Source organism: Apus apus, chromosome 4, assembly GCF_020740795.1.
Source record: "Apus apus isolate bApuApu2 chromosome 4, bApuApu2.pri.cur, whole genome shotgun sequence".
Classification (NCBI taxonomy): domain Eukaryota; kingdom Metazoa; phylum Chordata; class Aves; order Apodiformes; family Apodidae; genus Apus; species Apus apus.
The window spans coordinates 84,854,686-84,998,864 of record NC_067285.1 but is presented as its reverse complement, the minus strand read 5'-3'; positions in this window follow the sequence as shown (position 1 = coordinate 84,998,864).

Sequence of the window (144,179 nt, the reverse complement as noted above, 5' to 3'; positions counted from 1 at the left end):
AAAATCAAGCATCTTTAGTTTTTTGGCTCATGAAAACAATATTATCAATATGATGCAGGAAAATATTTTTGTGGAGATTACACTTAGAATTAAATGGTACACTACAAATCCTTGCTTTTCCACAGGATAAAAATTTATCATTTTCAAGAAAGTAGTTTAAGGAAATTTTCATGTCAACATTCCACTCCCCCACACACTGCATTTCTAAAACATTGTTATTAAGATGTTGTGGCTGGTAACATTTTCAAAGCCAAAACCAAAATTTTGAAAAGCCCTTCAAGTTATCTAGAATAGATCAAGTGCAATTCCAGTATCATGTTTGAAAACTGTTTTAATTTTTGTTCTAGAAAATAGGAATGTCAACAAAATTGGAAGGCTGATGTGGTTGGTGTACACATGAAATACGTCTGTGATAACTTCATGCAGACTGATCCTCAGATGTTACAGGAATGTAAAAAAAAATTAATTATGTACTATAAGAAGGTGACTTTCCCCCCCAGCCCCCCCTTCTTTTATGATTTGTTTCTCCCTGTTATATTTTCTTTTAAGAAACAGAGCTTACCCATAGAAAAATTTATCCTTTAGGTCCAATTTGGTATTTACTGAAGCCATTTGAAGACTGTCATTAACTTCCAGGGCATTTAGACTAACTTATTCATTTCTTTACAAATAATTGCATACTCATGTTTACAAAATCATTTTCTTAAAAGTTCTAAAATTTAACAACAAGCAACTTGCTTTCAAAATGTATTTAATCCTTTGCAGAAACTAGTTCAAACATTGGCTTATGTAGCAGTTGTAATTTCAGATAAGTCATGTGTCAGAAGGTGGGCTAGGAAGAAAAAGCAAAAGAAGATCAAAGGATCTGTGACTTCCTACTACACACTTTTATTCACAGTATAGATACCACAAGTACCATGTGGCACCCTGAAGGTAAAGCCCCCAGTCTACTGCTTGTAAGATATGGGTACACAAAACTAAAGGTTGCATCTTCTAAGATTTTGTCTCAGATGTTTCTTAAACACTGTTACACACAGAGCCCAATAGGACAATAAGACTGGATGCCCTCTATAGTTCACAGAGAATATCTTTTGTTTTCCACCACTCGCTATACTGTTCATCTCCACATATAATCCAAAATTGGCCACTTCCTTGGTTTTCACATTTCTGTAAATACACTTAATCTGTAATATTTTCTTCCTACTCTAGCCCTAATTTTCTTCTTTCCATCCTCATTCCAGGCAAATATCTGTAGCTTGCTGTGTTTCCTCACTGAAGTAAAACATTCCTTCCTTCTTCCCAATAAATATGGATGTCTTTGTGTTTCTAAATAAAACATTAGAAATTCTTCTTGTCTCTCTTTATTTCTAATCTCCTTTTACACAGTTGTGCTGCCCTTACCAAAGCTCCAGTTTACAACAAGAAACTATATTGTAATAGCATTGCATGATTTTGGAAGATGATAATTAACCATGGGATTCCACTTTTGAGATCTCAGAATTTTTACATAAAATAAAAGCATCTGAAAATCTGAAAATTCAGTAGAGTAGTCTATCTTCAGCACAAAGAATATCATTCTTTCAGAAATGATTTCTAGTAATAAATGAAAATATGAGGATTTTTTAAAGATTTAAATATTTGTGCTTTTTTATATTGTTTGCTTGAAAAGAATGTAAGGGGTTCTGACTTATTTAATATAAACAGGTATGTAGTATGTTTTCTTTAACTATTTAACAGTAATATAAATATAAAAAACTGTCCATATTCTAGTTCTTGAGAAAGCAGGTACTGATCAGTATGAACCAGAGGATATTGGCAGATGCAAAAAAGGTGTTTTATATGAGTTCATTGAATACATGTAAAAATACAGTGTAGCTTTTTACTAGCTTTTTGTTTCATATATCAAATAGTTCATATGTCATTCCTAAAAGGATATTTTCAGATACATTGTACCATATTGCAAAGACAGTAAGGAGCTACTGGGTATTGTTCTTGGAACTCATAGAGAAATATCTGCCTGAATCCCCAGCTTGTTTTTCATCAATCAGATAAAGCACAACAGAAAGGCAAAATTTGTCCCATTCACCAACATAAAGTTATGTCAGGGATGAACTGGGCCCACTGTACCTGCAGTGTGGTAGATCAGCTATGGGCCCTGGGCGGCCTTGATCTCGATAAACTACAGCTGTGCCTTTGACAGTTAGAGATAAGTTTGAGGAAAAGAAGGTATGTGAGATACAAATGTGTGTTGACATTCTTGTAAGAAAATTTAAGAAGCCTGTAGCCTATCATAGAATAAGACAGAACATGTGAACAGAAGCTGTTAACCAATAGGAAGGAAGCGTAAGGCGCGTGGATAGGAGAGCAAAGTATAAAAATGCAGTGCAACCCCTAATAAACCGCTGCTGCTTGTCACCATCATGGTGCGTCAGCCGTGTGTCTGCCGCACTGCAACACAGATTTGTTGGTCATGTTGGGATGGTTTTTGATAAGGTTTTCCCACAGTATCAGCCAGCAAGCTGTCCGGTACAGCCACTGTGCTCTTACCAAAAAGGCTGATTTGGACACCCAGTTCCCAAACTGAAGTAGACAAATAAATTATCCTTTGTTTGATGATATGTGAATGTCTTTCTTTAGTCTTTTAACTAATAATTTAGCCTAAAATAATTTGATATTTCTACATTAAATGCAGCCAGTGTTTCTTTGATACAAGCTGTAATACAATATAACTCTGATAAATGAATTTTCATAATACATATAGAGAGGAAATTGTATTAAAAATTTAAGATAATGGTATGAGCAGATAACAGGCAATGGACTGAAACGAAAACAAATAAGAAAGGCAGCTTACCCTCTTACCAACCCAACAGCCTCTCCTAGATTTCTCCTGGGGGTTTTGTTGTTGTTCTTCTTAATGAGATTCTTTCTATGGTGTATTCTTGATTAAATTATACGTATTGCACTTGAATGCAAATAAGAAATCATAGCCAACCAAATACAAACAACAAAACAAAGTCACAATCTGTATCAGAAATTAATTTTTCAGTTGCTCCACTTGAATGTGTGTCTTACAATTATCCCAGTTTCCCAACTTCCTACATTTATAAAAGATCTGCCTTAAATGTAATGTTTTCTTGGTCAAATCATCAAAGGATACTAAATATCAACTTACCTCCACCTAAAAGCTTTCTGGTGTTGGGTATTAACATTCTATGATTAATTAAAAATCACATTGCTAGAACCAGTGTGAGGGATAATGCTGGAATGGTATTTTCAGGTTTGCACTAAAAGAACTCTAAGAAAACTCTCCTCTTTACCATAAAGACCTATATAATAACTTCTTTGTTTTTTAGAGAGTTCTGAAAAAGAAAAACTTGAAAAGGCACATGTGACTTTTAGTGAGGAAGAGAATGGCAAGAGAGAATGTTTCATTTCTGTGCTATTACAGAATGTATCTTGGCCAAGTGCTGTCCCAAAGATCTTGTAGAAGTGGCAAGAGAGATCAAGTAAAAAGTTATTGTGCTTCAGAGTCTTTTTAAATTTTCTGAATTGAGATAGTTTTTTGAGGGTTAAATTTAAAGGGCTTTTTGCACTTAAATGGGGACACTGAAATGCATGAAGCATGTATGCAAGTTCATTAGTGACTTTCCTTTAGTAACAGGAATTACGAAATTTGCGTATCTTATATGTTTAAGGGTAGAAGCATCATTGCTCAAAGACAAAATTACATTGGAGCTTAAGATACGCCAATGTTACACCATGAATAATATGAAACAGGAATAGTAAGAAGAATTTTGAATACAATGGCTTTTGCATTTCCTGTCCTCAGCAAAATAAAAAATATTAGTATTCAGAAAGGATTGCCAAAGATCAAAGAGGATCAGAGAGGAAAATCAATGTTTATTATTTTAGCCTTTCAGACTTTCTTTCTGCCTTCTGTCTCCTGCTTTTCAAATTTTATGTTGTATAAATTATTGATGTATGTGTCTTTATTTTTTTTTAATTTCAGTTACCCAAAGGATTGAATGGAACAGTTAGAACTGAAATAAAAAACTGATGTAACCTGAAAATTAGCAACAGGAGTACACATACATGTATAATCAAACACAGCTTTTGTACTGCATCATAATAACACTGTGTTCTTTCACTTCATTACCTAGAACCAGCAACAGCAGCTCCATGCCAGTGATACGGCTGGCTGCTTGATCTGGAGTAAGAGTCAATTTTTTCCATATCTAGTTAGAGTATTTTTCATGTCTCCATTTCACAGTATATTCTGCAAGCTTTGTAACAGGAGTTACAGAAACCAATATTTTGCATCCAATTTGTGCAGCTGCTGCTAAAATAAAATGAGAGGTGTTTTAATTTATGTAATTACAAACTATGCAGACACCAAAGCCTCAGCTGCAGAAATCAGTTCTGTGTATTTTAGGAAAGGGAATGAAAAACTAGTTTTAATCTAATTTTGCGGATTTCTAATGTTTGCTATGACAGAAGCCATTATGTGCCAAAACAGAATTCAAAATTGCCTAGAACGTACTTTAAAATTAAACTAGTTTCAGAAATCTCTCACACCTGTGCATCTGAGATTGGGAAGGACATGATATCCAAACATGTAGCTGTTGGGAACATGATTCCTAGAGAATCGTGCTGTTACAAAAAGCTATTTATGAAGGGCCTAAAACTGCACAGCAAGCTCAACAAAACACAGCCTGCCAGCTGTCAGTCTGCTATTCAGCTATCAAGCATTTATTTGGAGACTAGGATAGTTAACGGAGCACATGAAAGCTCTCCTAGCAGGAACAGCCATAACAGAGACCATGGTTAGCACAGGTCTTTGCCACAGGATCCTAACATTTCAATCCCTAAGGTTCATTAGTACAAACGTAGCTCTGGACACTTTACCACAGCCAGAAGTTGTGGAATGTGGACAGGAAAAGGATTCAAGTACAGCTTAGCCCTCTTCCTGGCACCTAAGGCACTAGGATACAGACATAAAGGGGAGAAAATAAGAAGTAGCTTTATTTTGGTTATATTGCAATGCTGTTGCTGCGCATATTTTAATAATATACTTACTATAATGACCCCCTAGCCTGTTTTTAGCAGTCTATCTACAACAGAGAATGAATAACACGATTAGAAACATCTTTATTACTATTTTATTCCCTCTCTATGCCATTTTTTCTCAGCACTTTACTGCTTTTCCACTTCTGTGCAGGATAATAAAAGAATGGGATACCTCTCCCCTTATCCAGCCATTCAGCTGATACTAAGCGGATAATAAAAGAATAATTCAATGTTTGTTTGGAAAATCAGTCTAAGTGGTTTTTTATCTATTCTCAAAGGCCTACACATCAGCTGAAAAAAGTCATTACATAAATCCAGATTCACAGTCCCTTTCAGTCATATGCATAGGGGTAAGTATACATGACTAGATTTTTAAGGGAACTTGCAGCTCTTAACAACAGCCAAAAATGAGATTTCCAAAGGTACCTAAGTATCTAATTCTCATTGGTGCTTATCTGCATCTTCATAAGCCTAAGTACTGTAAAAAATCCATCCTTTGATCATCATCAAGAGCATAAGGAAACTCTCAAAAGCATGCAAATAGCTGACAGATATTCATTCAGAAGAAAGAGGGAGGGAGCAGATAGAACAGAATAGGTAATTCCAAAGAAGAGGTAGTTTTGTAAACAATTTGCATTCTTGTCATGTCAGGAACAAATGGCTCAAGTAAGAAGAAGTTATATAATTTTAATTCCCAAAAAAAGTCTTTAGTCGTCATCTGATTTAGGCATAGTCCCCAAAACATGATGTACTGTAGTTTATATTTTCCAGTCTCACTTCTGGTAAAGAAGAAAGAAACAGAAAAAAAAGTGTTTTCTAGTTCCATTCAGTCTCTTACAGTAAATTTAGGCTACCACAGTTTAGGATGTAAGCATGTGTCCAATCCTTTAAGAGAGGCAATGATTTCTTTTAAATGTCCTGCTTCTTTATGTTATGTTTTTGAGAACAATTTTAATTCGTTCTGCTTTTCCACGGCAGAAATGTTATTTCTTGTCATCAAAGAATAAATTGTTCTGCCAAAAATTCAAATAACTTACTTTCTGCCAAGAATTCAGCTAACTTTGTTTAAACTCCATTTCTTCTGGAAGATGGAGTTGTACCCATCTTCCATTTACCATTTGAAAATGTCATGCAAGCTCCTGCTCATTCTTTAAATTTGTAGAAACAAAATTGTGTTTGCCACTTAAAGAATTCAAAAGAAAAAGGGAAAGCAGATTGCTTTTAGGTTAAAAAAAGTTTCAGTTTTCTCAAACTTGTGTTGTGTTAAAACACTTCTTCCTCGGGACTCAACATGTCAACTGTGTCTGTTTTATTGCCACAGTCTCTAAGAACTCTCCTGAGGTTTTCAGTCATACTGAGTACAAACTACCTCTAAAGGTTTATCTATATTGCTTATTTAGAATAACTTACTCATAACTGATCAATACCCCCAGCTTCCTCAGTAGTGAAGACAAATTCAAGAATATTTGTATTTACTCAAAAATTCAACATAAATAACTGATTCAAATGAGCATGTGTTTTCCCAATTCGGTTGGTGATAAACTGTAAGGAAAAATGCCATCTTTACCAACATTCAGTACCATTTAAAGCAAAACAAAATTAAATTCATGGCACTGTGTTAGAAAGAGGAAAAAAAAATAAGTACAGTTGATAACTTGCATCAACAAAGTTCCTATTTAATTTGTATTCTTATAATGTAATTTTAATGCTCTGTCTTATGACAAATGGATGCTGATTTCGCTTAGCTAACAAATTTTCTGGCTTTGTATGTAAAAGAAATGAATTTTGACAGTTAGCTTGCAGAAATTATGGTTATGATGGCAGACAACAGAATATAGAGGAAATATCTAAAGTCATCACTAAGGAAATATAGCAGCCTTTTAATTACTCAAATTAAGAATATAGGTATAATGAATTCCAGACCTCAGCTTCTTGAAACCCAATTAATAAAACCAGATCTGGATTCAGCTGTTCACCTGTAAGCATCTAGTGCTATGCTGAAGCATTAGCATCAGGTCAGCAGATACAGTGCAGGAACAGTGGGAAACTCAGCCCACCCTGAAGGAGTACCTGGAGACCCAGCAGCAAACCTCAGAGCACATCAGAGGGCACGAGGCAGCTATGCTTGGGCGACTGAACAGTCTCAGCAGTCATCAGTGCTGGCAAATGCCACAGGCTTTTATTTCTGATAGGAAACTACGGTAATTAATTCAATTTGGGATAAAATCTGAAAGTGATGCCAAAGCTTTAATGATGTCAGAGGACACAGAAGAAACTTATAGATGGATAGTACTTTTCTGAAATTAAATTAAAGCTTCTAAAATCTGGACCAAAAGAAAGAATTTTAACAAAAGTGAAATGTTTCTGATACTATCTATAGGAAATTATAAAATCAGTTTGGGTTTTTAAAAAAGTCAGGAAACAGAAAAGAAGATTGAAAATAATATACTATCCATAGAGAATAACATAACCTGCAGATAAATAAGATTAGCCTTAAAGAATGAATAAAGCGCTTTTCTTGGGCAGACAGAATAGAAATTCTACTTTTCCTATATTTAATTCTATTATGTGAAATACAACATTTTACATAAAAAGAAAATAAATATTGAAATAGAAAATATTCAGATACATCTATAAACTTTCTCTTTTTTTAAGTCTTTTTAAATGAAATAATTCAGGCCCAGTCCAAAGGCCTGAGCTTAGCCATTGATGGCAAACACACTAAACAGTTTGGTCTTTGCACTTATAATGGGATGATACATTCCATTGTTATAGGATTAGTAGAATTAATATTGGATTAGTAGGAGTAGAATTAGCAATGGGTCTGTAAATAAAGAATGTTTTTAAAGCATTTGTTGACATATTTAAATAACTGGTTCTCTGAAGGTGCTGTCTCTGACATCAACTATGCAAAGCTTAGTCTTAGGCTACAAGAGACAAGTAGAGAGCCATGATTTCATATCATTGTACCTAAAGCCTATCCAGTAGCTACTTTACTTTGCATGGTTTATGATCCAAATTTATCAATTCCTCCCATCTTCTAGTACAAAATACATTGAAAATATTATTTTCCCCTTTTTTTTTTTTTAACCAAATACATTACTTAATATTACTATTATTGTCTGAAGTACTACTCCAAGCACCAGTGAAAACAAATTAAACCTAACTTTCTATCTAAGTCATCATCATTATGGACTTAGTTTTAAGAGTGTAAAATGGTGTCCCTATTAAACTGTCAAAACTTTGAACTGAAACTTGCTACAAACTGATAAAAACTCAGGGGATGAAAAAAATACCTAGATTTGAACTGCCACCAGAGGATAAACAACTGAAACTCTATATATTTTATAAACAGCAGTGGAAAAAAAAAAAAATCTCCATAACACATTGTACTTAATTAATTTGAAAGATAAGTTTTATTATCGCTACTACAAGTGATCCGAGACTATATTTATTTATTTTCTTACAAATTAAACATAAAAGATGCTAACAAGCTGAAATAGCTCAGCTAAAGTGACATTCTGGGGCAAATTAATTCACGAGGCATCTTCAAGTGCAAGAGATACTGATTTAAGCGACTGAAAAGCTTCATTTTGAGTGCTCATGTTATCGAGTCAACCTCTTCTGCTTAAACTGCTTTTAATGTTTGATTAATTGATAGTCAGGGGCAAAATTAGAGTCTCACACTCTGTCTTGCCAATTCAAAGCATACATAATGTTGATTCTAGCAGAATAAACCACCACATTTATATTAGAAAGATGTCACAGTCCTAGGACATTTCTGATAAATAACGCCGGCATTTACAATGAAAAGGGAACAACGGCGCAAAACCAATTTGTCTGGCACCAGTCTCTTCAAAATGCCTTTGAAGGCACATTGAGAGGGAAGTCTGCAGCTCAGTCCCCCAGGAGGCATTGGCATGTTTCATTATGACAGTCCTTGGCAGCTCATCAGTTCTACTCAAGAAGTGATCGGCCCCTTCCAGCAACCAAACTAATTTGTTTCCTATTCCAGCTTTTAGGTTCTCCACCCTCTGGCCTTTATCTTTCTCTCCAAAACAACCAAGGCAAACAATCCCATTCCGACTAGACTCTGGGATATCCTAACCAATCCAAAGAAAATAGTAGAGGTGTGCCATACCCAGCACCACCTACTATGCTACCACCTGCCCAAGAACATGAAGGAAAGAAGGATGGCAACCACTTTTCCTTGATGATTAAAGATTTTTCACTAAACTGCATAAACATCTGTCAAATGGCTTTAGAGGAAAACAGGCTTGACAGATCTTTATTAAGGTTGTTCTCTTTTAATGAAATCTGTCTCTCATTAAATTCATTCAGATCACTTTCCAGCCTTTCAGTGCAACAAGCTTTGAGCTGCCTTCAGAGCAGTTCTTCATGACCAGAGAGCCTTGATATCTGTCTTCATTTAAATTATGAATAAAATTTCTGTGACATTTCCTTAGCTGCTGTTCTGAATTAAATTACATTGATTTGTTTCTACTTGGTATTATGCATGCAGGTGCAATTAAACCAAGACACTCTTAGGTTACTGAAACATGAAATTTTGCAGAAGTAATCCTTCACTGGCCTTGCCACAATGGTAACTGCCTGGTTCTAGCTGAACAAAAATCCTCAGAATGCCCCTTGAAAACTGTTTGAAAGTCAAAACACTCCTTTCAAAAAATACAGGAATTCTGTTGGATCCTGTTTTCCTTAGCAGAACACAGGAGCTTAGTACCTGGGATAACCATGTCATGGCAAAATCCCTGTTCCAGAAAAATCAGTAGCAAATGCTTGTCCCCAGAACTGGAATTTTATTCAAGCTATTTGTATGTTGTCTTTTTCTTTTGATTAATTTTCACATATTATTTTTAAAACAGCTACTTACACTCAAATATCATAGATATAACCATGAGAAATACTACAGTTATAATGCATGCAACAATACTGGTCACTATTACTAATTGTTGTTGAAAATAGCTAATTGTCTCAATGAAGGTGGTGGAGATCACAACTCATTTCTGTTATCTGGGAATGAGAGCTTTTGTGCCACTAGTGAACCCTTCCATTTTTTTAACACATAGGGATTTATACGTTTTTTGACAGCCTCCTTTATACCTGTATTAAATATGCTCACTGATAAGTGTCTGGACTGTGTCAAGAAGAGAATTGGACAAATATACCACTAAAATTCACAGTCATGTGAAGAGTAGCCAGCAGGTCAAAGGAGGTGATTATCCTCCTCTACTCTGCTCTTGTGAGACCCTACCTGGAATACTGTACTGTGTCCAGCTCTGGAGCCCCCAACACAAGAAGGAAATGAAACTCCTGGAGGAGGGCACAGGAGGGCCACAAAAATGATCTAAAGGCTGGAGCATCTCTCCTATGGACATAGGCTGAGAGAGCTGGGGTTGTTCAGCCTGTAGAAGAGAAGGCTCTAGGGGGAACCTCATAGCAGCCTTCCAGTACATGAAGGGGCTTACAGGAAAGCTGGGAAGGGACTTTGTACAAGGACATGTAGTGAGAAGACAAGGGAGAATGGTTCCAAGCTGAAAAAAGGTTGATTCAGGTTAGACATTAGGAAGAAATTCTTTAGTGTGAGGGTGGTGCAACACTGCAACAGGTTGCTCAGGGAAGTTGTGGATACCCCTGTGTCCTGGTTTGAGCCAGGATAAAGCCAGTCTTTCTTTTGCTGATTCCTTTTTTTTCCTTTTCAGTGAGCTTTCTTCAACTAGCAACTGCGTGTTCTGCTAGGTTGATAAGACACTGGAATGTTTTTATAATTGCTGGGCCCTCAAGGTCGTGCCTTTGCTCTGCCAGCTCAGACACTACAGGGGGATCTGTGGCCCCCCTGTGGGAGGCTGGGTTAGACGAACAGCAAAACTGGCCAGAGATATTCCATCCCATATATCTACGTAGGCTCGGGGGAAGGTCAGAGATGACAGAAGAAAACTTCCTTCCCTCCTGCTTCGCTCTCTCGCTGCTTTGCTTCACCTCTCTGTCTGCCTTCCTTCTTCTCTCTCTTTCTCTTTCTTTTGTTCGTGGCCGGCGTCTGGGAAAACACCATCTGCCCATCGTCGTCGACCCATCGACCTCAAGCCCTTCTGACCCTCGTAACTCTCTGCCTTTTTCCAGGAGCAGCTTTGGGATTCCTCAGAATTGTCTGTCTGAGGGAAGTGCTGTGAGAGTTGCTGGGGGTGGGAGGAGACGAGAGGCTTCTACCCACACCTTTGTATAATCACATATATATATATATACTCTCATATCACATATTAGTATTCTAATTAAAGCTGCACGGTTCAGTTTTCAATCTAGCCAAGTCTCTCTCTTTTTTTTCTCTCTCTCCTTCCCTACCTGGGTGGGAGGGGGAGGGGATTGAGAGCATTGTTGTCAAACTGAGTCAAACGGTGACACCCTGGAGTGAGAGGTGTCCCTGCCAACGCAGGGAGGTTGGAACTAGATTATAATTAAGGTCCCTTCTAACCCAAACCATTCTATGATTCTATGTTTAATTTTAATCTATCAGTCCAGTCACTGCACAATTAACTTGTCTGATCAAAGAAACGACAAGGAGGCTTAGCTTGAATCCATGCTTGAGAAAGGAATGTGATTCTGCACAAGGTCGAAGGATTTTCTGCCAAAATAAGACCACTAAAATGGCATTCCCAGTACCGCCTTTCCTTTGGCATCCCAGTGATGAAGGCAGCAGACACAACTGGTAGAAAGCGGCTGTAACGGCCAAAAAATTAAACAGAAGCATGGGATCTCCCATGTATGGTCATGAATTCAGCAGCACCCAATCCCAAAATGTCTCCTCCTAAAAATTAGTCTGGATAACATGGATTATAAAAACCTTAGCTAAACCTCAGAACCTAGCAAGTCTTATTGTCAATTCTTTTACTTTTCTTTTTTCCCCTGAAGTATGAGGCTTACTGATACAGCTTTCTGAAACTGAGATGCCCATGTCCACACAAATGCCACAGTCGTTAATCAAGAACATGACAGCAAAACTCCTTGGAGCATGGGTTGTACCTTCCTGTGTACACAATGTAGACATTCAATAAATAATAGACAGTATCACCAGTCCTCAGTATTTTAACTTCAATATATAATCACCAATCAGGGTATAAATGTTGTCTAATAATCACCAAAACATCACTTAATTTTACTTTTTAAATTTGTGCAGATGTACTTTTGCCTTCTCTTATAGTGTCTTTCTGGTGGGAGTTTTTAAGGAATTTAGATACTTAGCTCTCTGAACTTTGAAATCTCAGTTGAATAAAATTATAATAATTTACAGAAAATATTTTTCACCAGAAGTTAATTTCTTTCTGCACCAGCACCCTGCTACTCTGCTCTCCACGCAGCAACAGCTTGCCCTAATAGAGGAAACACTCAAAAGGAGAGTATATGTCAGAAACAGAAGCAACAGCAGTTGCTTAGCTCACACAAAGCTACATGCTTTGGGATACAAGCTTTTATTTCCCATAGGCAGGTGTTATGAATTGTACACCACCCATCACCCCCAATATGGCAGTGCCATCCCTAACTACTCAAAACTCACCGTCATCAGGGAGAGTCTTTGCATTTTCTCCTAAAGACCTTATATTTTTTTAAATAGTTGCTAATTTAACCAGCATTTATAATTTTTGATGCTTCATTTTAAATTCAAATAATGTATAGAGATGGCTAAATAAACGCATCAGGATTCAAAATACTAACCTATGTTTATAAACATTACAACTGTCTCCAGTTCATCTTTTTTGATTAACGCGACAAACTTTCACATGATGAGAAGGAGTGAGACAGAATGAAATAACATGATCGAAGCAGTGATGGGAAAGTAATAGTGTTGTGTAGTTACTATCAGTGACCTGATTACAAGGCAAAGGTCTCATTAAATGTATGCATCTGGTTAGATCAAATCTGTAGAAAGTTGAGATTCCACAGAAAAGAAAATTGCAGAGAATTGTGATTACAGACAGTGCATCGAAAAACAAAAGTGAAATAATAACTCTTACTTATTCACAGGTATGTAGAATCTCTGTATGCAGACAGTTGACAAGACAGGATTTACATAGAGGATTATATCACATTCTTTCAGATCTTAGTTCTTCAGAAAAAAAGTCTCTAGCTGTCCTTATGACTCATGTAGATTTGGTTACATAAACTCGTCTCTGGTCTTCTGTTTTCTATAGTGAGTTTCTGCATCATAGTAAGTAAAATAAATGTAATTCTTGAAAAAAAAAAAAAAAGCTATAAAATATGCAGTAATCTCTTTGTAGTTTGCTCAAATCTTGATCAAAACAAGCTATGTACCATATCAAAAATCTCATAAAATATCCATCCTTGTTAAACCTAAAACCAGAAAGACAGAAACAGCAGCACTCCCAGATATCTGAGTTTTCTCACAGGGTGTTCTGGCAGCTCAGCTGAGGGGACAATGAGCCCTGGAATCAAAAGCAGCTAAACAAAATTTCACTCTGCATGAGCACTTTCTTAGTTTACTGCCAGGAGGACTGAAAGCAATTCAGAAAGTTTCAAATTTTATTTAGAGTGGTCTCAATCTATCCTTTCTTTCGAACTAATAGTTCCTTTATTTCTGTGTTGAAAACAAATTCTGCATGAAAATAACAATCATTGAACATCTTGTTAAACATTTAGGATTCTAGGGTGAGGAAAAGGTATATAGGTCTCAGATTCTGGGATCATTTTCCATCTCTTTCACAGACTTCCCCATGGAAGCTTTGACTAGTCATTTTGGTCTCTGTTCATTGCATTCTTTTTTTTTTAATCAGGGCCATTACCTCTACTTGTCCTCACTTAACTTAAAGTGTAATTTAAAAAATATCCTTTCTACCTCAGATGCATTTTCTGACTGTATGAAACGTTATCAGGGAAAGCATCTTCTCTGATGATGCATTATTACAGTGCCCAATAATCATCCAAAAAGTCAACAAAGATTCACCTATGTGTTAGCAGTCTCCAGGTGTGACATTCCAAACTTCTGTGACTACTCTGCAAAGCACTGGATCATATGAAATCTTAGTGGATCCCTAATGAAATGCTATAATAGAGCATTTGAAAATGCTTCAATTAGGGAATTTGTATTAAAGGAGGCTTACATGTATTGTCAACAATTTTGCATCATCATGAAAAATAAACTGCTGTCTCAATCTAAATAGAGTGCCATCACTTAAAACTTTCCCAGTTTTCAACATAACTCATTCATCAACTTAGCTCTATCCAGTCATCACTTCTCATGACCTCCCAGTACTGCAGCCATGAGTTATAAAATGCTCCAACAAACAATCTGTAACAACCATCTGATTTTTGCCTTTCCATTGCTTCTTTCTCAGATTACAATGCAGTAAATGCCCAAACATTGACAAATATTTCCCCACCATATTAATACTTCATTTCAGCAACACATATCTTGTTCTCAGTGAGGTCACACAAAACACTGTTTTTAATCTTCCTAGTTTTGTCAAATGATCCCCTGTTGTAATACTCTCACTGATAACAGCCTACAGTTGCCTCATTTTTAGGATCTTGAATATTTCAAGACTTGCCTGCTTTTCCACCCTTGTCTCTTCACCTATCGTAGCTTACTATCTAGAATATCCCAGTATCCAGTTGAGTATGCCACCACTCTCGCTTTCTGAAAAAAATTCTGCAGTACTAACTGCAGAAAATCTTAAAAAGGAAAGCAGTAATAACATTATACATATAGGCACAATTTTTTGATCTGCACAAATGTACACCAAAATAAATCCAGTGACCATATAATCTTACTCACTTCCTTTCCATGTATTAAATACCCATTTTAATTCATTTTCTTGTACCAAATCTAAATTTGGTTTGGCAGTTCTTTCGAAGAAACAATCACATCTAAAATTCTGCTTTGTGGACTTACTTGAAAAGAGAAAGCTGTTTGCAAAATACAGCTAATCATATTCAGATTGAAATAATGCACAAAATTAAAGTGATTAGTATATGGAACAGGTATCTAGGGGAATAACACTTTCCACACAATCTCTATGTCTATAAATATTTGCACCAGTTTTGGTACTCTTCTAGAAGCAAACATTTCAACCTGCAGTTCACATGTTACAGGTTAGACCAGGAATTAAACTACCTAAGAACTGATAGTCTTTTATTTTAAAGCCTTGTAGTACTATGTTTCTTCTCAAAATGTTAACAGTATGCCAGGTCACATATAGCAGCTACAATCATTAACATTTCAAGGAAACAATGAACTAGCATTGATGGAAAGTAATAGATAGATTTTAATGCAGCTCACCATGCATAAGAACTTCTTGGAACTTGATAAAAAGACTAACTTATTTCTATCTGGATAAGAACATCAAATGCCTGTTAATACCATAGCTATATCAAATACATTAATTCGATGGGGTTTTTGTTATAAACAGTTCTTGCAGGATAAAGTCTTCAACTGCTGCTGGCAGTGGAATATTCACAGAACTTTCAGCAACAAAATCAGCTGGCCATATCTAAGGGAGAGTTTTCAGATTAGCTGGCTTCAGGACTAACTCACACTTAATTCTGCAAATTTTATTCTATTTGAAGCTTGAGTCTCTCTTTTCCATTGGCAAAATAGACGGAAACATAAACGTGAACTAAATATCTCTCTCATTATCCTAGAATCTAATATCTAGAAAAAAGGCAAACTAGATTTCTGAAGGTTATTCAAAACTTGTTTCTGAGCTGGTTGTTTTTTATAGTTTTCAAGGTAAGTTCTATTGTGCAGGTGCAATATGGACAATACAGATAAATGCTTCTTCTTCTGATACAAAAATAGCCTTTCCCTCCCTCTTGTGTGATATTTCCAATCTATTGAAACAAATAACAGACTTCTATAAAATTTATTTTACAGCATGTTTTTCCAGTGCCATAAACTACCAAATGAGAGAAAACATAAATGTTGAACACAACATTTAATGTCTTTCAAGAACAACAATTGTGTTTTGTGTCAGCCTTGCAAGGTGGCTTTCACCAGGCCCGAGGTTCCAGCATGTGATTATGTCTTTCAGTTTTCAGTTTTGTTTTCTTATTCTTTAATGCATTTGCAAAAGCAACATCTAGGGAATTTCACAGCTGATGAAATCTTGGTCCTAAGAGGATGAATCACAGAACTCCCACTGATTTCAGCAGGGTCCAGAATCTCATTAATGCCTTTCAAAATCTACTATCCTATTAAATGAAATATAAAAAGTTACATTAAATTAATTATGCCTTTCCTAAATCTTTAAAGTAGCACAGTTGCTCGCTTTCATTTCTCAAAGGTTCAGAAGATAGGTCCTTGAACTACTCAGGTCAATGATAGAATCCACAATAACTCGCTCTCCTTTGGGGAAAAACGGCAATATTTAGTGTAATAATAGGCCTAACTGTTATTTCATCCACGATTGTCCAAATAGTTCATTTTAAAATAAAAGAAAATATTCAAGAAGCTATCTAATAATATGTCTTTCTTTTTTAGTTCTGTAGATAATGAACTTGATGGTACAAACAGCTTGCCCTCTGAAAAGTCAAAACAGTTCTTGGCAAAATGTAGTGAGTATATTAAGCTAAACTTTCTTATCTGAAAATCAGAATATATGTATTCTCCCCCAGATTCATACCTTAAACACATGAGACCTCAGCTTTTGAAATTCAGACTCCTTCCTCACAGATACAATCCCAGAGAAGCAGCCACTTATTTTCAATTGTGTTTATCACAGACAGACTGTCCATGCAAGACATCTTCTTTCATGTTATTTCTTTTCAAAAATCAAGGACAGTCTAAGTACTACATGGAGACATTTATGAGTGTATAATCAGTAAAACACAGTGCAATGAGCACCATAATTAAAAATAAAATAAAATAAAATAAAATAATAAAAAAATAAACCTAAAAAAATAGTTTGATGCCTAAAATAAGCTCATGTGGCTAATTCCCACCCTGAGCATAGGAGCACTGGGGAATGGTGACCTTATGCAGAGGCTTTCCCCTCTAGTGCATGCATATAAAGCAGCAGCAAGGCAAATTTCCTATCTGTCCCAAAGCACACAAGCACATGAGGAAAGCTTAGCTTCTTGTGTCTTTAAAGGAAATGAACTTGCTACTGCCCAGGAAATTTAACTATCCCTCTCCTAGCACGTTCCCTACAAAACAAATATTCAGTCCTTTTTTGATAAAGAAATTATGTTGGCCTTATACTCATTTGCACCTTCTTTACATGTATTTTCTTAGTGTGAGCCCTTCTGCCCATAAAGAAAAGGAAGACTCCTGGTCACAGTGTCAGCAGCCACTCTTCACTGCCACTCTCAGCTTTTCAGCACTCTACATGCAAAGCATACCTCACATATGAAGGCTGGATTTCCTCTCCATCGTGCTCAGGTTCCTGCTAAAATCTTCCACTGTGTAGGTGACCCTCAACACTGACAAACGGAGGAAGATTCCTTTTCTGTTGCCCAGGCACCCTTCTGACCTGTGGCACTGCTCCTTTCTTCAAAGTGCAGTAACCATAAAGCACAACTAATTGTTCCTGACTGTAAATTTGGGGTGCCATGTTCATCCAGCTCTTTTGGTCGTTTGTAGAGGCACTTATTAAAACTTACCACTAAAATAATAGAAATAAATTGCATTAAAGAAGACAATTATAGTAAAAGCAATACATTAAGCCTTGCATTTATCTCAGGCTTTTTGCTGATGGATACCAAAACATGTTCAAATATACTTTTTAATTAAATATTGTTAACCTATGTGTAGCTCTTACTAGTTAATATCTTCAGGTACTGATAAGACACAAGACCATTCCATTCTTGCTCTAATGGCAAAACAAGTGAATTGTTTAGACAGAGATAAAACCCAGGCATTCAAGAGTATCAGGCTTTGCCTAACTATTGCTCAAATGCATTCTCAATGAGGTAGAAGAGTACTTTGGAGAAACAGAGTAAATAATTTGTGGTGCCAAAGCAAACCCCTCTGCTCTTTCCTAATGAACTCTGCTTTTAGTTGGGGAGAAGAAAACAAGAAACTTGGTTTTTTTCTGTGCTAAAAAGAAACTTCGCATTACCTGCTTTTCAGGTCATGAACTTTTTACCTGATGTGTTGCTGTTGCCATTGATTCATTGGTTTTATGGAGCTGCATGCTATTTTGCATTCATTATTTTACTTGTCTGAACTAGAATGGGTTACAAGGGTCATAAGTCCTTTTTTTTAAAAAAAAAAATAAATAAAAGTATCCTAAAAACAAACAGCCTATGACATAAGGCTGTACACAACAGCATGTGATGTGTTACATATCACTGGGATCTGACAGCCCTTATTCCCTCGTGATGCAGTTCTTTTCTAATATTTAAGTCTCTGTCTATTAAAAGACAATTACAGATAATGCAGCCAGGCAAGCGGCAAAGGATGTCCAGAGCAGTACTTGTATAAAGGTTATCAAAACACAATTCTCAAAAACGAAGTGTGCTATTGATTTTTTAATCATTTTAGACAGAGACTGCTATATAGATTTCTAAAAGATTGAACATAACTGGAAGAAGCTCCAAATGGATATTCCTTTTGCTACTTCATATGTCATAATAATAGATGGCAAACTCCCCTAATGGCCAGGCATGTCTCAGGAAGAGAGAAGTCCATAAGCACTTGCCTGTTGTCTATCTAGTACCTACCAGGCAAAGCAATTATTTTAAATCAGTGGATTGTAATCTTTGAAATACATTGAAAAACTATTAAAACAGCACTGTCCAGCTAGATGCAGATGTAAATCTAAACACAAGTGTACCACTGAGCAGGACTTGTTTGGGGTCCTATCTAACTACACATATAATAATATATAAAGGGCTTCACAGACTTTTACTTTTCTATACATATATCAGACTCTCACCAGGGCAATGGCAATGTGTCTTATAAAAAACCTTTAGTTTCAGGGACTCTGCCTGCATGTTGGCATTCCTTCAAGTGGGCAGAGGAAAGTAGACCAGGACTATGTGTCTATGAAGAGTGACAGCATCTCTACCATGGTCTTCAGAAATAGCTAAAGACTGTTTTCACTGGACTCCAGGTTTCTGCATTTGAAGAGGGTTAAACAGGAAGTTCCTGCATGGTGCTCAGCCTCTCTGCTGAGCCCCAGATATTACCCTTTCTTTCCTCTGAACTTGACCACACTAATAAATAGTGAAGCGAATTCAGCATTGGAGGTATGTAAATGGTATCAAATGTAGTACATATACATGCTAAATTCATTACTGTAACAGTGCATGATCTCTAGGAATGCCATGGACATCATGTATTAACTGTCCTGACAAGGTGGGTTGAATACACTCTCACTGCTTCCTGCTAGATTACCATATGTTGGCCATAGGTGACCTAGCAACCACTAGTTTGGAGAAGAACTGCATGATAAATCCCACATAAACATTAAGTTTATTGTTAATTACTATGATTTTGCAGTGTACAGTTGAAGTGTGTATGCCCATGGCTCCCTCTTCTGGATAATCCATACAGAAAATAAGAACTACGCACTTAGAAGTGAAGAAAAGAACAATAATTTTTTTAAAGAGCATAGAGAAAAGTGGGAAAAGTGGTAAAATAAATTTTAAAATAATGTATTTATCAGAACAGATTTTAAATATTTTTCCATTAAAAAAAAAAATCATTACTATTTTACCTTGAAAGCATGATTTCAGCCAAAAAACACTGTGAACCAAGACATCATATACATTGGTGTCAGAAATATACAGTATTTTCTTTTGAATTGTTCTTTATTTCTTATTACAATGCATAGCAGTGATGTCAAAGAATCTGTAAGAAACTTGACAAAAAAAAGAGGGCAGAACAGATTTGAGCTACAATAGAAAACATATGAGTTGATTACAGAAACCCAACAGTGGCATAAAGTATCTCAGACGAGGAAAGAGGTGCTTGCTATTGTGAATGAGAGGAATGTGGCCCATAACCACAGGACCTGGGCAATTAAGCCATGTTTAAGTCCACAAGAGTAGGTTAAAGGCATTAATTTAAACCAAAAATAGATTTAGAATAATTGCTTCTGAATGCAATGCCATATTTTTGGCATTTTAATAAAAATTGAATGAAAAGCTCATACAAGGATTTAAAAAAAAAGTGTTAAAGAAAAAGTTTTAATTTACAAAGTTTCTTCTAGACTGAGGTTTTTTAGTTTAAAGATTAAACACTTTGATCAATATATTACAAAAGACATTTCTATTGAAAAATTGAAGCAGAAAATCAACTATTTGTATTCAGTGTATCTGAGGACAGATACAATCAAAAGAAGGCTTAGAACAATCTCATTTAAAAGCAACACCTTCACCTTCTCAACTTTGAATATGAGAAGCTGAAACAGTAAGTAGAATTTTAAAACCCAAACTACCCCATTTAAATGGTTTAAATGAAAAGAGATATGAAATAGATTTTCCATAACAGATAAATAATAATAATTTCTAGTAGAATAAGAACAAAGGGATTAAAATCCTTCTCCTGAAACCAGCTTAGGAAGATAAATTATTAATATAAATTAGCTTCAACTATAATGCTTCTCTCCCATTAGGATAATAATTTCTTAAGAGTAATATGTGAAGGATTCAAGCAGATGGACCAGAATTTCCAGCTCATGTTAGCACTGAGAAATAGGATATTTTTTTTTTTGTGCTTTGGATTGGCTAAGCCAATGCTATTTATCAGGCAAGGAAACCCTGCTCATCAGTACTGTATACACATAGTTTTCACAGAAGAAAAGAAAGAGCTTTGAGCACAGATTTAAAGGCCTATCTTGAGAGGCTCAGGTTTCTTTTTAATTTAGATCTTTGGATTTTCAGATTTCCCTAAGTTACTTTATTTTTCTTTCATAGGTCTAAGTTCTTATTAGAATGTCATGCTACATATTATGTTAAGGACAGAAAAGCGGCTAGTTAGAAAGAAGATTGAATGTTAGATTAAGTCTCTGAATTTCCTTATTTCATTCCTTACTTTAATTACAAAAATAATATAGACATCCCTTTTTCCTTCACAGAAAATATGAAGACAAGAAAAAAGTAATCCAGTCTTTCTCAAAGAGAAGTGCTGTCAAGTAATTTACTGTGAAACTAAGCCACATTCATTAACTTTTTAAGGGCTGCTGTACAGACTTACACAAAACCTAATAAAAATACAGAACTTAAAAAGCATAATGTAACAGTGAAATAGAACTCCTTAGAAAAGCTGAAAATTAAATGAGAACTGCTCCATAAGCAACATCAAAATATTGCATGATGATGGATAAAGATGACATTTACAAGGCTTGGGAATGCAAAATGGTGAAGTTTACAGGAAATTTATCTAATATGGTAGACATATAATTTCTCACAGAGACTGGATCATTATTCAACTCTCTTCTCCTGACAAGGTCAAAATTTACCACAGTGTACACTAGAGAACTGTAAGTTGAAGAGGCTTCATCACATCTTAAATCAGTTTCTGCACAATTTCAGACATAAAAAACTGATTCTGTGGCAGAGGACGCATCCCTGATATATTAAAAGGAAACTCTCCAAACTTTTTGTTAAAATATAATAAAGAGAAAAAAAACAACAACTATCTACTTTAAAAACATGTTCATAATTAATTTGAGTTATCAGCAACCAAGCAAATATACAGTTTCCTAGGAAAGATAATAGATAAACCAAAACCGTCCATTTCTTTCAGCATATCAGTTTTGTTGCACACTTAAGTTTCATTCTGATTAAGATGAAAACAATATGATCAGTTTAAGAAATGGAGAGATGCTCTTTCGGGTATGGAAATACATATACATATATATACATATGTATACATAAATACATATACATATATACATATATACATATATGCTGCATATATTAGATCATAAATGAAAATTCAGTTCCCATCTGTTCCTGAGGATTATTCTGAAAGCACAATGCAAAAAAAAAAAAAAAAAAAAAAAAAAAAAAAAAAAAAAAAAGAGAATAATTTTGTATTGTATTAAAGTAGAAAACATCATTATTCTTGGTAAGGGTTCAATCATAAGGCCACTGAAGAGGCTTTTCCGATCAACATTAAAAACTTCCGAAGTCCAAAAATATAGCTGTAATTTTTTGCATTAACCTAGTCAGTAAACTACTCACACATATTTAATCAGACCAAGTATTGAAAGACTGAATAATTGTAGAAGATAGTATTTTTATTATGTATTACTCAGGTCATTTAACTATGATTGCACAGGAAATTACCGCACTCCAGAAACTAGACCAACTGCTTTCAGTTTTAGGGAGATCTCTATGTTTTTATTGACACATTGACACAACTGACTACTTCAAAGTCTGCTTCTCCCACCAGGATGGGCCCAGGTTCACACAATTAACCATGGAGTGGATTCAGGACCTGATGTAGCAGTCAGGTTTTTGGTTATTCAGGCAGTATGGCAGGGAGCTCGTGAACACTGTGTAGTGGTGATCAGGGTATAACTAGACAGTCCAATTGTTCCAAAGAATAATAAAATTCCAAATCTCATGCCCAACTCCTAAGAAACCAAAGCACAGCTGCCTCCTGTGCACTTTTAGTTAGTTGTTTGGACATTGCTTTATGCATTTTTACCCATTACCGGTTTTCAGTTGTGTATCTATTGAGCCCTTTAATCAGCAGACATACCTTTTGTAGGTACAACACACCTACAAGTACTGAACTTCATAATCACATAGCATAGCCTATGTGTGATATATTAGGGAAAATCAGAGTCTACACAGGTTTCCAAACTGATTCATGCAAATTGTCATTAGTCTTTTTGTGGACTACTCACACGTTTTGTTTTTTTCTTCTGTCTTGTATCTAGCTAAGACTGCTTTCAAACCTATTTCTTAAGTACCACAGCTGTAAATAGAATTCAAGCCTGCATACCATTGCCCTAACACACATAACACATACACCATATATTAAAATTACATCTCCATACAGAGTACATAGTACCAGTTTCAGAAAAAAATTAAATACTTCCTTTACTGAAGCAAACATCATGCAACACCAAACCTGTGGCATTTTTAAGAAAATTGTAGTAATCCAGTAAAACTGGCAATGAATTCAGAATTAATAATGTGATTTTCCATTACCTGAGGTTCTTGGTAATTATTAAACATGTATAATAATATTAAATATGCATAACACTGCACAGGTTCTCTTCATTAAGAAAGCAGTAAGTCGACTTCTTACAAATCTGGATAGATACCCCTAACTAATTTAAATTGAATCAATTCTGAATTGCAGCATAAAAAAATGTTACTTAATAAAGTAATTCCTGCATCAAGCTCATTACTTCTGAACTAGTTTGGACCCTCTACCCTCTAGTTTTGCACTCTATAACTGCCTTAAGAAAAGATCTAAAGAGGAGGGGATCGGTCTGTTCAATGAAGTTACAAATGATAGGACAAGAGGTAATGGCCTCAAGTTGCACCAGGAGAGGTTTAGATTGGACATTAAGAAGAATTTATTTACTGAAAGGGTCATCAGGCATTGTAACAGGCTGCCTAGGGCAGTGGTGGAGTCACCATCCCTGAACATATTTAAAAGTCATAAAGATGTAGTACTTAGGAACATGGCTTAGTTAATGACTTGTCAGTGTTAGGTTGACGGTTGGACATGGTAATGTTTAAGGTCTTTTCCAGCAAAGGTAATTCTGTGATTTTGTGACCCCAACTTGACAGCTGCCTGTGTTGCCTCATCCGTAATGCATTTTGCTCTGCCATTTTGTCATAAGAAACATGGAGACTGAAAAGAATGGCAAAGTTTCTCTATCTCTTTTAAGAAAAAAGACCCACAACTTATTTCAGCTCTGGAGCTTCAGCAAAGCCTTCATGCTGCCATGGAGCAGTGCCAATTAGAAAAACAAGGTGAAGTAAATGCTGCAGACGCTCCATGAAAATCAGAAAATCCAAAGCAGGATGAAATATCCCATCAGGGCTTGTGATGACAAGCATGTTCCTGGTCATACCAGTGCAGTGGCTTATTTACTGATTTCTGAATTCAGAGACACGCTGCTGGAGTCCTGTGCCAGGTTTACCTAAATTTATAGAGTATAAGCGTTAAAAGAAGGAAATGTTTTATACTGGAACACTGATTTTCATGCTCTACAATTACAATCATACTCTAGAAGTCTTCAGGGCTGAAAACCTGAATTACCTAATGGGCTAGAAGTTTGGTGTGTAAGCATATCTAGCCTCAGAAAGTTATTATGCTAGGTAATATACAGCAAAACATAGAAGCATCAAGCTAATCAAAGTGTAGCATGTAACAGATGTGTACACACCTGTACTCTAATCCTATCAGCTTCTCTTCTGGGAACATAAACAAAGAGGTATTAATTTATAGCTCTGCAAGGAGTAACAAATCAGTAAACGCTCTTCTTAAGGAGAGGATGAACCATGAACCCATCAAGGTAAAACTGGAACAGGCCTTCAAAAAACGCAATACAGGCTTAAAAGGGAGTTGACTTTTAAAAGTTAATTTTCTCTTTCTTGATGTTATGACAGAATACTTCAACATATATTTTTATCTGTAAATAAATGTTCCAAAATAAGTCCAGGTTTTCATTTTTTTAATATTCCAAGATAAACTCAGCCTGCTTTATATATTGAAATAATCTATCACAGACTACTGTCTCTCTGTGTAACAGAGGATGACCTTGTTATATTGCCATTGCACAGCATATTAGATACAATTATTTTTACTACAAGAACAACCTTCATTTCCTCAAATATGTGTGGCTACCATAGTATCAACAGCAATTTTTACTACCTTACTGAATTCATTTTAGTTTTCCTAATACTCCATGAACATGGCAAACATATTCCTTGCAGAGCCTGCAAGGAAAAAGTAAACCTTGGCTAAAGCCACTCTTTGGACTACTTTTCAGAGTGGTCCTTAGCAGAGCAGGTTAGGTTCATTCACTGTCATTTTAGCTTTTGAATCTCAAGACTGAAGCATGACAATGAATTTCAAGGAGGGGATATGCTGCCTGGATGTTGAGAGATGGTGCCTTCAGCTACCCCAGAAGCATGACTGTAGTCTGAGTACATGCCTTTTCTTGCCTTAATGATGTTCCCAAATTGATTTATATTGTCATAAAGTGGACTTTAAAAGATATTTTATTAAATAATTAAGTCACTGATTTATGTCACTCTATTATGCTTCAAAAGCAGTTCATAAACTCCTGCTCTTTTAAAGACAATTTGAGTAGATTTGCTACAAAACTGTATGACATCACAAAGTATCATCAATCTTGACGTTTTGTTTCTATTTATTTATTTTGAGGGGGTAGTGTAGAGGTTAGGAGCAGAGAACTTGCAAGCAAAGGTGTAATTTTTCCTGCTTTTGATATTCCTTATCAATTACAAGCTCTACTGTACTTGGAGTGGTCACCACACAGTTTTTTATTTAGTTCATTTGAATCATGCTGCTTGATCATCAGTACCTTAAAATTTCTTTAGGTTAAATGTTTTTCAAATGCAAAAATTTACTTTTATTAAATTTTCCACATGGAGCTGAATAGCAGACAAAACGCAAAGCATTTCCAAGTACAATCAGTTAAAAAAACCCAAAACCAATAAACAAACAAACAAAACCCCAAACATACAAACAAACTTACTTTGTTATGTTTTCAAGAACATGCTTCAATACCAAAGGTAAAGTAATACAGCTAGGAAAAAGAATACTGGATTTGAGAATCTAAACTAGAAAGGGTGCTCCTGCATTCTGAACTCTGTTCCGAGGACCGTTTCTGTAGTTCATTCATTATAATTTAAATGTATATATCACTAAACCAACAATAAATTTAAAAATTCAATGCAAGAACCACAACTCAGAATTATAATCACTGCAATTATTTTTAACAACTCATTTGGTATTATATGTCCAATATTCAAAGATACCCAGAAGCAGATGATCAGATTACTGATTTAATAGCAGTGGCCCTTCAGTACTTTCTTTCATTTTTGAAAAATTTTTGCACTTCTTGTCTATCCTAACATTCAGTTGTAACCATCACCTGTGAGTAAATAAGCAGTGGATATGTAAAATTACTTTAAAATGCACAGTTAGCACTTTTCAAATTTTCTCTAGAGACAAATACTTGGTAAAGAGAAATACTGTTTTCTTTGCTTTTTGCTTGTAGTACATGTAATTGTAGTTAGTTTTTTTGTGTAATTCATCAACAAGTTACAGGTTTATTCAACTTTACAGTACTATGCTGTGTAGCTGCATAAATCCACAGCTGGAATAAATTACTTGAACATAACAGTTTGAAAGAATCAGAAAATTCAGAGAACAGAAGCAGTGAAGTAGTTTGTTTGTAGTATTAAAATATAGCTTTATAATTACTTTAAATAAAATTCACGCAGAAGCTGAAACTTGGCACAAGTTCTCTATTAAGAACCAATTTTGTTCCTTCATTTAAAGGTCACTGTGCAAAGGTCTGTGTTGAAGCTTTGTGCACAGGTGTACTTCGCTAAGAGCACTGACCAAGAGCAAGTGACCTCAACTGCTGCTTCAAAGGAGTCTAGCCAATCTGCACAATTAAAACATCCATTTTCAGTAGTGAAGTTGCTATGGACAATAGCAATTTGATTCTGATGTGTTTCTCGCAACTATTATAGTTGTCGTCTATTGATTCTGTGAGTTGTATTTTAATATTACTCTGTGCTAATATTTACTGCCACATTCATAGCACAGAAAAATGGAACCGAGATGTTGCAAAGAAATTTTTGAAGGCTGATGTTTCTTAAATAAATCCCAATTTCTCATCTGTCTGCTGAAAAAAATTATCTTAAACTCTTTCTGAAAGTCTGTCTGGCATTTGATTGGTGCAAATTGGAATCCCATTGCAGAAAATGAATGGGTTTAGTCAAAATTATATGGCAGCTAGCTTTCATATATTATAAATATGGCAAAACTACTACATATATACTAATTGTATTTATGTAAAGCCTGTCACCACTTCACTTGGGAAAGTGAAACATTAAGGAAAGAGATTAAGATCCATCATGCAGTCAGTATTTCACTAAAAATATTCTCAGAGGTTGTCTCTCATAAGAAAGGCTCACTAGTGTAGCACGCTCTCTATTACCTATTCTGTAAATAAAGTCAGCCTGTAATGTGGCTCTACAGAAGTCCCTGTCAGGGCTGGCAACACTTGTGAGACTGGGTGAGCCTGATGCTACTTACACAATCAGCTCAAATGGTAAATTTTTCCATGGCTCAGGAGGCAGACTTCCCAGAGCAGTCATTGTAGAATCTGCCTGTTAAAGAAGTAATAAAAGATATTGGAGCTGTCATGGATGCACAGGTACATCATGGTTGTTCCTTTTGCCCTCTGTTCACCCTACTGGAAAACATATACAACAGTGTAATTGATTTTGAAGCTAGAAAGTACCATTAAATCACATAACATGACCTCTTCTAGCAATGCAGACCAAGATGTACAGCCATCCGTACTGAAGTCAACAACTTGGATGTAGCTAAAAGGTAATCTCCAGTTCTTATTCAGTACAGATATAAAATTAATTGTTTCTCTTGATAGTTTGTTAAAATACTTTATCACCTTTCCCATGAAATATTTGTGTCTGTTTCTATTGGCTGGAATTGGCTGAAAGTTCCAGCCAATGCTCTTTTACGTCTTTCTTTGCCGAATTGTTTTTAAATCTTATTTTTCAGCAGCCTAAAAAGTTTAAAAAAGCAAATCTGTGCTCTTATTTGATAAATTTTCCAAGTCACTTTACTTTTTTGGCATGTTTCAGTTGAGGTTGTAGCCAGTGAAGAAGTCTGTTCCCCTATTTTCCATTACAAGACTATCTTTGTTTGGTCTCTGGTCAGCCTGTTCCGTGCAAAATATATCAGCCAAGGAATTTAAGTAATTTAGAAATAGACATCATGGATTTTAAAATTAGTCCATAATTTAAGAGAAAAAATATTTATAGTTAATACCTCTTCTATTTCAGCATACATCTAAGAGTTGGCCCTGATAAAAAAGCCAAGCAGATGAAGGGAAGGCTCTCAGGGTTCTTCTTAGTGGCAGGTCTGTTCCCCAGAAAAATTTCAGAACTAGAGTAACACAAACAAGTAATTGGTTTATGGATTAGTAATGCAGCAACTCCACTGGGCTACTACCACCTTGCCTCAGTCTCTAAAAGCCTGTGTTCCACTGCCATGCTCTACTGTAGGATGTATACTCTTTGGTGAGAGAACAGATTTTTCCAGATGCAGTCAACAATTCAAGGACAGTGAAATCATAGTCATTACTTTTACTCAAGATATGACCCTCATACCCATGGGTAAATTATAAGACCATTTTCTCCTTGCAGAGTATCTATTTACTACTTGACATGAGCAAATACTGCAAGGCTATGCTTGCATGCATTCATTTGAATAAAAACTATTAAATCAGCTTTACAATTTTAAGAACTTTTTGCATTTTAAAAAATATCTAAATAGGTTCTTCTATTTCTCTTGTCGGAAAAAAAAAAAAATAGCCTCTCAATTGCTGTATGTCTAGTTTACAGTTCTTGGTGTGGCTAGCTGGAAATCTCATTTAACCTGATATGAACAAAGGGGAAAGCAATAATAATGCAGTAGCATTCACTGCAGTTGTGCCACAAAGACACAGGACTTCACAATAAAATCCAAACAAATAGTTCATGAATAACACATAGCTTGGTATGTTTGTATATAAGTGTTCAGTGAATGAGTTCCAAACCAAACATATTTATACAATTAGAATATTTTTGGTGAATAATGTATGAAGAGAGACATGGTAGAGCTTGCAAACATTATGCACCACAAATAGCCTATATTCCACATAGAACAAGAAATAGAACAAGGTAGGGTAAGACAGGAGATATGAAATTATGATCAGCTGCCAACCAGTAAAAGGCAACTGATCATGGTAATCTCTCACTTCAAAATTAGTAAGCACAGGAAAGCACTGGGAAGATTCCCTCAGGAGGTGTTAGGTTAAATGTGATGCACTCTCACCCAGGAAACCATCTAGAAAAAAATCTCTGGGGAGAAGAAATTAAGATGCCTATAGCAGCTGCAGAGGCTGCTCATAATTGAGTGAAAATGTCATCAGTTTGACTGTCTTTTTTCTTTCAACCATTGCTGGGAAGTGTACTTTCATTATGCCTCATAACTTTTTAGGTCTTTTCACTTCAGCTCCACACTCTCCTTTGTATTAGTTCTTTTACCTCTTTACTTTTCTCCCTCTAATTCCTCTCCTCTCCTTCTCTTCTATGTACTCTCTCTTCACTATTTAATAGATGTGCTCTTCATAAATTCTTACCAAAGTAAAAACAAAACAAAACAAAAACAATTAACAAAACCCCTAATAACATTACTATGATCTTTCTGTCTTTTGTAATATTTATTACATGCTATATGCAACATCGTTTTATATATCCACCTTTTGCATATTGTGCTACGTAAAAAGATCTTCAGATCTTAAGCCTATTCTAGGCATTATTATTCTAGGTGTTTACCTAGTGTTTAGAAAGAAAGAGCTAATCTCATTTGGTATGTAAATATTATAATAAATAAAAGGAGTATACTCATCAATAAATCTAATTTCTAACTAAATCTTTTACTATATTGAACTTGTGTTGCATTTCATGTAATGTATTCTGTTCAAGAGAGACATTTAAAAGACAGGACTCTTTCTAAAAATGCCAAAATGTGGTGTTCTTTGAAAACCTTCAGGGCATATTCTGATTGATCTTGCTCATCTCCTTTGGCTTCCAGACCCTTTGGTTTCCACAGTACCAAGCAACTTCATACCAACCCAGCTTTATACAAAAATTCAAATCATAATTCCAATGTATGAGTAACTTCTAAAATCAAATAAGTATTAATGGATTATAAAGTTTTGTTCCATCATCTTGTCATGCACTGCAGTAATAACTTTCTAGAAGTCAGGGATTCCCAGTTCTCTAGATGATAAAGCACTCACTCCCAGTCCTCTGGCCATGTATTTATCTCAGTTTAAAGAATTTAACTTTGGAATCTGTGTTCAGCTCTTGGCACATATCATCAGTGGTACAACATAAACTAGCAACACAAACATAATTGTGTATATACACAGCTGTCTAAGAAACCTGATCTTACCACTTCCCTTTATTGTGTAAAACATAATCTCTGTCCTTTGAAGAACTGAGACCAAAAAAAGGGAAAAATCAGAGACATTATAATTTCTTCTATTTATGGATTCTTTCTAATATGCTTTTGCACAATTACGGATCTTGGAATGAAATCAAACATTGGCGGAGTGATATTTTATGAAATGTTTTAATTTGGAGCTATGCACAATTTTGAAGATTGACAGTGGTTAAGTTTCTAAGCAATAATTCAAAAAATTAGCTAGGTAGCTAGTTAAGATGGTAACTTTTCAATTTTTGGTTCTGAAGGATGTTGCACAAATACTAGGATAATTATGGTTCAATTGCTAATGCAATTACAGTTTGGTCAATTACATTTATAAATAATATTATTGATTATATACTGAAGAACAGTGAAATAGAAAGAACCCCACAGAATATTAAGATCTACAGGAAGCTTGTTTCTTTTTAAAACAAAAACAAAAACAAACAAAAAAACCCAAACAAAAATAAAAAAATAAAATAAAATTTAAAAAAAGAAAAGAAAAAGTAACTTTCCTTATACATGATACATTTCAACCCCGTGGAAAACATTTTATTCTTTGTGTGCCTCAGTTACTTAGTAAGCTAGCATTTACCTCCATGAATAAGATCTAGTATTTTAAGCTTTTTGGGGAATAAATTCTATCTAAATTGAAACATGGCAAGAATATTGTCAAGGAAATCACCCCATTTAAGAAGAATTGTTCAACTTACAATAAATTCAGTGCAATGATATTTTAAGCATATACAATACCTTCTCAGAAAAACCTGAAATGTGGCTGTAGGGTTTTCCAATAAAACAGCAGATTACACTCTAACTATTAATGAGAAATTAATAGACCAGTCTTCACAGATGTCACAGCATATCACAATCCTTCACAAAGAAGAGACAGCTTGTCTGACACTGTCTGTGCTGTTCATTGTTGAAGTTCAGCTGTCCTCCTGCACCGCGAAGGAGGAGAAACTGGGGGTGAAGCCAAGGGAAGAGGTGAGGGGTGTGGGGAAGGGGTTTTAAGATTTGTTTTATTTCGCATTATCCTTCTTTGATTTGATTGACAATAAATTAATTTCAAGAGCTGAGTCTGTTTGTCTATGACAAATAGTGCCAAGTGCTCTCCTTGTCATCATGTCAATGCACCAGGCTTTAGTCATAATTTTCTCCTCCTGTCCAGCTGAGGTGGGGGAGTGATAGAGCAGCTTGGTGGATGCCTGACATCCTACCAAGGTCAACCCACTATACCTTGGTTTTACTGTATTTCATTTTAGGAGTTTCACAATCAATTATAATTGCGTTGAGCTGTGTTCTGCAAAGCACATGACTTGCACATACTGCTACAGCAGTATCATAGTAACCAGGCTCATAAAAAAGAGCTAGCTGTTGTTTTTCAGATCTTGCATAATTGTCAGTCATGTTTCCTCCTAAAATGTTTGCAGTCTTACTGGCACAAGTAGGCTGTTTGGTCAGCAAGAGAACACCAATGGGATGTCAATTAAATAGGTTACTTTAAAGATCCTTTCTCCTGCTTTCACAGGTGACTCAGGAGGAACTGCAAGGAACCAGCAATTAGAATAATTTAAAATTACATGTTTGCACTCAAAATATATGTGATTTAGAGGAAGAAATTGTCTCCTGCAAGGATTATAGTAGAGAGTAGAAAATTATGTTAGACATAGAAAACTATCTAAACATGGGTGATAAACATATTTGGGCTTGCTGTCAAAGCTTTTCTTCTTATTCAACATTTTTTTAACATCAGAAAATACAGCTGAGTATCGCATTGTAGCTGGTACTGTTAGTTGATCTGAGGAGCTGCAGACAAACCTTATGCAATACCAAGGATTTTTAGCACATTAAAGGCCATTTTGTTTCAGTTCCAAAGAAAGGAAAGGAAATACACTTATGGCAAATGACTTGTCCAAGGTCAGCAGCTCAGATGGACCACACAGATCAGGTTTCCTGATGTCTAGTTTGACACGTAGCCTCTGTAAACAGCCCAAGTTCATACTGCTATTCTGTCTGCTGTTCAACACTGCAAACTCATCACATTCGTTTCCTGGTAGCACTGCCAGTTTTCCATCATCTTTTTTTTTTTCGTCGTTCTTTTGAATACATATTTCCACAGGCACACCATCTTGCCATGTCATTTTTTCCCCTCCCAAAAGTGAATCTGATTCTGATATTCTCTAACAATTTCCTTAGAGTAGCAAGGAGCCTGAAGCAAACCTCTGAAGCTTGCACACTTTGGAAGGCTGTAGCCCAAAGTACTTAATTTGTAACTCAGGCCTAATCCTTTGTGGAGTGAAGAAAGGATCACAACTTGCTCATCGTGACTGGTTAGGGGCTGCATTACTCTCTAGGGAGCCTGTTCTTCAGTTAACACATCAGTCCTCAAAACTTCATGACTGTCACAGAAGCAGTGCACACAAAAATATATTTGACTAGACATGAGAGTCTGAATGCACACTGAATCTTTAATATTTAAATCTTGTGTTTAACAATAGATCCAGAATTTTGAAAATGCTTATTTTTTTTCGCTCAAACTATACAGCTGTTTAAACACTTCATAGTAAGTGACCAAGACATTTCCTAAGATTTGACAATTCAGATATTCAAACACTTTTTAAAATATCAGTGCTCCATTTCTACAGTTTTAGTCTGCCTAAGAATGAAGAATTTTGTCACTCCTTTTATACTGTTTTAGTCTTTAACTGCATTTGATTAGGTAATTGTTTTTCACTGCATTTGTTTCATTTATTCCAATTTATTCCAATAATTTATTCCAGTGTTATTTTAGAGAAATGAAGGAATCCACTGGGATGAAAGATCGTTATTAGGTGTCCTTGCACTTTTCTACAATGTATGTATTTGCATTTGAATTTGCACAGGGCCTAAATAATTGTCTCAAAATACTCTTTAAAGTTTCTATTTTCAAATGAGGGCAAGTTGATGTAAATTTTATTTACTCTTTTTTCTTTTGTCAGTATTAATATTCCTGGCACCTTGGCTTTTTGTACAATGCCTTTCCTAAGTGATAATCAAGTAATCCAAGTCATCATTTTATGAAGACACAAAGATTCATCATCTTATTGCCATATTTACTGTAAGATCACAGTGTGAGGCACAGACATTTAAAAGACATCCGCATAAAATGATTAAATGCTTAAAGGGTTAGATTTACTACAGAAGCACTTTCACGGAGGAAAAACACTTTTCAGAAATGCATATCAGGAAACTTATTGTTCACCAATGTTTATGAGTCTAGCATCTGTTCTTCATTGTTTAAGTGACCCAAAGTACTTTCCCAGTATCTCAGTAGCAAGAGATGACATGCTATAAGTAAAAGAGGTTTCACATATGACTGATAACACTCAGCTTAGATTTCACTGGTAAACAGTCATAAATTTTGTATTCTGAATTGCAGCCCTAACAGCTGTAGAAATTTCCATAAAACCTCACAAAGTGATTGTACCTTCTATCCACCACATGTACATTTTTGTGGTCAGATTACAATAATATTTAGATGGCCACTTAGTTTTTTTCATCAAAATTCTGCTGTACCTGACTCCACCTTGAGGATCCAGAAACAACTGCACAATTTAAATTCTGCTAAACAGTTACAATGTGGTCATTTATTAAGAAATATTGTTTATGTACAAATGGTACATAAATGGTACATCAAAACTCAGGGAAACTTTCCAGTTTTATCACCAGTTAATATTTTTAAATGGTCCCTTATCTACAGATGAAGACTTATACAATGTGAATGAATGTTCTGTGAAGGGTAATAAAGAACAATAAGGAAAATAAGATGTGACATATCTTAAAAAATTATTTGCAGGTGTCAGATGGTTGAAATGAGGTAGAAGGCAGAAAAGAATATGAGAACCAACTCAGTTACGATTTTCTACCACAAAGCAGACCATATGTAATGTCAAAGAGATTTTTCCTTCAAGTTTCCTCACAAATCAATGGCCTATATGCATTTGTCTCACATATGCTGAGGTTTAACAAGGCTGTTTTCTCTGAGAACCTCTTTCGTCTCATCAGACTACTTGTGCATTTTAAACCTAGGAAATTAATGCAAATATTGATTGCTGAAACTGCCAAGTAGTCTGCAATGTTGCTAATGTTTAAGCCTGTTTGGTATACTAAGTTGTTCACATTTGTCTGTATTTAAAAGATAAAAAGATTATTTCTAATTTGACATGAGGTCATAAATGAACATATTTCTTAGATTCCTTAATCTATAAGGTATAAGGGTTTTGCCCTTTGATGATTATATTTCATCCCACCTAATAGGGCTAACAAAATATATTTTCACCTTATTTTCAAAAACAAGCAGCTTAATGTCCAAAGGGAGGTGTGGTGTCCCTCACGGGTAAGTACTGGGACCAGTGCTGTTTAACATCTTTGTTGGAGACACAGACAATAGGATTGAGTGTACCCTCAGCAAGTTTGCTGACAATACCAAGCTGTGTAGTGTGGTTGATACCCTAGAGGGAAGGGAGGCCATCCAGAGAGACCCTGACAGGCTGGAGAGATGGGCCAGGGCCAACCTCATGAAGTTCAACAAGGCCAAGTGCAAGGTCCTGCACCTGGGTCGGCACAACCCCAGGCATAAATACAGGCTGGGGGGAGAATGGCTAGAGAGCACTCCTGTGGAAAAGTACTTGGGAGTGGTAGTAGATGAGAAGCTCAACATGAGCCACCAGTGTGTGCTGGAGCCCAGAGAGCCAACTGTGTCCTGGGCTGCATCAAAAGAAGTGTGGCCAGTAGGGCGAGGGAGGTGATTCTGCCCTCTGCCCTGGTGAGGCCACACCTGGAATACTGCATACAGTTCTGGTGCCCTGTTGGAAAGTGTCCAGAGAAGGGCAACCAAGATGATCAAAGGCCTGGAGCACCTCTGCTGTGAAAACAGGTTAAGAAAATTGGGGCTGTTCAACCTGGAGAAGAGAAGGCTCTGGGGAGACCTTATAGCAGCCTTCCAGTACTTGAAAGGGGCCTACAGGAAAGCTGGGGAGGGGCTTTTCATCAGAGAAGATAGTGATAGGACAAGGGGTAATGGTTTTAAACTGAGAGAGGGGAGATTTAGGTTAGATATTAGGAAGAAATTCTTCACTATAAGGGTGGTGAGGAACTGGAATGAGTTGCCCAGGGAGATTGTTTATGCCCCATCCCTGAAGATTTTTAAGGCCAGGTTAAACGAGGTTTTGTGCAACCTGGTCTCGTGGTAGGTTTCCCTGCTCATGGCAGAGGGGTTGGAACTTGATGATCTTTAAGGTCCCTTCCACCCTTAATGATTCTATGATTCTATGATTTTTTTTCTATCACACTCCTCCAAGCCAGTACTCTAAACACCAACAGGCACTGAGAAAACAACTACACTACAATGTGCATCTGTGCCATAATGGGCCAAAGAAATACAAAAGCCAGTCAAAACAAAGTTATGTGTTATATTATAACAGTAAATACATTGAGGTTAATGGAACCTAGTTCGGCCTAACTGCAGTTAACATTTATGAGGAACAGCATCAATACTGAAGGATAGGGCCTGAAAACGATTTTCCAGTGGTAATGTCATGTTTTGTGGTTTGTTTGCTTAACTTCCTTGTTTTATAGCATTTGAAGGACATGTGCAAAAAAAAATGTTGAAACTTAAAAAGGAAAATAACTTAAGTTTCTTGTTGACAAAGTCAACCCTGCAATTGCATTATAATAAGCATTGAGTAACACCGTTCTATATCCTTCTTTCTCCAACGAGAATGTCTGGAGGCTTTTGTTTCTCAAGTTGAAAGGAAAAGGAGTGCCATCAAATCTGATGCATTTTCAGAGTGGGTAGGTGCTGAAGCACCTACTTGTAATCAAGTCCTAGGAAGTAAAATACCAGTTCATAGAAACTGTTTTTCCTTTCTCACCTCAACTTGGCAGTAAAGGTGAGGCGGTAAATGCAAATACAGAGATGATTTTTATGTGAGAAACGGAATATAGCATCTAAAAAGAATAAAGTAGTAGCAAGAGGCCTGCATCATTAAACTTCCCTTACAATGAATGCTAGTTTGGAGATTTTCTGTTACAAAACAACCTAATTTAGCAAATGGATCCGCTTTTGGAAATTCTTCCCTGGAGCAATTCAGGCCAGCCTCTTCTTCTGGCAGATTTTGTTTGTCCTACTGTAATAGAAAAAATCCTACCTATATATATTAGTTTTCAGACAAAAAGTAATAGAAACTGATCAACATGTGTAAATAGTCATAAATATTTTATTAACATAAAACATTTTAATACTTTCAAAGTACCCTTTAATATTTTAGAATGAACCCTAGTAATAGGGCAATATGTAGAATAAAAATAGTTTCTACACACAGAGAGATTAATTTCTTTTTATTACGAGTGGCAAAAATTTCAGCATAAATCGACAGTTCTTAGTTATTTAAGGTAGACATGGAATATTGGAAAAATGAATCTCTTATTTGAAAAATAATCTCTTCAGAGAAAGTGACACAATTAAGACCTCATCTTAACCATAATACAGTAGCAAAGACTTACCTACTGCCTTTTAAATCTCGGGAAGACTAGTAGTAACTTCTCCTTAACACTTTACTACCTGCCCTGAAGTGGGGCAACCACAATATTAGAAACTTTGCTCCTTTGGGTAGTGTTGAAACCAATATAACCCATTTATTTCTGTGTAGGTCTGATAATCTAATGTAGTTTCCAGAACGGAAATTTCTTCTTTCATACATCAGAATTTATGTTTCCATCTCCTCTCAAAGTGCACTCATAAATCAGTTGGTTATTTTATGTTGGACAAGATTTTTATGTAAATCCAGAGTCCTTACAGTTTCAAAATAAATAAATAAATAAATATGAATGATTGATGGAATTATCCACCCAGAATTAGAAGACCTAATTCAAAATGCTGTTTATGTTTAGGTAAAACAAAGGCACTGATGTTTGGCCAAGATTGTAAAGTGTTCTCAGCATTACAAATGATAGAGTGTGGAGCACTGTGATGAGCCCTGATTTTCAGAGGTCCCCAAAGCACAGTGTTCCCCTAACAAACTAAGTAAGATATCTCTACTCCCTCCCATAGGAGTATGCACGAGTTTGCTAAACATGGATGGAGTTCTGAATTAACCTGAGTTTTGATACAGAATTACTAGGGCTGTCATGTCACCACAGGGTTATTGCTGAGTCATGGAAATGAGACATTAATACACCACAAAGCATTTTTATTTGCCTGCTTGTTGAAAAACCCAATTTCCTCTTTCACAGGAACAATTCTTCCAACTTCAACAAGGCCTTCACCTAGCATTATGCCAGAAGAACCAAGCCTCTGAAACAGCCATAATAAATCTAAGCTGTACGTCTTGATTAAGTAGGAAATCCCTGCTTGTGTGTTCAGAGTATCTTCAGCCTGAACCGTGCAGCTTTAATTAGAATACTAATGGGTGATATGAGAGAATATATATATGTGATTATACAAAGGTGTGAGCAAAAGCCTCTTGTCTCCCCCCACCCCCAGCAACTCCCTCAGCACTCCCCTTAGACGAGACAATTCCGAGGGATCCCGGAACTGCTCCTGGAGAAAGGCAGAGAGTTACGAGGGTCAGGAGGGCTTGAGGTCGACAGGTCGACGATGATGGGCAGATGGTGTCTTCCCCAGATGCCAGCCACGAACAAAAGAAAGAGAGAGAGAGAGAAAGAAGAAGGGAGACAGACGAAGGAAAGCCGAGAGAGAGAGAAGCAGGAAGGAAGGAAGTTGTCTTCTGTCATCTCCGACCTTCCCTCGAGCCTACGTAGATATATGGAATGAAATATCTCTGGCCAGTTTTGCTGTTCGTCTAACCCAGCCTCCCATGGGGGGGTCACAAATCCCCCCGCAGTGTCTGAGCCAGCAGAGCAAAGGCACGACGTTGAGGGCCCAGCAATTATAAAAACATTCCAGTGTCTTATCAACCTAGCAGAACACGCAGTTGCTAGTTGAAAAAAGCTCACTGAAAAGAAAAAAAAATCAGCAAAAGAAAAACTGGCTTTTATCCTGGCTCAAACCAGGACATGGAGAAATTTAACGGGACCGAGGGTCTGCATGTGGCGCTCGCCTCTCTCAGAGGAGCAGCCAACTGCAGTGCCAACTTTCAGAGTGGGACAGCAGCCAACCCTCACCACACCCACAACAAACACAGTTGATACCAAATTTAAGATTCACAGATTGAATGGTTTATTTACGGTACTTAACAGAATTTAGGGAAAGGAGGTTCAGTAAGAGTAAAGAGCAATAAGGGATAACAAAAGAAACTTGGGGTAACACTCCAACAGTGAACGTTTCCCACCCAACAATACTTGTAAGTGGGGGAATTTAGGAGAGGTGAGGAAAGGAGGAGATGGAGAACAGGCCCAACGCTGCCTTTTCCCTTCAGTGGGGTTGCAAGATGTGTGTGTGTAACCGTGAGGTAAAAGGGGGAGAAGGATTTCACTGGAGAGGTCTTTACCCTGCTCCTGAGACGGTCAGCTGTTTCAGTGGTATTCGCAGCCGCTCCGCCTCAGCAGCACGATGGCAAAACTGCGCACAGTGAAGGCAGGGTAGGCCACGACTGACTGTGGTCCGCAGGGGTTTATCCCTGACAACGATGCCTTCTTTCTTCTCCCTCCTTTATGGGTGTACTCTCACCATGGCAGCAGCACACAATCCCTGTGGCAATCCGTAGGCAGCACTCCAGTGGTCCAACAGCCACCCAAAAAGGAGAAGCAGAAGCCGTGGTCACAAGCTGAGCCACACCCCCGCAGGAGCCAACAACCAGTTCCAAGGCAAAGGCAAAAAGCTGCTGGGCAGTCTGTGTGGGGCCGCTTTTGTAGCTTGCTACATTGTAGTCCAAGGTTTCCAGTTGGTTCTTCTCTATCTCCTCCAAGCTGTTATCCAATTGGAGTCCAAAATCTTGCTGCAGTCTCTGAGTGGATCAAGAACAAGTTGTGGTTCTCCTGCCACAGGGTTCCTGCCTTAGAGTCTGTTTCTTCAGCATGGCATTGTTGTTTAGCCCACAAAGAAGGGAAAGGCAGAGAGCACAAGGAGCAGCCATTCTGAGCACGTGAGATGACTGCTCCATGAGGCAGCTCCAGAGAGGGGAGGGGTACGGACCCTCACAACCCTCTATTCACAACCTGTTTAGTTGAAGCCCAGTACCTTGCTGAATTATTTTATTGCTTTTTGGAGTTTCCACACAGGATTAGCCCACACTACAGGGATGCCATGAGAGGGAAAGACCCAGGACTTGTTGCAGCCAAAACTAATAGCTCTAATGTCTCCTGGCAACTATGGTGCAGATACCTCTTACCTACAGGGGACCAAACATTAATGCAAGAGTTATGCAGAGACTGAATGAAACCTCTCAGTTTTTCAATACCTTGTTCACACATGTAGGAAATTGGCATTACAATAATGTTGACAGTTAACGTGTTGTTACCATTGTTTTCCTGTGGTTGGAAAAATAAATTATGAAGAATTATGCCTTTAAGAGACCCTGAAATTTAACAGTTTTAATCAGTTACTATCAAGCAGAACCATCACCAGTTCCAGCAAAAGGGCTGGATGAGGACTGCTTTACTCTAACTGATTGAATACTGTAACTTGCCTTTGTGTTTATGCTTTCTATAAAGAAATACTAAGCCATTTTGGTCTTGTTTATTAAATGCTATGACTGCTAGATTGTAGTTATTTATAGGCTGTACTCAGTGGCAAGAAGTCTGGGTGGTTTGAGGAAATCTGGTGTTGAATTGATTTTCTAACTGAGATGTTGTAATACTGTATTCTTTGAATGAAAACACAGGTATCACTACATTTTACTAAAAACAGACTTTTTTTCCAGTAAGTTAAATGAGTAAATTAATGTTGTTACCAAAATAGTTCAATTAAAACTTCTGCATAAAGTCTAGCCAAGAGAGATTTGTCTAGTACTCTGATGAGAAAAGGAAATCAGTCTTTTGGAAGTTGTCTGTTTTTAAAGGAAGATAGATACATGAAGTAGTAAGTGCTCTAACAATATACTTCGGAAAAGCTTGTTTAATGCTGCTGCTTCACAGGAACACATTTTCATCAGTTTGTCCTCTTATACAGACTCTAAACAAAGGCAGAGCATCTGTTCCCTAAGAATAAGAAAGTATCTGGATTAAAAACATTTACTTCAACTGAAAATAAGTGTTCCTTGAAGGACACAAACACTGATTTGCTCAAGTTCTTTGAATGCAGATGGTGACAAATACTCTAGTTGTCACGTGTACTGATACATTGTTGCTGTCTAAAGTTGCTCTACAAACATCAGTAAAACATTCATAATGTAATGGAAGATAATTCCCCACTCACACATTTGAATGAGGACTGAATTAATTCTAAAAACACAGAAAATTTAAAAGTAAGTAATATCTTCAGCTTGTAATTCAGGGTGCCACCATATATTAAGATAAATAAAATGCCACTAAATCTTCAGATGAATTGTGATCACTGTTATTTATAAAAAATTAAGAATTACTGGCAAAATATGCCAAAATGGTATTTTGTTTTCAAATAGAGGTATGTATCTGCAATTCAAATTGAAAATAAAAGCACAGGGATGTGTGGGCATAATTTAGCCTTGCAGTGCAAGAATAATAAATACATAAAAGCTACAGATTTGTAATATATTAATCTAATATACCATTGCAGTCTACAGTTTCACTGAACCAAACTTAAATGCTTTTCTTCTTGTCTCATTCCCATAGGCACCAGGAGGCAAAAAGGAAATGAATGAGTAAAAATGTCAGGAGGAGAACTCAAATATCTAAATGCATTTCATTTTACAGCACTGTTTGTATCTCTTATGGACAAATTGGTTCTGAGTTTAAGGTCATATGCTCAGCTGCTGTAAATTTGTGCAAGTCACTGAAGGCAGAGGAGAATTAATTTATACCACAGAGCAGCTGGCTTTCAGTCACTACAATGCCCAAAGCTAGAGTTAAGCTGTGAAGTTTTGTGCTCCTTATGAATAGATGAGGTTACATTTTCACTCCAGGAACTTACATTGTTTCGGTCTCTCCATTGTTTGAAAACAAACAAGACATCAGAGAGATGATTTTCCAAAATCAGACCAAAGGTGATTTAAGGCAAACATACAAACTTAATAAAAACCATTCTCATTTGGGAGAGAGGAAACTTCAAACCACAGACAGGAAACATACATCTTTAGGCCATATATGTTTTTCACACTTGTCAAATTATTTTACAAGCATCTATAATTGTACTTGAGAACTTTCTAAGATCAACAGATTCCCATTTACTAACATCTAAAGTATTTAAAAAATATATATATAAATTAAAAAGTACCTCCCAAGTTTAACCCAATTCTTTGTGTTTTGATTGTGGGAATATTAATGCCTTGATGACTCCTTACAACACCAAACATAGCATTCTTATTTACATGCTATTGCAGTTAAAGCATTTCAAATTACAGGAAAAACAAAACACTGCTTAAAATACTAGGAAGATGATTTTATATATTACGCAAACACATTTTGACTCTCCTGAAGTAGCACAGATTGGGGTGGGGGAGTGCATAAAAATGCAAATACTTACAGAAGTCCTGCATCTGCACAACAGGTCTAACACTGTATTGGAGCAAAATTCCTTCCCTCACTCCAGTCCTTTAGACCATTTAGTCAGAATTCTGGCCTGAAAGATACAGCTGTAAATTTCCCAATGTGGATATGACACAGATGTCTCTCATTCCTATAATAATGGTCTTAATTTCCCAAATGGGAGAAATGGATCACAAGTCTTTCTCACAGCTATAGCCAAGCAATTCACAACTATCACCATCAGAGTCTGTGTACAAATGTTCTTAGTAGATATATAGAAAGCTTGCTCTTTCCTCCCAGCCCATTAGGTTTGCATTATAGCTTGGGGGGATAAGAGAATGCTGTAATAGTCCTTTTCCTGTTCAAAGGAAATCTTGTAGCAGGAAGTAGAGATTTCCTTGCTCAGCAAAGGCAGACTTCACAGAGTTTCTTGAAAAAATTCTCTTATGGTGGGTAACAGTCATGAAATCACATATTTTATCTCATATCAGGAAGTTTCAGCAGAAATACAGATAGGAAAATAGCAAGATAACTTTTAAACCGAGCAAATTAAAGGTAGGTAAAATCACAGGAATGAGGCAAATAAGATATACAGCTATTAGGTTCTAAACTCTTACTGGCACAAAATACAGCTAACTATTTTAACATCCACCAGCTAAGGAAGGTTAATGTCTTACCAAAACACAAAGGACACTGTCTATGATAAATCTTTGCTGATGAGTTATAAGCAGTAAGTTTACACCTGCATATAAGCACCACTAATGATTAGAATAATTTTTAAAATGTGCTTGCATTTGCAAAACAAGAGAAAGGAAAAGGAGAAAGGAAAAGGAGAAAGGAGAAGAAACCTGATCTTCCTTTGGAAAGGTTTGAACTTCAGGTTTTATTCTTCATCCTTGGTAACTTTAGAAAACATTGATCTAGATACCAAATATTTTGGTCATTTTAATAATAATTCCATTCTGGATAAACCCTCTCTGGACAAAAGTTTGCATAGTCACATGTCAGCTCTCAGAGGTCATATCTAAAGTTACCATCAGCCATTAGCATAAACAAATTTTATTTTTTTTAACAATCCACTGGAATTCAAGTTTCTAGTAGAAGAGGTTTCATTTATTTGTAGAAAGTTTGAGGGCCTTCACTGGAATCAAAAGAAAAGAATTTACTTCTAAGTGTAAAGATTTTATTTCACTGTTCACTCCCACTAAAAAAAAAAAAAAAAAACAACAACAGAAAGCTAGTCTGCTTTTTTGTGTTTGTCATTCAGAATGTCAGAACTTGCTCTCTGGGTACTAGAAAGACATGGTTGGGATCACACTATACAGGTAATGAATTCTGATTGAGTAAATTAGGGAAGAAAAAAAAAAGAAGAAGAAGAAGAAAAAAAAAAAGACCATCTGACAGTGCCACAGATGTGTTAGGAAAAAGAAGTGCCTCCTATAAACAACTTCATGGAGGAACCATATGTTCCTACCCTCCAGTCATGCCTCATATTAAGTCTCACATTGAAAAAGAAGCTTTGTATATGCACTTTGTGCAGTGTACAGTCTGCTCTGCCACAGAGACAGCAGTCACTTCTTTCTGAATCTTGTTGGCTAGAAGTCAGAAATGTCAGAATCTATCACTGAAGATGCTCAGATACTCATAAACTCTCCCAGCTTCAGCGTAAAACATATGAAATGCCAACAATTGAATTAATGTGAGCATTTACTTCCCCCCTAGGATGGGGGTATGGGGCGAGGAGTGTAGAAAGAAGCATCCCTTGATTTAAAAATCGCCACATTTTAATTATTTTTTTTATAATAGGATGTGGACAAATGCTATTACAGAAAAAAAGTATTTTTACCCATTTCTATAAAGTTGGGCACATGTGCACACAAAATCCTTGAAGGTAAAGTGACATATAAAACCATTATCAACTTTTTTTACTATTTCGAAGTCCTGAAAATCTACCAGATTGCTTTCTTCATTCTGCTCCCAATGCCTTGATCAGCAGTAATCATTCAATTAATACAAACAGTGCTTTTGATAGTCCATATATATGAACCACTGGAGGCTGACTGCAGCGAAAACCATGTCTGTAATAAGGTGCATATTTGTAGAGAGAACTGCAGGTGAATTTCCTGTGTCTTAAGTGTGTTCCCTAACCAGTTTGATCACCTGCTTTTCAGTTGTGCTCCAATGTCATCATGACCCTTCTCATTTTTAAGGGCTGCACCTGATTGAAGAGTAAGTACAAAGTACTCCCTCTGAAGAGACAACAATTTCTTAGCATTAACAGGGCATCATTAATTAAGGATGATTGAAGGTGACACAATACATTCTATGATTTGGGGCTTACTCAGTGCTCAGGGGAAAGTTTCCACAAAGACCGAATTTGCTGCCTTTGAATAGTTTGTGTTCAGTTTTTTCCCTTTCAGTAGCAGTAAAAAAAAAGCAGGAACTAAAACTCTAGGACTGTATTTTGCAGCATAGTAAAGCTTTTATGTGGTCACTCCTTGTAGGGAATGGTGGTTGGTGCAGTAAGTAGGGCCAGCCACTTAAAGGAAACCTATTGGCTGAGGGCTAGAAGTCTTGTACACATGCCCTTGAGACTAGCAGGAGGCAGAGGTGTAGAACTTAAAGTTTTCCAATCTCAGTTTTTTGTCCATTTTATCCTTCTTCTGGGGGTACTCTTAGACACTTAAGAATTAACTTTTAGATTGCTAATTATGATTTTTTTGTCTCCATACATTTTTATGGAAATTAGTGAGATATATATACATATATATTTGATAATAATTTTTGTTTAAAAAAATAATGAAAAATATTGGTAAAAATATCCCAGCCTATTCTAGTTACCATGCAGTGTACCTCCATCTCCTCACTCAGATAATATTAACTGTTGTATAGAAAAAGTAAAAATTACATTGAAATAGTCCTCTGGTAAAGGAAAGTTAAGCTAAGAAGCAGCTATTAGAGATGATCAAAAGAATCAGCTTATCTGAGAAATTCTTTTCAAGATACCCCTTTAAATACTCTCTATACATCCTAGCAAAAAGATTTTATATAAGATACCAAAGCTGTAAAAGAAATTATTTCTTTTCACACTGCTCAGTCATTTATGTGACCGACATCTATACACTCAGGTGCACAAGGTAAATCATGTCTCAATGACAAGAGTTTGACCCAAAACTGCATAAAAATAAAATTCTACCCATTGACAGTCAGCTGTCACATTATCATAGACATTACAGTAACTTTGTGAAGCTGTATTACGTGTAAGAACATAAATATATTCCTTATCAAAGTCAAATAATGGAAAGTGGGTCAAATAAATAGACATTTTTTCAGTAATATTCCAGGCAAAATCCATGTTTCATGTTTCCCTGAAATACAAATTCTCATTTTCTAACTAATACTCACTGGATTATTTTTCAATAAAACATTTGTTATAATAATTCCTTCTATTTTCTCTCCCTGCTTGAAACTTATTGTCACCTGTAAATCTTCCTTGAGACCCATTTTTTCCTGATATTTTCCCAAGCACTAACTGAATTCCCCCATCCTACAACAGTAGCAAGAAAACCCATTACCTCCTGTCAAATGTTTTAGGTATGATAGTAATTGTCATAACAGCAGCTTTTCAAAAATAGAGAAAGCCTAAACTAATCCAACCCCTCACATGGACTGCCTTTCCCTGAAGAAGTTAAAAATTAGGGTAGAAATTACAAAAGAAAACAATTTAAGCTTGCTGAGAAACATCAGTAATATAGCATTTAAGACAAGACTCCACTATCAAAATGGTAATGCAGACATACAGCTATAATTGTAACCTCAGTGAACAATTAAAACATGAATTAAGACACGTAAGTGCTGTTAAATCACAAGTGAGTGGATTGCATCAGCTGTGTGTATTTTGCTGATGGAAGTTGTGAGATGTACCTTATAATCATTGTTATTATCTTTGCTTGATGTCTTGCTTTTCCAAACAGGTAGTTAGGCATGATTTTAAATAACAGAAAACCAAGTCAGTGTCACAAGTATTCACATGCAGCAAGTCTCTTAACCATGTAGGTTAAAGGATTTTGTTTGTTTTTGTGAAATCTGAATCTTTTGCACAGGCTACATAAGAAATAGCTGAAATGGCAACAACCCAATATATTACATGTTATATCCTGTAGCAATTGATCCTCAAAGTGAATGTAAAATGGAAGTATTTCTCAAGATGGTGTAGAAACTGTAAAACTTTTGAAGTACTATTTGGTTTTGCAAAGTCATCCAGATTTCAAAAACCAATAAATGTAACTTCCCATGAGAACTATAGGTAAGGTTTAGTGACCAGCACAGAGCAAGTTTGATTTGGATGTCATTTACGCAGCTATAACAGCAATTCCACAGGCTGTGTGTAAGTCCTTGCTTTTATAAAAATAAAAATGGTTAGTAATTCAAATATGATCTCATGAAGTTAATCAGTCTTTTTCTTGTTTTTTCCTGCTTTGAGTCAGTAAATCTTTCCACGAATCTACTTGTGCCAGACTTTGTGAGAGATTATGGAAGCAAGCATTTGAACAAACTTTAGGTCATATACTGGCATTTTTAAGAGTCTATTTGTGTCAAGTAAAATACGCTTTTACTTTGGTCTGAAGGACAAGTCTACATATATCCACTTTCTACTCACTGTAAATCATGAGGTTCACTGATTATGTACAGTAAATATAAACAAGCTGAAGATCCAAAAGCAATTAGGAGCAAAAAACTAGACTGTTAAATCAGTATTGTCTGAATTGACGATCGTTCTGTTATCTTTACTCATCAGACAAGCACTACTGGTGATTCTCATCTTGTTTTAGGGAGAAAAGAAACTTCATATTTCTGTTTGTACTCTATGTTTTATATATAATTTTGGTTGCATACTTAATGCCTTTTTCTGAGGTCAAACTATTAAGGACCTTGCATTCTCAACATTGGTTTGCAACTAGGAAGCAGGAAAGATCACCTTCAACTGCAATGTTAATGTATTTTCCAGCATATCATTCAGGTCACAGAAAGCAATAAATTCAATAACAATGTATAACTTCTATATCTTTATATGAACCTGTATTTGAACCTGTAGACTGCCAAATGACTGAAAGAGATCCTGGAAGGTCATGTTTTGGGCCTTCAATTAATTTGAGTGTCTTTGAATATCATCATGTGCTGACAGGAGACTCAAGTTAGAAAAAGTGCCGTGAATGACAGTTGTTGGTCTTTACCCGTTACATTCACAAGTGTTACACAAACTGCCTGAGGATCATTCAGGTATTCTAAATGAAAGCTATGCCCCAGGGCTATGTGTGATGTCACAGCTTTGATCAGCAGGTCAAACTGAAAATAGAGCACTTCCCTGAACAGACGTGTTTTCAAATAATCCTATAAGATGTATATAGCTTTGTAGTGGGTCTCTCTACATATACTATTACTCTCATTTTTAGAGAGGGGGCTATTAAGAAGACTTCTCTTTGTCTTTCACCTGGTTAGGTTTGATTTTTTTTAATGACCAAGCAAAAAAGATCAGATACTCCAGTGACACAGTATACACCATTTTTAAACAAAATCTCAGATTGCTATTACTTCTTCCCCTGACAGTTACAAAAAGAAAATTAGACTTAGAACAAGCTCCTAATAAGGATATGATGAATTTTATTCTTAACTACTCTAATCACACAGTCTGATAGTTAACTTGCATATCAATTAAATAATTTTTTAGTACTGTTGTGGTATTCAATTAGTAACAGGGAAATTGATGTATATAAAGACTCATACTGACTGCACCTCCTGTTCCTGTACTATCATTCATACTCAGGTTAATTTTGTCTTGAAAATGGCCAGAACATCAGCATCTGCATCAATAAAGATCAAAGCTAAGAAGAACTGTTTATTAATTTAAAATCTTACTGTAATTGCCAAGTTGCTCAGGCAACACTCAGAGAAAATATAATTTCCAAGATCCCCTGTCCATATCATGCAATAAGAAGCCATAAACATACATATTTTTAAAGGACTTGTTCTGGGTTTTTCAAGATGTATTTCAAATTACTTATTTGAACTCTGATTTTATAAGTCTACCACTTAAAAATAGCTAATAGTACCCAGAAACTTGAAAAACCATTTTCAGTTTTAGCTAGAACATTAGATGTGAACAGGAAGAAAGCATTCTAAGCTTATACATCTCCATCTGATACCTTACTCATATGTATGTATATACAAACGCAGATTTCTTAGGAAACATTCACAAAATATTTGTTATCCTTATTTATAATAGAAAAGTGATGACAGAAAATGGATACAGTGGAAATTATTAAATAAAGAGCATTCTTAACAACTTGTTTGTCATATTTTGGGTGTGCTAACAATCTGAGAAGTTGTGGATTCTAGCTGCTTCATATGTGTAGGCTCCAATATTTACAAGATGCAAAATATAATATTAACAGAGGAAACAATTTGTACTTGTTTTTCTTCCTTCTCTGCTTAGTCTCTACCATACAGTTATAGGAATAGTCATGACTCAGCTCATGCTAAGCAAAACTTCATCTTTTCACACAGTTTTGACATTTGCAGACTCAAGAATTCATTCCACCAGATTCCCACCATTAAATTCTCCAATATTTTTTTCCTCTTGAATACCTCTACTTATCAAATCTCTCCCAGGTGGATTCTAATAATTCAAGAATATTTTATCATTATTTTTGTGAAGTGTAAATGGACAGATACTTCCTAGAAGAAAGAGGAATCATTCTAACGTAAAAGCCTATGTTAAACTCTACTAGAAAGAAAATTGGTTCCATCCTGGCTCAAAACAAGACAATTGGTTTATTTGATAAAGAGAGCCTATGCCATTTTTTTAATGGGTTTTCTGTAATGCAGGGCTGTACACAAGGTTTTAACAATGTTTTTTGGATTTTAGAGTCTTAATGCTAAACAATCTCAAGATGTATTTTAGATGAAAAATAAAACTTTTAGTCTTTGGTGTTCTTGATATTTTCAGTGACTTTATTGTACATTAAGTAAAATTTTATCCATAGCCGAAAACCAGTGAGGATAGAAGCAGTTATGTGTTCTTAACTACAGTGGAATAATATAAGAGTAAATGTCACAAGCATCAAACTAATTTCTGTACAAAGTTAAAGACCCTGGCAGACTGAGAAATCATCACCATTAATGTGGTGGGAGCATCTGCATACAAATCCAATTCTAGTCTAATGTCAGTAGGTGTAAGTTCTTACTCATAGAAAATTCATTACATTGCCTCTTGAATTTTAATGGCAGGTAACTGATGCTCACATCATGTGTTTTTGAGTACAAACGATGTTCAGAAAAGAGTCAGTGAAAACTTATGAAATGGTGACTTTGCAAGCTGCTCAAACTTCTGCCCTTTGCCTGATCTGTCAGAAAAAATCAAACAAATCCAACCCAACTTTACACAGTGAGGCCAGTGGTATTGCCCTTAACACTGGTAATTTTGATTTGTCACGGCTAAAAGAGAAGTCAGTCTATGTTGCAAATAATACCTTCACATGGCACATAAGCTTTTTCAGAGAAAAGCACTAAGAATTATCAGAGGTAAAGAAAATTAAACAAACATAAGGAAACACTGCAGTTTGTTTAGCACAAGAAAAAACAGATGTGTAGTGGGGAGGGGAGATGTAACAAAATCCAGCATCTGGAACCAGAAACTAACAACACTAAGATGAGAGAGACAAAATAAATATGTGAACATAATTTACTAGGAAAAGTTAGTTTAATAAAGGTAAAACTATTTTCCCCTCAAAATTTTAAAATAAAAAAAACCAGAATAATATGTAAGGAAGAAGTACTTGTATCAGCATGGCAAAGAACGGATTCTTTACAAGATAACTGTTTCAACAGTGCTCTTGGATTCAAAGCAAGAATTGAATTCACAAAGCAGATGAGCCTGCATTGTATAGGTCGTATTATTTAATATCAGGAATACTGTCATCTTAATATCTATTGACCTCAGCAACCAGAGGCTGTTTCACAAGCTTCAGTTTCCTTTCCCCTGCACACTGGCCGCCAACAGTCCTGCTGTAGGGGAGCACAGCCAAGGTCTGCTTCTGCATATAACCTTGGTAACTGTCCCCAAACTGTCTCTGAACTTGTTCAAAGCTCTGAGATGAGATCACACCCAAGAATGTTTGGTTTATTTTGTATTTCTTTCCCGAAATAATGATTTTAGAAATATGTACTTAACCCAGCACTTGAAGTACTATATCCAGTAGCAATAGCAACCACCACATGTGGTTTTTACTGCACAAATATATTTAATGGGTACTCAGGGAAAGTTCCTGTTGACTCTATGAAAAAATACAAGTCTGCAAATATGTTTCTATGTTTACACTTCTACAATAAATACTGCTTTGCTTCTTTTCCATTCTCCATTTTATATTTGTTTCTGTGCCTTTGTGTGTGTATGTGTCAGAATGGTAATTGTTGCATTTTGGAGGTTTTTAATAGATTGTGGATGAGAATAAAGTAGACAGAGGGAAAACATGCTTAACATTAGAAACTCAAAAAGGAGGTAAAAATCCAACAGCTATTGTCTTGGAGGAGCAGCATAAAATTGGATTAAAATTTGCCAAACCTCAATAATGCATAATTACATATTTTTTAAAGCTTTAAAAAGTCTAGATATGTTTTGTCTTAGTTTTTTATTTTATTATAATGAAATGCAGAAATGTACATACTATTTTGATACATTTTAAAAAACATGAATTACATGTGAAAGATGCAAAATAACAGATCAGCTCAACTTTCCAGCAGTGGTATAATCTGAAAGAGAATGCAATTACTGCTATGGTTGAAGAGTTATTTATTATGATGAAGTGCTACTTTAGCATCATCAAATGTACTTCTGAACTTCTGTGTAGCATTTATAAAACTGAAACAACATTTCAAGATAAAACTTCATTAGAAGATAAAAATATGTGTAAATACGTTTCCATGAACTAGACATTATTAGTCTGATGGGAAACAACACTGCTTTAATTTAGTCCTAGCATTTTTCTGTCGGGCCAGCCTCTAGGTTACACATCTCTTTGGTTAGACCTTGCTATTGCCTAAAGGTACTAGGAAAACAGAAAAAAAACAGAGAAATTACAAAGAAAATGAGACTGACACAAAGGCTGGAGGATAAATCCTATTATTACAGGGAGCTAAATATATGTAGTTTAGATTGGTAAATATTAATGGGATACTATGTGTTTTTAACAGTCTACAAGTGCCTTCACTGTGACAGTTTACCTGATAAAAGTCTCAGTCACCATCTCAAGAAATGGCAGACAAAAAACAGTATCCTGAGGCTAAAAAAGGTTTAGACATATTAGAATAAAGTTATTAACAGTGTAAGCAATTGAATATTGGCATCATCTATAATACAAAGAGAGATTGTGGCATTTTACTACACACATTTGAGAACAGCTCCAATTAGAAATTATAGGAACATTGAATGAAATAGTCTTCACAAGTATAAATGCCAAACTAAATGAAATCCTTTCCTTTTGACCCTGAAGTATTATTACTTTGGAGCTAAAATACATGTTCCCTAAAAAAAAAATCTCATAAGTATAAGGACGATAACATCCAATAATATAAAATTAATTTTAAGATATTAATTTTTAATATATTAAATAATTGTATCTTCCTCCTCCTTAGTTAAGATTATTCATTATTCAAGTGCAGTATATAAATAAGAAATAGCACAGACAGGAGTATCCAAGGTTTTTAACAATTGCTAAAAGAAGGGAAAAAGAACTTTAATTAAAGACTGAAATCAACCATTAGAAGAAAGAAAATTTGCTACTAAAGGTAAATTACTTTTACTCCACAGAAAAGATAAAAGTTAACAAGCTGGTAAATCCAATCATAAAGCACAATTATATTGGAATTTATCTTACACTATTTGACTGAAACTACAAAAGTATAACCCCAGTAAAATGGCTACATATTGAATGGACCTCAAGACTGAATCATCAGTCTCCTGAGATGTTGATGTATCCTTCACATCAGCTCTAAGACCTTTTGGCTCATGATGAGCAATGCATACATTTCCATTTTCATTTTCTTTACCCTTGTCCTGTATCTAAAACCTTTCTTACTCCAAAGCCATAACTTCGTATCAGTTGGAAGTATTTAATTTTTTATAAAAAGACAGAAATATATTCTACTACCTCATTGACCTTAAGAATACTTTTCAAAGGTTTGGTGGGTGATTCAAGCAACTAATATTAAGAGATCAGAGAAAATATATCACATGGTTAAAATAGTATTATTTATAGTTCTTTCATTTAGTCAACCACAAACTTCTGGAAGTACCACAGACTCACCCTAATTTACAGATTTAATTCTCGTATCAGGCATTGCTGATGACATCTAATCATATTTTGCTGTAGTATGTGGTTCAGGAATAGAGTTATTTAGAGATTTCCCTATTCTGAGTAATACAGGTAAAGTCAAGTGAATGCTCACATGCAGACCTGACCAGGCATATTTTCCAATGACCAAATAAGCCCTCTTAAAAAAAAATATATATATATACATATATATGTATATATGTGTGTATATATATGTTTATAAACAAAAAAAAACCCACAGCATTTCTGGATTAAGCCAAAATTACACATTTCCACTATAAAAACTATGTATTTCTAGTTACAGAACGGATATCTCTTGACTGTATCTTCTTTTAGAATGAAAGACACTGTGTGTGCCTCAATTAGTCTACCTGTGAGCATGCATGTAAATCATAATTAATCTCCTATTTCTAAAGGATACTAAGCAGATTCATTCTTCAAAGTGGAATTAGACTAGCCATTAAGTGAATTCCTATTGCAAGAAAAGGAGCTATAACTTCTTTCTTTCCTAGCCATATGAAGAAGAAAAGCAAAATAATTATCTATGATAAGTGAGTATTGATTTCCTTATGGTAAAATTAGCTGTGACTACTTAAGACTGCTATAAACTTTTGTTTTATTAATTTATATTTATAGAGAGAATGAATAAAAAAACAAACTGTAATTTTACGAGACATTAAATGCCAACAATACCTACATTTTCTTTACTGGGGCAGGTGATTGCATTAAAATTTTGAGAGTCTAGGACTTATTAAGATATAATGTTAACTTCATTCCTTTCACTCTTTTGAAGTATATTTTTTCACATTCTTTTTTAAGCTTCTTTTATTTGCTTTCAAATGAAAACAAGTCAATACACAACCTTGCCCATGTATAGAGCAACCTATTAGACTTCAGCAAAGTGCCTTACCACTGTCAAGACATTTTCATGGCAAATGGTCTAACAAAGGTATAGCAGCACAAAGTAGTGACTTTAATAGGTATCACGGTTGAAAATGAAAAAGGAGTTCATTTGTGTAATGAAAATATAAACACATTTTTGCCTTTTCTGAGCAGAGGAAATGAGATTGCAGCTATGTTTCCATAGCTGAACAGGTTATATTTTATCATATAGCTAATTTAATAACCACAACCAAAGCACTTGAACCAACCCAAGTCAAAGAATACAATACTAAAAGATTGCAGGTTGGAAGTCCATTTCACAAAATTACTTCAGTAAGAGTTTTGGATCTATCCAAGATCAGGGGTGGATTTGGTTTTTTTGTTGCTTATACCTGCAGGAAAATGCCAGTCATGTTTACATGAAAGATATAGTCATACTACTAAAGATGATAATTACAAATTAACTTATTTCATAATCTTCTGTTATAGAACTATCTTGAGGGATTTTTTAGTCTTTTCATTTCTTCTCATTTCATTTTCTAAGATGTCTGAAAGTCAACTTGATGTAAACAATTAGTGAAACAACAAAATTAATCCTTTATGAACCTTCACAATACAAAAGCACTCAGAGTCCATCTCACTTCAGGTCCATCTGACTCAGTACTTAATACTTAAGTATGGCACTACCCTAGCTACAGAGATGAGCAGAGTTTTGAAAAATGATGGAGTCAAGCAATATGCAACAGCTGCCTTATACACATTCTGGTCTTTCTTACGCTGCTACGGAGTTACACAGGAAGCCATGCTAAAATACCCAAATTGTTTTTCCAGCTACCACATTTGTCTTCACCTCTAGAGAATAATCTGAAGTGAAGGGGGATGGAAGTACCCAACTTCTTGTGTACCTACTCAGTGGTGCCTTGAAACAATAATTTTGTGATCTGAAACATAATATTTTTTTACTTTTTATTCAGTTGTACATAATTATAAATGCTAATACCCTGTATGAGTCTACTCAGCTTTCTGATAATGCCTCTGTAGCTTTGTAATTAATCAGATTTTAAAGCTACAACAGGAAAGTTAATAATGCTTTAAGATTTTTCTTACCCAATACTGGCATCTGCAAAATTGCCTCAGTATTACCGAGTATTCAAATAAATAATGGAACATGAGAGTCACACACTGGCAAACTTCCAGTTGCTTCCTAGAACAGATCAAATATTGCTGCCACTGTATAAGAACACGTACTGCCTGTGCTTACAATACATTTGATTTTTATGTTTAAGAGGGAATCCTGCAGGTTTTATGGATGTCAAACAGATTATCTGGCAACCTCAATTGTACAAGAAACTGTAGCTTCTGCCATCACGTCAGACACGTACTTTAAACACCCAACTGAAACACTCCTGAAGATGCAGTAAATGTCTTATACAGTACACACCTCTTATAGAGTAATGAGGTTGAGAAGCTGCTTGCACTGGCATATGTAACTTTTCTAACATAGATGATCCTAAATGAATAGTTTTACAAGGGATTTTCAGTAGGTTCATCAAGAAGATTTGGTGAAGTTTTACTATCCACCTTGTCTTAAAGGCAACACACTTTTCATCAGAAGACAGAGACCAGGAACTGGTGTTTCCTTGATGAAAGAGTTTTAGCTTAAAAATGGTTCTGTGGAAATCTGATTATGTAGAAAGTTAAAATGTAAGACCTAGAAAACAATTTTTCATTGTGATTTCTTGGGTTGTTTTTCTTTCATATATTGTATTTATGTTTTTAGACAAGTCTAAATCTCTGAAAAAATCAAAATGTCCTTGCCCTTTCTGCTCAGAAGGATTTCAGAGTTAATAGCTCAGAAGTAAAATGAGTTTGAAAGACTCACTCAGAAAGACTAAGCTATCTCAGTAAAATTATGCAGGATAAGCAGACCACTGAAATGGATTAAGAACTTTCAGCAGACAGTAGAAGACATCAGAGATCTGCAATTGGAGATCTGAAATCAAGAATAAAGGGTGATATAATACAAAAATAAATCAGTTATTCAGAAATGCACACTGAGAGCATGAGATATGAAAGGTCTTAAATAAAAATGGAAGGATAATTTTAGTATTAACATCAACATAATCAACAGCCCACATTTTGTCATTAAATGTACAACATTCCACTCTTATCAGCATTTCTTTTTTCATTCCAAAGGAAGCTTTTAGAGTGACAGCTGGCTCAGTTGCTCATCATTTCTGTGGAAGCACTGATCGAGTAAGATTAGCAAGGTACAGAAACTCTAGTGTTTCTCATAGCTCAACATTCCCTAAAAGTAACATGTTGTACACCAACTGAATCAATAAAAACAGCTATCAACTTCAATGGTGACATAATATTTTCTGAAAATGTACCCTAGCACATAACACAAAGCAATTTCCAAATAATTTAATGAAACTGGCAGACAGCTTGCTCTGTGGCATGCCATGCTGAGACAAAGTTGTAAAAGCTCTGATGTGACATTACTGTTTGTTAACATTCTCCCATGAGCCTTCTTTCTGGTGTGGTTTGAGAGTAAGTCAGTTAGTGATATTGCATTTATTTGCACAGATGTTTTTTCATGTGTATTTTACCACTGAGGCTCTGTAAAAATAAAATATGGCTGAGCAAAAAGCAATTTAAAATATCAGTATATACTGCATATTGCTGACAACTCACATACTGCTGACTCATTTAGTTGTAACAAAAACCACATTTGGATCTCATGTAGAATTTGGATTATTCTAAACAGCCAGTATACAGATTATATTAATTATTAAACATATATGACATTATTCAATTTTTATCTTCTGAAGTAAAGACGCCGTTTTGTTTCTTGGCTCAGAGAAAAGAAGTTCATAAAGTATCAGAACGTTGTCAGGAAATAAGTTACTGCAAAAGTGCGTATACCGCTCTGAAGAAAAATAAATAAATAAATAAACAAACTCTTCCAAGCAGAATTGCCATGAATATATTTTTTCCTAAAATGTCAGTATAAACATTCTTTTAAAAATTCTCTGTAGAGATCACTCTTATTTGTCACTCTCCTACATGCACATTTGAAAGTAACGTGTATTTCTTCCTCACAATTACTTGTAATATGTAGACCATACTGCTCTAAAAGAAGAATTTCTTGATAGGAGACAGCAGGTTATCTCTGAAATAAAAAGAGATTACTTGGTATTTTTTGAGACGTATGAAGAACAATCTGCAGAATGTGGGGCAGATGAAAGGGAGTTTTTTAAAACTCATTAAGGATATCTAGTCATTTACACAGTAAATGTAAGCCTTTATAAAGTTTCCCTTAAGTAATCAACAATTCCCTTGCATCTGTAGTATTTATGAATCCATTACAAGATAATTTTTCTAACTGATTTTTTCCATGTATTGTGCTCATCTAAAATACAGTGCAGCTCTGGTTTTATGGCCCGAGAGGGAATTTCAGGTCTCTGCATCAAAACTACAGTAGTTAAACAAGGATAATTTTGCATATTGATCACACATATCTTTTGGAGTGTATTCTCTGTCCTCTACTGGAAAACTCTGACATAAATCTTTCAAACATACTGAGAGTAGAAAAAAGAAGTTAATACCACCATTTTGCAGCAAAGTAGCATAACATGTCCACAAGAAAAACATGGTGTCCCTTTTCCACTCTGTGAGTAAAGAACAAGGATAGCCATGAATGATGGGGGCACTCAGTAGCTCCTTCCCTCAGGACAACATGTGATAAATATACAATGACCATGGAGGAAACTAAGGCTTATATGGAACACCAGACTCAGGTACAGTCTAATGACCTAGAGAAAGAAACACAAGTTTTAGTTTGGGTTGGAAGGGACCTTAAAGATCACATAGTTTCAACCCCCATGGGCTGGGACATCTCCTACTAGAACAAGTTGCTCAAAGTCCCATCCAACCTGGTCTTGAACACTTCCAGGGAGGGAGCATCCACAGCTTTCCTGGACAACCTGTTCCAGTGTCTCACCTCGCTCACATAAAATAATTTCTTCCTAATATCTGACCTAAATCTATCATCTTCCAGTTTAAAACTGTTACCCCTTGTCCTCTTGCTACATGCCATAATAAATGTTGATTTCCTTTAATGCTGATTCTTTGGTAACAAACAAAATTTCTACTGATATGGAGCCATAGCATTGCTCACATTCGCCTGTGGGGTCAAAATATCATGGACCTACTTGTTGTCATTGACTGCGCTTCATGAGTGACCAGCATCTTCTGCACATCCTCAGAAGGCCAACATAAAGCCACTTACAAAGCAGCATAACTCTTGCAGAGGGGAATCCTGGCAGTTTCTCCCCATGGGGCAGTATTTTTAAAAAAAGGCCAGCATTTTTTAAATACCTGAGGCAGAAATACATTCTTCAGAAAAACATGAAGCATTATTATTCTGCTTCTCCTTACATGCTGTGTTTTTCCCTCGATGTTTGCATTGATTAACCCTCTTGCATGGCAGAAAATCTTACCTAGATCTTTAAATTTGTTTATTTATTTACCTTAGGGGTGGAACTTTACATAAAGATAAGCTATATGTGATAAGAAATGTTCCATTTCTTTATCTTTTTATACCTAGCCAAAACTATGAGACTTTCTGAGTAGGTGTGTGTGTATATATATATATACATATGTATACATAAATATATAAAGTGGTTGGGATTTTATAAGCTGGCTTCTCAGCTACCTTAGAAGAGAAACTCCCTCACACTCTAGAAACAGCAAAAAAACCCCAAACAATCCTCTAAAAGCCTCAACACTTCTAAAAAACCCTCTAAAACTTGCTCCATTTCCCCCAGATTTCAAGCACTCTACAGAGCCAGTGTTCAAAGCACTAATGGGAATCAGATATCAAATGCTAAGTTGATGTTAGTTGTCTGTCTGCATGTGGCACTTGAACATTTAACTCTCATATAGGACTTCCCTGGATGTGGTGTCTTACACCTTTGCATTTTTGTCCCTTCACTGTGCCCCTGTTTGGGAGCTCGTAATGGGAAGTGCTCATGAAGAGTGTTTCCAATATTCTCCAGTGGTATCTTTGTTAGAACTCAATGTTACTTGAAAGTTGAAGTCTTTTTCAGAACATAACTCAGCTTTTCAAAGTACCTTGGGCTGGGCAATGGTGTTGATTCAGGCAAGTGGAAAAGCAAAAGTGCTAGCAAATAGTTGGAATGAACAGGCCTATGTTTGTGCTGAAAAGGCTTACATTTATACTTTCAAATTTAAGAGTGGAAAGAAAACATACATTTAAGTTGATGGCCTCCATTAGTGTGACTCACCAAAAAGAGTGGTAGTGGAGTCATGTTGCAGTCTTCATGTCAACCTCATAAATAAAAACAAAAATGATTGTGGTTAAATACTGGCCAGTGTTTTAAGGTTTAATATTTTTTGTATGGAAAATACTAAAATTGTCTAAATAATCTATGATAAAGATAAGATAAAGGAATTGGTTTGTATAAAAAACAAAATGCCCGTCTAACACTATTCAACACATGAGATCACAGCATTGTCAGAAAACAGAATTCATGAACAGAGATATTTCTGAAAAAAGATAGTGAAGCATTTGTCTTTTGAAACCAGCAAGGACAATAAAAGGGATTGCTTCATAATAGCTCACAGCATATCCCATAACTTTGAAGCAGAAAAACAAAGGCCATTTTACGAAAACTGTTAGGCAGCCCATGTAATAACCTGTTCAGGTCAGGGCCACTTCTGATTTCCAGAAAATAAATGGTCTTGTGAACAGTGACCCTTCTACAGAAATTTTGAGAACATTTATAAAGTATTAAAAGGATGAAATAGCAACCCACTGTGTCAGCTGGCCCAGAGGAGCCACTTTAACAAATCACAGAGTGCAAGTGATATGTGCTGCAATGACGTTTTGATTCTACTGCAGTACCAGGATAAAATACGACACTAGAGATACAGTGAAGTGTAAGTGCCACCTACATACAGCAGAAACCAACCTGGAGCTTCTACAATTTATGACCTGTCAGTTTCTGCACGACTTCAGTCTGAAGGCTCAGCTTCCAAAATGACTTAAGGAATTGCAAAATATTTAAATATTTTGTCCTTTCTCTTCCTTCACTCTGTTTTAGTAAATCTTCAATGTTCTTTGCTTATTTTTGTTCCTTTACTTACAGTTGCTCCTAGAGGAAATCATTATTTGTCAAAAGCACCTGGAACTCTCTAGTTTTCAGGTCATTTTGTTTATTCCACAGGGCTTATCTGTTCCCTGCTTACTGTGAATCTCAGTCCCCCAACAAATGTAGACCTTGGAACTTGACCAAAAACCCAATATTCTGCACAGCTTTCACCAAACTGCTTCATCTTTCTTACTACTTTGGGAACTGTTTATGGCAGATCATTGGCTTCAGTTTCTGAGCCCCTCTTCTGGAACTTGTTTGGTCCTAAACCTACATGCTGGTCCTAAACCTACATTTCACTAGCTCTTCCTTCAGATTTGTGTGAGTTCCCTTCAGGGACCTGTGCTTACTAAAGTGCTTAAGACCATTTGAGATGGTGCAGCCTGATAAAGTGAAAAAGGGAGAAAGTCTTGATTAAATTGGCCAACATATCTCAGACCAGGGTAATAGTTGTCAGGCATTGCTGAAGAGTTTCAAGTGTCAGGACTAGGACTGTGATGGTATCTTGAGAACATACTCAGGAGGTAGTATACCTTGATAATCCTCTCTCTTTTTTCACTTTTAGTTTTAACAAATATGATTTTTTGGGATCAATATTATAATATTAGAACTGTCAACAGTTTTCTATGTATTGAAACAAATTACTTAGTAGGATAAAAAATATAGCTGCTGTTCGCTCTCTGAAAAGTAGATTTTGAATTACATATATTATGAGAGCCTCCAGATTTTAATTTAAATTTCAAATTGCATAATCCAGTTCCAATTTTCCCTTCTGACTATTTCAATCAATATATTTCCAGGATTTGACATGAATTTCTCAGATTTTTTTACCTGGTAACACAACACTCAGAAGTTTCTGGTTTTGCAACACTGAATCATATTTGAAGTATTGTTATGTTCTTCCCAGGGAAATTCTTTATTTTTAAAAATAGTGCAACTTTCTTTTAGCTTCTTGCAGTGGAATTTCATTCTGTAGAGCACTGCCAAAAAAAAAAAAAAAAAAAAAAAAAAAGAGAGGTTTTCTTCTTTCAAGTAGAATCATAGAATGTGGTTTGGAAGGGACCTCAAAAAGTAATCTAGTCCAACACTCAGCAATGAGCAAAGACATCTTCAACAAGATCAGGTTGCTCGGAGCCCCATCCAACCTGACCTTGAATACTTGATGCTTTTTCTCAGTAAAATGTTGGCTTACCCCACAAACCTGCAGAGCTCTCAGGTGTGTTCTTACTCTTAGGCACAATAATAGTCCATCTTTCGTTAGATTGTTCCAGTGCTTAAATTAGAGATATGCTCAGTTAATTTGCTGGAGTATTCTGCAGCTCTCGTTTTAGGGCCCATGATTAACACCTTAAGTGTTTCATTTTCCATATGCCTTGAATAAAATGAAAATAAAACCATATTCCTTTGTCATTTGTTGGTGACATAAGATTTCAGGAGTTATATCCAGATTTAATCTTCCTTCTTCTATAACTGGTAAATCTCTTGTATTGTGTGCATACCTCATTCTTTTTTCTTTTTTCTTTTTTTTTTTTTTGCCATGCATCTATCACTTTAAGTAGATGGTTTATCATAAAATAAAGAATAATTCCTCGTATCTATGAATTTAATCTCTGTTGTCTCATCTCCATTTGAGCACACTAAATTCTTCATTATATTGGTTAAAAGTAATTGCTTTTTTCCAGTGGCACTGCTCAAGTAGACAGGAACTTCTTTTTTTGTACTAGATTCCTTAAATTTGACATCATGAGTACTCGTCTTCTCTCTTCAACTTGACAACCTTCACAGTATATCAACTTTTGGATCTGTCCGTGGCAGATTTAAGTATTACTGCTTTTTCATTTCTTTGAATTTGAATGTAAAAAACCTTAACTATGTTAGTCACTGTAGAAAGACAACATATTATTCAGAAATGGTAGGAAAAGGTGAAACAGAGGGGAGACTAACTATGTCAGTTACAATCCATTAGGTACGTTGATGAACAATATATGGAGTTAAAAGCAAAGCTAAGCAATGGGTAAGTCAGTGATAAACTGCAAGCATTTCTACATATGTATATAAAAACTTCATGTAAAACTTCATCACTAGGTAACAACACCTCAAATCTCAAGTAATTTCAGATATGGAATGGGAAACTATTGCTCTGGGTCATAGAACAGGCAGGCCTAGAGCAGAAGATACAAGGAAGTAGCAAGCTGGTCCTGAGAAGAAGGGAGGAGGTGAGGAGGGGGAAGGGGGGTTTAAGATCTGGTTTCACAACTCATTATCCTACTATGGTTTAATTGATTTTTTTTTTTTCCCCAAGTTGCACCTGTTTCGCCCATTACTGTAATTGGTGAGTGATCCCTCCCTGTCCTTGTCTCAGACCACAAGCTTTTCATTATGTTTTCACCTCCAGATCCCACTGCAGGGGAGGAGTGAGAGAGTGGCCACGCGGTGCTCAGTTGCCTGCTGGGGCTATACCACGATGTAGTCCTATCATGAAAAATTAAGTAAAACACACACCAAGGTACATAAAGCATATTTGCTAGGGTTTGAACCCAGAGAATAGTAGCTCAGATTAAGGTTTACAAAATAAGTATATTAGGATAATAGCTGGAAATCTTATTCTGAAATTATGAAAATTTAAAAAATTAAAAAATAAAAGTAATTGACATTCACATGTCTTTTCTAATTGTAAAAACGAAGCACAAAAGTAGCAGTCTGGTTTTAGGTCCAAAACTAAGTCAGATTTTGATTGTTTATATGAACAGCATAGCAGATGGTACTGGCATTTTTTTGTACAGTAAGATGCAAAATAATTAGGCTTGGAGCAAGAAAACAAGCTATACAATACATGGTAAATGGCCCAATAATTTAGCACACTGATCAGGAAAACAATTTGAAAGTTATTACAGAAAATCATTTTAACCAGCCACACAAAGCACAGTAGCAGTAAAAATGGCAAACAAAACATTACTGTGAATGTGTAGATGGATAGACAGTAATAAAAGAAAACATAATGCTGTTACTGCAAACTTTCTATTAGGCTTTATAGGAAATACATATGCTGTCCTGGCTACCTGGTACAGCAAGAAACTAATGTTTTGAAGTAAAAGAAAAATATCAGCAAGATTATATTAAATCTCAAAAATATACACATATAGAAAAACGTGGCTTTAACATCAACATTATGAAATAATTTATGTGACAGTATAAGTTGCAAAAAACATTTTCCTTTAATCCTAAATTCCTGGTTTCAGGTATAGAAGCTCTGATTAAAGGTCTGTTTTCTGTAATACCCAGATTATATTAGTCTTCCTTTTGACATGGAATACCATCATCATAGGTATCAGGGTCCTAAAAGACTTGCATTTACAGTCCTTGAAAAGAATCATGTATTCCAGCATCTTGGTTGAGTTAAATTTCCTCATACTAGAATGAATGAAGCACTGGAAATTAGTAACAACCTAGAGCTAGGTGTGCAAAAATGTTACAATCACTCTACCCACAGTTAACGACCATGATGCAAAGTAAATAGTATTTTAATAAATGCAAAAGCATGGACATATGTAGCCTGTTCCTCTCTAAATATTTTAAACTTCTCTTCCTGTGTTAAAATAACTGTCATGTTGATGCTACATGCTAGTTACATCAGTAGCATCATCAAAATAGTACTCTTGGTCTGGCACTAATAGATAGTGAATAATTTTAGTCAGAGATTAGGTTTAAATGAAATTCAGTAAAACATTTTCAATAATTCAGAAAGAATTATTTAGTAAGGAAAATTCATAAAATTCAAGACTAAAGGCAAGAATTCTTTAAAAAGTGATTTATCTGTTATGCTATCACCAGTTTTTCTTTACTGTAACACTTTTGACTCACCCTATCTTCTTTGGTATTCTTGAAGAAAAAGAATTCATCTGCATTTAAAGCCCAAATTTTTCTTATGCCAGCTGCATTAAAATGTAGATGAAATGGTTAGCATTAAGATTTATGACAGTTTCTCAAAATAAGACTTTTTTTTGTTTCTATTAAACTGTTAACCCTTTAGCATCAATTTACCTCAATATTGAAAACCCTTTAATTCTTCTGTATTTTGTGAGCTGTTTTTTTAAATAACGTTTCTTGTTCTGGCAACAAAATTACATGCAAGAAAAAATTATTTATTAGCAGTGCCAAAACAACATATGAGACAGTAAATTCAGATATTATAAATGTCTTTTTTTCCCTAACAAATTCTTAATTAGAGGCTATTGAAATTATTATAGTCTCCATTGTCTGAAATAGTCCTGAGTGTGTTACCTTCACTACATGTACTGAAAGTTTAGTTCTGCTGAAGGTACACTTCCTGCACACAAGGTATTCTCGGTCAGATAGGAAAGATGATGTGAAAGCTCCTCTGTATCTTGCTTTGAGGTATGGTGGACAACCCTCACTACTTAAGGGTACAATTGTGGGACCATCTTAGTGAAATCAGTTTCACAAAAATTCTCTTATTTTTAGCAATATGCTCTAGGATTTCCAAGAAACATAATGACATTAAGTCCAGCACTGATTTCCTTTGACAACATCAAAAACTTCCACAGTTACCAGCAGAAACTTGTATTGTTTAATCCTCTTTTGTTCCACATAACAATGAAGACATCTCCAACTCCCCTTCATTTTGGTGCTGCTAATAAATATGTGTCCTTTGTGCACCCAAGGTTGCTAGATTTAATATATTCCTATGTTTGAGAGGAACAACTTAAAATTCAGGTGAGTACATGGTGCAGACAAAAGCATGAGGGTTCACATTCTCTTGCATGGTGAATAAAATTAGTATGCAAACAAAACAACTGTATTTATGCAAAACAGCACAAATTGAATCTATTTTGTCCTAGTTAGATAAAGCCATTTCTAATAGTGCAGCAAGTAGATACTAAGAAAAATGGAGAGACAAAGAAGTCATGCATTCTCATTAGGCAAAGGGAAACAACATTCAGAGAAGAGAGATCTGAGGCCATAGGATGGAAATGAGTTCGTTCACACACATGATTTTTAGTCAAACATAACTGAGAGCTTAACCTGCCCTAAGAAGCATTTTGCTGTAACACTGTATTAGTCACTGGACAGTGTTCTTCTCAAGTACTATGTATGAGGGGAGATCACAGAAGCTGTTAACAAACCATTACAACAGGGAAACAGCAAAGTGGTTTTGTTGCTTCCAAGGCTGGTGTAATACGTAAGAAAGGGACTAGCACTGTTGTGACTCTGCAAAAGGAAATATGGAGCACCATGGATGTAGCACCTTGGGGATCTCCAGCTCATTGCTGGGCACCAAATGGCATTTCATGGTACAGTGTGAACATCTGTATCAGCCTCCACTGCCTTCATACACTTAGGAAACATCAACCTTATGCTTCCGTTTCGTCAAGTAATTCAATGTACTCTAGGTGATCCTGCTCTGGACTAGATGATCTTTCAAGGTCTCTTCCAACCCCTAAAATTCTGTGATTCTGTGATAAAGAAAATCAATGATGACTTTTTCAACTATCAAACTATCAAAGTCTACATTCAGCAGAGCAATTAAATAGATATTTAAGATTTAAGATTATTTAAGAACATAAAGTTGGGTACATGGATGAATGCTTAAGTGGTGACTTAATCAGTACAGTAATACATGGAAATAAGAAAAAAATTATAACAGTTGGTATCAGCTTGCAAGTGGAAAAAAGCCCAAACAAACAGGTGCATTCAGCAGATGCTCCATTTCCCATAAATAATTCAGTATGCTGCAATAATAATGACCTTTCCAGAAAATTTATGGACAAAGTGCATTTACTTGCCCCCTGATTAGATTAATAGCAAATCCCTGTTCTGAGTTTCAAATTACTGTTTTAGATGATTAATTAAATTTTAATATGCATAAATTATCTAATCACATACAACTTTATCTGTTAGGAGACTATTTTAACAGAAAAGCTCTCAGAGAAAAAGGTCAGTTTACAATATTAGCCTCAATAAACAATTCTTAAATCTATTTTTAAACTGGGATGTCTGCAGAAATGTGCAGTTTATATGAGAACAAATACTAAGGACTTTTATTCAATCAGACAGCTATAAGTTATTTGCTCTTCTGTTTTCCCCTGGGCTTAAGTGGTCAGCACAAGAAAATCACAATGCTGTAAATTATTTATCTGGTGTAGACAATTACAGTTCTTGAAACACTTTTTCCTCAGTGGACCTTGCTTAGCAAACCCAAACTATTTCTGAATCTCCACATTAAAATGGATAATAAACAATAACATTAATTCCAAAGCCATATTAGATATTTGTATTTTTCCCCAGGAATGGCAGCCATGTAATTATATACTAATCTCCCTCAAGCATCCCTTTTGATATTTATCACTGCAGACATTTATTAGGACATAATAAATTTGTAGGAGAGAAAGCAATGATGATTTAAAAATCTACTTCTATGTTCTAAAAAAGTAATCCATGGTATTCCTAAATACTTTAAAATACAATAACTGTACTTTCTAACTTTAGTAGTCAGAAGTAGAAAAAATTACTTGTTACAATGTAACAACTCTTCCATGGTTTTTATTTAGATCTTCAAATGAGTTATCTATTAAGAACAGTATCTAGCTGTAGCACCTTAAGAGGCTTTTTTAATTCATAAAGTTCTTCCTTCCCTAAAATACAAGGTAAATGGTCTTGCAGTACAACATAAATCAAATAAAATTCCAGACAAATTTTGCCAAACCAAGAAAGGTTTATTTGTCTTATAATGGAGTACAGGTGCCTGTACTTCATGCTTTTGATAAAAGTTGCACAGTTCGAATAATAATTCATCTCCTCAGAAAATTAATTTCCACTAATTCCAAAGGCATTTAACAAACTACTTCTTGAATAATTTACTTTTTCTTTCTTTATGCATATTTTTAAAGATGCTGATTCTGTAAAAGTGAAAGCTGACTACATTTTCTTGTCAAACTTTTGTTGTGTAACACTTTCTTAATTAGATTTGTTGATTTATTGCTAATGAAGACAAAATTCTTGCTGCAGACAGTTACTGGTTTTTGAAATAATTTGAAACTGGCACACAAGTAATTTCATGGAAGTTTCAGAGCTGTCTTCTAATTCGCTGACTCCTCTACTTGGCTGTTAAAATTATTCTCATCACAAACTTCAGCAGTCAAAATATTCACATCTATTTTTTTTCCCACAAAAGTCTAATGACTACTTCCATAAAATATTTACAATGGCAATGGTAAAGTTTCACAAATAGATTTCAACAGCTTCTTCTACCTCTGAATTTAATAAAATTCATTCTTTACATATAGCTAATGTTAAATTTTTGTAGGAGAAAATTTTTTAAATTGGCTTTGGTTTCATATATAAATTAATAATTAAACTATCACTGGAGACACCCTAAATCATTTCAGGTGAATGACAGTACCAATTGAGAAAGGAACTGTGGAAAACAAGAGAAGTTTGCTGATTCCTGTCTAAGAAATTCCAGTGTTATTATAACAATAAAATTATCTTGCAACATATTTAATGGAAAACTTTTGTGGGTCACCATTATGATGCTTTCCTTACACCTACACTAACAAAACCATTATACAGTTAACAAAAGAACTACTAAAATTACTTTAACTCAGTAGTCTTTCTTACAACCTCTTGCAGTATTCCCTGAATAAATTATTCAACAAATCTATTTTTCATCATTTGACCAGATCTAGTTAACGTTGAGAACCCTCAGCCAACTTCAATATGTGAATAGCATTTAATTTCAACAACATCTAATTAAGATGAAAAAGGGCGTTAAAGACCACAGTCTGACTGACAGTTTCATGATGAGGTACTAAGGTGGATCTAACAAGATCTCTCACACCTTCTGCTCTTCTGTTTGTGGTGCTGGCCACCAACAGGTGCTGGATGTGCAATCAAAATGCAGCTCTAATAGCAACATCCAGGAGAATCACAGTCTCTTTGTCCCACAGTCACAATGGGAAAAGCCTTCCTTTTCACCCTCCACATTTCTCTCTGATAAAAGATTAGGCAGCTTGTACCTAAATGTTAAAAGCATTCAAATCACCATTTCAAAATGAAAGTAAAAGCAAGGTGAGCCTGTACCAGAAAAGAATAAACCTTATGAGCTCTTAGGCTCTGCTCTTACATTAAACACTCCACAGGCAGACATCTCTCCTTCCAAAGGACCATGCCTGCAACAGCCGCCATTTTTTTAGTATGTTTTTACAATTAACTGACACTATAAAGTGTTCTTAGAATTCTGTAAATAAACTTATAAAAATATTAGCACACGTCTGATGGAAACCTGTAAAACAAGCATCATCGTATATAGTGCAACCAAAAAAAGGGCACTAAGTATTCACAAAACTGTCAGAGACTTATGCCTGTAGTAAAAATATAACGTTTTCTTTGTATTCTGTCTCTTTGATAATTTAAAGAGAACTTACTACAGCAACATGTAGCAATGATGAATATCACACAAACCACTGACATAACAATTTTAAAAGAATATTTATATACCTCTCATCCTCTTTGATTAAAAAAAAATCAAGTTTCTTATGGTCATAAAAATTCCTATTAGTTTTTAAGTAAAGTAGCTTAAAAAAAGTGAAATAGATAAACCATTCAGAAAAATTTGGAGTTAAGGACATGTTTGTATTAATATCTTATTAATAATTATGTACATATATAAAAAATTGCAATTTTTAAAGTCAAATATCATCAAACCAAATAAGTTATGTGCCACCACATAGAAAATTTTGATATTCCAAAAATTAGTTGATAGCAGTGTTTGAGAAGTCATTACTAAATTGAGTAGGATCATAGAATGTCATAGGTTGGAAGGGACCTCTAAAGGTCACCTAGTCCAACCCCCCTACAATAAGCAGGGACATCTCACACTAGACCAGATTGCTCAGAGCCCCATCAAGCCTGGCCTTGAATGTCTCCAGGGATGGGGTTCCCACCAACTCTCTAGGCAACCTGTTCCAGTGATCCACCACCCTCATAGTAAAGAATGTTTTCCTAATGTCCAACTTAAATCTACCCTTCTCTAGCTCAAACCCGTTACCGCTTGTCCTGTTGTTAGTGAACAGGTCTTTCCCAGCCTTCTTATAGGCTCCTTTCAGCTATTGGAAAGTCACTATAAGGTCTTCCCCCTGCCCCCATGGTGTCTTCTCTTCTTCAGACTGAACAAACTCAATTCCCTCAGCCTGTGCTGAAGTGAAGCATGCTTCAGGGCAACAGGTTGAAGGCCTTTACTACCCTCCCATCCTTCCAATCTTGGTGCATCTGAAACTTGTCACAGACAATCATGATATGATTATCCCCATCCCCTTTCACATCACATTTAAAGCCCTGTCAATCAGCCTCACAAACTCTTGGGCAAAGACCCTCTTCACTCTTTGAGAAAGGTGTCTCCTGCTTATGCCAGTATTCCTGGTGCCATGTAGGCCACCCCATTATCAAAAAAACCAAAATTGTGCCTGTGACACCAGCCATGGAGCCATGTGTTGATAGATTGGATCCTCCTGTTCCTTCCAATGTCACTGATTTCAACTGGAAGGAGGGAAGAAAAACTAACCTGCACCCCAGAGTCTCTCACTAATCACCCCAACACTCTGAAGTCTCCCTTCATTGTCTGTGGACTCCTAGTTGCTGCTTCCTCTCCACCTACATGGAAATGAGTAGTGGGTAGTAATCTGTGGACATCATGAATCTAGGAAGTTTTCTAGTGATGTCCTTAACCCAGGCTCCAGGGAGACAGCAGAGCTCCCTGCAAGAAGGGTCTGTGTGGCACATTGGAGCCTCTGTTCCCCTCAGAACAGGTCCCCTACAACTTGAACTCTTCTTTTTTTCCTTTTGTGTATGGTGGTGATACAGGCAGTAGGCCTATCTGACTGTGCATGCAACTCTGGTGTAGCTAGTAAAACTACTGATTTAGAAAATTGCAGTAAACTTTCCCTTTATAATCATGCAACAGTACATTAAAGGAAACAGTGTAGATTACCTCATAAAGCATCAGTTCTGCTTTAGAATAAGTCTGACAGGAAGATTCAGATTGAGATAAAAACTTCCAGTTACAAATACTACAGATCCAAAAAGGAAAATTATCTGCTCATTGGTATTAGCAGGAAATGGACTGTACTATATAATGAAGAAGGAATGAAGTCCAGAGTTCCATTATCTAGCAGAATGAAATTAAAGGACAAAAAAAAAAAAAAAAAAAAAAAAATTACATAGATTTTAATAGCTTAAGTGCATAAGCAATTGCTTTCTTTTCTCTCTTTACTACATTTCAACATTATGATTTGTGCTCTATGTTACTAGCATATCAGCTGATACTGTTTTTGGTTGTGTCAAACTTCAGTGAAAATGTGTGTGTGGAAAGCAGGAGGCTAAGCATCTGCTCTTCACTCAATATAAAAGAGAAGGTATTAGAACTTTTCTGGTATAATTGGTAGCTGATACAACAGGTTTATTCTCTTTCGTTCTATTCTTCCGCATCAACCCACTCCCACCAGAAAAGCTCATAGCCTGCCTTACAAATAAAAATATTTATAGAGCACATATGGGTGTAGATATTACACTAGAAGACTTGTAAGAAAAAAGACAATTTAAAAATCTGAGATAAAAGAGCAAGACAATTCTAGGAACAAATACAAAAGCTCAGGTGGTATGGACCATAAGAAAAAGCTTAGAGAAAATGAGGAGAAACACTGAAGAATCAAACTCCAGTAAAAGCGACACTGCCAAAAAAAAAAACATTTTAAAAAAGTAAAAAAAAATGAAAAAAGAAAAAAAGAAAAAAAAAAAACACCCAAACTTGTAATTAGCACTTGTAATTAGTATTACTGTTTTCACATCTCTGCTGAGTGCAGAACTAAGCATGAAAATCACAGTGACTGAAAGTTTCTATATACTCTTCTCTCTGATAGTAGGATATAATCATTCTTACTGTTCTAATGAGTATTTTTTATCAAAGAAATATACATATATAAAAGTTAGCAGGAAGTATCCAAAAAGATTGGATGTGCAAGTCAGGCTATTTTTTTGTTTTAAAGTAAAAAATGCAACGGGTACTAAGCTCCTACATCAGCTGTGTTTTCAAGACCTATAAGGATACTGAATTTAACTGAGTCAAAAGATAGTGTTGGAACAAACATAACACATAAACAATCAAACTTACCAACAGTAAAGAGATGAAACCCAAGCAAAGCTAAAAGAATCACACCAAAATTTTTGCAAGTCAAATGATGCAAGTGAGTAGAGGTTTCAAATTGTTGTAACACGACGGAAATGGTCAAAATCACCTCTGTTCTGCTTATATAGTGGCTACATTTTCTCCTGATACTGATATTTTTTAGTTTATATTATTTATATTGGAGAGTAAAGGAAACAGGAAAACAAACAAACAAACAACTGGAATTGTGTTTTTCTAATATTGTTTGCCTAAGAGATCAAGTGCAGTGGCAAAACTAAAGAATAATAATATACAGCCATATTAGCCCCTCTGCCAGAAGAACCTACTAGATTGCGGTTTAGATTACACGGGTCTTAATGTTTCTGAATTTGTGATACAGGCCACTTTCAGAATAACACAGGAATGAAATGAAGCTACCAAGTTCTCCACAGACATTTTTCTCAGTTGGCACCCAACTACATGGTTTTTGTTTTGTTCCTTTAATCAGTTCTGGTTTTATTGAAGCAAGTTAGTTAGGACCATATTTGATGTTAGAAGTTTCTAGATCTGATGAAGGAAGTTGTGTAGATTTTGAAATTCACCTGCATAGCCGTAACCTTTTCTGCTTAAAAGTGTGTAGAATACCTTCAGTACAGATTGTGTTATACAAATGAATAGTATTCTCTTTGGAATAGGCTGGTTATTAATAATTATTGCTGTATTTTAGAATTTAAGTATTTCTACTAAAATGTCTATTTATTACCTTTCTTATCTGTAAGGAAAATATCCTTCTCAATTTAAAATATATTTTTCATCTCATTAAATATTGCCAATGTTAAAATTCTATTCTCAGGATTTTTCCAGTGAAATTTTGGGGACGACAATGATAATGCAACAGGAGGCTTTAAGCATTTGAGCAAGGGCATTTGGTCCAAGTTGTATTGACTTTCAGTAATGTTTTATATAAACTTATGTAACCTATTGTGCAGTAGGCATTCTGCTTCTCTTCTCTGCTAACTCCATGGAGAGTAAAAGGCTCTGAAAGGGATCCTTGCCTGTATATTTAGTTAAGCTTGATTCATTAAGGTTAACCTGCAGTTGGATTTACTAAGGACCTTAGGAATTTTGCCATTTTACAGTATTTTACTTTCTGATATTTTGCTCTGGCAGTCCAAATTCAAGACTCCAGATGGAAGCATTAATAAACCTAACTAAAACATTAATGTTACTAAGGAATTATTATCTTTTTGCTTTAACTCCATGGGAAGAAAGGAGAAGGAAATTACTTCAACGAGTTAGTCTCTGAGTCAAAGTTTTGCTCTTATAATTTGAAAACAGTATGTTGCCCATATTCATTACCTAGTGTTTTTCAGGCTATCCTATCATTTCAGTTTGTTAGGTTTCGTTAATGCTTAGCATTGTTTTGTGGGGTTTAAGTCTGCTATGTTAAGTAAACTAAAATTTCTGCCTACTGTTTCACAGCCAGGGTCTGGAGTATTATAAAACATATGATTATTGCAATAGGCTATCAGTGCTAAGTAATTTTTACTTAGGAGAAGGTGCTCCATGCCAAAGTAAACTTGTTAATTCTAAAATTTAAAAAAAAATTTAAAAAAATGTAACGAAGCACTGAACTATGGACATTTAGTGATTAGACTCACTGTAAACTTGTTGTGATGGTTACAACTTGTAACTGTTTACATAATCAGTGCAAGAGGCTGTACTTATGACAGACTGAGAAAGTGGAAAGGATTAGTTGAGGATAGACTTCCTCCTCATTAAACATAGCAAAAATTGCTCATCCTTAGAAGCACAGTACAGGTTTTTTACTTTTAATTAAGTTTTTACTGCTGTTTATGCAAATTCTCCTCTAAATCAGTATCAAACATGTCCTAAAGCCATTCATACACATAGCTAATTTTTTCTGTGCTTGACAATCCTTCTGCTAAAGCAATGTCAGCAAAATAGCTGATTATACTAGATTTGGTTGAGGTTCATTTGCAATTTCTGATTAAACTGCTTTTATTGTACTGGACTGTAATGCTAATCAGAATTAGCTAGGTGCTGAAACACGACTGAAACTGATCACAAAATGAGTTTTTAAAACATCAGACAGAAAAGTATAAATGGGGCTAACCTGCAATGTGTTTATTAGGATTAGCAATAAAGCAAAACAAACTACTATTCACAGAAAATTTAATTTTGAGATTTAATTTTATATGACTCAGAGGTAGAGCTAAGTAGAGGTTCAAAGGCATGACTTTGTGTTTTAATTAAAATTTTACAAGGCTCCAAGGTAAACATTTCTACCTTATGCTTAAACAAAAGGACTTCATTTTGTCTTTACATATAAAGCAGGATCAGTACCCTGCATAGTATTTTTCTTTTCTCCTATAGCAAAGTAATAGCATATGAAGGTCTGAACATTGACAAACTCCCCATTCAGTTCAAACTCTAAATAATGGGTAAAGTTAAGTAAAACAGATGAATGTGCTTCAGGCCACTTTTTATTATGAAAAGTGACACAATGCTCTTAGTCATTTTACAAATAAGGATATAAAATAATAATTTACTGTCAGGAGTAGCATTGTTTAAGCAGATCCTTTTTCAGTATGATGACTGAGACAGTTGTGAAGATCTGGAAACAAAATTTCGGGTTTAGCATTCAAAACTTCAGGCTTTGTAGGGGGTGATTTAGACACACCTGAGCATAGTGAAGTAAGCTTCCCTGTCACGGAAGTGCCTGACACCTGCTGTAGTACAGCGAAGCCCTGGGGCCAGTACAGTAAAAGTAGGCTTGGCTGTATTTTACTGGAGCATGAAGGCAAACACCCACCCCAGCCTCCGGGGCTCTGAGCAGGCATAAACCTGCAAGTGGGAGAGCTGCATCTCCTCACTGCTGCCTGAGCACATGCAGACAGTGACTCCTCTCACCTCAGGGCCCAATTTCTCCCTGTGTGCCACAGGTGAGGAGAAAGAAGACCCGAGTGTCTTTATCAGCATTTCTCTGGCCCTGCAGGTCTTTTCAGGTACACAGAGGCATATGACCAGCCCGAGATTCCTGAAAGGTCAGATAGAAACCTGTTATCTCACAGGTGAGCCAGCTCATGTGAGGAGCCTGAAACAGCTCTCATTTGCAGAGGAAACACCTTTGAGTTGAGAGAGAAAATCTGATCTTCAGAAATCTGCAGCTGGTGTCTCAAGCTGCACTGTAATGCAAATCCCTGAGTTATGGAAAGGCCAAAAATGGTGCATTTTTTCCCCTCTTATTTTCTTCTAGCTTTCCATTGTTTTTGCTTTCAGCCTAACAAACATGAGTCATCTGTTACTTGGTAAAAATAATTAAACAATAAGAACTGCACAATCTTTGCTGAAAATGTATTGCTAATTAGGCTGTTTAATAAGATATTCTCTAATTAGAGGTAATCTATGAACAAGAATGAAGGTGTCAAATGTGATGAAATAAAACAGTTCACTGATTACATGCTGAAAATAATGAAGCTCTGCATTTCACTCAGTACGTTCACAGGGTTCTGGAAAAAAAAAAAAAATTTCTTCAAAGTTATTGCTATTTTGATTTCAGCTGTCACAATAATTTCATGGAGTTCCCTACTATTCTTTTCCATATTCCCGTAAAACACTGAATCAAGAGATTACAATTCATCAAAAAACAATTGCTTTTCCCCAGTAGATTTTGGATTCAGTCTCACAGAAATAGCTTCTCTTATTCAGTAAAAACCATTATAAAACCTTAGGTTAAACAAGGTGACCTCCAAAATACCCATCATCTGGTGCAACTGAAGATGTTACCTCTATAATCTCTGCCAAATGTTATTAAAGTCCTGAATCAAATATACCCCAAGAATTTATTTTCAGCTTCAGGGCAAATTTGATGATCTTTTAGTAGTAAAGTAGCATGCTATTTATCAGTCATATGTAGGGGTTGATGTTCTTATCCATTAGCTTCTGATTAACTTGAAATATTACAGTGACAGATCAGTAGAGAGTTTCTAACAAATACTTAATTTCCTCTTTGATAAAAGAGATTAATGAAATTTAGTTGAACTACCTCATTTTGGCTTTCATTCAAGTGCCATGGTGAAGCGATCACAAATTCCCAGTACACCATGCGAGGTGTACTTTAGAGAAATGTCTTTTATTGCTATTTCAAGCAAGGAATGTGCACTTTCCTTGCTGTACCACAGGGCCATTTAGAGCGGTATAGATACTGCCTTCACTCTATACTGCCTCATCTCTGTTTAAGACATATGGTTTCCTTCGACACTTCCAAAAGTAAAACATAAATAAGCACTTGCCTATGTGACAAGTTTTAGAGGTACACAGACACATTTGCCAATAAACCATGATCAGAAGAAATTAAGAAGCCAATAGCCCCCCAAGACTGAAATCCACATAATAAGCAGAAAACCTATGCTCTCTATTAACAGAGGGAACAAAACTATTTCTTCCAACTTCTTTCTCCACTCATAACTTTTGTCTTAACAAGATGAAAATCGGTTGTCTAATCTCAGAGGCTCAACATAGTTCTGAGATTTCCTTTATAGGGCCAGTGTTACAAACTTTCTGATTCCTGTAGAATTGAGGATTTACAGCACACTGTGCATGATGCCCTGGAGGCCCCTTAAACCTTTGTAAATGGCCTCGGAGCAGAAGCAATTGGTCTTGCACATCAGAAGCTTTCTGGAGAAAGCTTGAAATAAATGGAATAAGGACAGCTGGGGAAAAAACCTCTAATTTTCTAACACAAATAACAAGCACATCTTTGGCTATGCCTCACGGTAAGTGGATTAAAAAGAGGTGGCAGACATAAGGAATCTCCAGTGACAATGTTTCTTTTGTAATAATATAAGCAGGCCTGACACAGATTAACATAGAATAAGTACACCTAGAGATTGCAAAAGCATTATGTGAAGGCAGTTTTTTAATTGATACAGCAATTCAGTGGCCAGCAACTCTCTTTTCAGGATATTAATGATAGTTCAACTCTTTACAGAAGTACACAATGCAACTGTAGCAGTCTTCACTTCAAATGGGACTCAGGTAGACAGCTGCTCATTGATATTGCTGGATGGAGATGAAAGAAAGGAAACCAAACAAACAACTGCATAGAATCAATAGCAACAACAGGTCCTAGAAAAAAATTGAAGTCGAAGAGAAAAAAATATGTATCAAATACCTGTCGAATATATACTGGCTAGAGAATATTTGGAAATTAAATCATTGGAAAAGCCTTCTTTTGTTCAATTCCTCAGGGAAACAACTTCATTTTTAAAAAACTAAAATTAGGAAATTATGGAAGACAGAAGAATGCATTTCTATTCCCAGCCCCAAAGAATCCAGTGGGCCCAAATCTTAGTCAACCAGCTGGATCTAAAGATGCATAAGTTCCCAAATAAAACTAGCAATAATTTTATTCATCCAAAATATTTTCATCTGAAGGGAAAAAAATATGTTGGGAAAAGCCAAGTAAGCCTGCGAGCAAGATAAGTATGTTCCATTTTGTACTGTTTCTTTTCACATTCCAACTGTTTGTTTGGACTTCTCCTAAAACTGCCTAGTTTTAGCCAAAATAAACTATTCACTGAATTATTCGCCTTTTAACTTTTCCTTTTTTTTTTTTCTCTCTGTTTTTATCAGGTTTTTTTCTAACTGTAAATATTGCTCCCTTAAGGCAGACAGTACACTCTCCAGGGTTTATTTGAAAATACTGCTAGGAGCGGAATAAAATTTACATTCAAAGCACGCAACTATAAGAAGCAGTATATAGGTTTAATTTCAAGCCCACAAAGCGCTGCCACATAAGATAGTGCTTTTCCATGGAGACAAGCATGTGGGGTCTGCCAGTATCACATAAAAAGCATATCCTTCCATGGCAGAAACTTGTCCTGTCCTCACTGAAAGAACACAAACCAAGTTACAGCTTTAATGAAATTATTCTTATCTCACATTATATTTTTTTATCTAGACTTTGGAGGACACAACTACTGTGTCAGTCCTTCTACTAAGGATTGGAATATATAAACCATTTTTCCACCTCCCCATCTCACATACTCTCCATCTCACTCTACAATTCAAATGTCTATAATGTCTGTCACTTGTTTAGCATTGTAAGTACATTGTATTTTGTTCATCTGAATCAGAAACATCCTGTGACTACACATATAATTTGAATTATGCAGCATTTAGTCTGCAGAGGATCATTGTTGCATACCAAATACCCTCTGCTCAAAATGTCTTTCCATTGTCCTTTTTGATAAACTGTGATTTATACAGTCGAAAAAGGACAGAGATAATCTGATGGAGAAATAACATCACATGGAATAGAAACCCAGGCATTGAACAGAATTTAACTCAACTGTTTACACACTTCACTGCAGAAAAATTAGCCATATGAAACATCAGACTGCACAGAAGTGTCAGGCTGCACAGATGGCAAAAGAGGTATTCTTTAATTCATTATAACAGGTTTTGTCTTACCTATGATACAAAGTAACCTTGCAATTACACCCACATTTTAATGACATTTCAGAAAACATTTGTGTGTCATTTTCTATAGCAAAGCAATAAAACTGGAGAAAGGTTGATTTTTCAGGAGAGACTGAAGCTTATGACCAATCTGAAACTCTGTAGCAGGGTTGTTAATTTGTTGGGCTATAACCGAAGCCAATATTTAGATAGAAAAAAGGATCAGATATAAAAATCTCACACTGTGCTGTATGCATATACCTGGTGTCCAGGATCCATCTTGCTCATGCAATACCAAACCAGCAGCTCCTGAAGTGACACCAGACTGTGAAAGTAATCCAAGCAGATGTGACTGTGTTCCCCATGGCAGGTGTTTTTCCATGTTTTAGGCAGTTTTTTTCATTATATTCCTTACCCTTCATCTTCTTGGACTTTATTGAGTGTGCTCGCATTCCCTGTCATCATCATTTCCTATGATCTGAAAACAAACAGGCACAAGTGAATGGTGGGCAACAATGCAACATGGTCTCTCAATGCATTTAGTAGGACTCCAGCTTCTATCAATTTCCCTACTTATGGCAATAGGAAATAGATGCCACAAACACGTTAATACACACTACATTGGCAAATCTCGAGCTGACACGATGCTAACTTAGAAGCAGACCAGAGCTGATGCCACATGCCTGTCTTCTGTTCTTTGAGACTTGCCTAAAATAGCTTAGATACTGAAATGGTCTTCAGCTGCTTTCAGTCCTTGAGAATTAAAAAAAAATAAAGTCAATTAGAAGGCATCTTTCTCCTTCCCTTTCTGAACTCAGACTTCTGGTAAAGCTGAACTGGGCATTTATTCTCATGATAAGCATTTCGTGCCCTTTCTCAGGCACAGTTTGGTTTACATATCTAAATAAATATTAATATCTGAACATTACAATGTTTACAACAATATTATGCTTCTGGTCTGATCAGGACAAAAGAATAAAATGAAAAAATAACCAAATTAACTACTGTAAATATGTATTTGTGAATCAAACACATGCTTATTCTTTTAAAGTTATCTCTGTGGGAACAAAATTCTGATGTTATAAACCAAGACACTCAGTGCCACACTCACAAATTCAATGTATTGCAACAGAGAGGCACAGAGATTTGCACGAGCTTCCCCAATATTTCAAGGGCATTCTCAATGTTCTAGAAGCTGCACAGGACCACCAGGACCATTAAGACCCTTTTTATGATCTCCTGCATTTAAATGAGGGCACCATTTGGCTGGGAACACTTACAACGATATTAATGTAAAAAAGCTATTATGGCAGATCTAACGAGTCATACAGTAGTCTGAACATTATAGAAAAAATATCAGTATGCTATTGTCTGTTCAGAAAGTAGCAAATTAACCTACTTTGGATTTAGATCACACAGCCAAGAACATAAATTAGCTGAACAATCATAAAGTGATTAATATATTCAGTTCTAACATGTTGAACAAAAGCTCTAGAAACATGTAAAATAATAATAATCATGGAACACAGAACCCATTTCCAAAACAAGCCTGGTACAATACAAGCTGATGGAAAAGTGATATGACAATCAAGAGAACACTGCAACATATTACAATGCCTGCTTCATAAGCACGTCAATAGTTCTTTAACAAGATAATATATTATAATGAATGCACAAAAAAGTTATTATACTATCCTGCCTTTAAAAAAATCTTTGTGATAAAATCAAGGGAGGAAAAAAGCAGAATAAAGTTAAACATTCCAAAGGTCAGAACCAATATTTTTGTAATTTCAAAATATGTAAACAATTCACCTAACATTTAGTGTCTCCACCTATTCTTCCAAATTGCACAAAGCACACAAATGTAAACATTACATAAAGTAACTCTTGGATAGATTAATTCAATTCAAGACACAGGCACAGCTTATCCTACCCTCTGGCCTACAATATTCTCAAGTATATTAAAGGAAGTGGCCTTGTTTCTCTAGCTGAAATTCAAAAATGGTTTGTTTGCCAGACACATTCCAGAAATACAAAATTTAAACAAAAAAGAACATTTCTGACCCATTGACCCTTCACAGTAATGAAGGGGCTTATTCCCATGAACAGTCATATAGATGTGATTAGTGATCTAACAGTTCCCTTATTTAATTTTTCCAGGTACAAGGTTATGCTGTTTAAAAACAACAGCAATTTTAGCAGCTATTTCACAAAAACAAAGCCATTTCAATAACTATTTCACCTAATTCAAGCAGAAGAGGGTTTTGGGGTTTTTTGCTATTGCCAGGTGATTAATAAGAAATAAGAATCTGGAAATTGCCTGAAATTTGCCTGAAAATTAACAATTCACTTAGCTGTAGTCACAGCTGTCAGTTCTTGATTCCTACACTACAATCAGAATTTTAAAATCTGTGATCTCTTCAGTCAGCCTCCCCTTCCACAACTCATAAAAGGGACTTTGTTTCCATAATCACGTGAGACCATTTCATGCCCCAAAATATTTAAGGAATAATATCCTGCATTTCTGCCCATGATGCTTTTTCTCTTCCAGATGGTGTGTCTTCAGCTGGACTCTGCTGTACATGATAACTCATCTTTTCTCCCAAGCAATTGATTTGTTTTTGAGAGCAGCCATGGACTGCATTCAGAAGCTTGCTGCATGATTTCTGTAATAATTTTTAACTTTATCCTGCTATCACTGAAACAGAAGTCAAAATACCCATTGATTTTAATGGTTCAGTATTAGATCCTTTACTTGTAAGAGACTTAGTGTGAAATAAGGGGAGCACTGTATGTGAGAGTGCCAAAGAAAGGAATGGAAGGATGGTTTTGCATGGCACCTTGAACAGTATCCCATATCCATTTCTCATGTCTCTCCTTCCCTATTGGAGTAGGATAGCAGGGCCTGATGTTTTAGTTTTGTGTTCCTTATGAGTGTTCATTTTGAGCTGAACAGATGTATCACTGCATCATTGGAAAGTTTTGTGCCTTAGTTCTTGAATCTTGAGCATAGGTGTCACTGGAGCAGAAAATCTACTTCATTCGTCCTATCTGGGTAAAATCTGTTAGAAGACAGTATGATTAGTTTTAGCTAATAATTTTAACAGCATCACTATAAATAACAAAAAGCTTTGCATTTACTTGCTTTGGAAAGGCACTATGCTAAGCTTCATTTTTACATAATTTTTAATTTTTCATGAGTGCCTTCATTTTACCCTATGTGGCAAAATTTGTTAAACAAGCCTCAGAAAACTCATTTCGCGTGCAAGGAAAATATGTCATATCCTCAGATTCTAAGTTCAATAGTCTTCTGTGTTTATCCTACCTTACACTGCATTTTCCAAGTGATTCAAAACCACTGGATGTGGAGTTATGATGTCAGGTGACTCACTACATTTTTCATTTAGTTTTTGTGCAAGAATATACAATTGTTTCGCAATTAATTTATTAAACACCATAAGAGCACTGGGCAACAAAGCTGATACAATTTATGTATGTCTTTAGTTACATTTTTCATGTAGTGTTATGACTTTAACACAACATTTTAGGAATTGTAATGTGACTGCGAATTGGTTTGAGTTTTTTATCTATAGTTCACCAACTGTATCTTCTCTGTGAGTAAGCTGATTTTTTGTGAATGTTGTAGCAAGTAATTTGCTCCTGCCTTTATTGCCATCACCTTCCAAGAAAAACAGATCTCTTTTTCAGATTATTAAAAAGACCGGTACAGGATGTACATTTACATTATAAAAATGAGATATGTTTTCATGGCATTTGGAGCCATGACAAGAGTTACAGAAGTTCTCAAAATCCATTTAAACTTCTAAAGACTTCTCAGAGTGCCTCAAGAAGTTTATAAAAATCTATTTGCTTTTGAAATTTCATATGCTAAAGGATAGCATATTAGCTTAGATTAGTTATTCAGATTGGTTCAGATGGATTTAAAATTGAGTTTAGCATAGCAACTAAAACTACCAACAAATTGATAAGATCTTCCTACTTCTACTGTTTATCTGAGTCTGGACAAGACTCAGATTTATGGATTACGGATAATCCATAAATTCACACCTATGTCTGCAACTCATTATCTGGTAACAAATCTCAGCAGCAATAGAAACTGAGACCTCTTCAGTAAAATATTAAAAAATCCAGGTAATCTATGAGCCTTAAAGGAGCTGAACTGTTGCCAACTTTCAGTTGTGCATTGCATTGTTATTCAAATGCCCCAAGCAAGCCCATTGACTTATGATTTCTAATACACTTTCACATCAGGGTGATTTTCTATTACTTCGTTTCTCTAATAATACTTGTTCATAGCTGTGGGTTAGTATTAAAGAAAGAAATTGACCTGAGGAGATTTAAGTATTATGCCCAGTAGTCTTGTAGAAATCACGAATGAGGGATAGTTTCATGTTCTGAATAAAGTCATTTCTTTATAATGGATTTTATACTGAATTATTTTCTTACTAGCTGTAAAGGTTTATATAGCTAATGTATAACCTACATCCTAAACCTGAAAGATTAGGGACAAATCTAACTAAGAAAGTTATAGTTGAGGCAACAGCACCTGTTTTAGACTGATATCAAGAAAATAGGATCTGAAACTACCCACTCTTTGAACAGTGAAAAGTTGAATAATAAAAAGAATAATGCTTAGGGAAAAATAACAGATGGTATAAAGGAAAGAGTTTAAATTTTAAAATAGACTTTAATGTTTCTGTTGATAAATGCTGTTCTTTGTAGCTATTTTGCTTTATAGTGACATCATGCCAAGCTCTAGGCTGAAATACTAATATCTTCTAGTTATTATTAAAATTATATAATTAATTTCATTAACAGTAATAATTTGCTTTGGCAGTCTGCTTTCAATATTTAGAAACCATTTTCTAAATTACTCAAGTCTACATACTTCATGCAAAAGTGCTTCATGCTAAACTTTATTAAGTTCTCTTCCAGGCTGAAAAGAAGATGAGTAAAAAACAAAGAAATAATCTAAAATATTTTACACAATGAAAAATCCTGAAAGAAAGATTCACTACAGTCTTCTTAAAAACTGGGCCTATGATTCTTAATGTAGCAAGTCAGACAGCTAAAAAAATCCCACTTTTTGCTGCAGCCCTTGACATTTTGACCATGCTGTAAATAAAAGATCCTTTAAACATGTATTGTTAAGCATATGTTAAAATACACATTTAAGAGACCTGACTTCTTGAGAAAACATTAAGTCATCAGTACCCACAGAAATAAATTTCTGTACATTGCTATTCTGACAGCTAAGGCACAGCTTTGGAGGTCAGTATATACTCAAGAATTTAAGTGCAGATGCCAGTTATTTTGCCTTAGTGAAAGAGCTCCTACTTTATTTTACACTTTAAGAAAGTAACTTACCATGAGTACTATCTGTAGCCCTTTCTTGTGGAGTTCTTAGAAGTCTGCAGAGAAGTAACCTCCTGGGAAGCTTGATACAAAGGCCTGGGAAAGGTAAAGACACTTCCTGAAGTCAGTACACTTTGGATCAAGAAACAAGTTTTTCACATAGCCTAGCCATATAGTTTCAGGTATGCAATTTCATTTAGAGTTTCTATTGCGTGCTTGTTTTATTTGATTTATTTTACTTTTTAATAACATTTCCCCTCCCTGTTTGAAAATGCACTGTTCTATGGGAAGGAAAAAGCACTTATGAAATTTCTCCAAAGTTACAAGTATAAAAAAGGTTAAGGCTGCAAGAAAAATCATAAACCTATTGAAGACCTTTTTGCCTGCAAACAAGACATTAAATGCAGTCATTCCCTGCCATTATCTGCAAAATTACCTCTTCCTTTGGTCACCTTATGTTTTAAATGTGTTACCCCTACAGATATTTTAGTCTTCCCTTCTAAATTACACAGACCTGCAAAACTGATTTTTTTCAAAAAGAAATAAAGGATTTCAGCTTTCTAATTTAGAAGCCTTTCATGGGCATGTTCTTGTATCTTCCCTCTAAGAAAATTAATTCCAAGTTCATAACAATGTATGAGAATCTGGTTCAAATGTATTTTCATTTGAAGTAACTTGAATCAGCTGTTTTAAATTACGGCTTCCCCTCGCTCATCCATTGTCAGCACACAGAAGGCTTACGTGAATCCAAACCAATAAAAATTCTTGGCTTGTCTTGAAAGCATTACATATAACCTCATAAAGTATTTTCCAAGAGACACACAAACAGCCAAATAACATGGGAAATAACATTTGAAACAGTGATACTTGCAAGGAGGCTGCAGGGGCAGGAAAAAAAAGATTATGCTTAGTGTGAAGGAGACTGCAGGAGACATCTTTTTTATTTTAAGACCTGGAAAATGGTGAGGCCTCAACAACCTCCAGTGTCATTTGAGGGGTTCACAAGGAGTCCATCAAAGCCTCTGCTCCAGCACACAGGTAGTGACCAGATCTGTGTCCACTCTCCACTGATCTCCCACATGTTCTTCCATCTGGTTTAAAGTGGAGCAGAAAGGAGGTCTACAATCAATCAATCAATGCCAGCAGCTTTTTTTGACATTAAAAACTCCCATTTGGGGAGGAAGGTTTCTACTTGTCTCCTTGTGGTGGTTTTGTAGCTGTGGTTTTCTTTTAAACAGATCAAGTATTTTTTCTGTAGCAAGCAGTAGTTATAATAGAATCAGTATAATCTCCTCCCTGCAGACAAGACAATTCATAGGGACAATTTCAAACTTACAATTACCAAATATGCCCTCTGTTGTCAAATGAAATTCACAACCTATAGTACTATAGCTACAAGATAAACACAATTCCATTTAAAACAAAACATAGCTCAATGGAGCTTTTCATTTGTTTTAGAAGTCACTTCTATTACAACTTAAGCACTAGTCTTAGACAGAAAAAGCAGTTCCTATTAAAATTTAAAAATTAGCATAAAAGGTTCAATATCTTCAGTCAATTGCTGCTGGTTTTGTCAGCTGCTAATTTTTTTCTCTCATCTTTCTGAGTGCCTTTAGAGTAAATTGTATAAAGGGCTGTGCAAACCTATAACTCTGTAGTAACAGCAAGCTACCCAGCAGTCAGGTCAAATACGCTAATTCTTTGATTTTTGTTAAGATTTTGTTTGGAGTGGGGACTGAGCCCTGTTCTAATTTCTGCAAATGGTGATTCATTTAGAGTACTTGAAAGGAACACAAACTGTGTCTAAAAAGTAATTGGGAATCCGGTGGATCAGGAGTTTCAAGCCCTAACTCTCTCCTCCACCCCATCAGTTTCATTTCCATCCCTGTAAGAAGCCTTGCCGTTTCTTTGTGCTATAAATTATCATTGGGATAATTAAGATTACTTTATTTCATTAAAAATGTCCATACTCCGAAGCCTCTTCCATAGATTTATTCATTAAATAGTAAGGTTTGTGGTAAGTTTTCCTTCTAAAAAGTCATGTTAAGTAATCCCAACTGGAAGGTTTTAATCTTCCAATGCTGTTTGTAACTTCCAACTTTTTCAGCCAGACATAGCAACTGAAAGGTTACAAAAGTGATGCTGCTAGTGCCAAGTGCTGATATCCAGACACACCAAGGATTTCTTTAGTTTTCTCTTTCAAAAAGTGACACGTGACTTTAACTACTGACATGCATGTGGCAACACTGACAGGAGAAGCAGCAGAAAAAAGGGATAAGTGATTTTAGCCTGTGATTTCTTTTGCACACATAACTTTTCTGTATGTATTAGAAGCCATCATAAAATCTAGAATAAATAATATTGGCAGAGGGGATACATTTAAAATTTTTCAGCAATTAACCCTTTAAAAATTGGCATGTACAAAAAAATCTGAGTCAGCTCTGCCATGAAATCAATGGGTTTATCACTGGTGCAACTCAGTATGTAGCTTCTACATTAGCTTGATGAGTTTCCATCTGCAGTTGCTAAAAGCTGAAATTTGTTGAAGTTTGCTGAATTTTAAAATGTCATCACAATAGCTATTCTGAGTTCAGCTTTGGACAAGCAGTAATCCTGATCATGTTTTATACTCCAACAGATATTGGAAAAGGCATCACCAGACAACAGATAAAGTGCAGAGTAAAATTGAAAGAGAGACTCAAGGTATGGCACTGGAAGTAAACTAGTATTTTAGAAACTGGAACCACCTGCCTTCCAGCTCTAGTGAGGCAGACTGTAGAGAAAGGGGTATGTTGTAACTGTTTGCATTTAATTTGCACATCTTCATCAGGAAGGATAAGTGCACTTTCTGAAAATGCTAAGTTCTGTCAGTAACATGCTGGAAAGGAGTTAGGGCATCAAGCTGTGTCCCTCTCTATCCTATATACAGGATGAGTATTCATCAATATTTGCAGAAAATTCCTGAGCTATGAAACATGCTTTCCAAAAGAATCATTATTAATCCTATTAATTAATTTACTCTTGATAGAAAAGATACAAACAAGGCAAAGGATGGTTTGCTTCCTAAAAAAATAATACATGCATGTAAGCATAGTCATTCACATATTACGTAGACCTACCTTTGAAGAAAGTCCATATTGATGTGAGTATGCACAAACATAACAGTGAATACTGTCCTTCTACACATGATCATTAGGAGAGAAATTCTGTAACTGCATGATTTAGTAGGCTAGAATTTCCTTTTGAAAAATAAATTGCCTACAATTGAGTAATACTGGAAGAACAGACCAACAGAAGCTATAATATTTAATTACTATACTACCAACGAGTATATTACCATTATGTAAAATTAATTAGCATAGATTTTAATCACTTGGCAAAAGTTCAATAGGATTTAGGGTTTTCTAATGTTTTTTTAAATGTCAAAGATTTCAAAATTAAATACTATACCTAAGTGAATAAAACTTCTTGACATAAGCGATATTTAGAAGTATTTTTCCTTTGGTTTTATTAATTAGTTATAACAATGTTGCAAACAAATCTTATTAATTTGATTGCTTGTGCATAAAATTTGCTACAGAAGCAATGGGGAGGGGATACATGCCTCCTCATCAGTCTTTTGCCAAAAGCAAAAGGCTTTTCCAATTACTTTTTTTAAATGACAAACTGTCGAAATTACCCCAGCTGCCCATTGATGATCAGTGGCAGAATGAGCAATTCTGCTTATTGGGACTGAAAATATTGAGCAGAAAAGACAGGGACATGTAACAAGGATTTTGTGAGAAAAGTATGTGTTGAAATATTCACAAATGTGAACAGGTATTGCAGTTACCACAGGGTTGTATCACTAATTTAAACATACTTCGATGTAATTACATACTTAAATGTAATAATATAGCAATCAATATAATCATGTTCATAAAGTAAAAGCTAAAACATACATTGTATTCAATATAATTTTTTCCCTTTATTTAGTCATTTATGTTTGCATGGTTTGTAAAAGAGATAGCAATATCAATAGCACCCTTTTTTTACTTCACATTCACTTTATATCAATCCAAAGCAATAGAAAAAAATGCAATTGTCTTATTTTTTGCAACCTGATACCATATGAATACTCCACAATGAGGCAAATAACCACCAGTTATTTGTGCATAGATATGTCCCTTCCAACCCGGCATTTTACAATTCTATTGTTCCGTGACACTCAGAACAGGTATTAGTATGCACATATACTCTTCTTGTTCTGCATTATAATCCATAATTTACTTAGACAGATAAGCAACCTGCCTTTATGACTTAGGAAGTGTCTGCAAATAGATGTGTACATCTAAAATTCTAAAAATAACTGTTACCACTAAAAAACACCTATTTGAATAGAATGAATCATAGAATGGTTTGGGTTGGAAGGGAGTTCAAAAACCATCTAGTTCCAACCCCCCTGCATAGATAGGGACACCTCCCACTGGACCAGGTTGCTCAAAGCCCCATCCAGCATCATTATAGGCTGTGAGTTTCAAGTACTTCTTGGAAGTGAAAAGAAAACTTAAAGACAGCATCTGTCTTACAGAATCACAGAATCACCAAGGCTGGAAAAGACCTTTAAGATCATCAAGTCCAGCCTATGACCAACACCACCACACTGGCTAGACCATGGCACTAAGTGCCACATCTAGCCTTTCCTTGAACACAACCAGGGATGGTGCCTCCACCCCCTCCTTGGGAAGTCCATTCCAATGTCTAATCACCCTCTCCGTGAGGAAGTACTTCCTAATATCCAACCTAAACAGACTCTGGAGCAGATTCAGGCCCTGCCCTCTTGTCTTGTTGCTAGTTGCCTGGAAAAAGAGCCCAGCCCTCACCTGTCTACAACCTCCCTTCAGGTAGTTGAAGAGAGTGATAAGGTCCCCCCTGAAATGAAAATGAATCTTCATCTTCAAATGAAAAGAAGTGGAGTAAAACCTTTAGGGACTTCAAGTCCCCTGTAACTGAGAATGCCCTTCTGGAAGCAGAAAAAGTTTCCATTGGCGGAAGACACCTTTCTCAAGCAAACGGGCTTCTGGATTTCTGGGCCCAGAGAGGAAAATTTACCTATCAGGCAAGAAGGTACAGACCTCAAAAGGAAGCAGCTTGAAGACACTGGGAAGACACAAAATATAGAGCTCTGGAAAAGACAACCAGGGTCTCTGTTAGCATCTCTCAAGTGTTGTTAATAGCCACACATGACCAGGAACAGCAATGGAAATGCAGTTTTAGAACTTGTTGTAAGAAGGAAAGTTATGCAATTTTTCCAGAACTGAAGGCACTTCTGGATATAAAGGAAGGACCTGATCTCAGCTGTAAAGAACCAAGGTGCCAATTATTAAAATGAACAGGGATGACAGTGAACATTACACCAAGGAGTGAGGGAAACCTGACAAGCACAGAAGTACACAGGGTTTAAGATAACATTTATAAAGATGAAGACACAAAATTCTGCATTCTCAAGAGACAGATAAGTCAGGAGATAGAAATAATCAAATATGGAAATAGTAAACAAACAGATTGCCATTTTAAAAGAGTGTTAGGAAATCTAACTAATCAATAGTATGTCTGCCACTTTGTAAATGCTGGAAGCCTAAGAAATAAGATGGAGAAATAAGAATGTGTGATCCAAATTAAGATATTAATATACCAGACATGTCGGAAGCTAATGGAAGTCAGACAATCAATGTAGTAGTACAAGAGTAGAATACAAAATACACAAGAAAGAGAGTCACCTAAACTATAGGAATAGTAATCCTCTATGTTAAGGAAAGTTTAATAGCAAATCAAATTAACAAATTATCCAATAGGTCAATTAACACAAAAACTGCATGGTGTAAAATTCCAGGCCTGAATTTGAAAATTATTATTTGGGGTTTATATCATCAACAAATCATTCATGTCACACACACACAATACGTTACATGCTTAGAAAAATCAGTGAAGCACCAAGGGAGGCAAATTCTGCCCAGTAATTTCCACTGTTCTGTAATCTGGACATATGCCATGTGAGGATTGCATCATAAAGAGATAAAACTTGTAAAAGTTATTGAGGGTTGTATCAAAGAAGAGCTGGATAATGAGTCTTGACTTGGATCTAAGTGACATGTAGGATCTAGTTTAAAATCTCAGCTTTGCAACAGTGATCACAAAATCTAATATAGGGCAGATTCTAGGAGCAAAGATTAATTGTGCTAATCTTCAAAAAGGGATACCATGGAAAATAATGAAGTTTATAAAAATTAGGTTAAAGGGGAGTTAGGAGAATTAAATCCTTAGAAGCAATGTAGAGACTACTGAAGGACACCATGTAGAAGCAGTGTGTGTGCACTCCACTTAGAATCATAGAATGGTTTGGGTTGAAAGGGACCTTACAGATCATTTAGTTCCAACCCCCCTGCATGGGACGAGGTTGCTCAAAGCTCAATCCAACTTGGCCTTGAACACTTCCAGGGAGGAGCTATCCACAGCTCCTCTGGGCCATCTGTTCCAGTGTCTCGCCACCCTCACAGGAAATAATTTCTTCCTAGTATATAATCTTCCTAGTATCTACTTATTAGGAAAAGGCTGCAGAAAAGGCTAAGTTAAGGAGAATATCAGGATTATGAAAGCTGAAGAATCAAAGTGCTGAAGTTATATGCAAATGAAGATAACATACATGAAATGCAGCAGAGGAAATGTAAAAAAGTTGTGAGACTGCCAAAAGAGAATATAGGAAGTTACTATTCTAAAGGAATTAAAATCCTTTCAATACATCACAAATAACAAACTAGTAACGGAATCTCTAGGACCAGCTGGCAACCAGGTTCTAAAAACACTTAGAAAACACAAAACCATTGTAGAAAAGCTACATTAATTATTTAAAGTGATATTAATTGTGAAAGCTGGTAATTGTCCCCTTTGCTTTTCAAGGGAAGGATGGAAGATGGAGAAGGGAGATCAGGAAAATTAAGTTCTCTCCTTAAATCTGAAATAGCTGTGGAAGATGCTATTGTACAGACAGAATGAACACCAACAAATCCCCAGAGCAGAGCCTAGTTCAAGGGTCAATGAACTGACTTACTAATGGCAATTCATAACCTCTCACATACAGACCCAGAAATTCCACTTTGAAAATTGACGGACTTCAGAACAGCATTAAGGAGAAGTATATATGCTCTTTCCTGTTCACACTCTGCTTATGGCCTCTATTGGAAAGACAGTTTGTCTCTGGAGTCTGTATTTTGAACTTTGGTTGCAAGTTCTTATGTTCATTGTTTGACCAGACTGAGAAAAAATAAATATACTGCAGGAATTGCCTTCAACAGTATCCTGCCCACAAACTGTACATTTCAGAAAAAAATCTGATAGGGAATCAAAAGCCTGAAGAATGAACATCCAAACTTTTCCTTATAATGAACCTATTAAATGTTCAGGTTTTATCATTGTTAATCAATGTAATAATAGCAATGAATTATTCTTTCAATATTTCTGCTTTTGAAAAACAGAGATCAAGCAGAACAGCTACTTGTTTTCCTGCCTTCAAATTAAAGGTTAGAACTACACAGCTTTCAGAAGATGTATGTTACACCCTGACTATTCTCCATCTGATCTGATTACTTACCATTAAATATTATTTAAATGGCTCACTGTCTTGCAGATAACTGTTCAACAATATGACCTTTATTGTAGCAGTTCTTGAGCTTGATGTTTTTGCATTGTTCATTAACTAGCTTTCATTTTCCGGTAACTGGAACTTAGAAACACCACTAAGTTTTATAGGTGAATAAATAAATTATTATTTCAGGAAAAATCTGAGAATACTAGAATTTGTGAGATGAAATACCAGAAAGGTATTGACATTAATGAAAATAATTGGTTGAGATAATGAAATTACTAACATAGATTTTGAAGAAAAGAAGGGATTTAACAGAGAATACATGTTATGTTTCAGGACGCATCTAGCTATTTAAAAGCAATACAAAATTTAAGACACATCAGATGTTGTAACCACTGAAGTCCTATTGGGACTTGTTACGCACAAGTTAGTGAATGACAGAATTGAGTATACATAATTTTAAAGAGACAAGGATGAAGTCAAGCAGAAAATCTCTAAAATCTCATTAGGAAAGTAAAATTGTACGTGAGCATAGTATTGTTCTGGAAGTGAATGGAAACAAAACAAGATTATTGAAATACATGGAGTGGAAGAGATCAATGGAGAAAGCAGCTGAATGATAAGGAGATGATGATAGAAATTCATATGTAGGAAGAAGACTTATAAGATAAATCAAATTATATTTTCCTACTCCATATTCACCAGGAAACTTAAAAGGCAATACAAGAAATATAACATGCTCTTCACTGAGTGAAAAACAAAGAATGCTGATAGTTACTACAGCAGGAATACATTTCCTCTTCTCTCTCTGGTATTAAAAACTTTTTAAGGTCACTAAGTAGGTGGGTTGCACAATACTGTTCCAATGACTTGTTACATATTAATTCAAAAAAAGATGTAACATCTTCAGGTATTAGAGATCAAGTTTAACTGGATTCTCATCACCATCTCTGTTACTGAGTAAAGGGATGAGGAACGCAGGTTTGACACTGTCATGCAACTAAAATAAAGTTTCTAACCTGAACAAATTTAAAGCCAATTTAAAGTGCTGTATATTAAAAATGCCTCTATTGCCTCAGCCTTTTTCTTTTCCTTTTAATGTAAACAGAACTCTAAACCAGGTGTCCATTCCATGGTTCATTTAGCGATACAATTATATAGCTCAACAGTGACTTACAGCAAGGTTTTTGGAATTGGCTACATGTGGTAAGCATCCTTAACAAGCTGTAAGCTACTTGATAAAACAATTTCTATGTTGTTTCAAATGTCACGGTTATATTAGATTAAGAGCTACTTTAGATTTCATAGGAATTGTCTGAATTGAAGCTTATTATTTCAGATACAAATCTAGAAAAATCTGCCTTTAAAAGCATACTAAGACTAAATATGCTGTTTCATAAAAAACAACAAATAGAATATCACAAATCTGAAAAAAAGCAGGAGAATCATAATATTAGAAAAAATTACCACAAGAATCTTGGTAGACCAGCAATATTTTCTTGTATAAACAGTAAACAGGGAACAACTTTGCAATGTGCAAACTAGAATGCAAATACGTAGCTATTATTTCCATACACAGATTTCCATGTATTCTAGAGGGTGTTCCAAGTGCTATCTATTTGACTTAAATCTGACTTTGATTTGATCATACGTAATACTAGTAGACTATAGCACACTGAATTTTAAATCCAAAATCACTAAGTCATGCAATTTAAGCCTACCCCTTCTTATATTAACATTTTCTTAAAATGTTCTTCCTAATTCAAATTCATCGTGGCAACAGAGGTCAGCAGAGGTAGGTTACCACAGGCTCAGTGGAAAAAGAATGTGAATGCCAGCCAGAAAATGTCTTGTCAATTGTTATGTCTACTGTCAGACTTCAGACTGAACAGTTCAGCAGGACAGAAAGAGGAAATGTCTAATTCATGAAGACAGGCTGAGAGTGTTTGGGCTGTTCAGCCTGGAGAAGAGAAGGCTCCTGGGAGAGCTTATAGCAGCCTTACAGTACTTGAAGGGGGCCTACAAGAAAGCTGGGGAGGGGCTTTTCACCAGAGAGGGCAATGATAGGACATGGGGTAATGGTTTTAAACTGAAAGAGGGGAGATATAGGTTAGACATCTGGAATAAATTCTTCATCGTGAGTGCTGGAATAGGCTGCCCAGGGAGGTTGTGGAAGCCCCCTTGCTGAAAGTGTTGAAGGCCTGGTTGGATGAAGCTTGTGCAGCCTGGTCTTGTGGGAGGTGTCCCTGCCCATGCAGGGCAGCTGGAACTAGATGATCTTTAAGGTCCCTTCAGACCTTAACCATTCTATGATTTTGTGATTCATTCTATAATTCAGGAGCTTCTAAACAATGTAAGAGCTTCACAAAATCCACATTCAAGTTTCTGAACTCAGGAATGGGTTCAGGAATAAGAATCACTTCTTTCTCTCCTTTTCCTACATTTCTTCACATACAGGTATGTATGCTGTAATGATAGATGGCTTTAGCAAGTGTGTGTTTTGAGTTCTTTACCCTATCATGTATTTTCACTTTTTTTTTTTTTTTAGCTGCACAGCAACATATACCCAGCTACTCATTATAACCTTATAATCCCATTTTCCTCTACTACCTCACCAGAATATGAATTTTCAAAAAAATAACGTAGTGTCCAATGTCTTAAAACTTCCCAATTCTTCTCATTTTAGCTATTGATTATAAAACATTGTTCAAACAGCTAATCAAGGAAAGCAAGATCATGCATATTCATACTACATCTCAGTGAAGACAATAAATTAAACATAATTACAGAATCACGCAACAGATTTTATGTGATTACATCTCTTACAACACTATGTCTAAGGAGCAGCAATTATCCAGTTACAGTTGCTGTAGGAACACAGGAGAAAGTATGAAAGATATAACATGTTCTCTTTAAAGTAAGCACAGCTTTCTAACTAGCATACAGAGCAGAGAACAAAGGATCTGAAAAAATGCAGCCTGGCACAGCCCAATGCAGCAGAACATCTAGGCCAGCTATGGGGCAAAGAGAATTTAACAGCAACCTGCCATGTTAAAAAAGGAGTAGGAGGTGTTGTAATCATCATGCCAATCTAGTCTGAATCACACATTTACATAATTTTAAAAAGTAATTGACAGTGCTATGAAGTTTGCTTTTCAAATAAAAACTAGATATGCAATAACATTGTCCCGTCTGCATTTTCAGGCAGTTCATAAACAGTAGAATTATACGTCTACTTTAATGCAGACTCATTGCTCTTTTGTTCATGAAAACACATGGGTGACTACAAGACATCATCAAAGTGAGGAAGGCTTTGATGTATTACGACAGTTTGATGCATTACAACAGTATGTCGCTAAGGAGACAGCATTTGGACAAGGCATTACATTAAATACATCATCAAAGAACCATCTTTCTGAAGATAAACTGCCAGCTGGCAGAAACTGTGACCCAGTTAGATTTCATTTTAGGGACACTTCAGGAGTGCTTGTTTTCTAAAGGGGGGGGGAAAAAAAAAAAAAAAAAAAAAAGTGTAGGTGAGCAATGTAGGTGAGCAAAGAAATTAACCAAGACTAACTTAGGTCGTTTCTTCTGAGGCAGCTTCTTTCCATAAAGTGATAACTACCAGGATAACATCAAACGAAGATAGATGACAAAGTTTCACAGCTGATTCTGGAGCCTAAAGAGAATCTCACTACCCTGTATGAATTAAGCACTATTTACACATAATATAAATTACTTCAGAAGTAGTAACAACCCAGCAGCTACTTCTCTAGGTGTCGATTGGAGGACAACACTAGTAGAGGTTTTGTTACCATATACAGACAACCTTCCAGTGTCTGTGCCATAACTTTACACGTGAATCTGCACACAACTTACATATGGGGAAATTTCCATGCTAATTTTGTTTAGTATGTACAATCTATCCTTGGTCTCTATATGCTTAAGATATGTGTACCTTGCACTTCCACAATGGGTTGAGTACATATTACTTGGGAAAATTAATACTGTTCCATAACTCCAGGAACAATTTTTTAAAATGTAGTAGCTAGCAGTTATATTTAACTATTGAAACCTATTATCAGCCATATCCCAAATTAATAACAAGCTAATTAATGATGAAAAGTGTCATTACAACCTCTTACCTCCTTCAGAAACACTTATTTAAGATGCTGAGTACAAAAGAATACCTGGAATTTTCAAAAATACCATCTCTAACAGATTATGGAAAAGAGTCACCAATTGTTTCAAAAGAGAATTATCTTTCATAAGTACTCTCTGTTTCATGAAGAGGAAACTGTTTTGAGCATCTCTTTTGAGTCATAGCTATGACAGGAAAGAATGCTGTAGAGGCAATAGTGCAAAATCATTCAGCATCCCAAAGCATACCAGTTGATTTCACTCAACTCAAAAATAGTTTAGACCATTCAAAAGCATGAAGGCAGTCTTCTTTACTGTCTCCTAAAAACTAACTGGCAATCAAAATAAAGTCTCAAAATGCTTCTGTCATTTAAAACCTGAAAAAATGTTACACTTCTGTTAGTCTTGACAGGGAGAAGATACCTCCTCCTAGGTTGTTAGGACTTACGAAGAAAGCAATTTGAAAGTAGCACTAGCAAGTCCTGGATTTGACCAAAAGGAGAGTAAGGCTTACCACATCCCTTAAAGATTTCCAATCTACAGGAAAAAAAATTGCTTTCTCACACAGTATAGGTAAAGCGTGACAGTCAAAATGATGACATATACAACAGATTACATCTAAAAGTTACTGTAATTCTTTCAGTGCATAGTGCTTGTGAAAGGAAGAAAAAAAATTGTGAGAGAAGAGGACAGAAACTGACATAGGTGGCTAATGCTGCAAGGTTGAAAAGTCTACTTGGCATGCTGCCTTCAAAGCATTCAGTAAGTCAGGAGCTTGTCAATGCATCAAGAAGTAACTTAGAAGACTAAACAAAAAAATCACAGAATAACAGAATTGTTAGAGTTGGAAGGGACCTCTAGAGATCACCTAGTCCAACTCTCCCACTGACGTAGGATAACCTAGAGCACTTTACACAGGACTGCATCCAGGCGGGTTTTGAATATCTCCAGAGATGGAGACTCCACAACCTCCCCAGGTGGCCTGTTCCAGTGCCCTGAATCTTTTTGATACTATGAAAGGGGTGGTTAGAATATTGCATAACTTTCTTGTTTCAGAATGCCCAGTGCATTTCAGAATAGAAGCTCAGTAACCTGCTCATATGATTCTTTTTTTTTTGTTCTGGAAATCACAGTGCAGCACCTTGTTTAAATTTATGTGTAAAAATGCTGTGAACTAAAGACTTTTAACTGTTCAGCTTGAAAATTCAATTTGAATAATAGCAGCATGCAAGTGCATATTTTCTTCTGCATCACTAGAAATAAGACAACATCATTCAGTTTCTCCAATTAACCAAGGTGACACTAAGATCTTTGCAACCATAATGGCAGTGAGAGGAAAATATTAGAACAGAAATGTGTACATATTCAGTAACACACGGTTTAGGATGCACTGCAATGATAATCATCTGCTACAATCTCAAAACATCTGCAACATAAAACAGAAGACTCAGACAATGCATGAGAGAAAGAGATGAAATAAATTACAACCTCAGACCTTAATTATTGCTGATGCAGTCTGCAAAAAGTGTGAACTTTTAGTTCACAACATAGCAGAGCTCCAGTTCCTCAGTTAAGGATACCTTTTTTCTTATCCTTTTAGTACATAACACTTCCTTACTAAAATAGAATTTGGCTCTCCAATTCATTGAATTCACTGACATATTTCACAGGAAAAAGGCCTGCACAGATAAGTGAAAACTGAAAGTAGTCCTTCACTTTATCAAACTGCAGGATGTCCTGGTTTGAGCCAGGATGAAGCCAATTTTCCTTTTACTGATTCTTTTTTTTCCTTCATTAAGCTTTCTTTTAACTAGCACCAGGGTGTTCCAACTAAGACTGATAAGAGTGGAATGTTTTTTGTAACTGCTGGGTCTTCAAGGTCGCATCTTTACTCTGCCGGCTCAGATACTATGGGGAGATCTGTGATCCCCCAGCAGAAGGCTGAACTAGACAGCAGAATTGGCCAGAGATATTCCATTCCATGTATCTACATAAGCTCAGAGTAAGGTCAGAGATCACACAAAACAACTTCCTTCCTGATTTTCTCCCCTTCTCTTCCATCCATGGCCGGCGTCCGGGCAGGACTCCATCCATCCATCACCCTTGACCCTTAGGCTCGAGTTCTCCTGACCCTCATCACTCTGTGCTTTCTCCAGCAGCTCCAGGATTTTTCAGGACTGTTCGCAGCTCAGGAGAGTGCTGTGGGAGCTGCTGGGGGTGGGGGGAGGCAAGAGGCTTTTGCACATTCCTGAACACATTTGTATATAATTGTATATATTTTATTTTATTAGTAGTATTTAATTAAAGCTGTGTAGTTTAGTTTTCAATCCAGCCAAGTCTCTCTCTTTTTCCCTCTCCTTCCCTACCTGGGTGGGAGGGGATTGAGAGCATTGTTGTTGGACCTGAGTCAAAAGGTGACACATGAGTACATTGGACTGTTCTCTGAAATCCTAATTCATGAGTTTTTTTAACAGTCGTAAATTTTTGTTTAAATTCACAAAAGGACAAATGATTCACTGTTGGTTAGACAACTTGTGCAGAATTGTAGAAACAAAGAAGGGGAGAATGACTTTTTTTCCTTTGATTTTATGCTGTGTGAACTTCAGATTTCTTCCAAACTAAGTAATGTTTTAAAAGCCTCAGGCAATATCATACCAGTTTTTGCAATTAACAGGAACAGTATGGCAAGCAGGAGTAGGGAAGTGGTCTTGCCCCTGCACTTGGCACTGGTGAGGCCACACCTCAAGCACTGTGTGCAGTTCTGGGCCCCTCACTACAAGGACATCGAGGTGCTGGAGCAAGTCCAGAGAAGGGTGACCAAGCTGGTAAACGGTCTGGAGAACAAGTCTTGTGAGGAGCAGCTGAGAGAATTGGGATTGTTTAGTGTGGAGAAAAGTAGGCTGAAGGGAGACCTTATAACTCTCTACAACTATTGAAAAGGAGGTTGTAGCAAGTTGGGGGTTGGTCTCTTCTCCAACAGGTGATAGGACAAGAGGAAATGGCCTGAAGTTGCATCAGGAGAAGTTTAGATTGGATATGAGGAAAAGTTTTATCACTGAAAATGTTGTCAGTCATTGGAGCGGGCTGCCCAGGGAAGCAGTCAAGTCACCACCCCTGTAGATATTTAAAAGACATGTAGATGTGGTGCTTAGGGACATGGTATAGTGGGACTTGGAAATGTTAGGTTAATGGCTGGACTTGGTAGTCTTAAAGGTCTTTTGCAACCTAAATTATTCTGTGATTCTATGTGCTCTGTTTACATTGACTGATGTGCACAGATACTCTGTAATTATATTTTACTGTAATATGTTGTTTCCAAGATAACAACAATATTAAATACCACCTTGAAAGATAACTGAATGTCTGAATCACCCTTGGAAACCATTTCTTACAGGAATAATAATGCTATTCATTTTATTCACATGTTCCCAAGAGAATTCACATTCTGTACACCTGAATATTCTGCCGATATGGCTCTCTACAATACCTCAAGACAAGTTCACAAAAAAACCTCAGCCTGACATTATCAGCTGAAATTCACAGCTCATTTAATAGCTTATGAACAGGAGTCCAGTTTGAATAAGAAAACAATTCTGTATCACAGAGCTTTTATATATTCTGATTGTGATTACAGAGTAAGTAATTTCTCAAAATGTCAGACAGTTTCTTATCAAAATGAGAATGACACAAGATGCACTCTGTCTTGTGCGACTTTGAACTTCAAACTAAGTCACCAAATTCAGTAAATCAAAAGTAAATTGTGGTGGATACTTTTTACAAGGCTTTTTCCTTTGCTAAAATCTGTACTGGAGATTGTCTAAAACTATCTGAAATAGTCAACTTTTACCAAAATTATTATGTGCAGACAAAATGTACAGAAAAATTAATCACTCTCTGCTGCTTTGTGATTTTAGCACCAATGATTTCACATAACCAATAGTAAAACTATGGAGAAAGTTTTGCACTGCTGAAGTTATGATGCATGATCATCAAATGGTTCAATATTATAGAATTCAGAGTCAGTGCTGAACACAGGAAATGCCTTCATTTACAATGCTATCTTTAAATCTTTCTGGGTTCTTCTTGTCCAGTTAATACACTATCCCCTAAGAAAATTAATCAAATCAGGATGAAATACGTGATAAAGCATGAATTTAAAATGTTATTTAATGTCCAGAACGTTGCAGTTACAGGAGAAACACTAGATTTTAGTCACTGATTGAGACAGGTTGTGAACATGTCAGATTCCAAAAATACTGGTATTCGTTCGAAACTGTGGTAGGCTGCAGTTTCACAAATCCTAATGAGCTTAAATTAATCTACTGATTAATATGGAGCAAATTTACTTTCAAAAGTTGCTAGTGAGCTGAAGTAAATAATGATTTTAAGGCTCAAAAAGAAATTACTCATCTTAAGATTATGAAAGGACATTAAAAATTTGTAATGCGTATTAAAATATTAGAATAAAGTAGCATACACTACTGTTTTCAGTAGATCACTTGGAACCATTATTTTCAGGAAAATCTTTGATAATTGAATTCAAGATGGAAAATACACAAATGCTACCCTGAAAATTTAACCGCAATTACATTACTAGCTTTAACTCTTATGTCTACAAGATTTAGTCTGCCAAATGTAATCACACACACATGCATGCATACATAATGAATTTTTGAGAGGAATACTAGACTAAAAATAATACCATCAAAGACAGAATTATAGTCTTAAAATTTCCTGTGTGAATCAGAGCTGTGACTGCCATAACTAAAAAAAACCTTACAGAAATATGTTTTGCCTTAACAATATTCTTCATGCATTCAGACATATAACCTCAGTGAGATGCTGAGTGCTGCATTAACCATCCCAAGACACTAACATGCCCACAGCAATCAAACAGATACAACGTTAAGAATAATCTCTTTTTTATAAAGAGAATTACATAACAGACATTTCAATGTACCACGACCGATAAATGGAAGACATTTCTTTCTAATGTACCTCTTGGCTACATCCAGCTGTTATTATTCCCTTACCTGTATACGTGTCAAAATAGTGTCTCTCCTAGGAAAGCAGACTCAGAATGTTATTTAAGCAAAGAGAAGATGCTCAAAGCTAGTTTAAGTGAGTGTAAAGCTAGTTTAAATGAGTGTCAAAATGGAAAGCACTGAAAAAAACAAAATTTGCTAGATTCGTGTTACCTGGTAAAGAATTTCTAAGTATTCTGAGTAGTAATGAAACCTCAGAGAGCTCTCAGAGACCAGTCTTCCAGCTGACAGGAAAAAGATTTAATCATTAATAAGCACACCAGTAAAATAAATAAATCATTAAACTACATCTAATCTAAGAATTACGACTATTCAGTTTGTGAGGTTCTAAAGAAAGCTAGTTGTAAAATTAGTGAGAGACTTGCCAGACTAAAAGCTGTGTAAGGATTGTGGAAATGGGATCAATGGATCAGAAATAATACTGTTTGCTGAGTTATGTACTATATCAATTCATTATTTTTAATTTCACTTGTCTTCTGTATTACAGATAATAATGCAAAGGGTGTTTTTGAGGGTGACATTAAATTTCCGGAGATAGTCCATTAACAGATCTCACAGTTTAAATTTAGTGCATACACTTGGTCTATAGTTTTATCTGCCTTTTTTTCATATTTTAAGCCAGTGTTCAGTTCTCTTCCTTGAAGGCATTTATTCATAAACATAATCTTACATAATGGAAAGAATTACTTTGTCCACCAAGTCCCTCCCTTTTGTTTTTCATATCTTAGCTCTCTTGCTTTCATACCACAGTAATTTATCATTTCTTTCTTTGCAACTTACCTACTTCTTGGCTTAACTTTTTGCATTCCCTGTAACAGATGAATGGCGTTTGTTCATTGCATAACATAGCTTAGATTAAATACCCTATTATTTCAAGAATCATATATTTTGTAAGTCAACTTAATGTGACCTTGTCTTTTGAAGAACTTACCCGATGTGGTTCTATTGTCACATAAGGAATAATTGTTTGAAAGGAGAAGAGACAGCTGGTCATCCTTATAAAGAATAAAATGGCCCTATTAAGGGCCATAACAGTTCAAAGTGGCAATACCTATATACTTGAACACAGGACTGAAAAACCACCTGGTCAAGGCCAGGTTAATGAACATCCAATGCACACACAGTGAATTACAAAACACTCCTTAGATTTCAAGAATCCATGCACTATCTCCATGGAGCTCTCTCCAGTAATCTTTTGTTAAAAGCATGTGCCAGAGAAAATTACATGGGAGGAAGAATTTTTATTGAAATTATATTATTAATTGCCCGTAAGTGAGACTAATGTTATTTTAATACGCACATTGGTTTGAATTTCATACAGGACTGGGAAAATGCAGAGACAATATAGCACTTAATTTCCTCGCTCCTGCCCTTATCTCCCAAACTCTTCATTCTGCACTGTGCACATGTGAGGGACCAGCCCTCCAGACCTACTTTGGGAAATGGTATCAAATCTCCATTGCAGCCCCTGCTCATATGCATCCCAAAAGGCCTGCCTGGAAGGATGGAGACTGCAGTGATGGCCTGATACGGCCTCGGGCCTGCAGAGATGAGATAATGACGACGATTGAGAAAATTACAATGATCGAGGGGCAGAGGGGGCGTAGGTCCACTCCAGCTGCTCACACATGTATGGTTCAATCACACGTACTCCTTGTGAAATCAAGATTCTAGGCCTAAAAAATAGGGGGCTGCAATGGTGGGCTTTGGGAGTTTCATCGACACCAACTATCAACACCAGCAATCCCCCGTTGGCTGGACCAACGACGCTGGATCCAGGACCGGTAATTTTCCTGTTCTCTTTACCTCTCTTTATCTCTCTCATCTTCCCCCCCCGTCCTCTCACCTTTTTCTTCTCATCCCCTTTTCCTTACTTAAAATATATATTTTCTTTAAAGACATTATTTTTCTCATAGAGTAGGAACCATTATGAAAACATAACCTCAAACATCTCATAAAATTTATTAAAATCATTTGGCAATAATTCTTATTGCATTTTGTCCATGCTACATATATTTACAGAGATTAATATTCACAGCCAAGTAGAATCTCAGCAGATAACTGAAAGATGTAATAGAAATATACTACAATGGAAAACCTCTCACCTATAATAATACCAAAATTATCATACAATATAATGAAAATTAACAACTTGCATTTTTTTATAGGACCTTTCCTATACAACTGTTTCAAAGAAGTCAACCAAACATCAGAGATGGCATCCTTCATTGTAAGAGTGCCTACAACTGATACCATGTACGTGCCCTGATAATTACATCAAGTGGATGCAGGTTTGGGACTATTTTTAGCTGAATGTTTTCTTTCAAAATGCAGATTAACTGAATTGTTCCTTTCAAGTCCATACAGTTTATGGTTCTGCAATTGTTAAGAATCAAAGCCCAAACTTCATCTAAGCTGCTGCTGTGACCTTAAAAGCTGCTTCAGTTGTGCATCTCAGCTGTATAGATGGGGACATCTACACTCGAGACACTCAACTATGGCTTTGAAAACTCAGTTGTTTCATGAATGTTGCATGCCAGACAAGCTTCAGAATTTTATACTTTGTTAATCTTATGTGTTTGTCTTTCTGTAATAAAAGGTTTCTTTTTGCCACAGTAATTTTTGCCACAATTGGTAGAAATCGCTGAAACCAAGACAGAAGTATCCTGCTGTCTTAATTTATGCCACTTTCTTTAAAACTTAAATTATTGTCCTGTTTTACTTCCACTGTGTGAGGGCTGCTTAGCTCAAAATCCAATACAGTAAAACGAAGAGGAAACAGAATTTCATATGTGAAGTTTACCAAACACTTCTGAAGATAAAAAACTGCATATCAGCAACCAGTTAGTTTGGTGTTTTTTTTCTCAGAGCTTTGGGGGACAGAAGACTCAGCCATTCTTTCTGAAGCCCAAAAGTTAGCAGCTAACAGTGCCTACCAGAATGACACTTTCAAGGGAGTGGGGAAAAGAAAAAAGCATACCTCTTGGCCATCAAGGTAAAAGAACATTTAGTGCTAGTGTCTACTGAGAGAAAGAATTACTTATTTAATCGGCTGTATCCATAAGCCAATCCCCAAGAAATCCAAAATTAAACCAGTAATGAACCTAAGAGTAGTCAAAAGGCCAAGCATCCCCCTTGTAACATGAAAAATTGACTGGATTGTACCTGAAGTCTAAATCACAGTGGGATTTGAAGAGGGAGCCTTTCACCCATCATATCTTCTCGACTATTAATTTCTCTGATAGAATGCTAAGCCAGCAAAACAAATATGCACCATAGGTTCATTCTTCTACCCACATTGTAACATGATGGCAACATCTACAGACCTAACATTTCTAAAGCAACACACCCTCTCCTCTCTTAAATACACCCCTCCATAAATAAAATGTTTTAGAAAGAAAAATTGTTCTTCCCAGCTTTCCATATGAAAGAACTAATTCCTCTGGTTCAACAAGAATATTAGAGTACACTTAAATGGATCTTTGTATCCTCTAAGAAAAACATGAAATATCAAATAATATCATAAACACCAGTGTAATTTATCTCTCGGCACATGTTAACTGGAGTAAAGTAATTCTTCATACAATATCCTCTCCATACTGTAAAGAAAATTTTCTCTTAGTACTCTGGAATGCTGGTAGATTCTTTAGCTGGCACAATTACGTCACAACACAGATTTTCACACATTCTATAATTAAAGCTTAATCCTCTTGTGCTCTGATCTGCAAACACTCGGTGAGACTGCTACGTGTTTTCAACATCGATTCTTTAAAAACAAAATAAACTTCTCCATGAAAATTGCATTATTTCTTTACTACTGCCCATGGAAACTTTTCTTATTGCAGTTACGATTTATATCAGTGCATGCATATACTGAAAATCTGTTTTATCTAATGGTTAAAAATTTTTGTCTAATATTTGGCGGAAAGTTCTTATCACCACCTTTTCCTGCTCTCTGGGCTTGAGTAAAGTCTCCTGAAAGCATGAGAATAAAGTCAGAAAGCTTTACACAGCAATCAGAACACAGTAACTGGGGTCATAGAGGTCTTGAGTTCAGTGTGGAGCAAACAAAAGAAATGGTTCCCTTTATCTCTTCCATTAGAAAACTCCACTAGAAAAAACTAATGTCTGTGAACACTCCTCTTGCACTCATACAGCTGTGCAGATCATTTCTGAGGCAGGCTGTTCTCCAGTTCTGCCACAGTTACCAAACGAGAATCTGTATGTGACACAGTTGGAGATTTCTCCCAGAAAACACCTGAACAGCTCAAAAAGAAAACCATGCAGTGGAGACAGCAGGGCAGTCAGAGGAACAGCAGCAAAAATGGCTCACAAACTCCTGTCCTGCCAAATAAAATGGTAGTTGATTTTCAAACCAGCAGAGAATTTATGACACATGTAGTTTTAATTTCAAAGCAGATTTCAGTAATCAAACCTAGATGCCTATATGGGCAGGTATCAGCTCAACTACATGTAACATCTGATCTGACACAGTACACTGCATTCAGATACAGAATACAGTTTACATTCCCACAAAAGTCTACTTGAATATATCTGTTAGATCACCCACCAAAAGCCTAAGGTTGGCAAAGTGTGACAAGACTGGAACTGATTTGAAAAAAAACTTATTTTCCATGGGGAAACTGAAAAAGAATGGGAATTAAAGGGAAAAGGTGGGAGTGAGAGAAAATTGAAAAAGATTACAAAAAGGAAAATACCCTCCAAAAGAGAGCCTCACAAGACAGGTACATAAACTGTTGAACACTGCTCAGCTAAGACAAAAGAAGAACTGTAAAGAAAGCATGGGAAAAAAATCCATCCTTAACAGCCCTTTTTAGTTGTTCATGTAAAAAATGCTAGTGTGTCCCATTTAAATGGTCCCATTAAAAAGGGATGAATATCTAAAGTGCATATTACCCATCAAAGCCACAGATAGTGAGGAAGACAAGAATCAGAACTGACTGTTGACCACAGAGGATCTGCTACTACTACCCGCATTCATTTTCAGTCTGCATTCTTAATGCTTATCATTTTTAAAATTTCTTTTTCTTTTTCCTTCCTGCTGTTGTAAGCTTCATAAAAGATGGAAGAGCTAAAGAGGATTACTTCTCTTTGAATTACATTCAGCTGAGAAGTCACAGCAGTGTCACTTTTTGCATCGTGCAAGATATTTACCTTCCTGGTGTTCTGAGTTCATTTTTTGCCCTCCCTCTTGGGGAAGACTTGGAAACACCCTTTGCACTGACTATTTAAAGTAGGAAGATTTTTGATAACTTAACCATCATTATGCACCTATCTGCTGTGCTCTACATGATATTTGAATTATTTTTCTGATTTTATTCTTTTCTTAGGCTCCTTGAGTCTTCATGGAGGGATGCTTTTTCTACTATACATTAAGTGCCTAGATGATTACATCAAGTACCCCAGCCTACTTCCAAATGAAAAAGCCTGAAGCTTCGACAGTTTTACAGCATCATCCTCTGATAGGCTGAAGGAGGAATTGGCATATCAGCCAAAATACTTTGTTCAGAAAAAATTTCATGCACTTCCTACTGGTATTTGACCTTACTGCAAATAAAGGGCAAGGCCATGGCCATCACATTGAAGAGCTGATTAGTCATTTAGAGCAATTAATAAGCAATTTGGTAGTACCTAAGTGGATCTCACTGTCAGAGAATGCTGAAGAGCATTCATCAAATCTGGCTCTACAAGGGCTTTCTAACTGAATACCTGAAAAGTGTAAGTATCTGGTAATAATAGCACTTTTGAAAAGACAAAGATCAATGTTGGTTTAATAATTCTCTGGTCCATTTGGGGTTGGAGGAGAAGCCCATATTGACATTGTTTCCATGACACATGTACTCTAAATTAAGCGGAGTTGATTTGCAGTGTTCTTCTGTACTTTACAAGTGCATATTTCCTTAGCATGGAAAAACTAATTTCTTAATATTTAAGAACCATGATTATGAAATACATCTTCATAAACAGGATAAATGAACACTTCCTAAGGCTTACATTTTTCCACTAGTGCCTTCATTGCATACAATCACAAAACTGCATCGGATATATCCAACTTCATTCTTATCTATGCCAAATATTTCTGCATCAGCAAAGAAGGAAAACAAGAAAGAAAACAATGTATTCCACATTTGCCACCAATTTCATTCTCAGCAGGGACAATTTCTATTGGCATTCAGAAAGCATTAAATACACTACAGAACTACAAAAAGGAGAGATACAAAATTAACTGTATTCTCATTGATTCAATGGTTTGTCAGCTTTTTTTTCTTTAAGCATCCACTCAGGAATACAATAATGAGTTCAAATTATTATACTCAAAACTGAACAGGACATCTATGTAAATAAGATACACAGTTTATTTGCTAAGAGCTATTCCATATTTTCTCAAGTTTCACTGAATCCTTATAACATGAGCTAACATTTAAACAACTACAACATCAAATTGGTTGAACAGAAAATAGGGGTTCTCACAACTACTTACGATTTCTGCCATGACAGTATCCATCGAATAGCAATGAGGTCCCACTGTACTGAGCACTATACGAATAGTCTACCTGAAAAAAGAGCAACGCACACCAAGATAGCAACCGAGTGATTGCGACACTGATTAAAGACATGAAAGACAAAAATTAGAACATCTTTTCTAGAAGCAATTTTTGTGTTTCAAGTAAAATAACATCAACAGGAAAGACAAGCACAAGATCTAATTTTCACTCAAATTACTCTCTTAGACACTTCCTCTTCTCTCAAACCAAAAAGGGAAAATATTACACGAACCACCCTCAAAAGCCTCCCACCTCACTAAGAATACTGTCAGTAAAGCTAGCCATAGTTTTAGGCCAGTGGTTACAGATCAAATAGCAGCAATCATTCTACAATCCTTGACAGATGTTAAACCATAACACAAGCATTAAACTACAACACTGGACAACAGATTACACTTATAAAATAAAGCTTTAGTCCTGCTAACTACTAAAAGAAAAATTTCCAACTATGGAAAACTCCTGACAAAGATTCAAGCCACTCTGTAACATACAATCACTCAGTAACTTTCCAGTAAAGGGTTACCTGAAGTCAGTTATCATGTCCTCCACCACACAGACTTCAGCTTTTCTTTCCTGTACGGTTGAGACAGCCGTACTGCCAAACCCTGATAACACCTTTTTGGATGCTCTTCATAATCCCAGTCAGACTGACAAATATAGCATGATGATGGATAACATCTGCATGCTGTAAATATCTCAAAGTTGTAAAATTAATGTCTGTTTTATACTAAACTGTTGTTTTACATTTTAATGAATGTCTTTATTATATCTTGGCTACTATTTTACATTACTAATTTTGATAATAGATTTTTAAGTTATCTAAAATCTAATTGCTTTTCTTGTTGCTTTGTAGCGTATGCTTGAAGCACATGGTAACCGACCTCAGAAAATACTGAATAACTGTGGGGAAAAAAAGTTATTAAAAAAACAAACAAACAAAAAAACCCTAAAAATTTTAGAAGAAATTTGTCATTTTCACTGTATTACCATGCAAGTAAGTGAGCATTTTTTACATGAAGCAATTTCTCCTTCTGAGTTTGATCTGAAGATTTATACAGAACTCATCAGCTCAAAGAAAACACAGGGGAAGATATCTAGTTTCCCTATGCTTTCCTGTCAGAAATACATTTAAATGAACAATTGCTCAGAATTTCAGTACAATCTATAAAATCAGTGTACATAATTCACCTCTGAACACATTATAAGTAGAGTTAATAAATTTAACTCCTGCTTTACTGACAGACTAGTGGGTTGAAAATTGAGAAAAAATATCTGCTTTCATGTACTGACTGGAATTCCATAGACGTTCATATTTCACAACAGGTCAAAATCTAATTCCACCCTTCAGTTTGTACCTCCTGTACTGCTGAAAGATACTCTGTAATTTTTATCTGTAATCAGAACATTTCTCCAACTCTATTGGATGTTATCCTTGCAGTACACTTTCCCTCCCTCTTTTTTGTACATACTTTATTGCAATCAGACATCACGTCACTCTTATCTTTACTTGGAAAATCAGCTAAGTGGCAAGAATTATCTCATGCATTCATGTTCCTCCCATTGAATAGTCATATAAATAATAAGACATTTACTGAAATCTATCCTTCTTTCCCTCTGAACCCACATTCTATCAGTCAGACATCTCATTGATTAGTCTTCAAAGAATCTTTAATTATCAAGTCACAAGAAATTAGAGGGATTCGGTTAGCCACCAGATGGAGCCCACAGAGTTTTGAAATTAAGTAGAAGCATATGGCCATTAACCATGAAAAAGGAGAATAAATTTTGTAAAGCGACCACAGAATATATCCTGTAAATCAAGCCAGGCTCCATATGCAAATAGACTTTCATAGGATTTAAATTACACTCACCATATGTTTTTAACCTGCAAAAAACCAAAGTCTGTGGTTTCATCTGTATGATTCTCTACCAATAAAACATCTGCTGACACTATTTTTTTTGCAATATAAGTTTTTGTAGAAAGCACACAGGAATAATAAAAACACCATCTCACCAATGTTAAAACAGATTATTTTAATCCATTTTAAACATAGTTATCTTCAGTAAATGATCAATACTTTATTTATTGCTGGGGATCTTTTTAGAAGAAAATTAGATTCTTAGATGAGATGTAAGTTCCAATGTTTCCATAAGGCATATAAAATACTTTGCACATATCCATAGCCAAGTCAGCACAGGTAGTCAATATTATATTACATAATAAAGAAAGCAAGGCAAAGAGGAAAAAAAAAAATCTTCCCACATACTGCAAAAGTCTAATAAAAACCTGGGATTATAATTCAGGAAACCTTGAGCCAAAGCTAGTGAGACTTATTTGCAGTATAACCACATTATCACAGGAGAGAGAGACTGAAACTAAGAGAAGAAAAAAATCCAAGAGTTAAGAGATCGGTCTTGCTGCTGCCATCATTACTAGAGAGGGATGAGGAGGAGTGGAACACCAGCAGCCAGCATACAAGATTAAAATTTCCCTGGGAAATGTTTCAACGCATCACATCTTTCACTTTCCAAAATGCAGAGCAACTGGGCACAAAAATCTGAAGGGGAAAGAAGCAAAATTTTATGGCCAGGTTGTGCCTTTTGTTTCTGATACACAGTCTTCTGGGAATCAAGGACATTATACAGAAGGGGCAGAATGGAATTAATTCTGAGTTTATGTGCAAGAGAAAAATTTTTTTCTCCATGTATGAGCTTCAAATATTTCTTCTCCTACTGAGCATTCTGCAAAAATGCTACTGATGGCCAGTTTCGGTAATCATACAGCCAACTAGTTTAATTCACAATGCAAAATAGGGAGAAAAAAGTTGGGTTTTTTTCTTATTTTTAGAAAACATGTACTTTCATTTTATGTTTTCTTCCTGGCCCCTGCATCCCACTGTGAGAGTGAATACTGCTGAGTACACTGGAAGAGTAAAGAGAAACCACACGCTGCAAAAAAACTGAATTTAAGCTTCTCTGATGGATAGTTTATGGTTTCACTTCTAGTGAATTAGAGAACTGCAGCATTCATAGGATTTTTTTACTTGTTAGAGAGATATGTTTAAAAATCCTTTGCTGTTACTTTTACATTTATTTTATAATTTTTACGTTCCTGCGAAGAATACTTCTAGGACATAGAGATTTTTGAGAGGAAAACGTAAGTTTTAATGACATTTGATCATAAAAATGGAATATTTTTTTTTAATCAAATAATCTTACAGAAAGTGTCCCCACATTTATTTATTATAGTGGGTGCAAGCAAAACCAAATATAATTTGGCTAGAAAATAATTACTCAGCACCTAAATCATGAAGCCTTTTTCAGTCCACAAGTTTTCATTAAAACCTTAAGACACGTGCACACACTTTAAAGCCAGACGTGCCATTTCATTGGAAGGACACATGACCTTCTTTTGAAACAGGGAAGCAAACTGGGGTTTTCTATATCCCAGACACACTTGACCAAGATACAGGTGTCTCTGTCTCTCAGAACAGAGGTGATCTGTCACTGGGGATCAACCACATCACTGCAGTACCCCTACTCATTCTCTGTTTGTCTTGTCTCATCTGTCCACTTAACCCCAGGACTATTTTGTTAGGCCATTATTTAGAACTGCACTTCACAACTGCTGGAGATTGTGGATTACTGGTGAAGACACCAGCTGGTGAAGTACCAACTTCACTTCTCACCATATAATTCTACATGCTGTGCTATGTTTAGAGTACAGGAAGCTATTGCATATATATCTAAAGCAATATACTATGTTTCACTTTTCTTCTTAATTCACAACCATCTCTACAGATACTGTTAACAAGATCGTGACTGTAAACAGATTCTACAGCCAAATAACATTAAAGCATGGCAATTAGTGCTTTTTAACACCCACAGACTGATTTGTGAAACAGGATTTTAAGTAATAAGCCATCTGTTGCTCTCAGTTCTAATTGTTGCACTAATTATGTATTCTTAATGGTGATCCTAATTTAGATCACACTTCATCACCAAGAAATAAAAGGCACTATTTGTTTTCATCATTTTACTGAGTTACTTTGACTATTTTCATCTGTTCTAGTAGAGAAACAAAGATCAGTTTCTGCTGAAACAAAAGTATACTTTTTTATTTGGAAGGAGTCTCCACATGTCAGAAGCAAAGCAAAATAGTTGCATCAAAAAACCCAGTTAATCTTTTGGACTCCATTTCTAGAAATCTGCTTTTCTTTTCTGCTTTTTCTAGAAATCTACTTTTCTGCTATTTGTGCCAAGCAGACCCAATGTTTACAAAGACACAACTAACTACAAATCACTAACATACAGCCAAAACCATCTAGAGATATTACAGACTCCTTGCCATGCCAGAGTCTCTATTAAGCCCACAAACAGCCAGGGAACTCCTACTGGGTTAAGAAAAACTTTTGACATAAAGGAAGAGAGGAATTTGCTCTCTACATTTATTTATTTTTTTTCCTGGGAGAGTAAATCAAGAGGACACAGTTGGTCACAAGTAGAAAGTTTCTTCAAGAAAATATTCTGCAATTTCTCCTGTTTGGAAAGTGCACAGATTGGCCCATTCAGTGAAGATCCCTTTGTCAGGAGCACAGCCCAGACCGATCTGAAATTATACACAGCCCCAAGTCCATAAGAATCAGACCACAGTACAGTTTTAGAGAAAAATACCATGTTAAGACCAGAGTCAGAAGACAGTTTAAAGGTTAGAATATTGCTACAAACTTCCTCTTAGAAGCCACTGAAGTTCATGTACCCCAGAAAGAGGCTGTATTGGCTGCAAAATACACTTTCACATAAACAGCTATGTATGTACATATCTATCTATCTATGTATCAACCTACCTGAAAGGAGGTTGTAAGGAGGTGGATGTTGGCCTCTTCTCTCAATTAATTCACAATAGGATCAGAAGAAATGGCTGAAGTGGCGGCAGGGGAGGTTTAGATTGGATATTAGGATTAATTTCTATACTGAAAGAGTGGTCAGGCACACGAACAGCCTCACCAGGGAGCTGGTTGAGTCACCATCCTTGGAGGTGTTCAAGAAACATGTAGCTGTGGCACTTCAAGACATGCTCTAGTGGCTGAGGTTGTGGGGGTTTTTTGGTGGAGTATGTTTTTGCTGTTGTTGTGTGGTTGTTTTTGTTTGGGTTTGCTTTGTGGGGTTTTTTGTGTTGACAGTTGGACTCGGTGATCTCAGAGGTCATTTCCAACCATGATGATTCTGTGGTCTGCTTACTGAAAACCTTCACTTAGCCACCTTTACTATACCATTGCTCCTATAAATGCCATGACAGACATTGAAGGCATAAGAGCATAGCACCTGATATGACCTAAAACCATTTAGCAACTTAAAACTCTGTCTTAATTGCATGACAGTATCAAGGATGCATGCGTTGTGCTTAGATAAATCCTAGACTGAAATCTTGAGACAAACTTTAATAAAGCAAAGAGGCATTTGACCTTTGCATCAGATGATTTAAAATAGAAAATGCAGCCATAAAACTGAAATGAGAATGACATCATGGACCTTACTGCAATCTAAAACCGTCCCCATCTTAAGTTAGAACAGAGGAATATGAAGAAGGCTTAAGGCTTTTCCAGATGTATATTCTTAGCATCTCTCTTCATAAGAAGATTACACAGCCTTCCTCAATCCATTCCACGAGCAGAAAATTCAATTTTCATTAAACCAAACTTTTTCCATATAAAAACCAGGAGATACTGAAAATACTTACATTTATTAATAAAGTAAATGTCCCTATGAGAACTGCAGCAGATAATAAAAGGAGAAAATTTTCAGACAGATTACTAGATTCAAATAAACAGAAAGCTGTTCTTTTTTCTCAGCTGGATAAGACAGCTTGGCTAAAATACACCTAATGCCTCTGCAAAACTGAAAATTATTTCTACTGAGAAAGATTGTCCTGTTTGATCATGTGAAATAGCCTGAGCCAATCAGAAAACACAAAAATTACTAAGAAACTTTCATATAAATTGCCAGCTTCACCTTTCAAGCTGAACTCTAGTTTCACCATTAAAAGCTGTAATTTGCTCATGCTGAGAGCTATCTGAGATAAGCATAGAAAAAGTCAGAAGGTATCTCAGATACCACTCTGTGGTAACCCTTGGAAAATGTGTAGTTTGAATGGCATCCCCACAGGCTCAAGCTTAAAATACAGCCTGAATCGTAGCATTACAGGTAACAGGTAGCAAGGAGAGAAGAAATCAAGGTCCATGAGGAGTTGGGTTGAGGATTTGCTTCCCCTTATGTTCTTTTTAAAAATGTTACATTCACTCAGGGTTCTAATGCAATACAGGAGTGACTTATAAACAATGTTTATTCAAAAATTTGGAACATCTAAAATCATTGTTAACTTGGTTTTTTGCTTTATTCATATTTACAAAAGAAAATAAACAAGCATCACTTTTTTTTTTTCTTTTTTAAGCTTCTAGGACTGGAGGGAGAGGAACCGATAAACGTGTAGTTCCTCATTGGTTAAGTCCTTTTAACAGTATTTAAACAATTACAAAGGTAGAGTGTGTATGTTGAAGTACAGAACAGAATCTACCTTGCCCTCAGGATCCAACTAAAATTTAATTACTATATAGTCTTTGTACCCAAGGTTTTGTTGTGACTAATTTTTTTTTTTTTTTTTATGAGTACCAAATCCCACTCACAGCATACCCCCCAATTTATGGAGGAGGAAAAAAACCAACCAAACCAACAACAAAACACCAACCAACACCGCAACCTGGCAGTGAAACACAACAATAAACTTTATCCAGACCAAAAAATAAAGCAACAATGTTTTTGGGTTTGTTTTCTTTTTTCCAAAATTATAACTGAACACTTCATATCCTCACCACTTCTTTTATAATAGTTTTTTCACACACACAAACTTATGTGCCCCAGCTGATGTGCTAACACATCCATTTTTTATACTGCCTGGGAGGTTCAAAGAGAGGAGATCAGGAGACAGCAACAATAAATTTTGCACTGCACTGCAAAGTTGACTGAAGTCACAGTAGCCACACTTTGAGTAGATGCTTGAGAGATGCTAGTGATGAAGGCTAGGGAAGTAACAAGACAGAAACATATTTATTGTACAAAGAAATTTTGCAATGGCTTGATAAAAATCAGCACAGATTCTCATCGCTTTTCAGTGTATCTCTTTAATAAGAACCAAATTGTCTCCACTTTAGCCACGATTCGAACTAAAACCCAAACATTTATTTTCACCTACACAGTCATGCTCATCACCTGGTTTGTACTCCTCTGAGAAGAAATGAGTGCTACTGCTTTTGGCAAAGCAAGAAGGGCAATGCTAGCAAGACAAAGCTGAAAACATTAATGTAATTTCTATCCCAGTTTCAACATCCCAATTCCACTGGGGTGAAGTGGGCGGGAGTAGCCACCTATCCAACCCCAGTGCACTCCCAAGCACCATGTGTCTGCTGAAAGCAACAGCAGGAGGCAGTTTGAAGATCAGGGCTTGGTAGTGTCAGCAAACATAGTATTCCCTGTTTGCCCCCAAAGACGGGCAGTAAATTGAATTTGCACTGGAGCCTCCACAGGGCGTGTGGTAAAAGCAGAAGTGCAATGCAATTATTTCACTACTGACAAATACAAAGCAAGGTCTCCATGGCTGAACCGTTAGTGATATAGGCAGGTGTGGTTTAAACGGTTGCTATGCAAAGCTGTCACTGCTCTGGCCATTTCTGCTGCAGGCAAACACTACCTTCATTGACTCTTTTCCTCCTTAATGGTTTATGTTCTCTGATATGAAAGAAAACTCAGTTCCAGGACTGTATGCATTCAGAAAGTCTTTTCAAATAAACACTATTTTATGATGGTCCTCCAAACAAATCCACCTCTCCTGGGAAAACGTTATATTCATTGAAGCACCAGAGGAAAAAAAAAAAAAAAAAATCAAAAATATGTTTGCCTCGATGACAGATGAAACGTGAAAAACATTTCAGTACTAGACAGTGTTATAGCTTTCAACAGTACAAAAAACCCAGCAGTTCTCACTTACACATCAGATTTTCTCTTTTCTCCCATAACCTTGGAATACACAAAGACTAAAACTACCTAACTTCAGGGTTTATAAATTTACAGGAATTATATTAAAAGTAAAGCTTATATCTTGATGATTTCACATTGTTGAAATTGCACCAAGATTTTCATTCACTGTGCACATGTTTTTCTGGCTACATTTTTAATTAACTTGGTGTTGAAAATATTTCCATATTTATTCAGTGATAAAGTTGCCCCAATGGGACCCCAGTGCACTGAAGGGGTGAATGCCAAGAAACCATGCCCTGTAGTGAGACTACCAGCTTCCCCATTTACTGGAGTCATGCCTCATCAGGAATCCTGCACCACACAACCAGAGGAGTCTATAGTCTGAACTAAAAAAAAAAAAAAAAAAAAAAAAGTGAAAATTTCTGCATAAAGCTTGCTCTCTACTGTAGAAGAAGCAGCATCAGAAGGTATTATACAAAATCAGCGACAAAAGGCAAAAGACACAAGACACAAAGGGTAGCAAGAAAAATATTCCACAAACACATCAGTAGCTAGCAGAAAATGAAATATGCAAATGTAATTGATAGACAACACCAAGAATGTTAAACTTTTCTTTATTAATCAGTATCACCTTCAGCTTCAGTATCACCACAGCATCCTTGTAGATAAGTTGATCAAGTATGGGTTTGATGATCAGGCAGTGAGGTGGATCAAGAACTGGTTGAAAGGAAGGAGTCAGAGAGTTGTAGTCAATGGGGCAGAATCTAGTTGGAGGCCTGTGACTAGTGGAGTCCCTCAGGGGTCGGTACTGGGACCGGTGTTGTTCAATATCTTCATCAACGACCTGGATGAGGGCACAGAATGTACCCTCAGCAAGTTTGCTGATGACACCAAGCTGGGAGGAGTGGCTGACACACCAGAAGGCTGTGCTGCCATTCAGAGAGACTTAGACAGGCTGGAGACTTGGGCGGGGAAAAACCTGATGAAGTTTAACAAGAGCAAGTGTAGAGTTTTGCATTTGGGGAAGAAAAACGCCATGCACCAGTACAGGTTGGGGGCTGACCTGCTGGAGAGCAGTGTAGGTGAAAGGGACCTGGGGGTCATGGTAGACAGGAGGATGACCATGAGTCAGCAGTGTGCCCTTGTGGCTAAGAAGGCCAATGGCATCCTGGGGTGTATTAGAAAGGGTGTGGTTAGTAGGTCAAGAGAGGTTCTCCTCCCCCTCTATTCTGCATTGGTGAGGCCACATCTGGAATATTGTGTCCAGTTCTGGGCCCCTCAGTTCAAGAAGGACAGGGAAGTGCTTGAAAGAGTCCAGCGCAGAGCCACAAGGATGATTAAGGGAGTGGAACATCTCCCTTATGAGGAAAGGCTGAGGGAGCTGGGTCTCTTTAGTTTGGAGAAAAGGAGACTGAGGGGGGACCTCATCAATGTTTACAAATATGTAAAGGGTGAGTGTCAAGACGATGGAGTTAAGCTTTTTTCGGTGATGACCAGTGATAGGACAAGGAGTAATGGATACAAGTTGGAGCATAGGAGGTTTAAGATGAATATCAGGAAAAATTTTTTTACTGTAAGAGTGACAGAGCACTGGAACAGGCTGCCCAGAGAGGTTGTGGAGTCTCCTTCGCTGGAGACATTCAAAACCCGCCTGGACGCCTTCCTGTGTGATGTACTCTAGGTGACCCTGCTCTGGCAGGGGGGTTGGACTAGATGATCTTTCGAGGTCCCTTCCAACCCCTAGGATTCTATGATTCTATGATTCTATGATTCTACCAAATATCTTTTAAAGATAACATTTGTTGACAACTAGCAACAGTAGTGGGCAAGAACCAGGTTATAACCAGGTTATAAACAGGATAGAACAGGCTAGTGATTCTCAGTTGATTACAAAGTGCTGACGAAAGTCAGCCTGCAGCACTAAGAATCAGAGGAGTCAATCTCAGTTTTGACAAACAGTAAAGAGCAAGAGGGGTCCAGAAGATCAGAAAATTACTTGGGCTGCCCTTAAAACACAGCAAAAGTGGGTAATAGCAAGAGAATTATAGGACAGTTCAAAAAATATTTAAAAAATATTCTAAAAATCATTTGTTAACACACAGAAGGAAAAGAGTGATGGGCAGTATCAGAGACTAAAGCTATTCAACTGATCTCATTGCTTTCTGCAGGAGACTAAGAAGATTTGGTAGAGGAGCAGATTCAATAGGATGAAGATATTTTGGCTTTATGCAAGGTTTTGACATTTGTTTAAAATAATATGCTCATACAACAAAATAGGCTAAAATAGTTGAAATGAAAAAATTGCCCAGGAAGAGTCATTACTGATTAACTGTCAAATGGGGGAACACACAAAGTAAGGTTTTTGCAGGACTCTGTTCTGCTTCTGGTACTATTCAACACATTCTTTAATTATTTGGATGGAAGTACAGGCATTAAATTTGCAAGCTGAAAGCAGCAGCAGACAACATGATCAATTAGGATTCAAACCAGACAATACACTGGGAGAAGATACCTAGAAAAAGATACATTTTACTAAGGATAGATGAAAAATTCCACACCACACCCTGTGGAAGCAAAGGAGATAGAGTGAATAACAGTGTTATCATGAATCAAGAACATCACACTGCTAAAATACATACACACAAATAGAAACATTATTTTGAAGTGTGAAATAATACTACTACTCTCCAGCTGAAGGCTGGGTGGTATGACAGATGACTGGTGAGAATGATCAGTGATGCAGAATACATAACCTGTGAGAGCAGACAAATAATTTGGAAATTTTCATTACTGAAGAATAAGCACTCTGAGATAAAAGAGATCCTTCTCTCCCAGATAAGACCTTAATAGTTTTTTTCATATATGCAAGCATGACAAAGTAAGACTACAAGGACTCTTCCATTAAACTGTAGGAAGGAAGATTTAGTTAGATATTTAAAGCTTTTCAATAGCAAAAAAAGCTTCTCAGTAGTAAGAAAATTTACTTATTTGAAGAGACTGTAAAATCCGCACTACTGGATATTTTCAGGAGGAACTGGACAAATACCTATCACACACATAGTACCTCCTGTTAGAGGAATTAAAGTTAGAGCTTTATTGTTATTATAGTTCACATTTCTGGTAGCTGGTGAATTCTCTGAGTCCTATGACCAAGATACTGTACTGCTCCCCTCACTAAGACAGTTGAAACCATTACCTAAGTACTTGTAAGGCTCATCTCCTCTCAAAAATCAATAGTAGCAGACAGTTTATACTCAATGCAATAGTTGGTTTGTTGATTCTCGCAGTAATACTATGTCATTTTTAGTTCTTCAGATGAAGACGACATTTTCTCTCTCTTGATGCTTCAGAAAACAAAACCAAAAATATGCAGTTTTCTCAACTGTAAGCAAAAACAATTACACTCCCATTTTAAGTTGGAGATAGTTAGCTTTTTAGGTGCAAGTTCCTTGAAAAAATTGTGAAGAAAAATATGTATAAAGGGGTCTTTTTAAAATGACTGCTTGAAAAATACCAGCTAAATGTGCGTCTAGATCTTTTCTGCAACTTTTGTAGTTTGAAAATCATGACAGAAATGTTACTGAATCTGATAATTTTCCACTATGGAAACTGCATATGGAGTTAGAAGATTTTCTCTGAAAGTACTTAGGCTGAGAAGCTGATACATTGTTTGCTTGTCAAACAGCTTGAAGAGCTAGACAATACCATTAGATATGGTATTGAAATGATGGATGAATGGATTAGGCTCACCTGCTGTGTGCTGTTTGCTAAAGGCATTTTAGTAATACCTCCTGCTCCTTTTGGTTCTAACAAATTGCCTCCAATATGTGCAGTCATGTAACTTAAAAACAAGGCCCCCAAAACAGCTAAATAAAAATTACAGTGCAAGTACAAACATAGACTGCATATTGCTTTGCTAGAAAATGTTTCTACTTGACTTCAGTTCAAAGTCACCTCTACAATATGAGGTGTATTACTTTTTAAGGACCTGATGATGAACCTCTAAATACCTAAGACCCTTTATGACAGGCCATTGCTATTCCTAGTCTTATCAGTTTATTTTCCCTGCTTCTACTCTCCTTTTAATTTATTTTCCTAGACATGAGCAATTAACACTTGATGGATTCTATTCACCCTTGGAGTGCAATATATTTTATTGTTCTCATTTCTTAACCTTTGATATAGTGTTCTGCCTCCCACAAACTATATTTTAATACCTGAATGTCTCATATGTGCTTCTATTGTGTTTAATCTTTTTTCAACATCTTCTATGTTTGGCATATTAGGTAGAGCAGAGGATGAATGCTAACATGTAGAGTAAAAAAAAAAAAAAAGTAAAAGAAAATCACTAAAGAAAATTACTCCTCTATTTCTTTAACTGAGCCCAAGCAAAACCTGTTATCAACATCTATGAAGATAGAAAAATCACTAAAAGCACTATGTGTTCACTTACAACTCTCATTTTTCAGAAGTTCTGTACAACTTTACAATTACTTTGAGCTTTATCACATGAAGGTAGACTATGGTTTTGGTGAAGTTTCTCATAATATGTCTCTGTATTTTAATCGGTTCATGCACTTTCATATTTGCATCACCTTCCTAATCTTTATGAAACTGCCTTCTCTACTTGTGTTGAGAAATCATCCATTTGGATTAATCTTCATGACAGCATCTGGCATCATTTGTATATCTGCCACGGAAAGAAAGTTTGGAAAGAGGGGCAGAAGAGGAAACACGCATGAAGTAAGGCTCATAGTGCTGGTTTCTCTCTTGTTACATTCCTTTGCTATAACTTTAAAGCATACATTAGGTACTGTTAATTTTCCAAGAGCAAAATATACTCAGAGACACAAGATTTTAGAAAGAGAGACTGTTATATTGTAATAACTTAGGAAGGGAAATCTTGGACTTGCCACTTTTCATTGCAGCCCTGGAAAACTTTCAAATAAAACTTTCACACTCAACAGTCTATCAGGAGAAGACGTTTCTGATTTCAGTTAACATTCCACAGGGGTAATAGGTACCTTTTTCATCATTAGTTAATGCAGTTCTCTATGTAATCATTATAACCTAAAATCATTACATGTAGAAAGAATACTAAAACTAAAGGAGGCAGAGATTTTAATATTCCCACCGGAAAGACTTCTGGTAACTTTCAATAGTAAAGCAGGGCATTATTGGATGGGACTCTGAGCAACCTGATCTAGTGGGAGGTGTCCCTGTCAATGCAGGGGGGTTGGATCTAGATGATCTTTAAGGTCCCTTCCAACATAAACTATTCTTCGATTCTATGATTATTCAAAGTTTGATTTTAAAAGTGGACTGGAGACGTAAGTTAATCTCTGTTCTGTCTAACTCAGTTATCTCTGCCATTACCACTAGACTTGATGATCTTGGAGGTCTTTTCCAGCCTTGATGATTCTGTGTGTGTTAACTTCAGTGAGGACTGAGCAATCTACTGGCTTGCAGCCTAGTAATAGAATTATTCACATATACTTCATTAACCCACAAGTCTATAATAGATCTTTTGCCATCATTATAGATATAATTAAAGTTTACCTCCTAAGTAACATCATACACTTATTTCAAACAGCTGGTCTCCTTTGTATAATAATAGTATTTCTCTTTCTAATAATTATTTCCTCTATTATTCTTCAGTTAACTAAGGGCTGCAGTATATATTACACAGTAGCAGCCAATAAAATATTTTACCATTAAAAATACTCAATTAAAAGTACGGTAGAATAATCAAAACATCTTTTCACTCTGCAGAAATAACAGCAGCTCAAATTTGTTCTGCCTTTAGAACAACACACACTTAAAGCACAAGACCCCTGCCTTCATAAAACAAGATGTATTAACATCTAAGAGACCACAGCCCCTCAAACACTTAAGTTTAATCAGCATGCTCCTCTGACATTGTATTTTGTCAGAATTAGATATCAAAGTTAGATATCTAATAAGTAGTTGCATGAATTCTGAAGCAGGTCTCTCTAGGTGAAGGTTCATCCCATGATAAAACAGATGTTGACAAAACGCCTTCCTGGATTTTTAAGAATAATCACAAAATCATTTCATTTGGAAGCGAGCTACCACCACCATCTCTTCCACGCTCTTGGCTCAAGCAGGGTCATCCAGGTTGTTCACGACCATGAGTTCAATGTGTCTTACCTACACAATTATTTGCATCATGTCCAGCAGCATCTTAGAACTGTTAGCACTGACCACCTTCATATCATTTTCACATCAAATGCCTCTGGAATCCCAAAACCAGCTCTACTCTATGGCCCTAAGGCCTGGTCTACTCAGAGTATACAACTGCACTTTATTAGAGGTATGCTTAGATCATTGTAATATTCCTGTTGCTCTTGCAGTATACTTGTACTTAAGTGAGTAAAAAGAAGTGTTTGCTTTGTAAAATTAATTAAAAAAAAGAAAAAAGAAGAAAAAAAAAAGGTGAAAAAAATTCCATGTACTAATTCTGGGCATTCTCCTTGGCACTTCATGTAATTAACAGAAATTTGCTCAACAAAAATATTTAAATTTTACTTGCCTTAATGTGTTAACCCTCATCACCCCAAAGCCTCACAACAGCACAAGTAAAGCTGATCAAGGGCAACTCATTGATATCCCTGTGTTTCCCTCTCTGCATGTATGTTTTTATGCAATGTAAGTGTAGGTCAGCACATACTTCAAAGCGAGAGCGTTTTTAACATCTATTTATGTATTACTGCATATAGTGGTACTGACTCACTTTTGGTTATTCCACTAGTTATGCTGACTAAATTTATATAGAATGGAAATCTGTAACAGAATTCTTAGACCTCTGTATTGGTACTATCCTTAGATTATGGGATCTCAGAGAATAAAAAATCAGAAATTATATAGCCATTCTCTTTCAAAGTACGTATTTTCCATAGTATCTTCTTTAGGTCAAGACTAAACTCCAATTTGCAGCAAAAGAATAGGAGAAAATATATTCTCTTAAGGGTCTGATTAAATATTTAATCAGACTATGTACACCTCTAATTCCCAGGACAGAACTCAAGAGACTAGGAACTGTACAGAGAGCTCATTACATCAGGAAGAAGATCAATGTTAATTAGAGCAAGATATATAAACTTCTTCCAAAGTGTAAGACATAGGATAAGGAACTCAATGCATAATTTTAAGAGACTGCCATAGATAACTTGAGTCAGGGGGATTGACTTCACTTTTAGTGTTTCCACTAGTAACAGAAACATTTATTCTGAGGTACAGCAACATCAGTCAGTAACTAAAACGTGCAAGAAGAAATTAAGAAACACTTCTATCTTGTAACATGCTACTATAAGAAGCCAAATAGTTGCTCTCCTACTACTGTTGGTGATTACTGTAAAGATCTATGCATTGCCAAGAGATAGTTTTTCTTCTCATACAGCAAATGAGACATTATTGCAGTTATATTAAAAATTTTTCTCTGAAAGACAGAGATTTTTATATAGAGTAGCATTACCTCAAGACGTGCTTAATAGGTGAATACTCTGAAAAATTAATTCAGATCCTTTGGATAGGAAATTGCCCTTTTTCTCAGGAAATGAACCACACAGAGGAAGTAGCAAGTAAGACAGTTAAAGGCCAAAAGATCCACTACAATGTTATTTTACAAAAAGTCTTCAGCAATTATTTAAATTCAAGCTACATATGATAGACCAGCAAAGTCACTAATCTCCCACACAGAACTGGAATTAAAAAAAAAAAAGGCAAAAAAACAATTTGTGTGCATACAGCTGTAAGAATTTGCACAAAGTGACCTGGTGGATGACGAGTGGCATTAGAATGTTGGACCATCTTGCTTGATACCCATTTTATACTCTTCATTAACTATATATAGTTTTGTTCTGTTATGGTGGGGCTCACATATTCCTCAGTCAACACACATATGTACACAGAACTACAACTCTGTGTTGTGCTGACTTTGAATAATTGCTACATTGATTGGATACCAAGGAACTACAGAAAAATTACAGTAGTTGATGTCCTCCCTTGTAACAATCTGTCCTGCCTTGTAAAGTTTATATGTTAATAAAAGATTGCTGAGGGTAGAGTTCTTCTGGGAACAGTCTAAACAAACATAGAAGCACTGCTGTTGGCAGCAAAAGGCAAACCAGATTGAGAGGCAGACAATAGAAGGACCAATATTGAAGCTAATCCATGCCTGGATTCACCATCTTTCAGCAGCATAAAATGTCATTGTCTGAGCAAATGCATAATATGAGCTGTCCTCTTTTTCCTTTTTTTATCCCTCTGAGTGTTAGTTCAGTTACAAGAAGATAAGTCTTTCCATTCAGAGTTCCAGAGTTTGAAAAATTATGTCAAAGGAAAAAGGCAATTAGTTGGGTTATAACATTCTGAATGAAGTCACAACTTGAAGTACAAATTCAGGCGTTTAAGCTGCAACCTTATCGGTGTGATATATTGTTAGTAGTGCTGATAACAGGATTTATAAGAGCACTCCAGATCACCTCTGTGGTATAAATAGAGATTAAAAATAGAGATGCAATTCATATGCTTGGTTAGTTTTAACACTATTGACTCTGTTTCAGAGCTGCATAACTGGTTTGGGGCTCTTGGATCACTTTTCAAAGTGTACTGAGAAAAAGATGCCCTTCATTTTTACCCACTGCTATTTAGTATGGTCCAGAGCATATAACTACTGATTACCAAAAGAAATAATCCATTTATTTTTAGTGTAAACTACTTACAATATTCTTGTGTATGACACTGCTGAATGAAAAAAAAAATACTGAAGTTACTGAAACTTTAACTTGATATTCTACCCAGATATATTTTTTCTATTTAATACATTTTAAAGCCAATCTACATTATTATTTAGATGTAATTATATTAAATATAGTAAAAAAATACCTTGTGCTTATTCATTTTACACAAATGAGAAAAATCTTAGAGTATTTTGGCAATGTTCTTATTATTTTATAAATCTATGGATTCTTTTCCTGCATAAGAAATATCAGTTCACCAGCTTTCACTGTTGCTATAATCTAATCTTCAGGACTTTACCATTAGCAGAACTGACAATTCAAAGTAACTTCATTTTAAAGATTTGTCATAAGATTTCTGATGGTATCTTCTAGGAGAGAAAGGCAGCCAATGATTGGGACAGGAAAACTGACTTTAAATTAGAGTTGAAATATCACAAACAGAGTCTTCATTATCTAGGAGGTAAAATCCTATTCCAAAACAGATTGCTGAAGAGATAACCAAAGAACTTAGTAATTAAAACCTTATTGATGCACTGTATCTACAGAGATAACTAAATACAACACCAAGTTTTGCATATAAAAACATATTTATCTTGCCAAGGAAATAATTAAGAAAAATTACTTGGTGGCGAAGACTTGATGTAGATATTTTTGTCAATTGGCTTCTATTATCTGCACTACATGCAAAAGAGCTGCAATGACTGCAGGTTTATCTTTTTTTTTTTAACTGACCAAGCAACCAAATACAGAATAGTAAAATAAATGTCCCCCTCAATAAATTAGTTCAAGGAAGGTAAGTTCAGTTGGACTGTGAAATGGTCTGGACAACTGACATTTTATGTGCTACCCGTATTCATAAGCAGAAGCTATAATATGTATCCCTATTTTAAGCAATCAATGAACTACTAAATGTATTTTTTTTCTATTTTTAACACACGTTTCTCAAAAGCTCCATGCAGACTTACCATTGTTGGAATGTAAGCTTCACAAAAGAGCAGCTCACCGTTTACAAACATTGAGCACTGGCAATATTTACTTCATTACTTCAGATTTTATTTTCACTGCTAGCCAGCAAAATAAAAAAGAAAAACATATGCTGAGAAATTCATCCATCTTTCAATGGTTATTTTAAAGTCCCAGCCCCAGACAAGTACAATATCAGGAAGCACAGAAAACATAGTCAGCCTGCAGAGTATTCAGGGCTTAGAAAACACAAGTTTAGCAGGAAACGAATTTAAGTACCTCCTGCTGACTGCATAAGTATCTGATTTTAATCAACACCAAGATGCACCACATGAGAACATTTCAATACTGTTTTTACCATGATTTACTCTGATGACACTCATGCACGAAGTTCTAATATTGGAGAATATTTCCTAACAACCACATTACAATATCAAAGGTTCAGAAAACATTACCAAAAAAATGCTGACTGGAAGAAAATATATTCTTCTATTTCAGATAGGTAGCAATGCAGAGGATGCTAGATAGAGTAGCCTTTAAGGCACTGACACTGCCTCAATACTGCATTTGGGTCTGTAGATAACCCTACTGTGAATTTTACTGGACCGTTTCAAATAGTCAAGGAGAAATCAAATACTTCCTTCATGTTAGGACTCACTGAGCCTTCATAGATTATGATTACTTTTAGCCAGGTAATAGTTATGCTTTATTAAATACTTTTTTTAAAGCATGAGTTTATTAGTGCAAAACAAATCACATTTAAATTTACAGCTAGTAAGTTCATTACTTAATAATTTTCAAGAAGCTCTTGAGAGCTGATTGGCAATGCTAGAAAAATAATTTTCTTAGAAAATTTTCTTTCCAGTAATATGTTCTGAATGTCCATTATATCCAGAATAAAGAAGCATAGAATATGATAGATGAAATGTGTAGGCAGAGGTACTTTTCCCTGCAGACTTTTTTTTGCCTGTGTCCTCAGCTTTCACAAATACACCACCACCATGTGTTATATTACCTACTTGAATGTAGACATTTGGAAATGTATTCTCCAAGTCTTTGAAGTCAGCAGTCACACTGCTAGCCTACTACATATTTAAGTATTCAATGCATAATTAAAAATCATTAATATAAACAACTAAGATCAGGTACTCCCTCTAAATACTTTATTTTGCAGTTATTAGAACTGTCACATAGATGGAAATAATAAGTAGACGGAATATTCTCCCTCAGTGCCACAAAAAATAATTTTAAAAGATACTTTATTTTAAGTTACTGACTCCACTAGACCATCCATTTTACAAAACTGAGATTATTACAGTGTTCTTGATAAGTATATTGATATGTTTGACATATTGATATTTATATGTATAACCCTTTATCTGGGATCTGGAGATGAGTAAACCACAAGCACAGACTGTCACATGGAAGGGAAAGCATGAGGTGGTATAAGAAAATAAAACATCTATTTCTTTGACAAAATCCAAGCCAAACAACTATTAGATGCCTGTAACTGAAGAAACAACAAGTAAATAAACAGGTTTCAGTTTTTCAAAGCATGTGATGGAATTTATTTGGCTCACCTTGATATAAAAAGATCATTATTAACCATCCTATTATACCCCTGGTTTGGGAAGTGATACTTTTTGTATTTTTCCAGCTGTTTCAAATCAAAGTGTATGTGCTATATGCTGTCCAACATAATATTGCAGCAGCGTTAAATGATACACTGGTGTTTCTAATCATGTTTTTCTGTGATGACTCTAATTCAGATGCTATCTTCCATAGAGCTATTCAAGAAGTTTCTCAAAAAGTTCAGCTAATAAAAGTTCTGATAAAATGCATCACCAGAACATAAAACTGAGTAATGTTGTCAGAAACTATGCTTAAATCGATTTTTGAAATTTGAGAAAAAAAAAAATCTGAAAAAAAACAGATAAATAGTTTAAGGACTTTGAGATAAATTTGAGGAAGGATTAGTATAGTGATTTTGGAGTCAAATGGATTTAAGTGAAGTCTTCTCTAGAGATCATGGAACAAGTCAGTGACATCAAATTCACTAAAGATTAGTAAGCTCTGGGTGCAGAACATGCACACATCCCAGAAGGATGGATTTCACTAAGTATGCACTGCATGATGCTCACACATTCATTTTTCTGAGAAAACCTTGAGAAAGTTTGATAAACCTGATGCTTTAAAAAACTTCCACAGATTATGAACCCTCAGAAATTCTTCTTTGCTTTGTTGTGATTTATGAGCTTTCTTCACATATATATTTGATGCTGTGCAAAAGTCTTAAACGCTGTAGATACACAAAAAAAATTCACACATACCTTAACAAGTTTTTTTGTTTGTTTATATAAAAAACTGGGTACAAAATTGAGTGGTTTCCTCAATTTCTTTTTCCCAGGTTAGTGAAGCTATTTCTGTGAATTTTCCTGACTAGTGAGTGCATTTTAAAGATATTCAAATTAGAGTTCCCATTGTATTGATCTGTAAGAATAAGCAAAATGAAAACAAGCATAAAAATTTTAGAAGAAAAAATTTTAGAACTACATATTAGAAATCAGACGCCAGGCTCAAGCAGGATTTTATCAGCATCCATCACGATTTATCTACTTTAGTTTCATTAAGTTGAACCACAGTCACAGTTTTCTTTATGACTTTTCAGCAAGGCACAAGGCATATCTAAACCTTTTGTCTACGTCTTAAGAGAAGGAATCAATGCAGCTTGATAGACAGGCCAAATATAAAAGACATCTTCAAAAATTAAAATACCTTGCATCTATTTAAATATTTTTCCCCATACAACAGAAGTTATAGCTAAGTGTACTAAAACTATGCAAGATTCATTTTTGCAGGCAATGGAAATAGCATCAGGTGAAAAAGTAGACAGATTATTCCATAAAACAGGACATTTTGCAAAACTATTTGCACATGGAAAAAAATCAAAAGCGAGACAAAAGAGAAAGAAAGATGGGGTATTTTTCATCTTAAGCAGCACAGCCTTCTTGTTTTGCCTGAATTTGTTAGAGAAGTAAAGATGAATCGTCCCTTAAAATCCATATGAGTGATTTGCCTTCTCTTCACAGAGAGCTGTTGAGTGCCTGGCAGCAATTTGTGGGTAATAGACTAGAGATGCCCATTTCTGTAAATTATTTCTTTAATGATCCTTTGTTTCACAATTTGACCAATACTGCTGCTTTCATCTTCCAGTCTCTGCAGTAGTTTTCATATAACCTGGCATAAGTCATGAGACCCTAGCCTTTCTATGTGTTTCGATGGTGCATGCCATTGGAATAGATAAATAGATGTGATATTTGTTTTGTGAAATTACATTCAAAAAGAGTAAGCTCAGTAAAGCAAGGTCTTCCAATACACACTGATAATGTGGCAATCTTTTCTCAAGAAAAGCTTATCTACTGAGTACTCAGTTGATTCTACTGTTGGAATTCCATTGAAAATCCCTAGAAAATAGTAAACATAAAAAATTGGTTGGCTTTTGGGAGTAGTAGGGCAGGGATGTTGTGAATTCATAGATTTTTAAGTGTAATAAGCATTAGATTTTATTTTTTTTACTTATGCAAGACAGATATATAGAAGGCAGTCCTTGAGAGTTCAAAAGAAAGTAAGAATATAATAATAAATTTATACTGGTTTCTGTTATTGTCTGGAAAGGCAGTGGAGAGTCAAAAACTAGCTCATTGCCTAACCCCTCCAGGCAACTTTTTAAATAAAAATAAATTCAGGCAATAACAGTCTGTGCCTCTTCTGCATCCCATCTTAATTTGATTTCATATACTTTGTCATTTTCACTCATGGTCTTAATTGAACTATTGCTCCTCCCAATAAGTTTCTCTTCTGAACCCTGTATATATACTGTGTATGTTCTCACAATTTGAGCTTTTAATCAAAAAAAAAAAAAAAAAAAAAAAGGAAGATCAGGTAAGCAGAATGCTAGGGATAATAACATGCAGTTTGTTTAAGCTTCTGTGGTCTCCAGTAATCTATGTCATCCTGGATCCAGCAGGAGCACACACTTGATCAGGAACAACATTTACAGCAAAAGCCTTTCCAAGCCATTTTTTTCTGGTCCCAACAATTCCTCACAGTGTTGGAGAACATTCTTCATTCCAAGCATCAATAATATTTAGAGACTCACCAGCAGTTCACCCTAAGTAGTCTCCAGCCAGAAAAAAACATACTGCTCCCTTATGAAGTTTTCATTGATTTAGCTGAAATTTTAGCTGAACTTCTAGTTATAACTCATGTTCCCATGCTTTTTAAGTTGAGTAAGTAGGGGGAAAGCATACAGGACATAGTAATCCACTAAGCAAACCATATCTTTTTCCCATGCTAGAGAGAATGTGGAGTTACACCAGGCAACAGAGATATCAACTACTCATTTATATGGATTTGGAATACCCAAAATGCACATGGTTTGTTTCACAGAAAGGAATTTTATTTTCTTCCCACACCTTGGTAGCTAGCAATATCTGCTGACCAGTACAAAGGGAAGGTCAAGCCAGTGGCCAAGTTTCAATGTATGATCTGGTACCTCTGCAGATGACCCACATCTCTAGGAGTATGGGTACTCAAGAACTGTTCCTCACTGCCATCTTCCCTTTTAATGAAACAAAAGATTCCAGACAGGGGTAGCTCGATGACATGCCAGTGATCTATAGAAAGATAAACTAGATAATCTTTTAAATCCCTAATTCTGCTTTCTTATTAAAAGTGCATATGCTGGAGGCAGAGAGGGAGGTACAGGGAGTGGATATATCCACTTCCAGGACTGAGGCTTCCACAAGCACCATCAGCACAGCCACACTGATAATAAGGAGGGGGGCTTGGAAGGAAACAAAAACAATACAACACATCTGGACTGAGGAAAGATACTCAGGGATATAAAATTTTATCTGTCTGAACAGCAATCTTTCCATTCTTTCCCACCCCCCCTTTTTTTTCCCTTTATTAAAATGCAGAACAATAGCTACAACTGCTATATAATGAGGAACTCGAATTAGAAAAGTCAAATTACACTGGATTCAAAGCAGAGAAATCATGGGTACTTACATTTCATTTAGGAAAATACAACATTTTGCATAAGCTTGGAAGTCCTGTGCCTAGGTGATTATACTATTCTATCCCATCATTTTGATGGCAAAAGTAGCTAACTACAGCAGAGGAGGTATAAATCACTATAGACTTTCTACTCTCTGAAGGTTTACTAGATAATTAGTAAGGCAAATTAAAACATTTCTGCGGGAGGTCATCATGGACAGACACACAGGGATCAATATAATCAGGTGACTGCCAAATTATTTTACGCGCCAACCTTTCTTATATACCCCCTTGCTGTGTACACGCGCCCGAAGCCACTCTTGTCATGGGTCAGTTGCCATAACGCCTGCCACGACCTAAACAGGGATTGGTTCCTAGCGCGCACATGCGCAGTCATGACTCTCCGCCTCACTTCCTTCTTTGGCACCTCCGGAAGTTGCTTGCTTCGCTGCTCACTTTCTCAGTTGGTATCCATGGGAACGTCCTTGCTCGGGGGCCCAGGTGTTATCAGAAAAGGCTGGATTGCTCACATGTACATTGCTCGCTAAAAAGCCCTCTACACATTTCCAAAAAGAAATGTTGCCAACAGAAAACATGGCTACATTTTACAGATTTCAACATCTTATGTTTTCTGAATATATATGCAGCGAAACTACCACAAAACCAACCTGTAGCAGAAAAACATCTCCTCAGGCATTGCTACGTCAGTCATCAGTATTACAAGTTCAGAGAAGGCTCTTCAGTTCTATCAGGAGGGATAACATTGCGGTCACCTGTCAAAACAGCAGTCAGAGCAGGGGTGCAGGACCAAAGGATGTGGGAAGAAATACAGGATTCATTTCCCTTGATATTTTGTGCAACAAAAGCATGAGAACATGCACCTGTCTGCCTGACCAGATGTTCAGCATTGGACCAAAGTACGTCTGTTGTTTCAGAACAAAAACTCCCTTCTTTACCAGGAAGAAAGCAGCAGCAATGATCACTTTAGAAGAAGGGCAGTATGCACACACTTATGTCGGTGCAGAAAGACAGCAAAACAGAAAAGAGTCGTATTAGGAGATAATATAACCTGTATATGTGCACAGACACATTAAGCTTCCACAGATCCAAGAGACAAAATTTGGGCTGAGTGCTGTGAAGCAAAAACCAAGCTTTCCTGGAAATAAAAACACTTAATGACATGAAACTAACTTGACAACTTGCTACTAGTATCTCTCAATATTAAAAAAAATATAAAAAATAAAAAATTAAAAATCAATTTTTCCATCTAAGTCACCACACAGGAAATCAACCTTCACATATAAGATCACGCCCATTACAACAGCTAACACTCTAGAGTATGTTTCAGGAACCCATGCGAGTGAAAAAAATTGATTTGAAGAAAAGTACAGCACTGAAATTCCATGGGACTAAAAATTTTCCTCTCTAAACATCCTATATGGCAGGAAGATTCCACCAGTAAGTTTTACAAGTTGAAACAAGATTTTTGACATTTTCTTCTAAAAATTTACTTCAACGAAATCCATTATTCTAAGACCAAAAACAAATTGCATGTCACACAAAATAGTAGAATTACAAAAACAAAGTATGAAAATATTTACAAAAATAGAACTTTTAAAGAATGTTTTTGAATTTTAATAATGTTTTTGAGAAAACCATGTACTCATTCAAAGATGGCTTCAGTGCAAAGTTTTCAACTACCCTATTTGTAATAAAGCCACGGATGATCTTCCATCACTTCAAAATTTAGCCCAAGTCCATGATAAAGACCCAGGCTACTGAAAAGCAAAAAAGCTCTAAGTGTGAGACAAAGTGCCAAAAGAAGGAGCGGAGCCACAATGGTCCATGTCTAAGGAAATAGTACACACCAGGCACTGACCTGATCTCAGTTCCAGGCTCTTTTATTGCTCTGCTAAAGTACTTTGGGGCCACATCATCTTTTCCTCAACAACCCACCAGTCTTGACATCTGACATCAAGTGCATTGCTTTTTTAGAGATAAAAAGAATTATGGAACAGCTTGATACTCTAATTTTTTAAGTCAGACCAGCAGGTCTTAATAATTATAGATAAAATGAAAGGTCAAATATTTCCTTTCTGAAAGAAAACTCATTTTCTTACAAAAGCGTTTGCCCCAAAGTACGGAGAGAGGCCTATGTGAATACTCTAGATAACAGTTCCCACACTCTTATTTCTTCTTCAATTCAGTACCCCAGGCAACAGAAGAACTACACAACCTAAGTTTTTAAAACAAAAGCAGTCAAAAAAGAATCTGATCTGAAATCTGAGGAGCTCTAATAAGTTCAGTAAATATGTGGATACAAGGTCCAACAAATCTTGCAATATTTTGGACATGAGAACTCCTGACATGCCCTGTCACTCGGAAGTACTGAGAAGAGCCAGTAGTTCTCAAGAGTTTGAAGCTCTTGGCCATCATGGTCTTTTAAAAGAAGTCATTATTGTTTTGAGTTGTGACTAAAAGACCTTAAAATCAGTTTAGAGATAAAAAGTTAATTACCTATATGGGTTGATAAGTTTTATATAAAAACATTAAAATAATACCCGCTAAAATACAATACGTAATATAATTGTCATTGTAATTTTAAGGCTAAAAACTCCTGCAAAGAAACTGTGAAGTTAAATTATTTCTTACAAAATGGGCTGCAAGGGGTGCTCAGCAACCAGGTTTACTGGTTTACATACCATATTTTGTTTCTAATAAAATGAGATTGAGGACTTAATGCTTGAGATTCAAGGACAGTCCTAAAAGAAGAAAAGCTCTTGTGCCTGTATAAAAACCCAAAAATGTAATTTGCCTGCAAGTTAACAGATAACTCTAGTGCATATTGCAAAATCTAGCATTCCATTGATACAGGGTCCAGGCTTTCTTCACCTAAACCAATAAACACTTCAATAATCCAACTGTTACTGTCTTCAAAAACGCAAAGTCTCAGGAGCACGTTTTTAATTCCAAATCATCTAAATTAAATTGCTTTTATCCTTCCTTATTTCCTACCTTAAAAAAGGCATCATGAACCCATCATCTTAGAATTTTCACTCAACAACTTGCTTTGTGTGTGCTTTAAAGTTTAGGGATTATAAACTCCTGCAAAAAATTCATCGTCAGTATTGCTATGTTTGAAACTGTGATAGGTGTTCTCAGCCCACAGTCACTCACCCTATTTATATCTTCTAAAATGCCTATCCATCATGCCAAAGAGCTGCTTTGTCCTGCTCCCAGACTATTTTTTCAGAGATATCATCTTGACTGACAATTAAATTGAAGCACAGTTTCCAATTTGTTTATTGTTAAGACAATTCAATTAATTTTCATGTGGCAGCCGGCTCTGATACTCCTCTGAAATTAAAGTATGAACAGAACTAAAAGGAAAATGGTGAAGCCTATATAAATATAATAGAAGTGGTCAGGGGGGAGAGCTAAGCGTCTTTTGTAATTGATTTATATCACATTCACCCACCTAGTCATGCCATATGCAAGAAGAGCTTTATAGATAACAGAAACTTTTGAAAGTAAAGGTGGAAAAGCATTCTGTACTGGCCACAGCTTTAGAAAGTGCCAAACCACCATGTTGCACAATTTGTGATGCCTGTAAGACTGTAACACTTCCACAAGCAAGAAGCAGTAAGGGTTTAGCAGAGTTCTGAGAAACAAGTTGTGAAGTCCTTCCTAAAAAATGTGACAGCTTTAGGTAATCTTTTTTTGTTGTTTCAAAGCTCTTTTCTATTCTCTTTCTGTGTGCAAGGAACAAACATACCCGGTATGAAAGAAAGATTTCTATCAATTGTTTTTCTTGTCTTTGTTTATGCAGTATATCTGCACTACCTCTCAGTGGAATGGGAAAGCACATAAAAAGCAGAACAGAGGAATTAAAATGCAAGCAAGCAAAACTGTGCACTATTTTTAAAAATAATGTTAGAATCTATGGCAGAAGCTGTTGGAAGTGTGTTAACATTACATTTTATGTATGTAACACCTGAATCCAAAAAATGCTTTTTGTCTGCTGAGTCATTCTCAAGACAAACTTTGCTGTGGATGTAGACATATATTTTCCCTCTATATTGCATCGCACAAAACGTGTACCTCGGTTTGTCTGCAATTAGAATCCAGTCTTGGTGATATGATGTTACGGATTAATCTGACTGAGAAGTCCTAGGTTGACAAGGTCTTTATTTACAGAGTGTTTCCAAGACACAAACTACTCCAGTTTAGACACAGGTTTAAGAAAAGAGAAGGTACAGAGTTATTTAAAAACAACAATAATAATAAAGCCCATAGCAAAATAGCCCAGAAAAATATTCTAGTGGGAAAAAAAAAAAAATATATTAAAATTGCAAATATCTTTTCTTTGTCTTCTATTTTTCCTCATAATAAAAACAATATATTTATGCTTGCCATAAGAGCAATTACAGTAACCTTTCCATTTTGGAAAGTGAGTATTATTACCTAATTTATGTCCTAAAAGTTGAAGCCATTATAGCTAGAAAAGTTCATCCAGATCAAACCCACTTGAAGTATTAAAAAAATAAATACTTAACTCTTATAAAAGTCAGTCTGTCAATACAAAATATTCCCCATAAAAGGGAAGAGCAAACATTTTTTCTAACCAGTGGTATACTGAAATTAATGCAACTTAGTCATATCACAAGGGAAAGCTTAAAGATGTTATTGAGAACTTAGGAAGCATCAGCTCTTTTCCAAGTTTGAGATTTTCAGACAGACTTTAATACTACGTCATACTTTTGTATTTCCCATCAGAGAAAGTATTTGTATTCTGAACTACATGGGCACAAACCTATCCAGAACTGAAGCAATTTTGCCTGCATCATAGTCTTTCTCCACGACTGAGTACAGCACTAGAATGTCTCCTCCTCTCTCCCATGAACATCAGACTTGAAGTGCAGAAAGCCATGATAATGCACCCAGGAAAGAAGCATATACAAGTGTACAAATTCAACACTTTCAGTGATAGATGAGCAGAGCAGCACCAGCCATTAGCTAAAATCCCAATCTGATAACTTTGTTTTTATTCTTGACATCACCCCTCCCCCACCAAAGTTTTTTAACCAAGTCTAGGGTGATGGAATATTTGTGCAAGGACTATACTCCCTTACTCATTGCCTACTTCAAAGGACTCGGGATGAATTGCACTCTTTTGTCTACAACATTCCACGTTTTCTCAAAGAACAATAAGACTACAATATATAGATTTAACAATATGAATAGGAGTATATTTTAAAGCGATTTTTCTGTTCAGGCTAATTTTGTACACAAAGAAAACCTGAACTTTATGTTTGTGTGATATTGTGTATAAAGGAACACATAAATGCTTCTTCTTTGGTCTAAAACCATCCACTGCAGAAAGAAAAGTCAATTCTTTATCTCTTGCTGTATAAATGCAATAAATTGCTTAGTTATAGCCTGTCGCTCAACTGTTTGGAAAAGCATAATAAGATACTCTACCAATCTCTTTTGTTATAGAACTCTAACAACACACATTCTTTGTCTGATGTCCCCTAAAGATTCTGAAACTCAGGTTCTTACCTGTTTGTGTTACTGTACCATAATTTATCCAAACTTTCAACCTCTTCAATAAACAGTATTTTAAGAACTTCCATTAAACAAAGATTTTCTATATTCAAGTGTTTTTGTAATTTAACTCATACCACCTTTCTTCCACAAGTAGCTGGAAAGCATGGTCTCATCACCAGTTTTCCAGCATTTGAAATCTAGTAAGTTATTGAATTCAAGCTAAACAAAGGTCAGACAATGACTCATTGCTTTTGATCTAGGAAATGGTGCTTTTTGACATATTTTGTAATTGCTAACAGCTTTTTGACATAAGTGATCACGATACGAAGAATTGATGGCCATGTTCCTAGTGGTTCAGGATTAATTTGTCAATAGTCCAGAGAGTTTCAATGAATACATTACCCACTGTTTTTTGTACTTAGTCCACAGTTCTGCAAAACAATGTAGCATTGCTTTACTTCATTGCATCTTTTATGTACTGTATAATCTCTTCTTATATTCATTGCTTATTATAAGGTGGCAGGAAGAGGCTATAAGTGAAAACTTAGAGCAGAGTACAGAACTCCCAGTTTTGGGTAATTTTCTTATGAATCAGAGCAGATCATCATCAGCAGAAAAGCCCCAAAAGGCTCTGTAGATGGAAGTGTGTACAAACATAACAGCAGGGTTAAAGTCCATAGTAGTTCTCTTATAAAAAGGAGAACAGACCAAAGCAAGATTGATCTGCCACTTTCACACTCTCCTTCAAAATAAAAAAATGAGAGGTGTTCCACAAGGTTACAGAATAAATTCTCTACTCATTGCCTGTTACTCTGCAGCTTCAGCTCAAGTCAATTTCTCTGTACACACCTGAACAACGAATCACAAATCCAGCATCACGCTTTTCTAAAGATACAGTAAGTGCAACATGCTTTGCAGTAGAGATTCTCAGTTGAAGTGAGTCAGTAGAAGGATGTCTGGGTACCCTGTAAGTTAAGCTCATTTTATCTACACTTACTTAGTAGCCCCAAAATGAAAGTAGTGAAATAAAAGAAAGAAAACCCTGTCTTTTAAGGTTTTACCTCAACATCATTGCCAGTTTCCCAGATAACATGTGCTTTGAAGAACAACAAATAAAAGACTACTTTCATGCCCACATGTAGTCTTTGCAAGACCCTCAACATCAAACTTTCCATGATAAAATACCTACCACAATAATAATATCAGAGCAAAACACAAGACTGAACAATTCTTGCATCTTAAGAACTGAACTTGGCAGATTATCACAGTGACATTCATTTGCTACATTTTTAAAGCTTAAATCTTAATATTAATTGCTGCAGAAGAGCAACCCTTAAATGAGAGGGAGATTTATATCTGTAGAAGCAAGCTGTCCCCTCTGCCAGTATAAAAGCTCCTTCAGGATGGAAAGAACTCTACTTTTAAAATGTGCTTAATCCTGATTATGAGAGACATTATATTTTATGAAACAATCAGCTCAGGCAACAAAGGAAGAAGTATGAAGAAAAAATAGAGTACAAGTCTGTCTGTTACTACTTTAAGGTGGGATTTTAATTTTTTTTTAAATCATGAGTATTCATGGATTGTGATCTTGCTAAACAAGTGGAAGAAGCACATTTTTTACTAGAGAAAAATCTCTAGTAGCAGTTTTTACGCTTTATTAAACACAGCACTAGATTTCTGCAGTTTTTTGCTTTAGTGCTTTGAAAACTCACTCTATTGTGTCATTCTTTTAAATGCCATCATGCAAACTTAAGTGACAAAACGCTTTCTCCCTTTTCTCTGTGTGACCTCATCAACTGATTATGATTTCAGGGGAAAAAAAAAAAAAAAAAAGGGGGTGGGGGTGGGGCCTTGTGAAAGTAAAGGTATATTAAAACTGAGGAGGCCTCCATTTAATTCCAAGTTTCCAAGTGGGTGAGCTTATGCTGTAGTGATGAACACCTTTTTCTTCTTCTTGACCATAATTCTCTCAAACTTACCTCCCCATCTTTATTTCCAGCCATACTCTAGCAGCTGCTTCTCAAATTTTCATTTACTGTTATTCCCTTGCTATTCTTCGCTAACTGGTGCCTGAGCATTGCCCTTTAACGCTGGTTCTTATCCTTCCTCCTTCCTGAACAACTATGATTTTTTTTTCCTATCTTTATATTTTTCCCCTCACACACCTGAGCTGGCTGACTCTTTTTGTGACTCATGTTGAGCCTTTGACACATCCTGGGAATCAAGAGAATTCAGGGAACCAGAAAAAAATGCTCAGGCTTTCTGGATTCTTAAAGCTTTTAAAGAAATTTGCCATATTCTGTAACTGATTTTTTTAAGACAATGAACACACAAAACCCCAACTGCAATATATAATTAGGCTGCATACTTTTTTTAAACTAAGCAGAAGGAGAAGAATATGGACACTTATGTTTGAAAACATGGAGAAACTAATCAGTTAGCAACCTTACTTTAAAAAAATGTATAGGTTAGGTTGTGAGAAAATTAAGATCTCATTGCACTTGCAGGTAGTAACATCAGCAAAAATAACTCAATGCAAGAGGAGTGCTGCTTCAGGGAAAATTCTCTCTTTGTTATCTAATCACTAATACAAAGCTGTATTATTACAAATATAATTAGATGGTACCTAATTTGTCACCTGGTTTCCAGGCAGAGTAGATCTTAACTTTACCTTGAGGGTTTATCACATTACTTGGATACAAATATTAATTTTATTTTTTTTTCTGCAGTCAATTCTAGCTAAGAATATGAAAAAGTCATTGCCTCTACCATATCCTGCCCATTGCTATTCCCATTTTTCTTCCCTTCATATCTCCATTTTACCTCAAATATACTCAAAGTCCTAATTTATAAAGCCTTAACTTAAAAAACTTTCACAAAAGAAAAAATCATACACATATAGATGTCTAACATGTCTAGGTATGGACCCCAAACAACCAGGAAAGATCCCACTTAATCTGACTTCCCTACATTGATGCACACCCCACTCATTTTGTGAACAGGACATGTCTGTAACATCTGCCTGACACAAGAGCTGGGGCAACAGATATAGCTTAATGCAAATAAAATCTTTAGAAAACCTTCCAGCTTCTCGAACGACTCCACTTGCCACATGCAACTGAAGCCACCATCACCCACAAACTTTGACCAAACTGAGATAGTATTTTTGCCAAAATCAGCAAATAGTGTACATAGCATAAGGATATTCCCCTTTCCAAAGCCTATCAATCACTGTTTTAAGCCAGTTTCTTTTTCCTCAGATGCTTGCTAAGATACTTGGGTTTTCCCATCTGATACTCAAGGGCTGATTCAACTAAACTTTCCTTTTTAACAATAACCAACAAGTAGCCAAACAACAACAAAACCAACATCAAAAAACAACAACAACAACGAGCTGGGTTCTTTTCAGTGGTGCCCATTGACAGGACCAGAGGCAATGGGCACAAACTGAAACCCAGGAGACTTGTTCTGAACATCAGGAAACACATTATTATTGTTATTGTTAGAGAGACTGAGCCCTGGCACAGGTTGTCCAGAGGGTGTGGAGTCTCCATCCTTCACACAGACAGCCTCCAGAGGTCCCTTACAACCTCATCTATTCTGTGACTGATACTCTCCACAACTGTGTCAAAAATATTTGACTCATTTTTTTAGTAAAAACACAAAAGGATGTTTTCATTATAGTTTTAGTTATAATTGAAATACTTTTCATCAATACTTTATCCAAAATGATATTGCAGCTTTAAGAATATGGATTTTCTTCCTCCCACCCCAAGCTGCATGCCAAAAGATCCTGGAGCAATCAAAATAATTTGGGGTGATTAAAAAAAATAATCATTCTGAAGTACATATATCAGCTTCGAAAGCTCGAGTCCTTAGCTGGATGTTTAGACTAAAGACTAGATCCAAATCCTTAATTTAAGTATTTTGCAAACAGTAAACCAATTTATATAAGTAGATGACTTGCAAAAACACAAGAACAAATAAAAAGCAGAAAGAAATACAAACAAACCACAATACTTGAATGTGATAAAAATCATATATTAGTCTCAAATTTGTGATTCAACAGACCTACCAGTATCTAATTTCTATCACTGGTTTTATGTTGTTTCAGAGCTGTTCTACTCAGTAGACTTTCTTCTACAGGTATACTGCGTGCATGCACCCATGAATTAGGTACAGAGATTAGGGATCAATTTTGTAGGCTACTAATTCTTGGAGTTTATTTTCATAACCCTTGTGAAGGGATACAAGGTATTACAAAGAAAAATTAACACTAAAGTATACAGAAAAGACATAAAAGGTAAAATGAAAAACAAGTCTAGCTGCCTAGCTGTTCTAAAACACAATTCTTATAAAAAAACTTCAGATTTCTAAACATAAAAATCAAACAAATTAAATCTATTTATGTTAGATAAACAACTCTTGTACAAACTCAGAGAACATAAGTAAAATAGCATTCTAACTCCCTCTACTGGACTAGATACGTTGTACTAATAACACCATAATTGTACAGCATTTTCCTTCATCAGATTCTCGGTCAGACTGGAGAATTTATTTTAATGAATTATTTTTCTTTTCTCTAAAAAGAACATCTGAAAGAAAATACCTTTGAATGGCAGCATAACTCCTGGAAATCTTTTTTTCTGAAAGAAATTCTAAAACTGAACTCAAACAACAAAAGCAGATCCTATGCAATTGTTCAGAGCTTACAGTGAAATTTTCTTACTGTAGAAATTCTCTTGTTGCAGAAATAGCTAACACAAGTCACTAACTACTGCTTGTATTATTATTCTTGTCAAACTTCTGTATTTTTGCCCCTTGCATCTGCTACATACGCTGTATCAGAGGTAAAAACAAAAAATTTAGAAGATCCAAGTCACCAGTACTTAAGGAGCAAAAATCATAGGACTGTTATATAACAATATAAAGTATCTCTGTACACTAAAATGTCAAAATCTACAATAAGAAAACTTCCATTATCTTGCACTGTAAACTGATCCTCATCAGCAGCCGAGGTCATAGACTTTTCTCTCCTTCCTCTCTCAGGAATGAAATAATAATTTTCCCTTATGATTGTGCATTTTCCAATACAAATCCAATCTGACTGCAGCTTCTTTGAGGACATTTTCCCTAGGTGAAATCTTTATTCCTTAAACCACTGAAGAGACAACATCACTTCCTAAACCTTCAGTTACTCTATGTTGTTAATATAAATAACTACTGACAGTGAATCTGCTTAAGGACAGACAGATTCATTCCTGAGAGATCCAGATTACCATCTCAGGAGATAAAAATCTTCAAATAGGAGTCCTATGATGCTCAGTGAACAGATCCACTTTTTTAGGGGTACTTTTAAGACTACAGGATGATCAGCACAGATGGAGTGATACCAAGGACAAAGGAGAAAAATTAGAAATTACTTTAAACTATATAGGGCTTGACACTCTGGAATAAGTGTCAAGAAAGCTTTAACCTTCAGTAAAGGAGAACTTACTTCCATTGAGTATCTTAACAGCTAAAGGAAATCACACAGAAGCTGAACACAACAGACTTTAGAAAACACATTTTTCCCAAGTATAGCATGGTGTCTTTCAAGTTCTTTCTTCTTCCAATTTGCTTTACTGAGTTTCATTTAGTAACTAAAGAAGAAAAGAAGAAGCTGGTTCAAAATAAATATAATTTAACCAATGTATTTAATATGTTTGCAGTGATAAATACATAGAGCAAAAGGTCAAAAAAAGAACTGTATACTGAATATGTCTAGCTTTTTTACTAGACCTAATTACTGCTAATAATATGTGAATTTATAACAGTTAAACTCCAGTTACATTCTATTATTATTGAGAGTTTGGTAAGAACCACTACACTTTTAGTAAAGCATTTACAATCTGCAATGTTCCCTATATGCTCAAAGGAGGCAAATGAGGATGCCAGAAAAAAAAAAAAAAAACAAACCATAACAAAACTGTTGTATCTTTGGGTAAGCATCTTCAAATATTATTAAGTCATCAATGAACTAGTTAACTAAAACCCAATAAGGTCTTTCATAATGTGATTGAACACCTCCTGTGTGTCTCTGGACATATATACAGTTCTAACAAGCTTTTACATAGCATACAAATGTGTGTTCTGAAGTGATAGTGTGCAGGTCTGATTTTCAGAAACATTACAATGACAGACACTAACTCTGCTACACTTTTAACAGCAACTGAGTAACTCCTCCGTACTTCTGAAAAAAATGGAATAATCACTGAGAATAAAATCTTATCTTTCCTTCTCCAAGGTCATATCTCCAATAAATGCAGTTGAAATGAACTACATTGCTTTTTTATCAGCACATCCCTTCCAATTAAATTTATTTTTTAAAAAAGTAAAAAAAGGTTTGAGCCTCCTATTCTCTATCTTCTACTGTTTCCTATCCAAGCCTTTATCCATTAGAGGCTCCCAGGAGTATTCCCTGAATAAATTTGAATAATTAACTTATGAAGAAGGGGTCAATAGAGAGAAGTTTCAGATGGGTCTAGCCTGTTTGCTATTGTGGTAGTTAGTGATTTATTAAATTTTGGGTAAGTTACTTCAGTTTGAAGAGAGAAATTGCAGTTGTTCAACATGAAACTGAGTTCATGCTGCAGGACATAGCTTTACTAAGAACAGAGAAAACTAGAACAATGTTTGGAAGGTTTGTTTTTTCAATGTGAGGTCATTTCAATAAAAAATAATATGCAGCGCAACTCATTGTTGATGAGTTTCTTGACTTTTCTTATACACAAATACAGATAATTTCAAACTGCAGCAGGCATATCCTTCTAAATTTGAAATAAAACAGAAGTGGCCCACTTTTCTGAAGTGACCTATTCTGTCAGCTTGCAATCTTGCTTCAAGGTGAAGTCAGACATCTGTCACAAACAAACAATGTAAAAAAGAAGCTGTATCATAATGACATCTACATAACCCTCAGGAACTAATACCACATTGCCCCTTTTGTCACCAGCAGAGCCATACATGAGCAGATATGACACTTCTGTCCAAGTCATTAAGAATATTAATTGTTCAGAAAATGTCCTATAGGGTTAAACATGTGTACACTTCTGTGTGATAATGAAGTACAGTGTGACAGTCGTGGATGATGTCTAATAGGAAATAATGAAATTGTTTTGAGACTTTTCTGTCACCTGCCTCTGCAAAACTGAAGTCATATGTATTCTGAGAGGCATGGCCCACGAAGGTGATGTTCATGTGGGTTTAATTCACAAACATACACTACCTTCTCTTGTTCCACAGCTTCCCTAAAACAACACAACTCCTAGACAGCATGCTTACACCACCTTAAGGCAAGAGACCTTTACCTTACTGGCAGTCTACCGGGCCAAATGCTGATGCTTATTCCAGAAAAGATTAATATAGGCAAGATGAAACGCTATTTTGCACAAGTTTTTTGGTTTGGAATTTGTTTATTTGATGGGGGTTTTTTTGTTTCTTTTCTTTGTGAAATAGCTGGGATTAAAAAGAAAGAACTGAGGATGTGAAACCATTAAAAAATTTATTGCGTCAAAACAGCATGAGAGATTTCTGGCCTATTCCATCAGAATCATATGATTGTGAAATTCCTGGAAACTCTTCCTGCCACAGAAATGTTTGAGTGCCACCTCCCTACTTTACATTTTCATCAAACACATTGTACTCATTTAGTAAGTAGAAGACCCTGAATCAAAGATAAGTGCTGTATCATAACAGCTGGGGGTGGGGAAATAAAAAGAAACAACAACCAAACAGCACAGAAAACACACAGATTCTAACCTTGAGTTTAGGGAGAAGCTTGGAACACTTTCTGACAATAAAATCATCTCATCACCTCTCTCTACTCATAAGAAGGCTGAAATTGTTACAGTCCATCTCCATCAAATGAAGATTTCCTCTCTTCTCATTCTCCTTTACTCATAGTTTTGGGAACAACATTCACATCAGTTCTAGGCACTGAGAGGGAAAAAAAAAAAAAAAAGCAAAACATAAACATGTCTTTCATAAGCAACAGCAATCTAATCTCTGTGAAGTGATATTTGTCCATGAAAGACTCATCCTTAAGTGTTTTACTCCATTAGACACGGTTAGGAAAAAATTAAGAAAAAAAATTCCTGCAGTAGCTATAGCCTGACATTCACAGACAGACCCACCCTGCTCTATGAAAGCTGCCCCAACATAATACTGTTGGTTCAGGCCTCACCACCTCTTTAGTTTGCTGATATGATTTGTTGCTATGGTGCAAAGTACAAATGGCTGCCAGCAAGCCAGAACTGGATGCAAACAACATCTCAAGATCTAATGAAAGTGTCCCTGCAGACACAGGAGAGGGAGTGACTGAACTCTTTTTGGTAATCAATACAGCTACAGGAAACAGAGAGCCCAAAGCTACACACAGCATGCTGGGTCTGAGCAGAACCACATCAATAAAGAGGCTTCATTAGTTAGAAAAACTGGAGCACAAAGACTGGGGGAGGGAGAAGGAGGAGTGGAGGGAGGGATTTGGTGGAAAAGTGAAGAGAATTTGAGTGCAGCCAAAGAAAGGGCAGAGGGACAAGCCTTCTTGCACACAGGATTTGCTGGGCTGGAGAATTTGAGGGATTTGTGAGCAAACAGAGGACTCCTCCATTTTTTTTCCCTATTAAAAGCAAAATTAAATCTAACATGCCAGGTTTACTCCACAGACCTTTCATTTTACACTAAACTTACACTAAGCTTGTAAGACTGCTTCCAACTGTAGAGGACAAGTGGAAATAAGTGTTTTAGTGAACTACTGGAGCTTTCATGTGGCCCCAAATAAAACTGCAGCTGACTTGGGTGCCCTGTGTAAACACCATACCTGCACAGAAAGAGATACTGTATGCTTCAAACAATTTGTAGTATGCTAGGTATCAAAAACCAGGCACAGAATCATAGAATGTCTTGGGTTGCAAGGGACCTTTAAAGGTCATCCAGTTCAATCCCACTGCAGTAAGCGGGGAAATCTCACACTAGAACAAACTGTTCAGAGCCTCATCAAGCCTGACCTTGAATGTCTCCAGGGGGATGGAGGCAACCCTTGTCTAGCTTGAAACCATTACCTCTTGTCCTATTGTTACATGCCCTAGTGAACAGGTCATCCCCAGCCTTCTCACAGGCCCCTTTCACATACTGGAAGGTCGCTGTAAGGTCACACAGTCTTCTCTTCTTAAGGCTGAATAACCACAACTCCCTCAGCCTGTCTTCATAAGAGAGGTGCTCCAGCCCTCTGATCATTTTTGTTGCCCTCTTCTGTACATGCTCCAAGAGGTCTACATCCTTCTTGTGTTGGGGGGATCCAGAGATGCACACAGTATTCCAAGTGAGGTCTCACCAGGGCAGAATAGAGGGGCAGAATCACCGCTCTCAATCTGCTCTCTACACTTCTTTTGATGCAGCCCAGGATGTGTTTGGCTTTCTGAGCTGCAATTGCACATTGGTGGCTCATCTCCAGCTTTTGATCCACTAGTATCCCCAGGTCTTTTTCCACAGGGCTGCTCTCTAGCATGTCTTTCCCCAGCCTGTATTGATATCTCTGGCTGCCCCATCCCAGGTGCAGGACCCTTGTCGAAACTCATGAGGTTCACTTGGGCCCACTTCTCCCGTTTGTCCAGGTCCCTCTGGATGGCATCCCATCCCTCTGGCATATCAACCGCACCACCCAGCTTGGTGTCATCAGCAAACTTGCTGAGGGTGGTCTCAGTGCCACTGTCAATATCATTAATGAAGATACTAAACAACACTGGTCGCAGTATGGACCCCTGAGGGACACAACTTGTCACCTTTTTCCATCTGGACATTGAGCCGTTGACCACTACCCTCTGAATGTGACCATCCAGCTAATTCCTTATCCACTGAACAGTCCACCCATCAAACCCATCTTTTCAATTTAGAGAGAAGGGTGTTGTGGGGGAATGTGTCAAAGGCCTTGCAGAAATGCAGATAGGTCGTACATTGGTCTTCCCTTGTCCACTGATGCAGTCACTCCACTGTAGAAATACCAGGTTTGTCAGGCAGTATTTGCCCCTAG